The 144179-nt window shown below is 38.0% G+C and overlaps 2 protein-coding genes across 3 annotated transcripts; both read right to left on the bottom strand.

Moving 5' to 3' along the window:
* Positions 1-52490: 52490 nt before the first annotated feature.
* Positions 52491-133434, bottom strand: LOC131038083 (potassium transporter 10). Its single transcript, XM_057970388.2, has 6 exons — positions 133276-133434; positions 54779-55039; positions 54625-54677; positions 54364-54487; positions 53960-54214; positions 52491-53853 (listed from the first exon to the last, which is right to left on the bottom strand). The coding sequence occupies exons 1-6, from the start codon at positions 133409-133411 to the stop codon at positions 52832-52834; spliced, it is 1851 nt and encodes a 616-aa protein (XP_057826371.2). The 5' UTR covers positions 133412-133434; the 3' UTR covers positions 52491-52831.
* On the bottom strand, positions 60205-63815 carry LOC131032503 (uncharacterized). 2 transcript variants are annotated; one of them, XM_059216720.1, is made up of 7 exons: positions 63508-63815; positions 62581-63229; positions 62253-62485; positions 62006-62158; positions 61505-61905; positions 60946-61351; positions 60205-60822 (listed from the first exon to the last, which is right to left on the bottom strand). In XM_059216720.1, the coding sequence occupies exons 2-7, from the start codon at positions 63192-63194 to the stop codon at positions 60335-60337; spliced, it is 2295 nt and encodes a 764-aa protein (XP_059072703.1). In that variant the 5' UTR covers positions 63195-63229; positions 63508-63815; the 3' UTR covers positions 60205-60334. The 2 variants fall into 2 exon arrangements, with proteins under 2 accessions (XP_059072703.1, XP_059072704.1); XM_059216721.1 differs by having other exon boundaries at positions 62581-63226.
* Positions 133435-144179: the final 10745 nt, after the last annotated feature.

The raw sequence follows: 144179 nt of genomic DNA, 5'->3' as shown, positions 1-144179 counted from the left end.
ACACCAATGAGTATGGTGTATCTCCTATAGGTGTGCAAATACTCGTTCTGTAGGCCCAAAGTGTAGGATTAAGCTGGACATGCCAATCTTTACCAGCATCATTCACTATCTTTTTGAGGATTTTCAAGATTGTCTTGTTTGAGGCCTCTGCTTGGCCATTCCCTTGTGGATAATAAGGTGTTGAAAAGTGATTCTGGATATGGAGTCTCTGACAAATCTCTTGTACATCTTGATTTTTGAAAGATCTTCCATTATCTGTGATAATGGTACTAGGGCTGCCATACTGAAAGATGAGGTAATTTAGAATGAAGGAAGCTATTTGTTTCCTAGTCACTGTAGTCAATGGAATTGCCTCAATCCACTTGGTGAATCACTCTGTGGTCATGATGATGAACTTGTGTCCATTTGATGAGGAAGGATGAATCTTTCCCACTAGGTCAAGTCCTCATTGGCAAAAAGGCCAAGATGTAGTGAATGGTTGCAACTCTTGTGCTGGTGCATGTATGAGGTTACCATGAATTTGACACTTAGGGCATTTCCTAGAAAACTGATAGGACTCTTTTTCCATTGTCGACCAATAATATCCCATCCTTAGTAGTTTATTGGCAAGAGTAGGACAACTTGAATGTGTACCAAAAATGCCTTCATGAAGCTCATGTTAGGCGGAGTTAGATTCATTACGATCGAGGCATTGAAGAAGAGTACCATCAAGACCTCAGCGATAAAGTGTATCAACAGTTACGATATAGCAGGCTGCTTGTCAAATAAAGCTTCATTTTTTGCTACGAGGCAGTTCTGGTGGGAGGGTATTATCTTTGAGGTAGGCATAGATCTTCTCGTATAAGGGGGAATCAAAACTGTTTAAGATAGAGATGACTTGGATTTTGAATTGTCATAGGGCAGGGAAAACAATTGCTCCACCAAGAATTCATAACGATTCTGTGTATCTGGAATTTGTAGAAGTGAGGCGATAGTAGCCATTGCGTCAGCAACTCTATTGTTTAATCTTGGAATTTTCTCAAATATGATGTGTACAAAGTATTTCTTAAAATCATCCACCATGTGTTTGTATGGATCAGCTTATCATCTTTCATCTAATAGTCAACATTGATCTGATTGACAACTAATTAAGAGTCCCCATAGACTTTCAATTCTGTGATTTTCCATTCCATGACTATTTTGATACCTGTCACTAGAGCTTCATACTCGATGATATTATTGGTGCATGGGAACATCAATCTATAGGATCTCATAATTGTGTGTCCTTTTGGAGTGACGAACAAGATTCCAGCACCTGACCAATGTTGTGTATATGATCCATAAAAGTATAGGGTCCATTGCTTTGGCACAATAGTGAGCATATCTGTATCTGGAAATTCCACCTATAGTGGGTGTTTGTCTGGTAGAGGTGCTTCTGCCAGTTGATCTGGTATTGTTTTTCCTTTGATAGGCCTTCATTCTGTGTATTGAATGTCGAACTTGCTTAGGATCATGACCCATTTTTCTAACCTCCCTGTGAGAGTGGCTTTGTTGAGTAGATATTTTAGAGTGTCGATATTTGCCACAAGCTTGATAGTATGAGCTAACATATAGTGTCACAACTTTTTGGGAAGTGAACACTACAGCTAAGAAATCTTTTTCGATGAAAGTGTAATTGAGTTCATAGCCATTCAATGTCCTGCTAATGTAATAGATGGCTCTTTCCTTTCCTGTTGAGTCCTCTTATGCTAGTAATTCCCCTAGTGACACTTCTATTGTTGATATGTACAGGATGAGTAGCTTTCCCACTATTGGTGGTACTAAAATAGGTGGATTCATAAGATATTGCTTCAGCTAATGGAATGATTCTACACACTTGTCCTCCCATCTGAAAGGTACATTTTTATGAAGTACATGGTTGAATGGGAGACATTTGTCCACCAATTGAGCAATGAACCTTCTAATAGATTGTAGCCTACCTTGAAGAGATCATAGCTAACTAATGTTCCTTGGAGGTGGCATTTCCATGATAGCCTGAACCTTTGTTGGATCCACCTTGATGCCTTTTTTTGATACAATGTAGCCCAAGATTTTTCTGGATGTGACCCCAAAAATACACTTTTTAGGGTTCAATCTGACATTGAACTTCTCTAGTCCTTGAAATATTTTATCAAGAATGTCCAAGTGTTCTTCTCTTGTGAATGATTTGGCTAGCAAGTCATCCACATAATCCTCCATAAAAGTATGCATCATGTCATGGAAGATAGTTGTCATTTCTCTCTGATAGGTTGCACCAGCATTTTTCAAGCCAAAAGGCATGACGTTCCAGCAGTACGTACCCCATGAACATGTGAATGCAGTTTTATCCTGATCCTCTGGAGCTATCTTGATTTGGTTGTATCCAAAAAAACCATCCATGAGGGATAACATAGCATGTCCTGTTGTTAGATCAACAACGGTGTTAATTCTTGGTAAAGGAAATTCATCCTTCGGACAAGCCTTGTTGAGATCCTTGAAGTCTATACAAATCCTAATGCTTTTATCTCATTTAGAGACTGGCACAATGTTAGAAATCCATTTCGCATAATCAATGGGTCAGATGAATCCTACATCAAGTAACTTCTTCAGCTCTACTTTGACCAATACGGCGACATGTAGGTTCATCTTCCTTAATTTATGTTTGAAAGTTTTAGCTCCACGAGTGATGGATAAGTGATGCATGATGAGATTTGGATCTACCCCTGGCATGTCTGCATAAGACCAAGAAAAGTTGATTTGCTTCTCCTTGAAGAATTTGACAAAGTCAGGTTTTTCCTTTTCCGTTAGTGATTCCACCAGATGTATGGTTCTTGTTGCTACTTTAGTGCCGATATTTATTGATTGAGTTGGCTCAATCAAGATGGGTGATCTCTCCTGGTAATGTTCAGGAAGAGTGTCAAGTCTCTCATCTTTAGGCACCTCGAAGAGGTTTTTACCATCAGATACGTCCTTTGTTTTTACCTTTTTGTGATCAAATACTGTCATTAGATGGTTTTCACCATTAGATCAATTTTTTGTTTTGTTCATTTTGCGACTGAGAGACTTGGCAGTCCCCTGATTGCAGATATCGTTATGTGGTTCACTGGTGGAGCATGTTTCCGGGTTGATGAAGCAGAGGTATTGAACAATGGCCTCATCGCTTTGGAATATTGGTATATCATTGTGCTTAGGTTCTTCCTAGTCTATAACGTCAAGATATATGAGAGGTAGGGAGTCATTTGGTGGGTCAAGATTTGCCGCTATAAGAGTCATGATAGAGATATTGTCATAGTTGTCAGTAGCATGGGTGAGGTCTATAAAAGTCTCAAGGTTTTTGATGGTACTCTCGTTGATATTGCCTCTTTTGTATTGAAGTTGCTCATTCTTGCTAGCCTCATAGATATCTTGTGGTTTGAATTCAAATGATCTAGATCTTGAACCTTGTCCCTCATAAGGAATGGGTGTATAGGTGTGGATTGTATCCACCTCAATATCCTTAGTGATATCAGATCAAGTGTCCCATCCATACTCATTGGAATCTATTTTAGAATCGCTATCCAAGGTTACCCCACTAAGTTGGATAGGAATGTTGTATGGCGAAAAGAGCTCAATGATAATTGATACAAGCTGGGTGGCTTGTCATGATTCAGGATCTGTGCTTGTTTGTACTCTTTGGATTTTCTCATATACAGTCTCCCTTCTTTGAGTAGCAATCTCCTCATGTTGTGGCTCGAATTTAGTTTGTTTAGGTGATTGTACATGATGTACTTTTTAATAAGAAGCCTCCTCTCTTTGGATAGCAAGTTCTTCTTGTCACTTCTCATTTTCTTCATGCTCTTCTTCTTTTCTTGTCTTTTCAGCTGCTTGGTGTAGCACCTCTTGCCAGGATTCTTCATTTGGTGTTACCCTTTCTCTCCATCGGGGTTTCTGATGGTGATCTCTCTTTCGCACAAGTTGAACATGATAGCCATACCCAAGTCCTAATTTGTCTTTCACAAGTTGTGAATGAGGTTGTATGGGTTCTATGATGCCCTCTTGATGCTTACCAATAGGTCCTTTTCCTTTGTATCCCATCCTTTTCATGATTCTGAACTCATTTCCATACTGATATGTGGGAACGACCACTTCTAGGGCAACAACTCTTATTTCTTCCTCATCCTTGTATAGCCAACTAAGGATGTCCTTGTCTTCTGATTCTTTAGCCAATGTGCCAATTTGGATAAATTTACCATCAAAATTCTTGATGGGTTATGTTGCTTGATGTTTTGATGTGGAAGGTTGTCCATGAGACCTTGGAAAAGTTGGCAATTTTGATAGATATAGGGGTTCAAAAGAGTACTCCCCCATACCTTGGTCCTTTATCTTCATCTTCTTCTCAAAGTTTATGGACAATGACTTGATGTTTTCTTTATTGTCCGATCATGAGGAAGATGGGGCCTCCCTGTTGTGTGGAACCAAAACATTTTGAGTTGCCCACATAGTGTTGCAGTACTTAAAGGGGTTAGTGTCTGCTAATATTGAAATCTCTTGTTCGTTGTAGGGGAATTTGAGACATTGATGGTATGTGGAAGCTACCGCTTGCATTTCATGGATCCAAGGACGACACAAGAGTATGTTGTTTATCAAGTCTATGTCTAAGACTTGGCACATTGTGTCTCTTTGCAAAGGTCCTACCTAAATGGATAGTACCATTGTTCCTTTGGATGACCTTTCTTCATCATCATAGGCTTTGATAGTGATCTTCTTTTTAGGGTCCATAGCTTGCTCAGAGAAGCCCAATGCATAGATAAGCTTCAAGGTAAATATATTGGGACCAACTCCTCCATCTATTAGCACTCTTTTCACCTAGTGTTTGTAGACTAGGACTTCGATATGGAGCAAGGTGTTGTACAGATGACTCAAGGAGACGTCATCATGTTCTAAAAAAGATATGTTATGGAGAACTGCCATATGTGCCACCATGGCTTGGAACCAATTGATATCCAGATTGTTTGGAACTTTTATTTCTACAAGAGATTGCTCCAAGATATCCTTATGCTTTGGTGAAAGTTTGAGCAATTCTAGTATGGATATCTGAGCGGGTGTCCTTTGTAGTTGGTCGACCAAGTTATATTGAGTCTTGGGGATAGTTGTTGCTTTAGATGTGCTCCCCTTCAAGACATATTTATGAGCCCTCATCGTCACATTTATCGGTGCATGTTCTTGTGCATCCTTGATCTTTATGACATTTACTTGATTGTCGCATGTCGATATGTGATTTATGAGGTTTTTGTATATGTGATTGATGTGAGATCCTTTGTTGTTGTTTGACATTGATGCTCCTCCCTTGTCATAATTAGGAAGAGGATTTTTGAAAGTGTCATCATCGCCATTGGTTTTATGACCATTGACTATTATGTCTCCCTTGTCTGTCATATCTTGAACTAGGTTTTTCAACCTCGTGCAATCATTTTTTCTATGCCCCTTGTTTTGATGATAATCACAATAATGTGAGTCATTCCACCATGGTGGTTTGACTTGGGGTTCAAAGTTTCTTATAACTGGCAATGTGATAATCTTGTTTGCCAATAGTTCTCGAAATAAAGATTCCAGGGTTTGTCCCAATGGTGTATATGTTCTTCTATGTGGGGGAGGTGGAGTGTTAGCGTTACCTCCTTGGTTATTGTTGGTCCCCTAATTGTTGTTTTTATTCCCTCGTTAGTTATTTTTTCCTTGGTTGGTAGTGTTTTGATAATTGTTGGTTCCTTGATTGGCACTTCTTTGATCATTGTGGGGTGGTGTGTTACCTGATAAATTTGGCACTGGTTGCTTATACTTTACATTGTTGGCATCGACTACACCATCATTAACAACATTTTTGTTTCTAGTCCATAATTTGGACTTGTCTAAGTTTTTGCTATTATATTGATTGCTATAGGTGTTATTGCTTGATGAAATAACACCTTCCTTAAATAATTTTAAGGTCTACTTGGATACCATTCTCTATCAATTTTGTAAAAGTAGGTAGACATTGTAGTTTGAGTTGATAGCCCATTTCGTTGTTTAAATTGTCTATGAATAATTTCATCTTTTCCTTTTTAGGTACATCTCATGGGTACCTTGAGACCATACGTCTGCATCGTTGTAACAACACCATGAATGTTTCATTGCTCTTTTTCTTTGTATTGTATATGTCAAGCATGGAAACCTCATGTTGGATATTGTAGGAGTATTGTGTGATGAATTTATTCACCAAATCATCAAATGATCTAATGGGAGGTGTGAGTTTTGACAACCACTCCATTGTTTGCCCTCCTAAACTTCTTTGAAATAGCCTCATCATATATGTATTGTTATGAGAAAACTCCAAGCTCATAGTACATAATTCCCTGATGTGATCACGAGGATCACTCTTAGCATTGTATTTATCATACTTTGGTATATCCAAATTTGGTGGGAAAGGTATCATGTTTAGCCTCCTATCAAAAGGGTAAGGAAAAATGTCCTCCAAAGAATAACTCGTTGTAGACCCTTGTTGCATATCTTGAATTTTTCATTGGAGTGCTTGAAGTTGCTGCGTAATGTTAGCTAAGGGAACATTTTCTTCATTGGACCTTCGATGACGAGCATCTTCTTGTTCACTAACATTGTCATAATTACGAGTATCATCTCGATTGCAGGTGTTGTCTTGATCATGTGCATCCTCTCTTCTCAAATGCTCTTGATTCTGAGTATTATATGTGTAGGTCCTTGACCTTGTTCTTGGGATTCTTTCATTCCTTGAATTTTCTATGTCAAAATCCTCAGACATCCTGAATCCTTTGCTATTTAACATGAGGAGGTACTTTTGTTTGTCTGCTTCTATAAGCCTTTCCACGAGCTTTTGGAATGCAGTGCTTTGTTGGCATTGTTGGATGAGTTCCTTGGTGATCTCCTCTTCTTCCATATTTGTGTATTCATCAAAAGGGTTAGATTCCCTATGACTCATGCTAGATTCTGGTTGTGGATGCAATTCTTTGCCTTTTCGAGATCGAGTGCCAACGAACATCAATATATTTCTATAGTAGTGAATTCCTCCTCTTCTAATGAGGTTCTTGGTGGAGTTGGTGGCTCAAGCCGAGCCTCATTGTAAGTAATGAAAATTCTTGGAAATAAGGAGGGATTGATCTTTCCCCCGCTACTAAGGCATTGATTGAATGTTGCTTTTTGAATGTAAGCCCTACTTCTCAAAGGTTCTTTGTCAAACTTGTTGGTTTTTCCTTGTAGATACAATCGCATATGACACAAGAAAATGAGATATGATGCAAAGAGATGGTTGATGTAGAGAAACTTTCTCCTCTTGATAAGTTCCCTAGGACTAGGTTGTCTCTTCTTCAACTTAGTCTTTTGACGAAGACTTCTTTTCAAAATATGGAGAGTTGTCATACAAATGATCAAAGAGTTTTGATTTTGATGGTTGATATGGATACTTCGTTTCAAATACTCAAGCTTACTAAGTCAAATAGAGGATTTGTTTGATAGGCCCCTATGACAAAGTACATCAAATGATATTGATAAAGTCTCTCGATATGGAAACTTGATTTGACTAACTTGAATACCTAGCTAGGTATTGTTGTTGAGATAGTTGGATGATGAACTCTTGATCACTTGGTTTTGATACTCCTCTAAATTGGTTGGATGAAAATATTGCCTAAAGATAGTTGAAATGTTGATAACCACATCCAAAGGTGCTTGGTTGGATTTGAAATTTTGTTTCACTTATGATCTCTCTTTGTTTTGAACTGATTTTTGAGCTTGATTGTTGGATATTTTTGCAATATATTTTATCATTTATGACAAGAATACATAGCACACATGAAGACAATGGTCATCCTAATGCTAAACATTGAGTGTACGGTCTTTTGAGGATGTGTTCAAATCCTGGATATGTTTCACTGGTTTGGATACAAATAAGACACACCAAGTAGACTCTTTATTCAAAGGCCATTGACAATATCATAGCCCACTAGTCTCGATACTCCATCAGCTCAAACAACCTTGTCACCCCCTAGAGGGAACCCATTTTTTTGCCTTTTTTTCCAAAAATTAACCCAAAGTGAATTTATTTACAATTGGGTAGTTATCTTGGGAGATATATGGTGAGTAATCTAGGGGGCAGATTCTTCCCCTTCCTTGCACTATGATATTGCCAATGTATGGCAACTGACTCGGCTCAAAGCTTCTACTTCTATGGTTCGTAATAAGGATTTTGTTCGGCGCAAAAAATGATAAACTCAATTAAGAGGCTTCCCAACCTTTAGAACAAAGTCTTTTCGCATCACAAGGATACTAGGGGAAGGCTATCAAATACACACTTCCATTGGAGGATATTTTCATCAACCTCCACCTTTGATTATAGTGGGTTGGTAAACTTGGCAATAAAGTCATTGCCCACTTGGGTTGTTCTCTTCTCACTAGCCCCCTCAAGGCTTCGGGAAGACATGCCCTCTATAGGATTTAATCTGCTTGAAAGTAAACAAAGCATGAAAAAGAGTGGGTTTAGCTTTTTAGTCACCCAATTAAGGGGAGAGCATATACCTACCACTTTCAATACATGAAATACAAGTGTTCTTTTTACCCTTTCATAGCAATGTGATCTATCCTCTATTTGGAGATGTTGCTCCAACAAGCATGATTTTTTTTTTAGTCCCACATGGCAATTGGTTTTCTAACTATGAAATGGAAATCCTGGTCAATGAAATGAAAGCAGGTTGCTTGAAAATAAATTGCTTTGCAAGAATGGACAAGTTGATTGTTCTTTTCAACTTGCAAAAATAAGATCGATTGTGCTTTTTATCCTCTTTGCAAGAAATTGAATTTTTTTATTTTTATAAGAGAACCAAATTTGAAGTGGTTTTCCCTAATCTTGCAAAAAAACAAAGTGTTTGATTTGTGGTTCCTTTGAACCTTGCAAGTGAAGTTCTTTTTAAAGCCCAAATGAACATAAGGTTGATTTTAAGCCCAAAATGAAACATGAGATTCTTTTTACCAAAAAAACAAAGTGTGTTCTTTTTAAGCCAACCTTGAAAGAAAGCCAGAAAGGAAAACAAATTCTATTCTAACTCCAAATCTGCAAGAAATTGTTAGGAAAACCTGCAAAAACAAGAGTTAGTGAAAAATAAAATCTTTTGGTGGGCTTAGACAAGCCTAATTTCAAACTCGGGTTACAAAATTTTGGCTTTGTCTCATATGCGCCAAAACAGAGATCATATGCGCTATTTCATATGCACGAAAAGAAATGTCAAATGCGCGAAAAGAACTATTTTATGCATGAAAAGAAATGTCAAATGCACGAAAAGCAATGCCAAATGTGCAGGAAGAAATGATGAATGCGCGAAAAGAAATGTCAAATGTGTTGTAGAAATGTGCGCCAGAAGAACTGTCAGATGCGCTACAAGAAGGAACGTATGCGCCAAAACAGAGGGTATATGCACTAAATTGCGGTTGAAATTTCTGGGCGTGAATCCTGCGGAAAAATATTAATTTTTTTAAAATTTCAGGGATCTAGCCCCACAGTGGGTACCAAAGATGTATGCCAGAAATGTGGGATCATCCTGCAATGAGAGAAAACACCTCAAACACACACATGCAACATTGCATTAGAGTTAGTAATCACAAAAACATGTTAGTGAGCCAAAAAATCTCAAAATCGTTCCATGCTCCTCTATCCCTAAAGATCCTTAAGATTCAAGGTGGCCCTCACTTGGAAGAGCACTTGATCTCTTGGATGTCAACCTAGAGAATGAAATTTAAATGATGATTCTAGGATCAAAATGAATGCAACTAAGATCCTAGTGAATTGCTAAGATGATGATATGAATAAAAGCTAACGATGCAAGATGAAAAGCTAGTGATGATCAAGATGGTGGAAATGATATCAGGCTAAGTTAATTCCAAATTGAAGATTATGATGAGATAATTAAGATAGATGAATATGAAAAAGCATGTAATTGATATGATCTAAAACATAATGCAATTAAGCTAAATGCTATGATGCTAATGATAGAAGGCTTGGATGCTTGAAGGTGACCAATGAGCTCCTTTGATAACCTACAAAAGACTATAATTTTGATGCACAAGATTGGGATCCTTGAGTTGAAGAAATGTGTTCTATTTATAGGCAAAATAGAGAAATGGATGGTTGAGATTGAATAATCTCAACAAGGGATAGGATTGAAAGTTATCAATCGATGGCAGAGATACAATCCAATCCCAAGTTGACAAATGTCACCTTGAGAGGGCTTGAGAGGATGCTAAACAAGCATTAGATGCTAAGCAAGAAATTAGGGATTACCTTAAGGAAAGACATCATTGGATAATGTCATTAACTAGGGAGGCATGCTATTACCCAAGAGGTAAACTCTTGTGCAACATGGGAAAATGGTTAAAGAAACAACCATCATGGCTAAGGGGTGTGGGCTTGTAAAAGGCAATAAATGTCTTTTGAAGAATTTGGAGACTAACTTGCCCAGAGAGGAAAACCACTAGTGGTTTATGTAAGAGCCTTACATGTTTGGAAGACTCAACAAGTTAACTTGTTGAAATAGATAAAGTCTTAAATGCATTTTTAAGACTTTCTTCCAAATTTGGAGAAGTGACTCCCCCAAATTTAGGGAAAGGACATGATTAGGAGATTAGACATGATTAAAATGAAATTAGGAGGTTTCTAGAAGGATGATTATGGAGGCAAGTGGGAGATGTAGGAGAATGCAAGTGGGTGAGGAAAATAGGTATTTTAGCAAATTAAAATGATTTAATTTAGCCAAAAGGGATGCAACTTGCATTTGTATGATTTTGCAAGTGGGGGGACTATTCACAAATAAACAATGATTTATTTATTTTCAAAGGGGATTTGCAATTAAATGTGAATTTAATCAAAAGGGGAAAAAGAGATTTTAATAAAATAAATAAGATTTATTCAATCAAATGGCTAAGGGTACTTAATCAAACCTTAGTTTAATTAATAGGTTAGGCTAGAAGAAAGAGATTTAATCAAATCTTTATTTTGATTAAAAGGTCAATTAGAAGAATGAGAATATTAATTAAATATTAAGTTAATTAATTGGAAGAATTAGGGATAATCAAATGAATAAAATTCACTTAATTCATTGTGCAACTTTTAGGTGTCTACACCTAACATGACATTTGTTTGCCTATAAATTTCTCTCAAAACCCTAGCACATGTTTTAAACTTCCTCCTACCTATTTATATGATAAACCAACAACATTCTCAAGCATTGTGAAGAATTGCTTATCCTTTCTTCTAATCCTATTTATTTTTTTAGGAAGGCAAATAAATAAAATATCCCTTAAAGTTAAAAGATATTAGCTTTTTGTTAGCTTGACCAAAACTATAAGTGGTCCCCTCCAATATATTATTAGATTATGTGAGAAGTGAGAATCGAGACAAGATCTGATGTTGGTCATAGGTCACATACAACTCCAAGCAATAGATGATCGAAGATCAAAATAGTTGAACAAAGAGAACTCTGAAATGAGAGAAAACAGATACAAAGAAGAGATTTTTTGAGAAGACTCTCACTGAGCTATCACTGAACTAGTGAAGGTGAGAGTATAATGCTTATTACATAGAAAAAATACATCCAAGAGGTGCATTAAATCCCACTCCCCATAAAAAGTGGGAACTTTTACCTACTTGGTAAATGTCAAAACATGTGGCATAACCTCCTTACAAGAAAACAAAAAAATGAGTTATAAAGGTGGCACATAAAGCTAAAAGAGGGTGGGAAATACAACTACCCCATAACCCATTTAGGAAATGAAAAAAATAGTGGTTATGTGAGGTGGTACAACAAGACAAAAGAGGGTGTGTAACTCAACTACCCATGTGAGGTGGGAGTTATACATGTAGCTGAAGTATTTTGTCACATGTTCTCATATTTACCACTCCTAATAACATAAGCAAGATTAAATAAAATGTGTAGGAAAATAAATATCCCCTAACATAAGAAAAAAGTTAAAAACCTACACTAACACCCCCCCCCCCCCTTAAGTGTAGCTGAGGTGCGTGAAAAAATGGGTCTCAACAAATGAGGCCATATTAGGTACCCATGTACATAGAAATTTCCCCCAAGAGAAGGAGCCTCCCCATAAGAGAGAAAGTGCCTCCTCCCAAAGTAGAGAGAGAGGATGAAGGACTAAGAAGCCCTTCCTAAAATAGACATCTGTCACATCCCAAGCAAAGGTCACTAATGAAGGAACTTGCTTTCGGTGAATGATTTGGTGAAGATGTCCACAGTTTGCTCTGATGTAGAACAATACTTAAGATCAATGATGCCTTCCTGAATCAACTCTTGAATGTAGTGCATATGTATCTCAATGTGTTTCATCATTTTGCGATGAATTGGATTTCTTAAGATCTGTATAGCATTTTGATTATCAAAAAAGATGACTATAGGATTTTTGACTGGAATACCAAACTCGGTGAGAATATTCTAAAGCCAAATAGCCTCAGTGGTAGTATTAACTTCCCCTTAAAACTCAACCTTTGTTGATGAAAGATAAATTACAAATTGTTTCTTGCATGACCAATAAACAAGACCAAAACAAAGTGAGAAGCAATATCCTAAAGTAGAATTGTGATCCTGGTAATCACTTGCCTAATCTAAATCTATATATCCCAGCAAGTCAATATTTATACTTGTTTCATATTGAATTCCATAATTATGAGTACCCTGAATGTAGTGGAGGATCCACTTAACTGCTTTCCAATTCAACTCATGTGGCTTCTGCATGATTCGAGAGACCATGCCCACAATATATGAAATGTTGGGTCTTGTATGAGTAAAATAGATAAGACTCCCAACAAGTTGACAATATAAAGTCCCATCAACCAAGGGTGAAGAGAACTTAGCCTCAAGTTTGACTCTTGACAAAAATGGAGCTGGTGTCGGCTTATAGTTAGCCATGCAAAATATGGAGAGCATATCAAGTGCATACTTGGGTTGTCCAAGGAAGATACTTGAAGATGACTGAATGATATCAATCTCCAAGAAGTAATGCAAAAGACCCAAGTCTAACATTAAAAATCTATCATGTAGAGAATTTTTCACTGCCTTGATGGTGAATGAGTGACTCACTACGATCAACAAGTCATAAACATGGAAAACTAGAAATGTGAGAGTTTTGTCTGGTTCTAGAGTGTATACATTCAAATGTCATCAAGTGAAACCAATTGTTAGAAGGAATGAGTCCATCTTGGCACACCAAACTTGAGGAGCTTGTTTGAGGCCATAGAGAGACTTTTGAAGTCGACACACAAGTGAGGGATCTTGAACAAACTCCTGTGGCTAGTCCATATACATTTCCTCTTGAAGGTCACCATAAAGAAAGGCACTCTTCACATCCATTTGATGAACTTCCCAACAATCGGTTGTAGATATATCAAGGACAAGTCCAATGGAATTCATCTTAGAAACTAGCACAAAAGTCTCAGATTAATCAATCTTGAGATTTTGGAAGAATCCTTTTTCAACCAAGTGAGCCTTATACTTATCAACTGACCGTCTACTGCATATTTTATTCGATAGATCCACTTGCATTGAAAAAAAATTCTTCCCCTAGGAAGAGGGAATAAATCCCATGTGTGATTCATTTCTAAGGAATTGAACTCTTCCTTCATTGAAACATCCCACTCAATAATACCTGAAGCTTCTTGAAAATACTGTGGATCCAAAGATAAAGAAATCAAGAGATGTGGAGCATGTTGAAATTGTGACCTTGTTCTTCTTGTATTTGATGGATCACCCAGCCAATCACCTAGTAACTCAAATTTTGTTGATCCCAAAGAGGCACTAAGGCTAGAGAGTCTAGGGGAGAATCATCAATCTTTGAATGATGACTGTGAGAGGAATGCGAATCCTCATTATCACCGTCACCATCTAAAGTGGAGGAAGAAGACTCCTCATCAAGATTAGGAGAATTAAGATCCTTTAAAGAACTATCATCATTATGCAATGTCTCCAATGCAATGGTGGATGGAGAAGTGGTATGAGAAGAACTAGAAGAACTCTCTTCAAAATGAACACTCCTCTCAATGAACAACTCATGAGTCGGGGGATGAAGAAGTCTATACCCTTTGACATCATCTGGATACCCAAAAAAAATGCAAGGTTTTCTCTATGGATCCATAGCCTTACATTTCTTTACTAGAATGTGGGCTTGTGCAAGAGCATAAAACACTTTGAAGTTCTTAATTGTGGGTTTTTTACCAATCCAATCTTGAAAAGGAGTTAACCCCTTCATAGCTTTGTGAGGAAGTCGGTTCTAGATGTAACACACATAGTTGGCAACCTCTACCCAATACTGAGGTGCCAAAGACTTGGAATGAATCATATAATTGGCCATCTCCTTCAAAGATTTGTTCTTATGTTCTATGACACCATTATGTTGAGAATTATATGGTGTTGTGTGTTGCATGTTGATACCTTTTGAAGCATAAAATTGTTCAAACTGATTATTAACATAGTCACCCCCATTATCTATACATAAAACCTTCATGAACTTACTAGATTGTTTCTCTACAAATGCTTTGAAACCTATAAAATTCTTAAAGACTATTAGAATATTTAATCTTTACTTGGCTTAGGTTTATTTTTATTTAGTTTAGGATATTCCTTTGGAATCCCTACATGTAATTTGTCCTCTAGCACATGGATGAGGACAAGTCATTTCTTTTATTTTTCTTTATTAAGGAATTTTAGATTTCCTCCTTAAGAGGATGTGGACACATGGCACACACATTTTATGAACGGTAGCATTCATAGATTTGGGAGTTACTTTGTAACTCCTCTCCTCATCTATATTTAAGAGATGTCTCCTCTCTCATTTCTTCTTAATGACATTATTGTAAAGAGCTCTCTCTCTCTCTCATAATAACACAATGGGTTTTTCTTTGCTTTTCCCCTTTCAAAAGTTATTGTGCCTCCTTCTTCACATTTGGGTGATTGCTCCAAAGTTTCTGCATTTCTCTTGGCAACATTTACTTCATATATAAACTTACTTGGATTTTGTTTTTCTTTCATTGCTCTTGTATTTCCTTTCATGGTATCAAAGAAGGTTCTAATCCTTGTTTCAAGTTGAGATTGATGAAGGTTACCATTTTGTGGAGTTCACCTTCTTTCTTGAGAGGAGAAGAAGTTCTTTCTCTAATATTTTCTATTGTGCAAGTTTTGGTTTCAGTTTTAAAAAAAAAATTTGGTTTAAAGTTGTGGCTTTGGAAGGCTTTCTGCCAAAGTTTCTTCTATATAGTTTAAACTTGTGGTTTTGGAAGGCTTGCCACCAAAACTCCATTTCTAACCTCTTTTCCTGCATTCTATAATTTATATTTATCAGTTTTGGAAGGCTTGCCGCCAAAACATTTTACATTATTCAGTTGCTTATCTGATTTGCTTGCAGGTTTTAACATTTCAATTGCAGTTTTTTTGGATAAATAGAAATTTCATTTTGTTACTCCATTTATTTTTTGTATTATTGATTTATTTTTCTAACTATTTTTGTTTGCAAATTAAAAAAAAAGACTATTTTTAGTGTCTCTCTGCTTTAATCCTTTTGTTTTTCAATATTGTTTCAATCTTTTATTAAATCTTGAATCTTATTGTTTAAATCTATTTAAAATATTTATGTCTAACTCTAAATGAAACTTATTACAGTTTACATCTGAAATTGTCTATTTTAACTTCTGGTCAAGAAGAAATCGGTTTGAAGATTAAGCTCTTCCATTCACATTTTTTTCTACGAATTATGTGCTTTTCTTTGCTTTCACCTTTTCCAGAATCTTTGTTTCCTTGCTTTGAATCAGATCCTTCCAACTCTTCTTTGTGTATTTGGTGAGTTCGATTTGATTAAATAAAATATTCTTTTATCACCAATCGTCCCCTGTGCATTTTGCATGTAACAGTTATGCTCTAGCTATCTCTTCTCTACACCCTTGGTAATGCATTGGTCCCGTTTTTTTAAAACGCCTCTTTGAAAACTCATAATCGTATTCTCTTTTTTTCTAATCACATATTAAGTAGGGCCATTAAGCCTACTTTATTTAAAAATAAGAGTATGGTTACATTATTTTAAAGTTTAAAATTTAAAAGTAATTTCGTTTCTCATATTTTAAAACAAAAACTAAAGTTCTAAGTTTATTTAAAAGTTTTTTAAAAGGTTTATAAAGTTTTATATGTATTTATAAAGTTTAAAAAGTTTATGAAATTCTTTTAACAGTGTTCATTATATAAAGTTTTTTATAATTTTTTTTTAATATAAATAGTTATAATTTATTATTATTAAAGATTTTAAAAATTTTAATATAAATTTATTATTAAAGATTCTAAAAAAAAAATTAATTTAAAAAAATGTTATTTTTTATAAATTATTATTGACATTTTAAATCAAGGAGGTTAATTTTTGTTTATTAATTAAAGGTTTTTTTAAGATTTAACTATTATTTGTCCAAGTTTATTTTGCAAATATGTCTACTTTAATTCCCAAAATTAAATTAAATAGTTCAAATTATCATTCATGGAAAACACATATTTCTTTCATTTTTCGTTTTAAGCACATTTTGGGTGTTGCTATTGATAAAAGTTTCGAGCCCGCTACAACTGCCCCTCAAGCCAACCAAGACAAGTGGAAGGCTCAAAATGAGGAAGCACTTGGTTTAATTGGTATTTCAATGATTCTCGATTTGTATGTTCTAATTGGAAATTGTACAAAAGCGTATGACGCTTGGGAAATTTTTAAAACAACTTATGATAGCTCAAATGAATCTCGAAAAATTCAGCTTCAAGATCAACTCGAAGATCTCAGGCATACGGATTTTAAAACCATGGATGAATTTTTATTAAAGTTTGATTGTATTCATAGTCAATTAACTGATTTAGGAGTTACACTAGTTGATTTACGTTTAATTCATCTTATTCTTAAAAAATGTCTTCCTCGTCAATTTTAACAATTTATTACGAATATTCATGCTCAACTTGCTATTCTTAGTTTAGCTACTCAATTAACATGATATTTTTCGTAATTTATTACGTCAAGAGGAAGCTAAATTAATTCAATTTGGTACTCTTAAAAGTAGTGAACATGCTTTTATGTCTAAAAATCAAAATCATAATAATAATTTTAGATCCAATAATAATAATAATCACAAATCTTCTAATTATCAATCTCATTCTAAATCCTATCATAACAATTCTCATAATAATAATGATACTAATATGTACAATAATCAAAGGAATAACTCTCATACAAGAACCCATTGCACATATTGTGGGAAAGATGGACATATTACTAATAATTGCTTTAAGAAGTAAAATGGTAAAAGGCCCATAAACCTCATTATAAGAAAGGTAATAATAATGGTAATTCATCTCGGCATGCATTTACATGTACTTATAATGTTTCTCAACCACTTGAGTGGATTATTGATTCTGGTGCATCTCAACATGTTATTTCTCGTAAAGAATGTTTTGAATCTTTGCATCTTGATACTTCCAATATTCCTACTCAATTAGCTAATAATCATAGTTGCAAATTTGAAGCTATTGGTGATGTGAATGTCCCTAATGGGAAATTACATGATGTTCTTTATGTTCTTGAATTGAAATCAAATTTGCTTTCAGTTCCTAACCTTTGTCAAGATTATAAGATTCTTTTATAGGGGCATGTGTTATATCATTGATCCAAAAACTAATCATGTTATTGATATTGCTAAAATGGATACGGATAACTTATTCAAGTTCTATGAATTTTCTCCTACAAAGTATTCCTTGCTTACTACTGTAGATTTTACTATATGGCGTGAAAGACTTGGCCATCTCAATTCTGATTCTATTTCATTGATGCAAAAATAAAATATGCTTGATGGATTGCCTACTATTGTTCCTTCTCAAATTGTTTGCAATGGTTGTATGAGTGGTAAGATGCATAGGGAACCCTTTCCTCATGGTCAATATTGGAGGGCATATACTAAATTGCATCTAGTTCATAGTGATCTCTTGGGTCCCATGGAGAATCCCTCCATCCAAGGTTCAAGGTATGCTCTTACCTTTGTTGATGATTTTTCAAGGAGAACATGGATATATTTCCTTCATAGTAAGGATCAAGTGCTTGATGTTTTCATATGTTTGTAGAAAGACAATCTGGTTCTAAAATTAAGATTCTTCGTACTGACAATGGAAGAGAATATGTCAATAATGCATTTAATGCTTATTTAAAATCTTTTGGAATTAAACATGAGCTTACCATTCCTTATACACCACGATACAATTTTGTGGCAGAATGGAAGTATATGACCATTGTGGAAATGGCAAGATGTTTATTGCATGCAAAAATTATGGATTACAAGTTTTGGGTTGAAGCTATGGCTTGTGCAGCTTATTTAATTAGTAGAACACCTACCAAATCCTTGAAGGATAAAACTCCTGAAGAAGCTTGGTCTAGTAGACAGCCCAATTTGTAGAATTTAAGAATTTTTGGTTCCACGACTTATGTTCACAAACCTAAGGAGAAAAGACAAAAATTAGATGCTAAATCTTCTCCTTTTATTTTTGTTGGTTATGATGAAAATACTAAAGGTTATAGAGTTTACAATCCTATTACTAACAAGATAAAAGTTGCAAGAGATGTTTGTATTGCAGAAAAAGGAATTCATGATTGTTCTAAAGTGGAGGATGATAAACTTGCTCAAAGAAAAGTTGTGCTTGTGGAGGACCAACCTCCTTCTCTTAATCCTACTCCTAATGGACCTCTTTCTATTCCTTCTAGTGATAGTGATGATGATAATAATAACTCTACTCCTCATGACTCTTCTTCTAGTGATGAATCCATTACATCTAAAAAAGACCTAAATGGTTTAAATCTTTAATTCAAGATAGTGATGAATACTTAGCTAGAATGGATAGACTTCAACCTAGAAGAGTTAATTATTGTAATTATGCTTTAATGTCTACTATCATGAATCCTAATGATCCTAAAATATTTGATCAAGCTAAAAATCAACCACGTTGGCAAAAAGCAATGAAGGAAGAATATGATACTTTAATTTCTAACCAAACTTGGGATTTAGTTCCCTTGCTTCATGGTAAAAATCTTGTTTCTTGCAAGTGGCTTTATAAAACTAAATTGAATGCTAATAATCAAGTTAGTAAATTTAAAGCTAGATTAGAAGCTAGAGGTTTTTCTCAAATTGAAGGCTTAGATTATACTGAAACTTTTGCTTATGTTGCTAAAATGCTTACAATTAAACTTGTGCTTGCTTTAGCTTCTAGAATGAATTGGCCTATTCACCAAATAGATGTTAAAAGTGCTTTTCTTAATGGTGATTTACATGAGGAAATTTATATGTCTCAACCTCCTAGTTTTGTTAAGAAAGGTAATGAAAATTTAGTTTGCAAGTTAAAGTAATCAATTTATGGTCTAAATCAATCTCCTAGGGAATGGTATTCTAAGATTAATACATTCTTCTTTTTCAAGGTTTCATTAGAAGTATCAATGATCCAAATTTGTATATTAAACATAGTGAAGATGACATTGTGATTATTATTTTATATGTAGATGATTTAATTCTAACTTCAAGTTCCAATACTTTGATTTCTGAAATTAAGTTTCAACTCAATCAAAAATTTCAAATGATTGATTTAGGACTTTTACATAATTTTTTGGGAATGCAAATTTGGCAAACAAGTAATGGTATTTTTCTATCTCAAAGTAAATATGCTCAAGATCTTTTAGACAAGTTTAAAATGAATGATGTCAACCATGATTTAATTCCTATTGAATTAGGCACTAAGTTAATGCTTGATATGCAAACTCCACTTGTTGATGCTACTTTGTATAGACAATTAGTTGGAAGTTTGAATTATTTAACTCTTACTAGGCCAGATATTGCTTATAGTGTTGGTTTGGTTTCAAGATTCATGTCTAAACCTCAACAAAGACACTTTAAAGCTACTAAAAGAATTTTAAGATATATTAAAGGAACTATTAATGTAGGTTTGTTTTATGATGCAAACTATGATTTTACTTTAAAAGGTTTTACTAATTCCGATCTAGATGGAGATCCCAATGATGGGAAATCTACTTGTGATTTTTTTTTGTTGGTTCAGGAGAAATTTCTTGGAATAGTAAAAAGCAATGATCTACCTCTCTTGGATTCATTGAAGTTGAGTACAAAGGATGCACTAATGCTTCCAAAGAAGCCTTGTGTCTTAGAAGACTACTTTAAGATTTGGGTCTACCTCAACACGAACCAAATCCATTGTATTGTGACAACCAAAATGCCATTGCCTTGGCTAAAAATTCAGTTTTCCATGCAAGGACAAAACACATTTCTCTCCAACACCACTTTATTAAAGAACAAATTGAAGACAAGCAAGTTTCACTCCTTTATTGCAAGGGGGAAGACCAAGTTGCCGATATTTTGACCAAGCCACTTTGTAAAGAGAAGTTCCAATTTCATTGTAAAAATCTTGGTTTGCAACCCATTGAAGAGTTCCATGTAAACTCCTCAAGTAAAGCTTAAGGGGGGTGTTAGAATATTTAATCTTTACTTGGCTTAGGTTTATTTGTATTTAGTTTAGGATATTCCTTTGGAATCCCTACATGTAATTTATCCTCTAGTACATGTGTGAGGATAAGTCATTTCTTTTATTTTTCTTTATTAAGGAATTTTAGATTTCCTCCTTAAGAGGATGTGGACACATGGCACAAACATTTTATGGTTGGCGACATTCATAGATTTGGGAGTTACTTTCTAACTCCTCTCCTCATCTCTATTTAAGAGATGTCTCCTCTCTCATTTCTTCTTAATAACATTATTGTAAAGAACTTTTTGCTCTCTCTCTCTCTCTCTCTCTCTCTCTCTCTCTCTCTCTCTCACACACACACACACACACACACACACACACATTTTAGGCATTGCCTCATTCATAATAACACAAGAGGTTTTTCTTTCCTTTTCCCCTTTCAAAATTTCTTGTGCCTCCTTCTTCATATTTGGGTGATTGCTCCAAAGTTTCTACATTTCTCTTGGTAACATTTACTTCATCAATAAACACTTGGATTTATTTTTTCCTTCCTTGCTCTTGTATTTCCTTTCACCTCAAACTTTTGTTTGAGATAGTAAACCCATTTATATCTAGAAAAGTCATCAATAAATGTCAAGACATATCTTGCCCTGTAGAATGATTGTTGTGGAAATGGTCTTGCCAAGTCATTGTGTACCAATTCCAATTGTTGTGTAGCTCTCCATGCTTTTCCTTAATCATACTTCTCCTTGGGATGCTTACCAAGAATGCAGTCTTGGAAAACTCCATCAAAAAATTGAATAGAAGGCAAACTTAAAACCATGTCCTATTGATTGAGCTATTGCAAGTAATGGTAGTTCAAGTGGCCAAATCATCGATGCCACAAACAACTCACCTCATTTGCATGAGTGAGTATTACTTTAAAAGGAGAGATAGGAACAAAATGAGAAAATCAATATAATCTGGAATGATGATATGCTTTTCCCACAACAACATTAGACCCATTATGCATTTCATTGATTACCATTGTATCTGGTGTGAATTAAACTCACTTGGCATAACCAGTGTGAGTGATCTAATAAATAGATAGGAGATTAGTTGATAAATATCAATGGAACACAAAGGACATCCTCATATGATCCTTTTCCCACATCAACAAACCCTCTCCTATGGACTTCAATAGGAGTGTCATAACCCATTTGTATGTTATGCATAGAACATGGCTCTAAAGAGGTGAAATCGTCTTCTGAAAAGCCCATGTGGTGTGAAGCACCTGATTCAATGACCCAAGAATTTGGTTGAGAAGCAACAACAACTAGGACCTTACCCTTTCCTTTCCCCTTACTCTTATCTGTGCCCTTAGAAGATCCTTCTGATGAACTTTGTTTAACTGAATCAAGCACCTTGATATTATTCTTTTCTAGAAGATATGAAAGGTGATCAATTTGTTTCTTTAAACGCTTATGTTTATTATGGCCAGGCCTCTTACAATAAGAACACTTAACCTTATCCTTCCTAGGTTGTTCACCTTTTGATGAAGAGGTCTGACTATCTACTTTTTATTGGCCTATTGTCATTGTTGTCATTGATGTCATGGATATATTTTTGGTCCGACATGTATGCATGTGATTCAATTTGGAAGCTTGCTTCTTAATGTGATGTTTCTTTTTCATGCTATACATGTATGAACTCACTTCATGCGGCTTTGGGTCTGGTGTTTATTCTTACCAGAAGTTGCTTTGGGTCCGGTTCCATCTGGACGTGTTGAGATCAGATTATTCATGGTGTTCTTTGGTTTGGTCATATCTAGATTTGTTGGAAGCACGTCCTACAAGGTATTCTATGATTTAAATTTGAAGTCAACATCGCATGGAGATATTCTTGTTAATGTAGCATGTGGATAGTCTGGTCTCATCCCTTTTGACTGAGCCGACTCATCATAATATTTGATGCAACTATTGCCATCAGTGTTGCATGCCACAAGTATGTTGTTGAAAAGCAACCATTTTGTGTACTATATATATATATATATATATATATATATGTGTGAAAGGTTTGTGGATGTAAACATTGTTATATGAATTAAGTACAGTGAATGTATGAGATAGTTTTGTGCACTTCAAAAGAATTGTAACCAAGCATATGTCAAATGATATTCTAATAGTTCAAATTTTGCATACTCCATTATCCGAAAATAAGCCTTTTTGTAATCAAGCAGTGAGCCCAAACCAACAATGAGCCAACATATTGTACCATGTAACCGGTTACATATTGCATCATTCCTGAGAGAACACTCTCTTTGTGGTTTTCCCCATATTGGGTTTTTCACGTATAAATCCAATGTTATGTGTTAATTTTCTTTATTTCTTTCAAACTATGTTATGTGATTGGTTAGTTAGAAGTTTTAATAACTTCAAGGGAATAATGATTCACCCCTCCCCTCTTACTATTCCGGATATTCAACAATTGTTATTAGAGCCAAGTCCTTTAGAAGAGTTTAACCACTCAAAGGAGATCCGGAAAAGTGAACTTATGGATTTAAGTGAAGATCTTAGAAATGCTCTTGAGGATCTTGAGGAAATATAAATTGAAAACAAAGATCTGAAAGAAAATGTCCAACAGGCTAATAAATGCATTAAGAAGCTAAGAGAGAAAATCCGGAAGTTTAAAATAAGGCATAAAGAAGTCGGTGAGGAGCGCAAACAAGCAAATTGCACTATTGCAGATCTAAAAGCCAAAAGTGAAGATAATGAGAAAAGAAAGGAGTATTTGAACAAAATGATGAAATGCAAATCAGAAGAGTGCGAGAAGCTAAAGCAAGAAATAACAATTCTAAAGATAGATCTAGAGAAAGAAAAGAAACAAGAGAGTAAAACTAAATCAGGCAAGTTTGACAAAGTAACAGATACAAAGAAAGTTTTGGAAACTAAGGAGGAAGCAAAGAATGAATTAAGTGAATGTTCTCAATCTCAAGAAAATTACAAACAAGATTTAACTCTAGTAAAAGTAGTAGCTACCAAGGAAGAAAAAGGCAAGTTTTGGTCGAGCAGCAGGTAAGTAAGAAAAATACCTCCTTTAATGGTTCTTGTTATAAATGCAATAGAATAGGACATAGGATAGTAGAATGTAGAAGTATCATGAAGCAAAACCCATTCTCTGGTAGATGTTATACATGCAATAAATATGGTCACAAAGCTAATCAATGTAGAAATCCGATTATAAATCAAAGTAGGTATAATCATTTTAAAGGTAGATGTTATGCATGTAATGTTTTTGGACACAAAGCTAGCCAGTGTAGGTCAAGACAAAATATGGTGAACATAAGATGCTACAAGTACAACAAATCCAGACATATAGCAAGAGAATGTAGAAAAAATGAGATACAAAATGCAATCAAACTGTCAAAGAAGATCAATGTGGAGGATGTGAAAGAAGAGATGAAGAAAATATACAGGAAGAAAGAGACTATAGACACATCCACATCCAAACCTGGTACAGGTACTTCATCCAGAAACTAAAGAAATTGTGGCTTTGGCCTAGGGGGAGCAATCAAAAAGATAGATCCTTATCCCATGCCAAAGAGTGTGAGGCCATATTACCGGTTGAGTAGAATTTGAAGAAGTCTGACTGTTGTAGTCATAACTCATCACAAGATTCGGTATGATGTTGCAAAACCTAAGAAAGTGGAAGACAGCTCACACGCATTTAAGGTGAAACATTACATGAAGGAATATAAGTACAACCCTTTGATAAAATTCATTTCACTGCAAATTGCAAGAGTGTTAAGAGTATTGAAGGTGATTAGAGTACCTAGGGTTTCTCCAACGAGTTTGTTCAGGGTTGTCAATTAGTAGAATCAATGATCATGGCTACCCCAACTGTAGTTGATGTTGTATCTGAACCTCACCCTATATTTGTGAAGACTCCATTTAAGGAAATGAAAACTCACCTAGATGGCGCTTTCTCAAATATTCCCATTGGTGTTGTTCTGGCTGAGGACATCCTATCCTTCATCCACGTGAAGCTAGAAGAATTCAATCATCATGGCAAAATGTTGGAATTATGGACTAAGAAGATGATCAATGAGGATGGTCAGGTAAGACCAAAATTTGCTAACTTAGTTGAGAAGAAGCTTGACACATGGAATGAATTTCCAGATTTATGTTATGATGTAAAATGGATTAGGATAGAAATGAGCAGGTTTCATGATGAATTTCTTTGGTTAGAACAAACTCACCTTATTATGAAAGATGTAATGAAAGTCAAAAATGGTTTGAGTTGTTTTGGGGGCATCTTTACTCTGAAATCCACCAAGAATAAAGACGTCATGGAGCTAACTAGTGTGACATTCGAGAAACGATCTCTGGAAATTGATTCCATCTGGGATTTGATGGTCATCTATCAATGATGATCAGAAACAAGGTTTATTTCACTAATAGGGAAAATTCTATTTTGGCCACAGTGGTCAATATGGCATATGAAATGGCAGAATTGAACAAAGATTTCAATCCTTGTGAGATCTTGCAGCAACAATTCCTTAAGAATCTTTCACAATGCAAGAAGAAGAAGCATAGCTTTAAGTTTGGAACCCTAGTGTTGTGCATTCTGTTTTATTTTCTACAAGAGTTACCTAGATGAGGTAGGGTTTTCTAGTCTCTAGATACCCTGATGGCTCATCAAATTGCGGATAAGTTAAAAGGGTTCATTAATGATAGTGAAAGAGAGGAAGTGTTTGCATCCTTCTTCACCATTCTTCAGATGAAAATGTAGAGAAGGGATGAGATCTCGAAGCAAGTAATTGGAGCATACAAAAATAACATTACATTTGTACTCACAATTGATAAATGCTTCATGGAGACTGTTGTGCCAAGAAAGGTTTAGATCCCTTCATTCGGATGTGAGGCCACTGAGGAGATGCTTGAAGGTGCAACACAATTCCTATTGCAAAGTCCATTTGATGAGTCTCAAGAATGCTTTGGGACAATAGATGAAAAGTCCTTGCAGGTGCACATGGAACATACCAAGAAGGATCGTGAAAAGGCTATGAAGAAATTTATTCTGAAGTCCCTAGATAAGGCTGGATTGACTGAGGAGGATATTACTAAAATCAAGCATTCTAGAAGGTTGTTGGCACATCCAAAGTAGCTAAGGTCACTTAGAAGGAGCTCCCCTCTTCCAATTCCCCAAAGAAACCAATTGAAACCAAAAGAAAGACAATTATTCTTGAATTTGAAGAAGAAGATGGTACTAAGCAATGCTGGATACATGTACGAAAGTCTAAAGGAAAGAAAGTCAAGATGCCACTTGATGTAAAGAGCTTGTGTGAAGCTATGGCTCAGGGTAAAAGTCCAAATGAGGTAGGTCATCTTTATTCTAAAGAAAATGTTGAAGATCAAAACAGTATCATTAAAGCATTTATGTTATATTGTGTGAAATTTGAAGAAGCAACTAATCAGTTTAGAAATGATATTCCAAAAGAAATTTATGATGAATTAATTAGGATCAAACAAATTGCTAGGGAAGAGGAACAATCCATTAAGAATCATGTCTTTGAATTAGTTGGTTCTGCTCTATCCCATGATAAAAAACCTACTCTTGTTGAAGCATGCAAAACTGAATTGAGAACCAATAAGAGTCTAGGTAGTCTCATGTTAGGTGAGGCTAATGCCAAAGAAAAACTTAAAGGTGAAATCATGGAGACTGTAATGACAATTGCTAAGAACCTTGGTTTGTTTCCTCTTGCTAAATTTGGTACTTCTACCGGTGTGCCAGGAGATGTGACAATTAATCTTGTTATCACCCATGTTGAAGATCCTAATGATAATCCATTTGATGATACTTCTACTATGGATACCACTATGGACAATGTCATGGACATTCTCGGAACCTTTGAGGTTCCTTCGGTTAATGCTGACTCTGTTAAAGGCAAAGAAATTGAAGGTTGTGTTAATAATGGACAAGATGAGTGAGAGTCTGTCGAGCCCAAAAAGAATGAATCTGAAACCAAGACTTCATCAGTTGATAAGGCAGATAATCCGACTAAAGGGTCTAGTGAGTGTGTACCTAGATCAGTGATTGTAGTTGGTACCATTTCTATTGAAGACACTTGGAAGAAATTATTTTCTACACCCCTAATTATTAAACCTCTCACTTCATCTATGCAATCTATTTATTCTTCTAATGTTTATCTGGTTCAAAATCTTGAAATTGGAGAGTCATTTCTCTCATCTGCAAAAAAAGATTTTAAGAAAAAGGATAAGATTGTTGAAGATCTATTGGCAACACTCCATGCTGCAATGCAAGAATGTCAGCTAGATCAAGACACTCTCAATGCAGTTAAATGCAAAATTCTCATTGATTCTTTGAGAAATCACACTGAGAAGCCGAAAGAAAAATATGAGAAAGATAGAGAAAATGACTGAGAAAAATTGTTGCAAGAACTCAAGGCTAAATGTGAGTCAACTCATCATCATCACTCACAACTTATTTCTCAAGGCTAGTAACATTTTGAAAATAGTTACATACTCTTCTCTTATAGCCTTTAGTGGTTAGATGTTACAAAAAGCATCAAAGATGAAATGAATATTATTGAAGACAATAGTTGGCAAGCTCATGCTAGCTTCAAGTTATCTAAAAACTTATCCTATTCCGATAAAGCCAAGATTGAAGAGATTCATGAAAAATACTTTGGATTACAGTAGCAAAGGGATGATATAATTCTTCCCTTCACTAAGTTGAGAGATATGAGCAATGAAAGTATTTCCATCATCAATAGAGCACTCTCCCAAGCCACTCAATTCCAATATGCTGAACCTAGCTCCATTCCTGAGGTAGAGAAGTTGCACAGAACCATGTAGGTTCATATTGCATTTCTGTCAAAATCCATTACTCACTGGGATAAGAACAAGGACGACTGGACCACGCATGTCCATAATCTCAAACAATTTTTTCGTTGACCACAGGTGTCTCCCTAAGGGAGAGTCTTGGTTTTTTTCTCGTTGGTGCACTATTTCTAACTCTTTTTTATCCTTTGTCATTGTTGTCAAAGGGGGAGAAAAGTTATGTGTGTTAGCTGTATTTTGTTTTGTACAAACCTTTCAGATAGTTGTTAGTTTAGTACTTCAACATTTATTTCAGCAAACTTACAATGTATAACTTTAGATTGCCATCAATGTCAAAGGGGGAGATTGTTGGCCTATTATCATTGTTGTCATTGATGTCGCAAATCTATTTTTGGTCCGCATGTATGTGTGTGATTTAGTTTGAAATTTTGCTTCTTTATGCGATGTTTCTTTTTCATGCTTTACATCTAAGAACTCACTTCATGCAACTTTGGGTCCAGCGTTTACTCTTACTAGAAGTTGCTTTGGGTTTGGTTCCATCAAGACGTGTTGAGAGCATATTATTCACGGTGTTCTTTGGTCTGGTCCTATCCAGATGTGTTGGAAGCACATCCTACAAGGTATTCTATGATTTGAATTCGAAGCCGACATCACATGGAGATGTTTTGGTTAATGTAGTGTGTGGATAGTCCGGTCTCATCCTTTCTGGCTGAGCTGACTCACTAGAATATTTGATGCAGATATATTGCCATCGACATTGCATGTCAAAAGAATGTTGTTGAAAAATAACTATTTTTTGTACTATATGTATATGTGAAAGGTATGTGGATGTAAATATGTTAGACACAATGCACCACTGAGAGGGGGGTGAATCAATGGTTCTCAAACTTTTCCCTTTAACTATCCTACGTGAGTATACCAGTTATCAGATCTAACTAAATGTAGACTTACCGGTTAGTGGGGAGAATAATCACAAATGCATTCACATATAAAAGGGACATCACATAACACCAGCATATATGAGGAAAACCCAAGATGGGAAAAACCTCGGTGCAAAATGTTGCTGGAGTCTACTGCTCCAATCCAACCTCAAAATAAATCTTTGATTATAATATTTAGGGCACAAACCCTTGATTTAGGGCACCAATACCTAATTTAGGGCACCAACCCAAGGAGCTACAACCCCTGCATCGAGCTCCAACTCAGTGAGTACAAAAACATATTTTGACCAAATTTATCTTCTTGTTACAAATGGATTTTGTTACTCTTCTTCAAATCTCTTTGTTGGATCTTCTATCCAGTTCATTATCAGTTCTCTGTTAACCCTCACACTAGTGCAACCTTCCTCTATGTTGCATTCTTGTCGGGTCACCCTCTTCTCCTTTGTCGGTTCTACTCTTTGTCGGTTCTAGTCTCTGCTAGTTCTGTACTTTACCAGTTATCTCTTCTCCATACTACATCGTTGCTCTCCACTAGTACTACACTTTGTCGGTTCTATGCCTACCTTCTTTGTAATCTCCTTCACTTCTTATTTGTTGGTATGGTCATTGACAGTTTTGCACTTCTCTGTCAAACTCAGTGGATGATTGCCAGTTGCTTCACTGATGTCAGTTGAACACTTCAACCTTGTTCTTCCTCACACTTAGTGTCTTCTTCTTCTTCTTGGTGAGAACTTGACTGATTTCTCATTCAGCAAAAATACTCTCTCATTCAGCAACAACCCACTATGATTTTGGCTTGCATATTTATAGATTGGTTTTCCCGCCAAAAACCAATTCAAACTTCAAGCAGTTAGGGTTTCCTCATCGACCTTGAGGCAAACCAAATCCAATCAGATCTCATCAGATCTAATCGCCTAGATTGATGAATTGTAACTCATCAATCAATCCCACCATTTTCGTGCCAACCTGATCACGCCTTCTATTTTTATCAATCTGCTTTTAACCTGTCGACGGATATCTTGGTCAATCACCAAGAATGGCTTTGCAGTTCCCTACACTTGCCTCGATCTTCTCAAATAGTCAATGTTGGATCTTTGTTGTCTGTTTGATCTCGAGCCGCAAACCTCTGTTGTGCATCCCATAAATATCGCAGTCAACATAAATGTCGACCTGTCACCAACTACCTCACCGCCTCAAACTTCACTGACTTAACATGCCAACCTATGCATGCATGCCATTTCACCTCCACATGGCCCCTGTGTCGGCATGCACCTTTGCTGGATCATTTGTGTCAGTATGGATAGGATCACCGACCAAATCCATTACCAAGTTCATCTACCGGCATACTAACCCTGCCAGTTACACCTTGAACTGGTTTGTCATCAACCTCACACTCTGCTTCTCTTTCGGTGAAACACTCAACCGTTCAACACTCTTGCTAACCTTCCCTATACACATCTTCATCTAATAAGAGTCTTCTGCATCTGCACTTTGTTGCATTACTGGTGGACTCACATACCGGTAAACCCCTTTGATGACACCATGTCATCAACCTTCAACTGTTTCCATCTGAGGCATTTGCATGTTGATTGCACTCTCTTATTTGCAACTGCTCAACCTTGCCTTCTTCATCATCAGACCAAACATCATCTCAACTGGTTTGTCAAAGTGACAAACCCATCACTCTTCATCTATCCTGGCAACTCATCATGCCTTCTTTGTCGGTCCAGTGCCTATCCCTTATTTCATGCACTTGAGACATATTTGTAATTAACTAGTAGATCCAATGTGATGCTTCAAACACCTGCCTTTAACTCTTCTTCCTTATCTCACAAAACTATGATGCACACTTTGCATAATAGGAGATAAGTTCCACTTACCGGTGGTATGGATCTTTGTCATCTGCATCCTGTAATGTACTCATGTGGCTTCCCTGTTTGTGCAGCATATCTTCAAACAGGCACATGTGATCTAGCGTGGGTACATTCATTGTCAGTCATCTCTTCACATGGTGACTGCATCTTTATCTAGTGAGAGTCTTGTTGTTCTACATCCACACAACATACCAGTGACCTACACATCCTTCTCCTCCTGTGTTGATGTGCTTTAGGTAGAATTCTACCTCTTCATCACAAACAATAACTCAAGCACCTTGCTCATCCTGTTTGTACACTGGTCATAAGCTTGCCAGTTAGCAACTACTCAATGTCAACACAACTCTTACCAGTTGACATCCTTTCCTTACCAGTGATAGACTGTACTGGTAACTTGTCCATTTCATACACACAAGTCAAACACTGAGTTGTTTACCGGTGACTCCATTGGTCATTCATTTGAATGACATTCTTTTCCTTACCAGTGACCTGCAACACAAGTTGACATCAATGATTGCACATCAACGGTATTCCCATATCGGTTGTCCTTTTATATCTGTTGCCATCAATGACAACACAATACCCACAAAATATTGTTATGTGAATTAAGTACAATGAATGTATGAGACAATTTTGTGCACTTCAAAGGAACTGTAACCAAGCATATGTCAGATGCTATTCTAACAATTCAAATTTTGTATACTCCATAATCCGACATTGAGCCTTTTTGTATTCGAGCAGTGAGCCCAAACCGATAGTGAGCCACCCTCTTGTACTGTGTAATCGATTACCTATTGCATCATTCCTAAGGGAACACTCTCTCTGTTGTTTTTCCCATATTGGGTTTTCCTCATATAAATTTGGCATTATGTGTTAATTTTCTTTATTGATTTTAAACTATGTTATGTGATTGGTTAGTTAGAAGTTTTAATAAGTTCAAGGGAATATTGATTCACCCCTCCCCTCTTAGTGTTCTAGATATTCAACACTTTTAAAGTAGCAAACTTTTGATCCCTTTTCTTCTCTCCTTGGTTATTTTGTTTCTTATCTTGCTTACTAAACCCTCTCTATTCTTTTGTGCCTTGATTTACAGCTAAGACATTTGACTTTGAGGGTCTGATTGTACCCATTCGAACCCATTTGTCTCTCTCCCTAGTGAGCTCTACAACAAAATCATCTAGAGAAGGCATTTTGAATGTGGTACCTAGGGCACATTTTGTAGCATAGAATGTAGAAACAAACACTGAGTAGTTAGGACCATGCTTAGAAAGAAATATCAATTTCTTATCATCCTTCTTGACTCCACATTGCTCCACCTATAATCTTACGGATTTGAGTTTTGTGAAGAAGTCTTATATAGTGTTACAATTGGTTGGACTCAACCCTATGAGTTCATTCTCCAATTGATGACTTCTTAACTCAGCCTGCTTACTAAAGAGGTTTTCCAAAGTGGTCCACACTCCATTTGGTGTAGTGGCAGATTCAATGTGAAAAATAAGGTCAACAAAGACTAATATACATAGAGTACCGAAGGCTTCATCACATTTGTTAAACCATTTTATCTTTTCTGCAACATCCCAAGGTTCAATTTCAAGTCCCATAGTAACAAAATGATATCCATGTCTTTTTAGATATATTATCATTTTAGATTTTTATTAAAAATAATTATATGGTGTTAAAAAAGGAACTGTAGATGCATCCATGATAGAAGGAAAGAAGATTTACAAGAATCAGGAAAAAGTGCAAGAAGACACACAAGATACCCCCCCACTTTCCACTAGTCTCAAAAATCATCCCCCCTCCGATTTACAAGGTCAAAACTTTATAATTAGTGCATTAACAATGCCTTTTATCAAATTACAACGCTTTCTAGGGCTCAAATGACCAAAAATAGAAAGTTTTGATATAAATAACTTGTTAGAATCTCTGATACCGGAGGAAAACTGAGAGGGGGGGAATCAATTTTCCACAAATTAAACAATTAATGCAAATTATAAACCATTTATCAGAGCACAATATAAAACAACACAGTGAAAGATAAAGCATGAAAGCACAATACACACAACGCCAATATTTTGATGTGGAAAACCCGGTAAAGGGAAAAACCACGATGGGAAACCCTACCCACAGTCAGATAATACTTTTGCAGTAGTATGTGAAATAATTACAATGGGGATTGTACTTGCAATCAGGCCAACCGCCTAGAGCTCACTGCTAATCACAAAAGGAAAGTCCCACTGACTTACATAAACATCGGACTACAATCCAGAGAAAATAAACTGTAAAAATAGCATCTCCTAATGCTTGATACAGTTTCCGTTAAGCACAAATGTCTGCCCTGCAATACCAAAACCTTTGCAACCCTTCACTGAATGATATAACCTTGTTTGCACAATTACCTCTCTCTGATAATGCAGACATAACCATATCGATATCATCCTCTACGAATTATATGAATAAGTCGCCTATAAATAAAGATCATCAACCTTGGTAACAAGGTCGGCTAAACCTTAAACCCATAAACCATAATTACAAAAATTTCATCACAAGATACCACCGGACCAATATTATGATTTACATTACATAGCATGAACCTAATTGAAATTCCCAAACAATTATATCTGCCAAAAATTCCACTAAGACCTATATCAACACGTTTCACCAACCGATAGAAACCCTCAGTGCAAATAACACAAAATAACCAACCAGATCCAAATAGGACCACCAAATCATCACGCCAGCCAATGCGAAGCGACCAAAAAATTAGGACACGATCAAGAATTCCTTCAACATGTTAGGAACCATTTCTATAAGTCAAACCAAAATCACTTAACCAAATCAACGAATATCACCAACCGGTACCAAGAAATATCAACAGGTAATCGAGAACATAAGCGATAGCTTCTGGAGCACCAAATCATGAACCAATTGAATGTGACAAGCATATAACCATCCTAAATAACCATCCAAAACTGAAATAACGAATCTGATCATACCAGATCAGAATCACTGATAACCAAGTCCAACCAGTACAGGTCCAACCGGGATAGCAGCAGCCAATCGGGACAAAACCATATCCAACTGAAGCACAATGTTGACATCAATGACAACACATAAACAATTTCAGCATATTGCCAACAATATCCCCCTTTGGCATTGATGGCAACACTGAATGTGAAAAACATCCAAGTGCCAAGGAATGCCAACAATCTCCCCAAACAATCAAGAACCAACAAAATATATCTCCCCCTAAGATTTTATGTTTTTCACATGAACACTATCTCCCCCTTTAATATCAATGACAAAGGGTTGATGCCCAACCAAACAACTGACTACTCCCCCTGAGCAATAGTAACATCCCATCAACCCGGATCAAAAAATATTTCTGATAAGCTCACCAGATTGATGCATCCCTGCATCTCTAAGTCTCTGTCGGAGGGGTGGTGACCCCCAACTGATCTCTTAGATATTCGAAAGTATCTTTAGGCAATGGTTTTGTTAGAATATCTACAATTTGTTCCTTAGTAGGCACATAAACCAATCTGAATTCCTTTACTTCAACCTTTTCCTTCAAGAAACTATACCTTATAGAAATGTGTTTTGATTTGGAGTGAAATACCGGATTCTTTAACATATCATTAACAACAGTATTATCACAGTGAATAACAACAGGCTCATCATAACTTACCCTTATATCCTTCAACATTTTCTTCATCCATAAGATTTGAGAGCAGTTAGTTGTAGCAGCTACATATTCAGCTTCAACAATAGATAATGAAGTGCATGATTGTATCCTACTAAGCCATGAAACCAACTTCTTCCCAAGAAAGAATGCACCACTTGTAGTGCTCTTTCGGTCATCAACATCTCTTGCCCAATCTGAGTCTACATAGGCACATAATCTGAAATCGTCATCTTTTGGATACCATAACCCATAATCTGTTGTTCCTGCCAAATATCTGAATATTCTTTTAACAACAATATCATGAATTCCTCTCGGATTTGACTGAAATCTAGAAGCAATGTAGACAACATTCATTATATCCGGTCTGGTCTGAGTTAAGTACAACAATCCACCAATCATTGATTTGTGTTGGCATTTCAATTAGGATATTGAGAAAGTTGTTGATGATTATGGATATAACTGATTAAGGATGTTTACTGTCTTAGTATTATTATTTTGTCATTGATGTCAAGAAATTGATTTTCTAATTCAGTATGTTGTTGCCATATCTTAAGAAGTATGATTTGGTGAGTATAAAGATGTTGGTAAAAGACACAGAAAGAATGTGATGGATAAGGGGAGAAATAAGTTATTCAATGGGTAACTATTACCGAGTTAGACAATGATGAGATCATGATGTTTAGATTGTTTTGATATCCTACATATGTTGTTGATTGTAAGGTTAATACTATACTATGTTACCAAGCAAAGAACCTAGTCGATAAACCCTAAGGAACCTAGTCGGTAAACCCTAAGGTTATCACTATCAGTTAATGAAGGCAAAATGCCTACCAAGTGAAGTTTAGTATTTACTGAGTTGCAACTAAGTAATAACAAAATGCATTGAATGAATAAAAAACATTATTTAATGAAGAAAGCTGATGAGCTGGTTATGATTAAATGATTAGTATGTCATGCATGAAGTTTGTTAAAGAATCTATGGCAAAGGAAAATTGGCAAGAAGATCTACAGCTCAGATTGAACCGCAATACCCTAGCACAAGTTCCAAGAAATGTATGCAAGTTCCAATGCGGGGTAAAATGTTTTTAGATCGAAGGATACATTGAACCTAGTCAAGTTTGAAGATCTAGTGGCTATGATTGATCATGGGATATATGATCAAGGAGATTAAGCAGTTGGAAAATTGTTTATAAATAAGGAACTATTATTAAACAATGTATGTGGGCAAGTGTAAGCACAGGGATGCTACATAGTGATTACCGAGCACAGAAGCTTGAAGACTTGTTTGAATAATAGAATATAGAGCCCAACAGATGGACAAGATAAGTCCTATGACTAAATTGTATTGAGCAAATAAGAATCCGCTTTAGTATTTTTAGATGTGAAGTTGCAGATAGATTTTTATTATTGTTATTTTGTAAAGTGATAAAAAATCTCTTAACCGAGTGGACTTAACAGTCTTATTTGTAAAACCCTCTAGCAAGGTGACATTCTGATTGAGTGTTTGAAATCCTTTAACAAGGTCACTTCTAACAAGGTGAAGATCCTAACAGATCTGAGGTAAATCCCTTGACCGGGTCACATCTAGCAATGTGTTTATAATCTTTAACAGGATTTTCTTTTAACCGAGCATACTCTAGAAGAGTATATTTCTTAGTGGGTCCAAAATCCCACAATGGTTTTTCCCTATTTGGGTTTCCATGTTAAATCTAGTGTTATGAGTGTTATGATGTTTATATGCTTATGAGTTTGCATGTTTAGCAGTTTTGGTTATATTGCTGAAGTATATGTTACCGAGGTTGAATCTGTTGTTTTTATGGAAGATTAAGTTTTTATGATTCACCCCCCCCCCCCCCCTCTCATCTTATTAGCTTGGCATATGTACTAAACATTTAGTAGCAGAACTATCAATTGGTATCAGAGATTTGGACTCTGGAAGAAAATTTTAAAGGTACTTGAGGCAAAGATCCAAAGATGTACAAGAGAAATGCACCAAAGCTGAACAAGTCAAGTTTCTCTACATGGCAGAAAAGGATGAAGTTGCACCTTCAGGAGTTGGAGAATATACTGTATATTATCTGGAGAATGATTTCATTACACCTAGCACCTGTCCATTGACAATGGAAGAGATAAAGGCAAAGCAAGAACATATTCAAGCAATGATTGAAATAACATCTGCATTGACCGACTCAGAGTTTAATGATCTAGAAGGATGCAATGATGCAAAGGCAATGTGAGACAAGCTCAAATCTGTGTATGGCAGTGATGAACATGTTCAAAGAGCAAAAGTGGACAGTCTAAGAGGACAACTTGAATCTATGAGGATGAATGAAGGTGAGAACATAACCCAGTACAGTACAAGACTAAAGGAGATTGTCAATCAAATCAAAGGAGTGGGTGGAACTATTGAAGAAAAGGATATAACATATAAGTTGTTAAGAACCCTTCTACCACCTTATGCAATCCGAGTCTCTGCAATCAATGAATTGAGGTATGTACCCAATATGCCAGTTTCTTTAGATGCTACTATTGGTAAGTTACATGCATTTGAGTTAAGTAATTTTGATACCAGTGGGTCTTCGGTAAATAAAGTTGAATCTGCATTCAGTTCTTTTCATCTTGATGAATCTGATGATTACAATGATAGAAAGTATAAGTACTCTGAAGGGAATCACAGTGGTGCAAGTGAAAGATTTCACAAAAACATGGAGGAAGTACACAAACTGTATGAGGAAATCAGAAAGCAAGAAGAGTTTGAAGCACTATTAGCCAGAAGGTTACCGAGAGGCAAAGGTAAGTATAAAGGAAAGCTACCTTTGAAATGTTTCAATTGTGATAAGATAGGACATATGGCTTCTAACTGTCCTGACAAAGATTCTACTGAAAAGAGAGATTACCGAGATGACAAACAGAAAAATAATCATTATAGAGGACACCGAGACTTTAGAAGAAGAGATAGAAAGTCATTCTTAATAGCCGATGAGGAATCCAATGATGATAAATCAGATGAAACTGATATAGAGGAAGTAGTTTATGTGGCTATCAAAGATGGATCAGATGAAGAAAGGTATGAAGAAAAAGCCCTAATATCTCACATAAATACTAATGATTCTTGGATCATAGATAGTGGATGCTCACATCACATGACAGGTGATAAACACAAGTTTGTTATATTAGAAGATTATGATGGAGGTTATGTAAGATTTGGTAATGATGCACCATGTCTGGTAAAAGGTAAAGGATCTATAACACTTCTTGACAATGCAAAATGCAATGATGTTTATTGGGTTGAAGGATTAAAATGCAATTTGTTGAGTGTAGCACAGCTAAACAATACAGGTTATTGAATAGAATTTCAGAAAGGAATTGTCAAAGTTCATGACAAGCATGGAAAGTTAGCTGCTACCATGACATAAACAAAAGGTAACACATTTCACCTTGACTCAACTCGGAACAAGTGTCTGTATGCAAAGATAGATGATACCTAGTTATGGTATAAAATGTTTTGTCATGTAAATTTTGATAATCTGATCAAAATAAGCAAGAAGCACCGAGTAAGAGGTCTACTGAGTCTTGAAAAACCTGAGAATGCTATGTGTCGAGGATGCTAGATGGGTAAAATGACAAAATCAAGCTTTACAAGTAAGTCCTACACTTCTAAAGGAATTTTAAATCTTGTGCACACTGATCTTTGTGGTCCTATGAAAGTTCAAAGTTATTATGGTGATAAATATTTCATATTATTTGTGGATGATTACTCAAGGATGATGTCAATTATGTTTTTAAAAGAAAAATCAGAAGCTTTTCAAATGTTTAAATGGTACAAGGCAAGAGTTGAAAATGAAACAGGAAGACAACTGAAATGTCTTAGATTAGACAGAGGAGGAGAGTTTACCTCTGATGAGTTTAACTTATACTACAATGATCATGGTATAAAAAGACGAGTCTCTGCACCGAGAACTCCACAACAAAATGGGATAGTTGAGAGAAGAAACAGATCTATTGTGGATTGTGCCAGAACCCTGATGATTGAAAATAAAGTGCCACAAACATTTTGGAGAGAAGCAATAAGCACAACAGTTTACACCTTGAACCGATTACAACTGAAGAAAGGAACTTTGAAGACACCATATGAGATCTGGTATGACAAGAAACCTAATGTAAGTTATTTTAAAATCTTTGGAAGTAGATGCTATGTTCACAAAGATGATAGAAATGGCAAGTTTGATCAGAAAAGTGAAGAAGGAACATTTCTTGGTTATTCTTCTAGAAGTAAAGCATTTAAATGTCTGATCAAATCATCTAACAAAATAGTAGAAAGTGCAAATGTGAAAATTGATGAATTTGCAAAAAGAAATGATGAAGGAAACTCCAAGGAACCAGAAGATTATGATGAATTTGTCTATGTTCAACCGACAAGTCTTACCGAGAGAACTATTGAAGAAAATGAAGAGAATATCCAATTACTGAGTGATGAAGAAGATCATACAGAGCCTATCGAGCTTGTATTAGCCAAGTATGTCAGAAGACATCATGCATCCAGTTAGATTATAGGAGATAAGGATGATCTAGTGATGACAAGGAACAAGCTGAGACAGGACACATGTCTGATATCTGAATTTGAACCAAGAATAGTGAAAGAGGCATTTAATAGTGAAGATTGGATAAATGCTATGACAGAAGAGATTGATCAAATCAAGAAGAATGACACATGGACACTGGTCCCAAGACCAAAGGACAAAAATGTAATCGATACAAAGTGGGTTTTCAGAAATAAGCTAAATGAAAAAGGTGAGGTCATTTGAAATAAAGAAAGATTAGTTTGCAAAGGTTATGCCCAAGAAGAAGGAATTGATTATGGTGAGACTTTTGCACCTGTGGCAAGACTTGAAGGAGTAAGAACATTGTTGGCATATGCTGCTTACAAGAATTTCAAGGTATATCAAATGGATGTCAAATCTGCATTTCTGAATGGTATATTAGAAGAAGAAGTTTTTATTGAACAACCTGAAGGATTTGTTGAAGACAAGAATAAAGATCAGGTATGTAAATTGAACAAAGCTTTATATGGTCTGAAACAAGCACCTAGAGCATGGTATGAGAGGTTACACTCTTATTTAATAAATATTGGTTTTATAAGGACAAATGAAAACAGTAACATGTACATGAAGAATGATGAAAATGGAATACTGATCTCAGCCATATTTGTTGATGATATTATCTCTTGTGGAAATGACTCTCTATGCAAGAACTTTGGAAATGAAATGAGCAAAGAATTTGAGATGTCATTAATCGGTGAGATAAAGTATTTTATAGGTTTACAAATACTGCAAATGAAAGATGAGATTTTCATTACTCAATCCAAGTACATAAAGGAAATCTTGAAGAAATTTGGAATGGAGGATTCAAAACCAGTAAGTACTCCTATGACTACCAACTGTAAACTATCAAAGAATGATGAATCTGCATCTGTTGATGAGACACTTTACCGATCCATGATTGGAAAGCTACAATATGTTATTCACAACAAGCCAGATATAGCACATGCAGTAGGTATAGTTGCAAGATTCTCTGCAGATCCCAAGGAAGCACACATGACAGCAATCAAGAGAATTTTCAGATACTTGAAAGGCACTAAGGATTATGGCTTAGTATATCAAAAAGGAAATGACTTTGATTTAAAAGTTTATACTAATGTTGATTGGGCAGGCAACATTGATGACAGGAAAAGCACAAGTGGAGGAGCTTTCTTTTTAGGAGAAAGACTAGTGAGTTGACTTAGCAAGAAACAAGGATGTGTTTCACAGTCAACAACAGAAGTTGAATATGTTGCTGCAGTATTGAATTGTACCAACATAGCATGGATCAAACAACTGTTGGAAGGTATAAATGAGAAAGCTACCAAGCCAGTAACTATATTCTGTGACAATACTAGTGCCATAAACATTTTAAAGAATATTGTTATGCACTCTAAGACAAAGCACATCTCTATCAAATATCATTATCTTAGAGAAGAAGTTCAAGAGAAGAAAGTGGTGTTGGAATATGTTAGCACAAAGGAACAAATAACAGATATCTTTATCAAGCCACTGCCAAGGGACATTTTTGAGTATCTCAGAAGTAAGTTAGGGGTCCTACCCCTATCTTCCATTCACTGACCAAGTTCAGTGAAAGCATCAATTCAACGACTCTACAAAATATCTTTTAGGAGTTGATGTTGATTTACACACTTTAGGATGTTTTCTAAAGGTGTGGAGGAAACAATAACAGGGAACAGGAATTGAATACAAAATGCTCTGGCCGAGACTAAGTTGACACATAACAGTAGGAAATCACTTCATACAGGAAGAAGCTATGTTTTAGTTCTTTACTTTTTGGCATTGTTGTTAAAGGGGGAGAAGACCGAAGAAAATGGGAGAAGACTATTGTATGGGGGAGAAGTCTGATGACAGGGGGAGAGCATTTCAGCAACCTGAATCCGAATCAATTAGGTCAAATCAATTGGTTTTGCCATCAATGCCAAAGGGGGAGATTGTTGGCATTTCAATTAGGATATTGAGAAGGTTGTTGATGATTATGGATATAACTGATTAAGGATGTTTACTATCTTAATATTATCATTTTGTCATTGATGTTAAGAAATTGATTTTCTAATTTAGTATGATGTTGCCATATCTTAAGAAGTATGAATTGGTGAGTATAAAGATGTTGGTAAAAGACACAGAAAGAATGTGATGAATAAGGGGAGAAATAAGTTATTCAATGGGCAACTATTACCAAGTTAGACAATGATGAGATCATGATGTTTAGATTGTTTTGATATCCTATATATGTTGTTGATTGTAAGGTTAATACTATACTATGTTACCGAGCAAAGAACCTAGTCAGTAAACCCTAAGGTTATCGCTATCAGTTAATGAAGGCAGAATGTCTACCGAGTGAAGTTTAGTATTTACCAAGTTGCAACTTAGTAATAACAGAATGCATTGAATGAATAAAAGCATTATTTAATGAAGGAAGCTGATGAGTTGGTTATGATTAAATGATTGGTATGTTGTGCATGAAGTTTGTTAAAGAATCTATGGCAAAGGAAAATCGGCAGGAAGATCTACAACTCATATTGAACCGCAATACCCTAACAAAAGTTCCAAGAAATGTATGCAAGTTCCAAGGTAGGGTAAAACGTTTTCAGATCGAAGGATACATTGAACCTGGTCAAGTTTGAAGGTCTGATGGCTATGATTGATCATGGGATATGTGATCAAGGAGATTAAGTGGTTGGCAAATTGTTTATAAATAAGGAACTATTAATAAACAATGTATGCAGGCAAGTGTAAGCACAGGGATGCTACATAGTGATTACCGAGCACAGAAGCTTGAAGACCTATTTGAATAACAGAGTATAGAGCCCAATAGATGGACAAGATAATTCCTATGACTAAATATTATTGAGCAAATAAGAATCTACTTTAGCATTTTTAGATGTGAAGTTGCAGACAAATTTTTATTACTATTATTTTGTAAAGTAACAGAAAATCTCTTACCCAAGTGGACTTAACAGTCTTGTTTGTAAAACCCTCTAGCAAGGTGACATTCTGATTGAGTGTTTGAAATCCTTTAACAAGGTCACTTCTAACAAGGTGAAGATCCTAATAGATCTGAGGTAAATCCTTTAACCGGGTCACATCTAGCAATGTGTTTGTAATCTTTAACAAGATTTGCTTTTAACCGAGCATACTCTAGAAGAGTATATTTCTTAGTGGGTCTAAAATCCCACAGTGGTTTTTCCCTATTTGGGTTTCCATGTTAAATCTGATGTTATGAGTGTTACGATGTTTATATGCTTATGAGTTTGCATGTTGACAATTTTGGTTATATTGTTGAAGTATATGTTACCGAGGTTGAATCTGTTGTTTTATGGAAGATTAAGTTTGTATGATTCACCCCCCCCCCCTCTCATCTTATTAGCTTGGCATTTGTACTAAACATTTAGTAGCAGAACTATCAATTTTAATCTAGATGGGTTCACTCTAGGAGATTCATCTTCCTTAGATAATTTGCAATTGGTAATCATAGGGGTACCAACAGGTTTTGAATTTTCAAGACCAAAATTCTTAAGCAATTCCTTCACATACTTAGTTTGACAAATGAAAATACCATTATCAGTCTGAGTAATCTGCGAACCTAAGAAAAATTTCGTCTCTCCAATCATAGACATTTCAAATTCATTCTTCATGTCATCAGTAAATTTCATGCATAAACTTTCTTCTCCTCCAAAAATGATATCATCAACAAAGACTTCAATGATCAGTATGTCATCATGCTCAATCTTATAATATAAGTTACTATCAACATTACCTTTTCTAAAACCGAGCTTTGAAAGATATTTATCTAATCTAGCATACCATGCTTTAGGGGCTTGTTTCAATCCATATAAAGCTTTCTTCAATCTGCAAATCATGTCCTTGTCCTCTGATAATGAAAATCCATTAGGTTGCTCAATGTAGACTTCCTCTTCAAGATCTCCATTCATAAATGCACATTTAACATCCATCTGATATACCTTGTAGTTCTTGTGTGCAACATAGGCAAGAAATAATCTTACCACTTCAATCCTAGCAACCGGAGCATAAGTTTCATCATAATCAACTCCTTTTTCCTGTGAATATCCTTTGAAAACCAATCTAGCCTTGTTTCTTACAACCTGACCTTCTTCATTTAATTTATTCCTAAAATCCCATTTAGTTCCAATAACATTTTTATCTTTAGGCCTAGGAACCAATTCCCATGTTTTATGCTTTTCTATCTAATTCAATTCTTCTTACATAGCTCTCATCCAATTCTCATCTTTACTTGCTTTAATAAAAGATTTCGGTTCAATTTGAGAAATTAAACATACCTCTTCAGCAGCTAACCTTCTTCTTGTCATCACACCTTTCCTTTTATCTCCAATTATCTGATCTTCAGAATGATTCAGCTTCACATACCTAGGAGTCTTTGAATTATCTTGACTTTCTGACTCTTTCTTCTGATCAATAGTCACTATGGAATTTTCTGATGTTACCAGAGCAACTGGATCAATGCTCTGAACCGATTCTTGCACAACTGGTTCTGATCTAACATTCTCATCTTCAGTTCCATAGTCATATGATCTAATCTGATTATTACCTTGCTCATCCACTTTGACATTTGTGCTTTCCATTATCCTATTCAATCTTTTGTTATAACATTTATATGATTTGCTCTTAGTAGAATAACTCAAAAATATTCCTTCATCACATCTAGGATGAAATTTCTCTAATGCATCATCTCTTCTAATATAACATTTACTTCCAAAAATTTTGAAATATCTGACAGTAGGAGTATGACCAAACCATAATTCATAAGGAGTTTTATCAGTATCACCTTTTATGTGTACTGTGTTGAAAGTGTATACCGCAGTATTGATAGCTTCTCTCCAATAGATATCAGACAATTTGGCTTCCATCATCATTGACCTTGCAACATCTAAGATAGTTTTGTTCTTCCTTTCCACTATTCCATTATGTTGTGGAGTTCTAGGTGCAGAAAATTGTCTTCTGACTCCATGCTTCTCAAAAAATTTGTTGAACTCACCGGATGTAAATTCACCACCTTGAACTGATCTTAAAAATTTTATCTTCAATCATGTTTCTGTCTCAACCGTAGCTTTGAAAATTTTGAATTTCTCAAGAGCTTCTGATTTTTCTTTAAAAAATGCAACCCGCATCATTCATTAATAAGCAACATAAAGTATTTATCACCTTGAAAACTTTTAGTCCTTGCCGGTCCACATAGATCAGTATGAATAAGATCAAGAATTTTATTAGATTTATCATGTATTCTTCTGAAGGAAGTTCTAAATTTCTTACCCATTTGACATTCTCTACATACCGAATTATGAGGCTTGATAATCTTGGGCAAACCTCTAACAGCTTGTGTTGAACTGATCTTCACTATGCAGTCAAAATTCACGTGACACATTCTCTTATGCCATAGCCAACTTTCATCAATCTGAGCAATCAAGCAAGTCTTCTCACCAGAGTTCAAATGAAATATATATCCTTTGGTTTGAGTTTTAGATGCAATTTCCAAACCAGAACTATTGATAATCTTGCGCTTTCCATCTTTGAATTGCAAATGAAATCCTCTATCCACCATCTGACCTACACTCAAAATATTATACTTCAAAACTTCAACATAATAAACATTGTCAGTATTAGTCTTACCATCCAAAGATATTGTTCCTTTGCCTTTGATCTTGCATGCCTTGTTGTCTCCAAATCTGACTAGTCCACCATCAAATTCTTGCAGAGTTAGGAATTTCCTCTTGTTGCCAGCCATATGATGTGAGCAACCACTGTCTATAACCCCATTCATCCTTCTCTTTAATTTTAGCAGCTAGAGCTTTCTCCTGAGTATGATTTGTATCAATGACAGGTTATGGAGAATCGTCCTTGATAGCAATAAAGATCCAATATTTGTCAGAGCTTCCATTACTAGATCCACTCACAGGTTCATTAGTAATACCAAAATCATCATCACCAGCATAGTAACATGATTTATCATTATTCCTTCTAAATCTAGGTCTGCTCTGATATTCGGGATTAGGTTTATAATTCCTCATAAATCTTTCATGATTACTACCAGCTTTTTCAGGACATCTAGAAGCAAAATGACCAATCTTATTGCATGAAAAACATTTAAAAGTAACCTTTCCTTCATACTTACTTCCAACCGGTCCTTTAGGGATTCTTCTGGCAATTAGGGCTTCCAACTCTTCAAGTTCTTTGTCTTCTCTCTCAATGTATTCCAATACTTTAGCATATAACTCCTTCCAGTTTGTCTTCTGCTTACCGGGGGCAAATGCTCTAAATACAGTCTCAATTTTAGTAGCATTATGATCTCCAAGTTCTTCAAGCTCAAAAGTAGTCAACTTCCCAAGTAATGTATCTCCGGTAATATGGGTATTTGACATTGTCTAGAGTTCATTTATTGCAGTAGCCTTCATTTTGTAAGTCGGAGGTACAACTCTCAAAATCTTTGAAACAACCTCATCCTCATTAACATTTCCACCACAACATTTGATTCCCATGACAATCTCATTCACTCTATCCATGAAAGAACTTATCTTCTCATCTTCTTCCATCTTCAAAGTTTCATATCTCACCCGATAACCTTCAAGTTTTGCAATCTTTACTACTTGGTCACCTTCATAAAGAGTTTCAAGCTTCAACCAAATCTGCTTTGCATTTTCCAGTTCCATGACATTCAACAACTTCTCATCTAATAGGGCACTTAACAATGCTTCTTTTGTTGTGGCACCATTATCAGCATTCTTCTGTTCATCAACAAGTTCTGGAGTTCCAGAATTAGGATCATGAGGTGTATACCCTTTCTCTGTTATCTCCCAAACTTCAGCTCCAAGACATCTCAAATGAATCTTCATTCGCTCCTTCCATATTTTGTAATTTGTACCATTAAATCAAGGACTCTCCTTCTGGTAGGGATTAAATATAGAAGTTGATGCCATCGGATCTCCTCAAGCGGTTAAGCTTTTGCAGAGAGGACCTCGCTCTAATACCAATTGTTAGAATCTCTGATACCGAAGGAAAACAGAGAGGGGGGGAATCAATTTTCCACAAATTAAACAATTAATGTAGATTATAAACCATTTACCAGAGCACAATATAAACAACAGAGTGAAAGATAAAGCATGAAAGCACAGAACACACAATGCCAATATTTTGATGTTGAAAACTCAGTAAAGGGAAAAACCACGGTGGGAAACCCTACCCACAGTCAGATAATACTTCTGCAACAGTATGTGAAATAATTGCAATGGGGATTGCACTTGCAATCAGGCCAACCGCCTAGAGCTCACTACTCATCACAAAAGGGAAGTCTCATTGACTTACATAAACATCAGACTACAATCCGAAGAAAATGAACTATGAAAATAGCATCTCCTAATGCTTGATATAGTTTTGGTTAAGCACAGATGTCTACCCTGCAATACCAAAACCTTCTCAACCCTTTGCTGATTGATATAACCTTATTCGCACAATTACTCTCTGATAATGGAGACATAACCATACCGACACCATCCTCTACAAATTACATGAATAAGTCACCTATAAATATAGATCATCAACCTTGATAACAAGGTCGGCTAAACTCTAAACCCATAAAACATAATTACAAAAATTTCATCACACGATACCACTGAACCAATATTATGATTTACATTACATAGCATGGACCTAATTGAAATTTCCATACAATTATATCTGCTAGAAATTCTGCTAAGACCTATATCAACACGTTTCACCAACTGGTAGAAACCCTCAGTGTAAATAACATGGAATAACCAACCGGATCCAAATAGGACCACCAAATCATCACGCCAGCCAATGCAAAGCCACCAAACAATTAGGACATGATCAAGAACGCCTTCAGCACATTAGGAACCATTTCTATAAGCCTGACCAAAATAACTTAACCAAATCATCGAATATCACCAACCAGTAAAGCCAACCAGTACCAAGAAATATCAATCAGTAATCCAGAATATAAGCGATAGCTTTCGGAGCACCAAATCATGAACCAACTAAATTTGACAAGCATATAACCATCCTAAATTACAATCCAAAACCGAAACAACCAATCTGATCATATCGGATCAGAATCATTGATAACCAAGTCCAACAAGTACAGGTCCAACCGGGATAACAACAGCCAACCGGGAAAGAACGATATCCAACTGGAGCACAGTGTTGACATCAATGACAACACATAAACAATTTCAGCATATTGCCAACATAACTATGATGCAAAATCTGAAAGAATAGCCTTAAAGTTGTGTAATACTCTTCAATACCTTTCCAACGTCTATTTATTTTTCAAAAATAAAGTTCTAAGGTGAAAAATATGGCTTGTTGAAGAAAAAAAGATGCAACTCATTTAACTTGCAATAAATGATGGAAAATGATAAAAAAAATTTAATGAAAACCATGTGTATGGAAAGTGCTCATTTCCAACTTTCCATTAAGTACTTGTTTGCGAAAATTTGACACTTGAGAAAAAAGTTAATACAATTTTTTTTAGAAGTTAATACAATTTTTTTTTTAAGTTACTGAATTTGCTGACCAAAACGGCTCATGCCTTATTCAAATTCAATTTTTGAAAAAATATTAACTTTACACAAAAAATTAGAGATATCTGGATGGGTTTTCGAAGCTGGATAGCAAAACCAGAAATCAATTTTCTTGCAAAGGAGTAGAAGCTAAATTTTTGAAGCCAAAATGAAAATAGCTCCAGTGAAATTTTGAAATTTTCACTTTGATTTTTACTATCCTCCAAACTCTGATTTTGGTGGAATAAAAATCACTTTGACTTTCTCAATCATTCTAAACACTTTGGAAATGTTGACGAAGCCTCAAATATTACCAAAAAGCTACAATCACCCAGATATCACAAGAACAATGTATGTGTATATAGACCAGATTAACTAGAAGCTTATTTTCCTTTAAACTGTTTTGATTTTCTAGGTCACACGAGAATGCAAGAGAAGAGAATAATCGGTTTTTAAGAAAAATATTAGCTATCTATTAGTCTCAAATCTCTTTAAAAATTTTAAAAAAACAATGAACTATACCAGACGATATGACTCTGATACTATTTTAGATTTTGTGAGAAGTGAGAATCGAGCTAGGACCTTATGTCGGTCATAGATCACATGCAACTCCAAGCAACAAATGATCAAAGATCAAAATAGTTGAATGAAGAGAAAACTAAAATGAAGATCAAAATAGTTGAATAAAAAATCTACACTAACATATATATCCACAAAACCTACAATTCTCTATGTTTCTTCACACTTATATCTCCTTTGAGACATTTATTTATTTTATGTGCATTATAATGGTTAAGGCCATGTCAAATAGTCAACATGTAGACGAGGATGTCGGTTGGAAGCCTTACGACCCTCAACACTTTTTATAAGTAGCTAGTTATTCCTCAAATTGGAAAATGCATCCTAAGCATTTCTACCCTAATATTAGGATCTTGGATGAGTACCCAACTTGACTAGAAAGCTTCAATAGTTGTTGGTGATCTTTGAAGAATGGCATCCACCCTTTAGGAATCCATTGGGATTCATCTCATTGGCAATAAGCTCAATACCCTTGAACCCATCAAGAGCTTTTTACCCAAGGGAAATCACTTTTCCTATATGAGGTGTGGTTTGTTGCCTATTTAGTTTTACTTCCATGGACATTTTCCTTATATTTTTCCTTTCCCCCTTTCTATTGTGTTGCTTCCTTTAAGTCAAAAAATTGTTGACAACTTGGAAGATTTAGCTCGTGCAACCCATGTAATCTTTATAAACACAACTTTGGACTTACTAGAGATTGCTCCTCACTAGAGCAAAGGACAAAAGTGGTAAATACAACTTGAACAAATTGTCCACTCAAGTAGAAAAAGAGGCTTCTCTTAGAGAAGCAATAGCTATATGATATTGTCTTGAAGGTGTAACTTTGAGCCTAGTGGATAAAGTCATGGGATCTCCATATTTCAAGCAAGATTCCCTTATAGTCACCACAAATATAGTATGTTCTATACACACTTGCTTTGAATAATCTAGGTTACCATAGATGGATTCCTCATGTTCTCTTTTCATTTATTTTCTCTAGACCCCTAGGTCCCATAGATGCATCCTCTTCAAGTTTTGGATCACCTTCCATGGTCTACCCAATGGAAATCATAATCCATGGATGTCATGGTGCCTGTGTGGGCCTCTCTTGGTTCTTGGCATCCTAGTGGTATTTATGGCCACTCATCCTACAAATAAACCAATTACTTTCCTCTTCAAAAGAAGGTTTTAATTTTATATTCATCAACTTCAAATATCTATCACCCATGAAATTCTTATTGGTGCTAGCCCTTCCTCTTTTTTGTGATTGACTTCACACTATTTCTCTCCCCAAAAACACTCAACAAGACAAAAACTCTCGTAGTTTGTTCATCATCCATCCAAAAGTATAAGAGGATTCTTTCTTGTAGAAATTACATCACAATATGCCCCATGTCTTTGCTCATACCCTTCCATTTTTGGAGCTTTTTTTGGCATTTCCACACCCCTCTAGGTTGCATCAGTCATTGATCATCCATAAGATGCTAGATCTCCCTCTCAATGGATGGTGTATGTGTGTTTTGTTTTGTATTTCTTATCTATAAGACACTAGATCTTCTTAATGGATTCCTTTTCAAACATGTTTTGAACAATTGGTTCAAATTAGCATCTAACAATTTGAAGCTTCTTAGCCTTCTTTTTATCAATCAACATTGAGCCCTCTCTAACAATCTTCATGTAAGATCCATCACTTCATTACTCTACTCAAATATATTTAACTATTTGGTCAAATTGATGTTGATTTGACAAGGCCATCTCTATCCACTATCCAACATGTGCCCCACTTGCTTAAACAATCATTGATTGTGAGCTACCTCTCATAATTCATGTAGCTCAATTAGGACAATTTATTTGTCTAATCACATGAGCTCTCCATTTTTAGAAGTAACATACGACATCTACATATGTGAAGGAAGCCACCATGGTTCCATTTTCCTACAACCAAGATTCCTATCTACTTACACATGCCATCTTTCATTCTTTGATCTGATATCAATTGAAGATCATCTTGTAGATGTTGGAACCCTTCTAACATTTGCCCCATCTCTTCTTTCCCCCACTCATTATTATTTTGAAAGTTCCCAAACTCTTATGTTGTAATTGCATGAAGACTCTTATGGTTGTATAAATAGGGGCTCAGTAAATATCTTTTGGTTTGTTAATAAAGAATTGACTTTTGGCTCTACATACTAAAAGGTTGATTGGTTATGATTTTTTAATCTATGATAAATGTGAATGTTCTTTAGCATTGCATTTGTGTGCTACTTATCTCAAATAGTACCCCCTAGTTCAATATCATGAGCAAGTGTGCATGTGTCTACTTATGTCCCTAAGACTGAAGTGGATTACTTTTGAGCATTGAATATCCACTTGCCATAGATGCTAGTTAATGCTATTCTATAATAGATGAAACTACAAAGAGTAATTTGAGACAAACCTACTATAAACGTTTGCTTGTTCATGGAGGATTGGTTGCATGTCATAGAGATGGTTAACGAGTTGCTTATCTTTGGTGATCCTTCAGCCATCCATTTTCATTTATTTTTCTCAATTCACATCCTTCTATCCATTTTCCTTGAACTAGTTATTTTAGGGTAGGTAAGACATCAAATTAGTTTTTTTTCTACCTCACCTTAGTGGTAGCAATAGTATATATTTAGTTTCTTTCAATTCTAGGTGTAGACTAAAAATGGAAGCCAAACCTTCTCCAAAGGTGCTCACATGGTTACTCAAATGCAAACTATTGATTTGTGAGATCCTAACTGTTGGAGCTTCTAATTTGCCAACAATTCATATTTTCATTACATCTAGTAGATGATGGTCACGATTGTAAAGGCTCAAATGTTAGGAAGACATGGTGCCCCTCTCACTTCTCTATGAGCACAAGGAACACTTCTTGTATGTGCCCTATCCCTCCCCCCTTATGAGAGCCTTGTCCCTTAATGGTTGCAAGTGAAAATCCATTGTTAACAAGGCAAGGCTTGAAGGCTTCTACAACCCTTAAATATATTCCTAGCCAACAATGAGAGAATGTCTCTATGGAATTTATCATTAGGCTATCAATATCTTAAGCAAAAGAACATTATGGTCATGGTGGATACACTCACAAAATATGCTCATTTTGGTGTTTTGTTCCATCGTTTTATACCAAACAAAGTGATAGTAATGTTCATGGAGATTATTCAAAAGCTACATGGTAATCATAGAATAATTGTTATTACCTTCATCCCATATTTACTAGTAGTTTCTAGATCAGCTTGCTCTCTTGTTTGGGAACTTAATTATTCTCATAAATCCTCTTATCAACCCCAATTCAATAAGCAACCTAAGATTGTTGGCAAATACTTTAAGGTTTATCCTCATTGCTTACAACAACTAAACAATCCCAATAGATTAAATAGTTGCAAATGACAAGATGGTGGAACAAAACTTCATTTCACACTTATCCAAAATGTCCTAATTTATATCATTGTATGGGCATCATCCACCATCCCCCACATCATCCTTCAAAGTGCAACCAAAATTTTTGTGATTGAATAACCTACAAGAAGCATTTTATAATATTAAGGGAACCTAGACACAACACAAAACATAATGAAACAACAATTTCATAAACATCATAGTGAAACACACTTTTGAAGTAGAAGATTGGATATTTTTTAAGTTATAGCTATAGAAGCATATGTCTCTAAAGCAACAAAATAAAGACAAACAAATCAACATCCAATTATTATGGCTCCCGTAAAGTTTTGCAAATGTAAGCAATGTGGCATATGAATTAGAATTACCTAATTTGTTAAACTACATTCAATATTTCATGTATTGTATATTCAATATTTCATGTACTGTATATAAATAAAGTTATTGACAAGAAGATTTGATTCTATATGGTTACCAAAACTAAATGAAGGAGGACCATATTGAAACCCCATTCTATTAACAAGGATTACAATGTAGAGGGCTTGGGTGACCATGAAAAACCTCATCAAGTGGAAGAAATCGTTGAAGGTGACACCCCATTGGAAGATGAAAACTTCATGTAGAAGCATCCAAAGTTGGTTAGCATTAAGGATAATGCTAGTTGGAAGGGGGGCATGTTACACTCTTAGTTTATTAGGTGTATAATGTTCTCCAATGATCAACTCGAGATGTACATAAGCTTTGAATTTGTGATTCGATAATTTTTAAATTTAATAATTATAGCAGTAGTCAACTTCAATGGTATTAATCATGCTGTAAATAGTAAGTGATGGTTTACTCTCGGGTAATCCTATCTTAAAGTTCTGTTTTCATTGTAAGGTTGTGGAAGTTGCCACATCAAATTGACTCAATTTGATATTCAACATACAATCATTCATTCACTTATATCAAGTATATCTGTTTTAATTATGCTCACTTGCTATCTCTTATTATTTTGTTCATGCATTGTATTATTTGTAAACCCTTCTATTGATTTGTTCATGCGATAAGTAATTTCGTTAATTTTTTAAGTTATTGCCCCAATTACATGTTATTTTCCTAAGCCACCCAAAACTTATATGGGAGAGGAGCTGATAGTTGAGCGGCCTCCATCAGTTGTTATGGCAGTTGGAAACTAGAGGATCATTTCATATTTGATTAGAAGTTATTCGATAAAAAAAATTAATATATAAATTTGGCACAACTCACAAGAACTCACAGTCGACAAGAAATTGCATATCATTGGATGACAATAGAAAAGTCGTATGACTTAATGCCAATGGACTAACCTTTATTTGTATTCAAAATATTCTCCTATGGATGCCTTTAAAAAATGGACTGGTGAAAATTTTAGCTTCGGTATATACAATCAATCCTATGATAAAGATTGCTTGATTGAGGTGACTCCAAATGAAGAAAACAAAAATAAAGATAATCTTAGTCCTCAGAATATTTGAAGTAATTTATTTGTGAGACAAAAGACAATAACTATTATCTTCACATCATCTTTGTTCACCATGTAACTATCACACTCTTCACATCATTTTTGTTTACCATATCACAATCACATATAATTTTTAGTGTTAAGTTGACTGCACAAGCTCTTTGCACATCTAGAAATTAGATAACACATTATTTTTATAGATAGAAGCAGAGGACTCCTCGTTGTTCTAGTGCTTACCAACTGCCCCTTCGTTTCAGAGCAAACTTGTTATGTCTACTTAGACAATGGCATGTGCAAGTGCACCTATATGAAAAGCATCCAGCTCAAACAGAATAAACCATGCCAACATCCAAAAGAGTAGCATGGGGAACATTCGATGCCATTGATGGCCCTCTGAAATTTGATTTAAGAAAGTTATATACCACATTAATAGAAAATCGCTTGAGTAAACTTGAACCACTTTGTGCCTGCACACGAGAGTGACCCAGTATGGAGACAGTCCCAGATTCACTGGCCTCCAAAAGTTCTTGTAGCTCCTCTGTTACAGCAGGATCCATGTCAGGGCTGCTAGGCACCATAAAGGTTACTTTTCTTCTTTTTACTACATGATGAGGTCCACTTATTTCTGTTTCATCACTGTTAGAGACAGCAAAGACAATCCCTGACAAGTTTGAAGTTCCAATAATACTCATATTTCCTTCTGGTGAAGAAAACTTGCTGGAACATGAGTCTGATGCTTCTGAAGTAATGAATTCTTTGATGTTATAAATAAGTTGATCCTCAAGGATATCATGATCATTGTGGTTATCACAATATCCATATCGAACGATACATCTGTATATTCTGTGTTCTTTTGGCCCACAGCGGCCAACAAGATATCTTTCCTCCGGAGGGACATGGGGTACTGAGAGTGCCTTGATGGAGACAAAGACAAGCACCTGATGGAATGAGGGCATATTTGTCACTAAGTGTAGAAATATTGCAGGTATTCCAGTGGCAAGTTCCGAGTATATGAGTCCAATGCCAGGAACTCGAACCATTCCTAGACTTGAAGCAAGCTTTAGAAACCAATCTAGAGAAAGTTTGTTTTTCAATTCAAACTCATACTTTTTGACCTTCACATAGTGCCACACACACATAATTGTCATGAAGATGATGGAGAAAACAACAGGTACCCAGGCACCTTCATCGATTTTAAAAATTGAAGCTGAAAAGTAAAGGATTTCAACAGATCCAAAAAGGATAAGAAAAACTAGAGCAGCAATGACACTCTTGCGCCAACATATAATTATTACTAATGACATAAGGAAGGTAGTGACTAGCATGACACTGATGACAGCCAAACCTGCAAAGAAATGTTTCGATATATGAGATCCTTTAATAATTCTTCATGCTAACAAACATGTTCATTCACAAAGCAAATACAAAAGGGCGAACATGGAGGCACCTACCAGATGCATTTCCAATGTATCTAATGTTTCTGAGACCAATGGTGACAACAAGAGTCAGGATCATCAAAATCCAGTTTATTTCAGGAATATAAATCTGCCCATGTACTGTGTTGGACGTGTGGACAACTTTTACTCTAGGAAAGCAGCCTATTGCCAAAGCTTGATGGATGATTGAAAATGTCCCTGTGATGATTGCTTGACTGCCAACTACTGAGGCAAGTATCGCAATTACTATTACATATTTTCTTACACCATCTGTCATACAAGAAAGAATAGAAAATGGAATTCACAACAATATTTAGAAATAGCTTCACTTTATAGTTTATACATAATCTCACTGCAACAAGATTAGAAATGGCAGGAAATCTATGGTTTTAATAAAATGAATCTTGAAAAGACTTTACCAGGCACACATTCGTAAAAATGAAATGTAGAATAACCACCGTTAACATGATTGTCCAAATGGTAAGCTGCTTGACCCATATAAGCCAATATCAAGGCAGGGTAAACCATAAAAGTGAAAGCAATCTGCAGTCAAATGAAAAATCAAATATTGGCATAGCAATTATCCACGATTGTGTTGCATGAGGCACCATTCCTGTCTTAAGTCTAGTTAAATCCCTAAAATACTTTTATAAGCAACATGGTCTTTGTTTCCACCAGACCTTAATTGATGACTGTGAAAAATGCCCCAGGTCTGCAAACATTGCCTCTGAGCCTGCAAGCAGAAAGAAAACAAATCAAGTTCATTCTTTAAGAGCCCACACACTTGCAAACTGAAGTAATTTCCATATTTCTGCCACATTTACAAAAGCACACCTGTCATACAAAGTAGAATGCTGCCCAAGGATCTCCAATCCCTTCTCGTACAGTGGCTTATAAACTTGTAAACATAATATGGAGAAAGGGCACGATAAACTTCAAATCTGTGAGTGAAAATATTATACAGGCCAAGTATGGTAATGCATACAAGCCACATTATAACTATTGGTGCAAAAATGAAGCCTAGCCGGTGTGTACCAAAATGTTGCAGTGCGAACAGACATATCAGTATAAAACATGCAATAACAACCACCCAATCTGCAAAAGGAACCATTGTTAATAAATCTTTTGTTAATATTTTACTGAATTTTCGAAAGACATCAGTGCCACACTAGATCATTTAAGCTCCTTAGATTTCAAATTTGTTTTCTCTGTACTTGGCCTGATATCGAACTCGAATTTACATAGCACTTGCAGTGTTGCATGGCTACCCAGAAGAACATCTATGATCTAGCCAACCTGTGCAAAGCCAATGCAAGAAAACAAGGATGTGTGAATAAAAAAGGTAAGGGAAAGAGAGGAGGGCATGCTTGGCAGATATGGAATTGGGGCCAAAAAAAATCTTAACCATGGTTGCATGAGCATGGATGTTGATATACTCGTTTCAAAATCTGGGTACACTGGAGAATTAAGGGTGTACATGGACAAAAACTTACCAAATAATATATTTGCAACTACAATTTCTATTGCAATAATTTTATTGAAATCCCTACCAAATATATTATGTATACAGTTTTCCATATTTGTGGTAAACTCTAGGATATTAATCCAAAATTGGATCAGTTAAGTCGGTCAAGTTGGTTAACTTGGTCGCTTAATGTTCTCTTTGAAGAATCCTTTGTGCAATACCAACTTGAAGACTCACTCTTAAGAAATAACACATAAACTGAGGTGCAGAAGCTGACTGTGGAAGAAACCAGGCGAATATGAACTTAAGACCCCAATAGCCCAAAGTTACAGGACCTAACAAAGAAAAGAGGCACAAGTGACAAAGTTCGAGTACAGTAAAAAATGTCTCACTAGTTCAACTACATCGAATCTGTCCCTATCAAAACTTGATGTGCAGAGCATGCTCAACCACAATCAAACATGTTGTAGAAGAGAAAAAAGTGTGACACCGTTGATATGTTATGCCCAACAACTAGTGAGCATAAAGTTTGCATAAATTTTGTTCTATTGAGAAGACATGAATAATTAATGATGTAAATTACTAGAACATGGTAAATTTGAGAGCTATGTTTTTTTATTTATTTAATAGATGTTATATGGTGATAGATTTTTCAGAGATTATTTAATATTGAATTAAATATTTTAGATTAATTTTATTTAAAATGCATGGTGCTGATTATTGATTTTAATCTCATGATTATTTAATGCGTGCATGATGTTGGAAAGTGAGAATTTTGTGTGCAATTATTGAAAGAACGAAGAAAGGATCTCATCATACTATTAATTGTTTGATGACATTAATTTTATTATATTGAAAAGACATGAATAATTAATGATGTTAATTATTAGTACATGCTGGTGAATTTGAGAGCCATGTTTTTAATTATTTAATGAATGTTATATAGTGATAGATTTCTCAAAGATTATTTAATTCTGAATTAAATGATCTAGAATAATTTTATTTAAAATACATGTTGTTGATAATTGATTTAATGTTGTAATTATCTAATGTGTGCATGAAGTTGGAAAATGAGAATTTTGTGTGCAGATATCAAAAGAATGAAGAGAGGGTCTCATCTTAGTAAGATGTAACAAGAAAATGGTGGCTTCTAATATGTTGATAATCTTTCACACAACACATATTTAAATTTTATTAACATGTCTAAATGTAAGGAGGAAAATTTAAAATTGTTATTTAATTACGTGTGTATGTTTATTCAATAGATTATTTTAATTAAATAATCTTGCAATGGATAATGTGAATAATATAAAAGTTTTAGATAATATATTGATCATAAATCTTCTAATATCCTCTCCTTATATAATTTTGTTTTAGAAACAGAAAAATTTAATTAACTAAAAAATGAAAAAAGAAATCGATAGAAAGGAAGAAAAAGAGAGTATAAGATAGAAGAAAATAAATATTTTTGGCAAAGGATTACTTTCAGGCCAGTTGAAGGAAGATTTCAATTTCTACAGAACTCTTCAAGTCTAACTAAGTTTTGTCCACAATCAACTGATTGGGTCGTCAAGGTATTTATATATTTCCATCTAAAATATTCGATTATCTTGGGCTGTTAACAAGTCTTTAAAAAAATTTGTCATTTCCTGATTTTATAAAAAATGTTGAGGATATTTTCATTGTGGTTATAGTAATTAGCACTATCACCAGAATTCATTATCAAATGATACAGTACACATATAACGCCTGGGTGAATATGGTGATAGAATCTAAACATTACAGGGAAAAAATAAAATTCATCACATTTTTTTCATTTCTTATAGTGGCTGTGCTTTTATTTAAATCTAAGAAATTAAGATCAGTATAACTGTATAAGGTCTAAAACAATACATTTTCTGAGAAAGCATTTCCTCACAGTAATTCTCAAAATTAAAATTATGACAAATGGTGATAACAAGCTAACTAAACTACTCACAAATTTGAGAATAAAATGAAAAAAAAAAAAGATGACACATTATTATAGCGTGGCAATATGAATTTGTTTTTTTATTTTATGAACATTTTTCCCGTATGGTATTTAGAGTTGACATTTTAATTTGCTACATAGTAAAAATCAAAATATATTATTTCTAACAATTCTGCTGAAATTTACCATATAAGAGTGAACCCATGCTTGATTCAATGGAAAGAATACACAATAGTAAAACAGCAATAACGTTCTCCTTATCAATGTAAATTAAAACTTACATGTGTTCTAGAAAGCTTAGAAGCTCGAGGATAAAAACCAAAAAGGATTTAATTAAATTCTCTAAAACATGAGAGCAGTTTTTACTATAAATCAAATTATTTTGTTTCAATGAGAACTTCTAAATTAAGTTATTCTTTTTCCAAGGTGATAATGTAGAGCAGCAATAAGATCATGATCCCATGCTTGATTCAATAGAAAGACTAGACAGTAGTAAAATGGCTATAACTTTTTTGTTGTCCAGCAAAATTACAACTTAAATATGTTCTAGAAAGCTAAGAATATTGAGGATAAAAACCAAAAAGGGATTAATTAAATTCTCTAAAACATGAGAACAATTTTTACTATTATGAGCTTAACAGTCAAGTAAGAGTTAAAAACAAACAAAATATATTTTCTCTCATTTTTCTATTAAAAAGGAAATTTAGTTCAAAAATTTTTAGAGAAAAAATAAACATATTTCCTGCGTGGTTAAAAAATTTTAGGTATGATTTCATTGATCATTATTTTAGAAGTTTACATGGTGAAATTCTGTATTTAAAATGCAAACAGTATTGAAAGTATTTACTGTAATTATAGGAGATGTATTTATTTGTGAGCATTAAATTGTAGCAAATAATTGTAATTATCATTTGATTGCATTACAATTAGTGAAAATAATTTAAAATTTTATTTACAGACAAAGATTAGGGTTGCTAGATTATTGAATAGGTACTATAAACCTTAGTTGCACTACTTGCCGAAAACTCGGCAAGTTTTGAGAAACTTGCGAGTTTTTCTGGGTGGAGACTAAACTTCCCATATACTCGCTAGAAAACTCATTGAGTTTTTAGCATGTTTATGCAAAAAACTCAAGGAGTCCAAGTTAAAAACTTGCCCACACTAATAAAAAAGGCCCGAGACAACAAAAAGGGCATTTCATTTTCATTTGGCTTGCTCTCTTTGCTGCTCAAGAGAAAAAACAGCCTCCCAAGCTTCTCCAAGGTCATTTGCAGCAATTTTAATTGATTTGAAGCAGATTTGGGAGCAAAATCGGATTCCCAAGTAGGTTTTCTGATTTTTTTTTCTTTGTTATTTTAAAACATTTTATTTCTTTTTTGTTGCATCTAAGTTTATAGAAAATCAACAATGGCCTTTCCTAAGTACTCTAAATTGCTTTAGAATCCAATGAACAAGATTTAACACCATTTTTTGACAATTTTTATTGATTTTTTCATTGTTTTCTAAAGTATCTCAACTTTTGAAAAAAAAATCAAACCCTAACACTTTTTTTTTCAAGTTTTAATTATATCTAAAATTATTTAAACTAATTTAGTTTGTGTGCTAAATTTCTTTATTAAAATATTAACTTGTGTTTTCACTTTGTATGTGTAGGTTAATTTATAATGGCAAATGTTGGAGTACTTTTAGGACAATTATCTAATTATTTATTAATTAGGTCCTCTAATTGGTTTTTCACGTAAGCTAAACTTAGGTGCTTTGATTATCTAGAGTTTTTTTTTCTAGTTTTAGTTCTAGATGCAATTGAGCTTAATTTAGCTCCTACTTTGCATTGCTTTAGTTATCCTAATTTTAGCATTAGGGTTTGTACCTAGGGTTTCATTCATTCATTGTAATTGTACCTCCAATATTGTATCTCCAATCATCATTTGTGCAATAATACAAAATTCTCTGGTTGTTATAGAGCATATTATCTTTGCTTGATCTCTTTTGTGTGACAAGTGTTTTTGTTGAAGATGATTCTTGGGTCCTGTGGTTGATCATCAACTTCTACATGGTATTGGAGTTTTTTTGTCAAGTTCCTACCTGCATGCTTAAGGGATCCAACCTGGAGTAATTTTTTTGTGCACATTGGGCTCAAATGGAGATTGCCATCGCATCCGCAGTGTCCAAAAACTCTTAAGATTGTTCGTTGTTTCATCAAAATTGGAGCAATTGAAAAATCTAGTCAAATTGGTTGAGGACACAAAAAACAAGGTGACATCACGGGGTAGCTGAAAAATTTGGGCACTTTGGAGCGACGCAGAAGTCACCATCCCGCTAAGGAGGCCCAAGAACCCTAAAATCGCCTATCAATTTGTCAAAATCAAATATTGGGGAATTCTTTGCAAAAAAATTTAGAAAGTTTCCATTTTTGGAAAGTTTGTATTTCTGGAAACTTACTATTTTCAAAAACTTCCTATTTTTCGAAGAGTTGCTATTTTAAAAAATTTCCATTTTTGAGAACCCTTCAAGCCTTCCAAACCATAAAAAGCAGTAGTTGGTTTTTTGGCCATAATATAATGCAAAGTTCCCAGACTCGGACTCGGCTCGGACTCGGCAAGGCCGACTCGACTCGTGACTCGGCTATGACTCGGCGACGACTCGGCTATGACTCGGCAAAATAAAAAACCCTTGAAATTTAGAGATTTTTAACGATTTAAAACTTGTTTCATGCACCCATTATTGAATAAAGCTTAAAGACACTATAACATCATCAAATAGAAGCTGATTTGATCACATACATAAACATACATCCATCACATGCGTAGAAATGTAAATTGTAGCTGAAGGAAATAGAAAACATAGATATATAGAGTTATAAATGTTGTCAAATGTATATAAAATCCATGACATCAAATGTTCCCAAACATATATATAACTGTAAACAAAAACAAGTCTATGGCTCAGGCTCTAGCTAATCCTGAGCCTCAGAGTAGTCTGTCTGCCTCCTACAAATGCGTCTAAGGTAGGTCCTGGATGACTGAGAAGCCATAGTCTCCGCCTGTGAGGTGCCTATGCCGGATCGTGCTCTATCCTCCTCCTCTGCCATAGCCACAGCCTCAGCCTCTCTGTCTGCCTGGTCAACCCACTCATGGTCCTCCTCAGTGAAGACGGGATCGGTAGACTCAGTGATCCACTCAGACTCTGGATCGATCTCCGCTAAAGTGATCGGAGAGGAGTCAGTGTCCAAAATCTGTCTGGTCCTAAGACGGAGGTTGTAATGAACAAAAACAAGATCATTCAACCTCTCCACAGACAATCTATTACGCCTCTTCGAATGGATGTGCTCGAACATTGACCAATTGCGCTCACATCCAGAAGCACTGCATGGCTGGCTCAAAATACGGATGGCAATTTTTTGAAGGTTTGGGGTTGAGGGCCCAAACATTTGCCACCATCTATCTGAAATAACGAAAAAGAAAAAAAAATCAAACTCATTTCCAACTTTAAGGCTAGATTATAAAATAAAAAATTAAAATGCATAAGCCATAAACTTAAGAATCTTAAGTTTACATATATTTCTACCTGGCTGCAATTGTGTTCGAGCCTCTATGCACATGCTGCTTGAGAAGATTGCCCCTTCTCGATTATTATATTTATCCAGCTGGAGCGTTGTTCTTGAGGCTGTGCCATCAGTACACAACTTTTGAACCACTGTATACAGGCCACTAAGAACCTCCTCATCTGCCTTGAAGTCATCACGGAATCGAAATGCCGGATTGAGGTAATAGGCTGCTGCATGGATGGGCCTGTGAAGCTGGTTCTGCCATCTCCTATCAATAATCTCCCAAATGGGGCCATACTTATCCTCATCTCCTGCATATATGGACCTAATGGCCTCCTTGGCCCTATCCATACCCTCATATATATAGCCCATAGAGGGCTTCTCCCCATCAACAACTCGTAGGAGAACTACAAGGGGCTCAGTGACCTACACATAATGTTAAACAAAAACAATTAAGTCACAAATTAAATTAAAAAAAAAGAAAAATTGCAAAGTTAAATTGTTAATAAATTAAAATTAAATTACTAAATAGTAGATACTAGATAGTAGATACTAAATGTTAAATTGTAATAAATTTACCTGCACGGTTTCTCCACAGGGGGTCCAAAAACCTGACTCATCAAAAATGCAATTTACCACATCTATCCCTGCAGTGGTTGTAGCATAGGATGAGGAAGTCCACTCCTCACCAACAAACATACGCCTCAAAGCCGCCTTTGATTTTATCAAGGATTTCAGTGTGAGGAAGTTTGAGGCAAACCTCGTGATGCCTGGACGAGCCAACTCCTTTTGCCCCGTGTATTGCCTCATAATGCTAAGGACCAATGCATGATTGTAGATAAACTTGCTGATATATTTGGCCCTTTCAACTATTGATTTCACCCATTCAAGCTTACCAATATCCTCCAACATGAGGTCAAGGCAATGGGCCGCACAAGGAGACCAAAAAATTTTCGGGTGCCTCTCCATCAAAAGTTTACCTGCAGCAATTTTAAGTTAATTAGAAATTTTGATGTGTTAAGAAAATTTTAAATAATCATAGATGCCTCTCCATCAAGACTTGAAAAGTTCAAAATTTACCTGCAGCAACATAACTTGCTGCATTATCTGTCACCACCTGCACCACATTTTCTTCCCCCACCTCTTGTATGACTTCCTCAATAGCCTCACATAAGTATGTGGCATTTTTCACATGTGAGGAAGCATCAATAGATTTCAAGAACATGGTAGATCCTGAAAATAGAGTTTCAAACTTTCAACAAATCAAAATTTAATTTATTCAATGCATTTAGGGAAGTACAAATTAGAATGAATCATAATCAATCACCTCCGCAGGAAACAAGAAAATTTAGGAGTGTTCTATTCCTCCTATCCGTCCAACCATCTGTCATGATGGTGCAACCCTTTTCTCTCCAAGACTGTCGGTGGTCCTCTAGCTCAACTTTCATATCCTCAACCATTTGTAACAAGAGGGGGCCACTTAACTCAGCATCGGTAGGGGCTTTAAACCCCGCACCACAAATGGTTATGGAATCTACCATGCCTTGCCAATAAGGAGACCTGTCACAAATAGATTATGATTAGACAAAGTAAAATTCAACTTCAAACTATAAATTTACTTTTAAACTTAAAGCAATCAAATCAAAAAGAATTACCTGGCTGCAATAAATGGAATGTTGCAAAAGTACCAAAACTTGCAAATTTGTTTTCTTGCAGCATCATGAACCTCCTTGTTCCAACCCATACCCTCAAGCGAGGGTTGTGCCCCAGGAGTACTACGCGGCACAAAATAACTATCCAACCTGGATTTCCGAACTCTAGGGCCAAAGGTAATAGTGCCACCAGGAGGAGTAGAAGTAGAAGCACTAGCACTAGCAGAAGCACTAGCACTAGCAAAAGCACTAGGGTGAAAGGGAGGCATGGAAGAACCCTCTCCAACACAGCCTACGGATGTGGATGCGGATGCGGATGCGGATGCAGATGCGGATGTGGGTGCATGGGAGCCAATAGCACTTAACTCTTCCAATTGCCTCTTCTTGGTTAACTTTTCTTGTTCATGTGTTTCTAATTGGACATAACAGAAACGTTTTGCCTCAGGAGTTTGTAATTTGCATACCTCAATATCATGGCCAGGTATGCCGGCAATATGGTATTTAAATCTATTGATGCCACCAAAATTAATTTCTTTACAAAAAAAACATTTTGTTTGATTTTTTTGTCTGCCAATAAAGTCTTCAGTATATTTCCAAGCCTCATCCTTTTTAGGCATTGTGAAAAATGAATGTTTTTTAAACGTGAAAGCTGCTGCAATAAGAAAATTTAATAAAGTTATAAACTAATAGAAAAAATCAAGAAACCCTACTTTAAAAAAAAATAAAATTGTAAATACATGTTTACAATTTTTTTCTAAAAAAATGTAGGGTTTGCACTTTGCCATTATTCTACTTCTCTCATTGTAATTAAGCTAAAAAAATAAAAACATTCAAGATTTGGAAAGTTAACTGTTAAACTAAAAAAAAATTAACAAACAAATGAAAAAAATCCATTAACATACTTAAAAAAACAAGCAAAATCTACCTTACCTCTTTCAAATGAGTTGAGAAGTCTTGCTTTGGACTCCTTGATGCTCTCAATGCAAGCCTATGGCCTCCCCAATGTGATTTGTGGTCTCCTTGATGCTCTTCTTCCTTGCTGATTGCAAACCTATGGCCTCTTGTTTTCCTTCCTCTCTCTCACTTTTCCTCTCTTCTTCTCACAAATAACAATTAAAAGACCTTTTAGGGTTATACCAAAGAGAATGGAAAAAAAAAACAAATGAAAAAGCTCTTTTTTTTTTTGTTTTTTTAAGTTCGAATTATGCCTATCGCGCGGCCGAGTCCTGGACCTCGGACTCGGCGAGTTTTGGCAAAACTCGCCTGACTCGCGAGTCAGGCGAGTTTTGCCCAAAACTCGCCGAGTCCGAGCGGCGAGTCGGCAAAACTCGCCGAGGTTGGCTCGACTCGCCAACTCGGCGAACTCGCCTGACTCGCGGCGAGTTTGGGGACTCTGATATAATGTCCCTTTTTGTAATTGCCCTAGTTCTTGCCCTAAAATCACAAATCCAGAATGAAACAAGGGCAAACATAGTTAGGTGTATAATTTTCATTTAAGAATAAGATGAGATAAGCCTATTTTCGAAACCCGCAATGAGATTAGGCAACAATGTAGATATACCTAATGTAATTCATCCCATTCTAGGGTTAGGATATGCATAAATCCATATCAATAATTACATGGAAACTCAACCATAATGAGGGTTGAGTTGGAAGACATGATGAGGTGCCCCAAGTATCCTCTATCCTTGGCCCAACAACAAAGACCTTATCCTCTATGGCCATGTGGTCCTTAACTGATGGTCCTTAACTGATATCATGAGGTGGCATACCTAGTGAGGGCTTTACACCGTTCCCCTCCATCATATCTACCTCACCTCTTATGATTGATTCACTTCAACAATAAGGTGCCTTTGACCCTCATCTAGTCATCATCCTAATACCTTAACGATTTTACTTCTTGTATTTGTGAGCTATGGTGGAGGGGAAAGATTGCAAAGAGTGCCCTAGAAACCATCTCTTCCTAGACCCAAAGACCGTACCTGGTGCAGGGCACCTATCACTCCATGCAAATTTTGGTTTGTTCTTAAAAGTTAATTCTTTCATGTTGTAATAAGTGGACAAACCATTTGGGACTTAATGAAGTCATGGTTGAGTTGTCCAAGCTTTTGTTGTGTTCAGGATGTTGGTATCCTAGAAAGATGTAATGTTGATGTTGTTCATAGGTGCACTACTCTAAAAGCAGAGTCCTCATGTAATAAGGGTGTAATGCATTGTTTTAGGTCTCCTAGAATGCATAGAGGGCCTTTGGAGCCTTGGAGTACACTTGAGTGCAAGGTTGCATCCTAAGAATCAAAAAGATGTAAAATGCTAAGCAACATTTGCAACATTGCAAAAGTTGCACTTTATGTTGTTGGCGATGAAGAAGTTGGTTCTAACCAACTGAATCATGATGTTAAAAGCCAAAGACAATCATTGTACAGGTTGGAAGAGTTTGGAATGCAGAGCAAGTTTTGTTTTTAAGGAAAACCTTGTTTTTACACCGCTTTCACTATTTTTCCTTGTTTTTGTTGTGTTGTACGGTCCAATACGGACTTTTCAGGGGAACCTACCTGCAAGGCATGAAGGACTGGTGAATCTACTTTCCATCAAGGTAGATTTCAAGGTTTGATTGTGTCTGGTTGCAGAGATTCAAACCATTCTCTGTGAACTAGGTACAAAAGCCTTGTAGGCTATGGTTTAAGCAATAAATGGCTCTAACCTGAGCACCCACTGATGCCACCAGTTGAAATCCAATGGAATGCTAGGTTAGGGTCTGTAAATATGTTTAGTGTAGGTTTTTTGGCTTTGCAGACCTTTTTGATGATTTTACAATGATACCCTAAGCTCACAGCTAGGAGTTGGTGAGACTAGGACAGCAGAAGATGTGCGTTTTCAGAGCATACATGGATTGGTAGACCAAAAGTTGATACATGTTTGGAGACCCCATTGAATGCCCTTTAAGAATCCCTGATTATTTTGTGCAGAGGTTTTGACTGGTGAAGCTTTCTAAGGCCAAGTTTGCAAGTCACCCGAGTAGCCCTAAAACCCTTAAAAATAGGACAGTCCTAGAAACCCCATGTGTACGGAGAACCCAGATTGCATTTTGCAATATTATATGTAACTAGGAAAAGGTTACTCTGTAAAATTCCCTCTTATTTTTTTTTTAATTTTTTCACAATTACATTCAACACAACACTTGTTATGGTTAGGAAATGAAAACCAAATGCTGCTGAAAGGTAACCCTTCCACTTTCTGATCACCAAGAGCCCAATGTGGGAAGGTGAGAGCATACGGTGACAAGGGGTTCGTTAGCTTTCTAATCCGCTGGAAATTACAATTCAATTACAAAACTAGGCGGCAAGCCAGCCCCTTCCACTTTTCAGCGGGATGAAGAACACAAACTTGGCAGTAAACCAGCCAAGGCAACAAAGCATAATAGAACCAAATCACACTACCGCTTATGCAGCGGGAGGACTTTTAAATGAAACTATCACTCAACCGCATATCTCAGCGGGAGGACAATATCACTCAACCACTTGCTCAGTGGGAGGACAAAACTGAATTACAAACATACAGGCGGCTAAGCCATCCTACAACATAGAATGAATTAGTCAGTACTACTGAAGCAATTCTTACAATGATAGAAATGTGAAAGGAGATAGAGTGAAGTACATATCTTATGAATTCACTAACACATTCTAACCAATAATACTACTTGCTGTTTTGAAATCAAATACAAGGAAAACACAGAACCAGCCATCCCGAAACCCACTAAATTGCTTGTAACTCACTCAAAACCGCATAGAATCATGCCAAATCAGAAGCAACTGAAGCATATGACATAAGCAAACAAAACAATACCTCGAAACTGCAAATGAAGAGCACCAACAGCAAGGCACTCATCCCAATGCAATTCTGGAAATGGCGTTTTTGCTGAAAAGTTCGATGTGCAACTAAAAATTGGAGAGTTCTCCAAATGCCATGCCAATATAGAAGACTTATCGTTTCTCCGGTATGCTTCCAACGAGCCCTCACCCAGAATGATGCATTCAACACACAAGCAGCTATGAGCCAAATACACTTTCAGCCCGCACACACCAGCAATACCAAAAAACCAGCAGCACACACAAATCTTCACCAACACACCCAAAAAATCACCAAGAAGCTCACAACTACGAACCACAGCTAGGAGTGATGTCTTACACTTGAAACCGGAAGGAAGGATCTAGGAGGTATTCACCCTCGAAGAATGTCTGGAGTCATTCCGATAGCATAACGATATATTTTCTCTGGATGCCCAAATGGGGAGCCCAACCTCTGTTTATATAGCTTTTCCAATCTGAAATTCAAATGAAACTGCCTCCCAATTTCGCCTCATTCCAATTGCATTTCATTTCATGGTGGACCCAAAGTGGCGCCCACTTTCCTAAGTCAAAATCATGCCAAGAAGAGGGGCCACGGTTTTTGACATTATAAACTCTTTAAAATATAAAGAATGAAGTCTCCTTTTAATCTCCAAATAAATCGCCCAAACATGACTTAGGAAAAGTATTATATTTTGCACAATTTTCCATAACATCAATAAGTGATAAAATAATTAAATAATAACCTTAGGATAAGGAATAATATTTAATTAAATTGCTTATAGTTCCAATACTGATTATTAATGGAATCCAGATGAGGCTAAACAATGAGGATCACTGAATTGTGCTGGGACAAGATCAAATTCAGGACTGCCAAAAATAGAATACCCCAAACTGCTACTTACTAAAAATAGTAAGTTATGAAATAATGCTCCAAAAACCATTATCTTTGCAACCAGAGAAAAAGCTTGGCGAGCTTAGCTACTTTGTACCATCCTAACAGCCAAACCCTAACTTACTAAAAATAGTAAATTCACATTCCACCCTTGACAAGTCTGGTCAGAACTCCAAGGAACATGGGAACCCTTAATTCATCTTTCCACATAGCCTGCGGGTCTCTGGAATAGGCCAATGGACCACTGAATGCAACATCACAAGGAAGCGGACATTACAACATAAATGTAATTTATTTGGGGTCTTGTGTGGGTAGATGTGAACTTAAGCCCTGAAAACAGTAAAAGGAGGCCTAATTGAATTAGGTCTGTTTGGACATTGTTGAGTATCAAGAGATATTGCTCGAGATGAAAGGACTTCTTTGTGATGATCTACAAGATAAGCATGATGAGGTGGTGCCTAATCACATTCAACCAATCAAATAATTCAAAGTCAAGATGTCCAAGTTCCATGAACCTGACTCATCTTACGAGGAGGATAACTACCCATTTGGAAGGCACTAAGTTCAATGTACTTGACTTCATTTTTCATTGGTCCACATTCAAAGGACATGTGTCTAAAGCAATGCAATTTTCTCATTGGTCAAAGAGGAGTTAGTTGTAACAAATATAATTAGGGTTTCATCATGTAATCTCAGCCATGGATCTTAAATCAATTTGGGCCTTTCATTTGTAGTTGAGACCTCTATATAAGGCTCAATCTTCTCATTTGTAAAAGGTTAATAGTTAATAGTTGATAACTCTTTAGCAAGTAGAGTAGAGTAAAAGAAGAAATTGTTACCAAGACTATGGTGAAATAAATACTTGATTTAATTGAAGATATGGTGGATCGTTGTATGAATTTCAACTTGTTGCATGGTTTCTACTTCTCAGATTAGATTTATTTATATGGAGTTGATTAGATGAATGAAAGAACTTATTGTTGATTAACGGTGAAGCCTATATGTTCATACCATTTGTGATTTGTTGATTGCAAGTTGCAGTGTATGGTTAGACTAAACTCAATTCAAAGCTTGACTTCAATTGCTTTATGCTCATTGTTCATGGTGTTGATGTGCATAATTGATGAAAATTATTCGCTTATCCTTAGGAGATTGCATCATCTTTGTGTAGTTGTTTTCCTCATGGCAAAGCAAAGCTTGGTTTGGTTTCATTGAGCCAGCAATCATTTCTTACATCAATAGGTGTTAGCTTAGATTTCTTTAACCTTATCTCCCTTTTGTCTTTATTTTCCAAGTCAGTTAGTATTCCATGTTCTAGTTGTTTTGCAAAGCATGAGTCCCTTTGTGTTTACTAGCATTATCACATCATATATACTGAGTCTATCCAACATCATAAAGTCGATTGTTGAATTGTAAACCTTAGAGTTGCCTTATTTGATCATATTATTTAGCATATGAGGTTTCTTTGTTCAAGAGAGGATAGAATACATGGGTATTTTATTATGTGTTTGAGGTGTCCTAAAAACACATCAACCAGTTGCATCAGAGTGGAGCAGCAGTATAATGTAGTTTTTTACATACGGTTGGTTTGGGATCCTGGAGGTGCAGCTACAAATTGCTTTAGGGCAAGCAATGCTTGGGCAAGGAGAACTGTAATGTGCCCAAACTTTTTATAAAGTGACTTAATTAAATTAGTTGATAGGTTGTCCAAAAAATTAACTTTATTTCTAAAGGATGACTTTAATTAATTAATTTAATTAAAATAAATTAGAAATAATAAATTAAGTCACTTTATTAAATAAATTTCTCCAGTTATGACAAATATTAAGTTGTCCTAATCTTTATAAGGAGGTTCCTGGTGTTTAGTAGGGATGCTTTTGGATTTGATGTGATGGTTTATGAGAAGCTGAAGATGGAAACCTTCAGTTGATTAGAAGGGTTGGATGAAAATCTGACTCTTCTTGGGAGTGGATTCACGACGAAGTTCACAGCTAGGCCAAATTTGTGAAGTCTTCCTACGAAGATAAATTTGCAGAAAAAAAGGTATTTGCTGAATAAGGTATTTTATATCTAATTTGCAGAAATAAGGATTATTTTAGTCTGAGTATTATATTGGTGTAATATTCGTGTGTTTGTAAGTATTTGTAAGTATTGGCATGAGAAGTATTAAGGCTGAGGATTAATATTTTGTGTGGGAATCCAATGAGCTCTCATTTTGATCACTTTTTTAGTATTAGTGATTAATATTGTAGATCTGTGAGTTGCGTTGGAATAAATTAAATCATCCTATATGGTTTGGCATAATACTCTTTGTGGGTCCCAATTCTTATTTGATATCGGCATGAGAAATTAGTGATTCTTTCTAATGTTTGGCAATTGAAGGTCTTCTATCAAAGGATATAATCCTAGTTGCTGGACAAGTATAATGTTGGTGAGAAATATTACATTGGCATAGAGTTTATTATGTTAAGCTGCTCCTTCAGTATTTTATTGTCGAAGCATTATGCAGAGCTTGAATTTTGGGGTGAACCATGAGTATTGGAGGACTGTTGAATAATATTGTTGTTTGTTGCAAAACCATTGGAGATTGAATGGTTGAGAAGGGCATGGGAGCTGTTCAATGCTAGCCGCTGATTCCTTGTCATTACCTTGGCGCTAAATATTGGAACTTAAGCCATCATCATTACTGCATGTTGAGGTAGTATCATCTGAGCGCAATTTCTTCTATAGCGGCTCACAGTTGTGGCTTCCATGAATAGAGGAGTGTGTTATTGACGGGATGTTTCTCAACACAGGTTCCTATATGGAGCATTTCACTTCTAAATCTGGTGCAGTGATAGTTTTTGTTGCATAAAGCGTGTCATAGTTCGTGGAAAATCAATATCATTGGCTCTACTATTATCATGAAGTTTCTCAAAGGCATATCATGGGTTTATTCTGTTCAGAAAAGGTTTGGAAAATTTTGTATCAAAGAATTGAAAGTAAATTAAAGTCTAACGCCTCCAAATGTAGACATTAATTTTGTATCAGTTTCATCTTTCACCTAGACGGCTGCAAGAAAAGGTCCAAACTGTTCTATTTCTGCAAATCTTGTTGTGTTTTATGTGTACTCCTGAACGGTAATAATAACAGAGAGATTAAAGTTTGTATTCAAGCTAAGTTTTCACTGTTCTCTTATGTTAGTTCTATGTTCTTGAAACTCTGAGCTTTGAAACTTTAAGCATATCTAGTTTGCAAGCACCATTGATATTGTTATTTGAGGAAGATATTGTTATTTTCCTATTGTCTCTACTTGGGGATATCACATAAAAAAGAAGTTTATAGTTGAAGTTTGGTACGAAGGAGTTGGAAACATTAAATTTCTTTATTAGATTTTTAGCCTATAAATATAGGCTTCTCTTATGTATATAAGCATTCATAAATAGAAGTCATATAAGTGTGACCCTCTTTATCATGAACCCATAGGTCTTCTATCCCCATCCAAGTCCATTTCATGACTATGAAGTGTGATCTAGTCAAATTCTTGCACACCCTCATTAGATGATAAATCTCCCATCTGATTGACTTCTCTATACTATGGCATAAATAAGAAGGACTCGAAGCATTGAATAGGATTGTAAGCTTTGCACAAGATTCACATTCAACTTCGAACTTGGGTCATGTCTTATGTCATGCCCTTAATAAGGACCATTGAGTTTCCTTCTACTATCAACTTTCAACATATGTAGTTTAAGTCTAACAAAATGTAATGTCCCCTTCTCAGCAATAATCAACTCAGTCGACCGTTAGCCTATCCCGGAGACCCGTAGGCTAGTCAAAAGCAAAAATTAGGGTTTCCTACCTCTGGGAGGATGTTTCATCATTTTCGAAGGCTTGCAAGTTGGAGTTTGTCAATTTGGGTTCTTGATTCCTTCAGGGTTTTTCAGAAAGCTTCGCAATGAGGGTACATGCAAAGCAAGAAATGGAGTTTGGAAGACTTACTATATTTAGTAAGTGGAGGCGAAGGCAGCTAATTTCTCTAGGTTTTTCTGGGTTTTTTGAGAGCAACACGATGGAATAACATGCAAATCAATCTAAAGACCTTTTCTAGACTTACTATTTTTGGTAAGTATGACAGCTGCTCAAATTAGGGTTAAAATCACTTTGGAAACACTTACTATTTTTAGTAGTATTCTATTTATAGTATGTAATGTCCCCTTCTCAGCAAGGTGGAGTTCAATGGGCCATTAGCCTATTCCGGAGACCCATAGGCTAACTGGAAGCAGAAATTAGGGTTTCCAATTTTTGAGGAGGTTGTGTGAGTTGTTTGATGCTTGACTAGTTGGAATTCTATGATTCTGATTGTGGATTCCTTCTAGGTTTTCCGAAAGCTTCGCAGAGGTGTAACATGCATTCAGTTTCGAGAAGAATTATGAACTTACTATTTTTAGTAAGTTGGTGGTAGTTGTCAAGATTTCTAAGTCTTTCGGGGTTTTCTGAACTCATCTTCAAGGTTCGAAGAGCAATCTTTTTGGAGTTGTTTTCAAGACTTACTATTTTTAGTAAGTACCATTTCTGCTATTTTTCGCAATTCAGTGCAGAGCTCCAACCCAGTCAATTTTGTTGGTTTTCAGCACTTCAATTTCTGGTTCAATTTGGCATTGATCAATCTTGATTTGAAAGTGATTTATTAAATATTAATACTTTATCCTAAGTTCAATATTTAATTATTATGTTGGACGACTTAGGAAAGGGAGAGTACATTTTATTCAAAAAATTTATTAATTCTCCTAAGTCTGGCGCCAAGGATGAAAAAGTGCTCAAGAATAATGTTTTTTTTATGTTGCAAATATGGACCAAGGGAAAAGTTCGAACTTTTGAGCCTAGAGGTGGGGACGCCATGTTTGGTAAATGCAATGTAATGAAACTCAACTGAAATTAAGGAATTCTGGCGCCATGTGAATTTCAATTTGGGCTCCTTAAATCTATAAGTATGAGTGTTGGGCTTCTCATTTGGGATCCATGAAGAAAATATAACAAAGTACTGCCAAAATTTGGAGTGAAACTTCAGGAAATGCATACCTCCTAGCTACTGCTTGATTTCTTGCTTGCAATATAGCAACTAATTGAGCTTGTGACTGCTCTTCATTCAAAGGAGCAGATTTGAGGAACAATGTTACAGATTTGTGTATCAGTTTCAAATGTTTGGAGTGTTTTCTAGAGTGTTCATGTTGCTAGTTGGTGTGTGTGCTGAAGTAGAAATCTGTTCATGGGTCCCCATGTATTCGCCAAGTCATTCTGGGTATTGGATCTAATTAATTCTTTCCCCTAGGCAATGGAGTCTACCAATTTGTAGATCCTCATTTGCTGATTTGAATTTTATATTGCAAATCGTACTTCCCAGCTGGGCCGTACCATTCCTTGGCATCCTCGGGTTGCGTATTGTTTGGTTTTGGAGCCTATGATGCAGGTTTGAGGTTCTAGTTATATTGTCTTTGTCATATCTCTCATTTGCTTCGGTTTTCAAGTCATTAGGAGTTGTTTTGGGCAAGTGTGAGCATTTTAGTGTGTTTGTAGCTTGTTGGTCTATGTTTTCCAGTGTGTTATTGGTATTTTCAGAATTCGAAGTTGGTAGTGTGAAGAGCTTTCTTGGTGTGATTAGCTTATGTTGGTTTGGGAGTGAATATCTATTGTTAGTTGCAGCTATTGGTTTGGTTGTTAGAATTTGAATAACTATGATGAATCATTTTGTAATGTTCGTTAGTAGTACTAACAACACTTCTATTGATTTCTCTAGTCCCACTGCATAAGTGGAAGAGGTTGGCTTTGCCACCTAGCTTTGGACAGTTATTTCTAGTAATTTTGATAATCCAAGTTTGCATTGTAAAGCTAATTAGTAGTACTAACATCTATCTTTTGGATTGTTGCTCTTAGTCCCACTGCATAAGTGGAAGAGGTTGGCTTTGTCGCCTACTTGATTATTGTAATACTGTCCTCTCACTGAATAAGCGGTAGAGTTGATTTGTAATTTCATTTCTAGTCCTCCCACTGGATAAGCGGTTGAGTGATTGCAATTTCAGTTTTGGATTGTCCTTGGCTGGTTTACCGCCAAATGAAATTAGTGTTTACAGCATCCCGTTGTACAAGCAGAAGAGACTAGCTCCCAAGCAATGTAATCATTTTTAGTTATTTGCATCTAATGATCCCCTCAACACTGTATGCTAACTCACCAGGTTCGAATTCGAATTCAAATTCGAAGTTCGACAACTTTGAAATTCGAATGAAGTTCGATGAGGGAAAAATTCGAAATGTATAAAATTCGAATTAAGTTCGTCATATGTATAAATATGTCAGATATATTCTATAAAACAACCAATCTTTCATATGGGGGATGGTTCCATATGAATTGCTAATAAGGTTTATTGTAAGTAACATCTTTATCTCATCTTATGAGAATAACAAAATCACCAAATACTAGAATACCTCACTGATTGGGTAATCAATTATCATCTTCAGCATTTTTTTCTCATCCTAATTGAGGGTTCTAACAGACATAAATATCCTGAAGAAAGAACGAGTTAATGGGTTTTAATCAAAGAAAAAAAGATGCGTTTAAAAAATATTAACAGAAGAAGGCCAAAAAAAAAAATTTTTTAAAAAAAATTTTTTTTTTTTTTTTTTGAATTTCGACGAATTTCGAACTTCAAGGATGAAATTCAGCCGAACTTGGTGACTTAGACTGTATGCTCTCACCTTCCCAGATTGGGCTCTCGGTGATCAGAAAGTGGAAGGGTTACCTTTAGCAGTATTTGGTTTTCATTTCCTAACCGTAACGAGTATTGTGTTGATTGTAATTTGGGAAAATCTGAAAAAAAAATTAAAGGGTTTATTACAGTGGTATTAGAGCCACTTATCCTGCCAGCCTGTGTGATAAGGATTCTCCATGAGTGACAGAGACATCAAATATTACAACAAAGAACAGAGAAGGCAGCAGTATCAGATTCCTTCAGTCTCAGTGGAAGAGACTTTTTCTGAGGTATTGAGAAACACGGATATAGTAGTTGATTCAATTGATTCAGTTGATACTATAGCAGAGAGAACATCATATTCAAATGGGGCTGCAGAGAGAGATGAAAAGAAGTTTGATATTATGATGGATATGATGTCCCAATTGTTGGCTACATTAACTCAGAACGCCGGTGGGGTCCAAAATCAAAACGCCAATGGAAACAATGCCGGCACCTCTAACAACTCTGGAGAAAATGGGAATGGAAGCAACCAGAGAAGCAACAATGGTGGAACACCTATTGGGTGTGTTTCAAGACCTTTGCAACCTGTATTCCTTCCGAGGGAAGCACCTCCACCTGAAGTAGAAGTACCCATGGCTGATGAGATAAGAGCAAGCTACATGGAGTATGCCTCTCTTCCAACGGAGATTCGGAACATCCTAACTCTTGACCAATTCATGAATCAAAAGAAGAGAAGGGAAGGGAGATCTGATAACCGTTATTCCGCTCTGAGAGACTATCAGCAAGCTCTTGGAAAGGTGACTCTAGCTCATTTTGATGGGAGCAATAAGTGTACGGCTAGAGCTTGGGTTCAAAAGTTGGACAACTATTTGTCCTTGAGGCTGATGCCTGAAGAAGATGCCATCAAGTTGGCTACTTTGCACTTGGATGGGGCTGCTCACGAGTGGTGGTACCATGGGTTGATCACCCTTGGCCATAGCTCGATCAATACCTATGCAAAATTCACCAATAAGTTGATTGAAATATTTGATACCAAGGACCCGAAGGTGAAATTTAGAGAGCTTGCACAACTCAGACAGCAAGGCTCTTTGGATACTTACATAACTGAGTTTCAAAACCTTTCAGTTATGGTTAGCAGTATTTCTGAGAAGAGGTTAGTGGTCCTATTCACCGAAGGGTTTCAAGAACCATTGAAAGGTTGGGTTAAAGCCTTTGATCTGCCCACCTTGGCTGAAGCAATCAAGAAAGCTAGGAGCATGGAGTTGGCTACCCCTAAGTCCAAATTTCAGTCAAAGCCTTTCTCATATCGAAAGGACAAGAAGAAGTTCTCCAATCAGTCCAAAAAATTCCCTCGTAGGATGGATGATGAGCTCCGCCAAGAGCTCCAAAGGAAGAACTTATGTTACTCATGCAGAGAACCTTGGGCCCGGGTCATAGATATCATGGGAAGGGCAATGTACATCAAATGGAGGCATATTCTACTAATGGATCAGATTCTGAAAATTCAGAACAGTAGACTGACTTGGAGGAAAGTGAGTATGAAGAGGTTCCAAAAGGACCTGAAAGTGATCAAGAAGATAGGGGTGTAGTTGCTCAACTCTCTAGCATTCACAAAAATGAGTCATTCAAAGTTTGAGGAGTGCTTGGAGAGCATTGAGTTATTGCCCTCATTGACACTAGAGCAACTCACAATTTCATTGATGAAAGGATTGTGGCAAAGAGAGGCTTGATAACTGAGGAGGTTGAGGGATTCAAAGTTATGGTAGCTGATGGTTCAACAATCTCTTGCAATTGAATGATTTCCAACATGTCCTTGAAGTTGGGAAATTATGAAGTCAAGGATGACCTCTTTGTGGTGAGCATTGGAGGAACTGATGATGCAGTTCTTGGCATTCAGTGGTTGCGATCTCTTGGTGAGATCACTTTAAATCTGCAAACGATGGAGCTGAAGTTTATGTCTGAAGGGAAGAGAGTGGTGCTAAGAGGGATGTCTAATGGAGGCCCTCGGATTGTATCATTGAAGAGGATGGAGCGGCTGATCCGTCATCACCAAGTGGAGTGGGCAGCTGTATGCATGATCATGCCATCCAGTCCACTCGAAGAAAAAAAAAATTATCCTTCTGACATTCAAGCATTGATCACCACAAGGAGTAAGGTCTTTGAAAATCCACCTCCTCGGAGACAACCTGAGAGAGGGACCGAGCATATCATTGAGTTAGAGGAAATAGCTAAGCCGGTCATCACTACTCCATACCGGTATCCAAAGAAGCACAAGGATGAGATAGAGAGAGCAATAAAAAAGCTTTTGGATATGGGATACATTAGGCCGAGTAAGAGCTCCTTTGCTTTAGCAGTAGTGTTAGTAAAGAAGAAGGATGGGACCATGCGCATGTGCATGGATTACCGGACTCTCAATCAGAAGGCCATCAAGAATCGGTATCCTATTCCTAAGATTGATGAGCTACATGGTGCTATTTTCTTTTCAAAGATTGATCTCAAGTCCGACTATCATCAGATTAGAATGAGGGCATTTGATATTGAGAAGACAACCTTTAGATGCCACTTTGGACATTTTGAGTTTTTAGTCATGCCCTTTGACTTGACTAATTCACTTGCTACCTTCCGATCTTGCATGAACAAGATTATAATGTCCCCTTCTCAGGCGTAATGTTTTAGTTGACCAATGGCCTATTTCGGAGACTCGTAAGCTACTCAATGGGTGAAATTAGGGTTTCCAATTTTGGAGTTTGTTGTTGCTCGTGAATTAGAGTTTGGATCGCGGATTCTTTATGGGTTTTCAAAGGGCTTCGCAGTGGTATGTCCAGCTTTGCGTTCCGAGCACTTTTTGGAGTTTACTATTTTTAGTAAATTCTATTTCTGGCAGTGGCCCTGATTATTTTGACACAGTTGGTTCTCTTCTTCAGTTGGTTCAGTTGGCTTCGTCACTTTTGGCCTTGGGATGTTTTTGGAGAGATAAGTTCATTTCATTTAAATAATGTTATGTTTTAATGTTATATTTTAAAGTTGACCCCTTGGCCTAGCTTCATCACTTCAAGTTGTTTTAAAAGGTGGTCTTCAAGGGTGGACACATCATGGAAGGGATTTAATATTTCCTAAGGTCTAAAATCTTGCTTATCAAAAGGGGTGCCAACTTTATGAAGAGAAGTGAATTAAAATAAAGGTTAATTAAGCTTTTAAAAGTGGCGCCATCTCTTGGAGGATGATTCAAATGTGAAATTAGGGCGCACTTTCTAGAAGCCTCTAGAGACCCCTTGTTAAGCTTATAAATGGAGGCCTCTTCCCTTCATTTGGCATCTTATGTCTATTGTAATATTACTCTGCCGGAATGGTATTGAGGTTGCTTCGAGGAATGAATGCCTCCTAGCCTTGGCATTGCTTCTTGCTTGAAAGATAGCAGCTAGTGGTGATTTAGTGTAGTTGTGAGAGTTTGTAGTGGGGATTGCATTGTAGCTTGAGTTGTGTTTGAAGTTCAATTATTTGCATTTCATTTCATTTTCGGGAGTTGCGGTTATCAGGGCAGATTTGTAGTTTCACTCATATATTTCAAAATAAAAGCATATTCATTCTGGGTATTGCATATTTCCTCTTGTTTTGGCTGGGCGCTCCTTTGTGCAAATTTGCAGATTCTAATATGAAGTGTTTTATTTTATAGAGAAGAATCGTCATTCTTGCCTGGCGTCACTGCTAGGAAATGTCTTGGGGGTCGTGATAAATAATCTGTTGGGTTAATGTCTAATTTCTTGGTATTGGTTGGATCACCTCCTTCATAGGAAGCCATTGCCTTTGGTTTTGGGTCATTCAGACTAGTATTGAGAGAGTAATGAGCATTTTAGTGATTCCATGTGTTGTTGATTAAGCATTTCACGTGGAGGTCTATCATAAATCAGAATATTAAGATTGATCCTTGAGTAGAATTTCTTGGACTTATCATTTTTGTTAAGCCCAGAAGAGCCTTCTATATTGTTACAGCATTGTATAGTCTTAATCCTATGATCTTGGCAAGCATTTACTATCATATTGTAAGCTGAACAGTAGTACTGGCAGCATTTCTTCTCATTTTCATTTCACGCTTGTTATTTACATTTAATTCCATTTCTAAGTTCTTAGCATCTCCGCCATATGGTAGCTCCATTCCCACCCTGGGTTTGAAAGCACATGCTTGGTGTCGAGTTTTCCTTTCAGCAGTTGTAATTGTAAAGATCCTCTGACCATATGTTAGTCCATCTTGGGCACATTCTTGGTTAGAGTTGCTTTCAGCATGCACCAAGATCCTCTAACCATATGTTAGTCCATCGGCACATTCTTGGTTAGAGTTACTTTCAAAATGCTTTAAGACCCTCTGACCATATGCTCACGCCTTGCCCAACTCGGGATCCTGGTGTACATTCTTAGTTAGAGTTGTTTTCCGCATCGTTTTGGTTTAAGTGCTAACCCTAACGGATGTGTGTTGCATTACTCTTTGTAATTGAAAAACTGAAAAAATTTGGTCTGGGATATTTCAGTGGTATCAGAGCCTCACATCCTGCCATCCTGTGAAACAAACCTTCTATGAGTGACAGAGAAAGAAGATACTTAGCAAGGGAAGATAAGAAGGCTGCAAGTCAATTTCAGTTTCAGTGGTATCAGGTTCCTGAAGGTCAGACAGCATCAAAGGTTTTGAGGGCTCATTGGGAGTCTTCTCCGGAAACAGAAATGGGGGACAATGAAAGGCCAGTGGGTGGTAATGAGAGGTTTACAAGTAGTCGGGATGAAAGTGGAAAAGGAAGGGAAAGAACACCAAGTCCGGTAAGGAGGTTCGAGAGGAAGATGGATGCCTTATTGGATATGGTATCTCTCATGATGGGGAAAATGGGTCAGAGTTCTAATTCACAGAACAATCAAGGGCACACCGGAGAACACAGCGGCTCCAACCAGCATAGTGAACATGCTGCTCCGCATACCTCAAATAGAACAAACATTTCTTCCAGGCCTTTTAAACCCACCTTCTTGGCACCAGTAAACCCTCAACCCGATCCGAGAGAGAATGCATCATTTGTGGAACAGTTGAGACTTGATCATGCTGAGTATGAGTCTCTTCCTGATGAAATCAAGTTAGACATGTCTTACAATGATTTCGTGGACCATAAAAGGAAGAATAAAGGACATGGGAGACATCGTGAACATAGGGATTTGCATCAAGCAATCAACAAGGTCATGCTTCCACATTTTGACGGGAGTGACAGTAGTTCAGCTAGAGCTTGGATACAGAAGTTAGACAACTATCTAGCTCTTAGACCCATGACAGAAGAGGAGGCAATCAAGTTTGCTACGCTTCGTTTAGATGGGATAGCACACGAATGGTGGTACCATGGTCTAGTCACCTTGGGGCATCGATCAATCACTACCTATGATGAGTTCACCAATAGGCTCATAGAGAGATTCAAGAAAAAGGATCCAGAAGTGCATTTCAAAGAATTGGCACAACTTAGACAACATGGCACAGTCGATGCTTACATAGCTGAATTTCAAAGGCTTTAAGTAATGGTCACGGGAATCACCGAGAGGCGATTGGTGATCCTATTCAGTGAAGGGCTTATGGAACCACTCAAGGGTTGGATTAAAGCTTTCGATTCACCCTCCTTACAAGAGGCAATGAAAAAAGCAAGAAATATGGAGTGGGCTGCTCCTAAGGCAAAAATTCAATCCAAGCCATTATTTCACAAAAAGGATAAAGGAAAGGGACCTCACCATAAGGAGTTCAAACATCATAACACTCATGTCACAAGGCTGGATCCAGAGACAATGAACTCTGAAGAAAGGGGTTATGTTTCCGGTCTAGAGAAAAATGGTCCCAAGATCATATTTGCCCAAAGGGAGTCAAAATTCATCAAATTGAATACTATTCAGCTGGAGAAAGCGATTCTGATTCTTCAGACCAGCAATCAGATTGTGATGACATCGAAGTGGAAAGAGTTCCCGAAGAATCTGAAGGTGAAAAAGGAAGTGGGGGTACCTTGGCTCAACTTTCGAGCTTTCAAAAAAATGAATCCTTCAAGGTTCGAGGGATGATTAAGGGGCAACGAATAGTTGCTTTGATTGATACTGGAGCAACGCATAACTTCATTGATGAAGTGGTGGTGGCAAAGAAAGAGCTGCAAACAGAAGATTTTGAAGGCTTCAAGGTTATGGTTGCTGATGGGTTTCACATTTCTTGCACCAAGAAGATCCCAAATATGTCTATGCAATTGGGCAACTACGAAGTCAAGGATGACTTCTATGTAGTCAACATTGGAAATACGGATGTCGTCCTAGGCATTCAATGGCTATGTTCACTTGGAGAGATCTCCCTAAATCTACAAACCATGGAGCTCAAGTTTCAATCCGATGGGAAGAAGGTGGTGTTAAGAGGAATGTCTAACGGTGGACCTCGGATCGTATCATTCAAGCGAATGGCAAAGTTGATTCGGCATGATCAAGTTGAGTGGGCTGCGGAATGTATGATTCTCCCAGCTAGTCCGGTTGAAACAAAGAGGGACTACCCTCCTGATATCCAGTCCTTACTCACCAGGAAGAGTAAAGTGTTTGCTGATTTACCTCCTGGGCCACCTCCCAAACGAGGCTCAGAGCATGTCATAGAGCTCAAGTAAGGGGCTAAACCAGTTATCACAACTCCATATCAGTACCCTAAGAAGCAAAAGGATGAGATTGAAAAAAACATTAAGGAACTCTTGGAGATGGGCTTCATTCGTCCAAGTAAGAGTCCTTTCGCTTCAGCAGTTGTTCTTGTGAAGAAGGATGGTACCATTCGCATGTGTGTGGATTATCGTGCTTTAAATCAAAGCACCATCAAAAATCGATACCCCATTCCAAGGATAGATGAGCTACATGGAGCCAAGTTCTTCTCAAAGATTGATCTGAGGTCGGGCTACTACCAAATTCGGATGAGAGGGTTTGATGTTGAGAAGACAGCATTTAGATGTCACTATGGTCACTTTGAGTTTTTAGTCATGCCATTTGGGTTGACTAATGCTCCTGCTACCTTCCAGTCTTGTATGAACAGAGTCTTTCAGAAGCAGTTGAGGAACTTCGTGTTAATCTTTTTTTATGACATTCTGATCTATGGCAGGACATGGGAAGAACACCTCAAGCACATAGAGGAAGTGTTTAGCATCCTTGAATCAGAAAGTCTGTTTGCCAAAGAATCCAAATGTGAATTTGGAATGAAGGAGCTACTTTACCTTGGTCACATAATCAGTGCTGATGGAGTGAAGGTTGATCCCGAAAAGATCAAGGCAATAGTTGATTGGCCACCCCCAGAGAACTTGACTCATTTGAAAGGGTTCTTGAGTCTTTGTGGTTTTTACAGAAGATTTGTGAAGGGCTATTCACAAAACGCTGCTCCTCTTACTGACCTCACGAAAAAGGGAGCTTTTTGTTGGACAGAAAAGGCTCAAACTACTTTTGATAAGTTTAAGAAGATCATGAGCTCTTGTCCGGTTTTGGCAATTCTAGATTTCTCCAAGCCCTTCGAGCTACAGTGTGATGCATCTGGAGAAGGTGTTGGGGCTGTTTTGATGCAAGACAAGCATCCTACTGTGTTTGAGAGCAGAAAATTAAGAGGTGTTGAAAGGACCTACTCCATCTATGACAAGGAAATGCTTGCAATCATGCATGCATTAGCTAAGTTCAGACAGTATTTGGTGGGGAGAAAATTTGTGGTCAAGACTGATCACAATAGTCTCAAGCACTTCATGCATCAGAAGGATTTGAACGAGAGACAACAAAAGTGGGTGAGTAAGCTTCAAGCTTACGATTTTGACATTGAGTATGTCAAAGGGAAAAACAATATTGTGGTTGATGCTCTATCTAGGAGACCTCATCTGAGTTCATTGTGTGAGCTCACTGCTGATTGGAAGGACATGTTGCTCGCTGATTATGCCAAAAATCAGTTGGGAATCAGCATCATTGAAGGTACTTTTCATGATGAAAGGTACAAAGTGGTTGACGGGCTGATACACTACAAGGGTAGAATCTTTGTGGTGGCTGATTCTAAGCTCAAAAAGAAGATTTTGATGACATTCCATGACATTCCACTTGCTGGTCATCAGGGTTTCTTCAAGACATATAGGCACATTCAGGAAAGATTTGCTTGGAAAGGGCTGAAAAGAGAAGTTCAACGCTACATCTAGGAATGTCCTACTTGTCAAATGAACAAGAATGAGCACACTCTACCTGCTGGTCTACTGCAACCTCTTCCCATTCCCAACCAAAAATGGGAAAGCATATCAATGGACTTCATCACTGGGTTGCTAAAGGCCCAAGGCAAAGATTGTATCTATGTTGTAGTGGACAGATTGACAAAGTTTGCTCACTTCTTTGCCATCACGAGCTCTTTTTCAGCAGCTCAAGTTGCAGATTTGTTTTTTCATGAGGTGTTTAGATTGCATGGGTTGCCGAAAAACATTGTGAGTGATAGGGACAGCAAGTTCCTAAGCACCTTTTGGCAAGAAGTCTTCAGGATGAGTGGTACGGTGCTTACTACAAGCACTAGTTATCACCACCAAACCGATGGACAAACAGAGATAGTGAACAAGTGGTTGGAAGGCTATCTGAGAAACTATGTTTCGGAGCAGCAAAGAGCATGGGTGAAATGGCTCCACATAGGCGAGTATTGTTACAATTCTTTCTTTCACAAGTCAATAAGGATGTCTCCCTTCATGGCTCTCTATGGTTATGAGGCTCCTAGCTTTGTTGATTTGGTGTTTGGTGATAGCAAAGCCCCTCAAGCCAAGGATTTGTTGCAGCAAAGTCAAGACATCTTGAAATCTTTGAAGAACAACTTGCAGATTGCTCAGAATCAGCAGAAGCGCTCTTTTGAGGTTGGAGATATGGTTTATCTTCGACTACAACCATACAGACAGTCTACTCTCAAGAAGAGTGGAGCTGAAAAGCTCAAGCCTCGTTTCTATGGGCCATTCCAAGTCATCAGAAAGGTTGGAGCAGTAGCTTATGAGTTGGAGCTACCTTCGAGTAGTAAAGTGCACAATGTCTTCCACGTGTCTCGCCTCAAGAAGGCACTTGGACATAATGTTATTGCTTCTTCACAATTACCACCTTTGGACGAAGAAGGGCAATTGATTTTGATTCCGGAGGAGATTATTGATTCCAGAGAGCGTTCTTTGAGAAGAAGGACAATCAAGGAATACTTGGTGAGGTGGAAGAATTTACCCTTGGAGGATGCAACTTGGGAGAATGAGGAGATTTTGCAGCATCCAAACTTGCAATTGCTTGAGGACAAGCAATCTTGGGGAGGGCGGACTGTAATGTCCCCTTCTCAGGCGTAATGTTTCAGTTGACCGATGGCCTATTTCAGAGACCCATAGGCTCCTCAATGGGTGAAATTAGGGTTTCCAATTTTGGAGTTTGTTGTTGCTCATGAATTAGAGTTTGGATCGCAGATTCTTTCTGGGTTTTCAAAGGGCTTTGTAGTGGTATGTCCGGCTTTGCATTCCGAGCACTTTTTGGAATTTACTATTTTTAGTAAATTCTATTTCTGGCAGTGGTCCTGATTATTTCGACACAATTGGTTCTCTTCTTCAGTTGGTTTAGTTGGCTTCATCACTTTTGGCCTTGGGATGTTTTTGGAGAGATAAGTTCATTTCATTTAAATAATGTTATGTTTTAATGTTATATTTTAAAGTTGACCCCTTGGCCTAGCTTCATCACTTCAAGTTGTTTTAAAAGGTGGTCTTCAAGGGTGGACGCATCATGGAAGGGATTTAATATTTCCTAAGGTCTAAAATCTTGCTTATGAAAAGGGGTGCCAACTTTATGAAGAGAAGTGAATTAAAATAAAGGTTAATTAAGCTTTTAAAAGTGGCGCCATCTCTTGGAGGAAAATTCAAATGTGAAATTAGGGCGCACTTTCTAGAAGCCTCTAGAGACCCCTTGTTAAGCTTATAAATGGAGGCCTCTTCCCTTCATTTGGCATCTTATGTCTATTGTAATGTTACTCTGTCGGAATGGTATAGGGGTTGCTTCGAGGAATGAATGCCTCCTAGCCTTGGCATTGCTTCTTGCTTGAAAGATAGCAACTAGTGGTGATTTAGTGTAGATGTGAGAGTTTGTAGTGGGGATTGCATTGTAGCTTGAGTTGTGCTTGAAATTCAGTTATTTGCATTTCATTTAATTTTTGGGAGTCGCGGTTAGTAGGGCAGATTTGTAGTTTCACTCATATATTTCAAAATAAAAGCATATTCATTCTAGGTATTGCATATTTTCTCTTGTTTTGGCTGGGCGCTCCTTTGTGCAAATTTGCAAATACTAATATGAAGTGTTTTATTTTATAGAGAAGAATCCCCATTCTTGCCTGGCGTCACTGCTGGGAATTGCCTTGGGGTTCGTGATAAATAATCTGTTGGGTTAATGTCTGATTTCTTGGTATGGGTTGGATTGCCTCCTTCATAGGAAGCCATTGCTTTTGGTTTGGGGTCATTTGGACTAGTATTGAGAGAGTAATGAGCATTTTAGTGATTCCATGTGTTGCTGATTAAGCATTTCACGTGCAGGTCTGTTATAAATCAGAATATTAAGATTGATCTTTGAGTAGAATTTCTTGGACTTATCATTTTTGTTAAGCCCGAGAGAGTCTTCTATATTGTTACAGCATTGTATAGTCGTAATCCTATGATCTTGGCAAGCATTTACTATCATATTGTAAGCTGAACAGTAGTACTGGCAGCATTTCTTCTCATTTTCATTTCACGCTTGTTATTTACATTTAATTCCATTTCTAAGTTCTTAGCATCTCCGCCATATGGTAGCTCCATTCCCACCCTAGGTTTGAAAGCATATGCTTGGTGTCGAGTTTTCCTTTCAGTAGTTGTAATTGTAAAGATCCTCTGACCATATGTTAGTCCATCTTGGGCACATTCTTGGTTAGAGTTGCTTTCAGCATGCACCAAGATCCTCTGACCATATGCTCACGCCTTGCCCAACCCGGGATCATGGTGTACATTCTTGGTTAGAGTTGTTTTCCGCATCTTTTTGGTTTAAGTGCTAACCCTAACAGATGTGTGTTGCATTACTCTTTGTAATTGAAAAATTGAAAAAAATTGGTCTGGGATATTTCAAAGATCTTTCAGAAGCAGTTGAGAAAGTCTGTGCTTATCTTCTTTGATGACATCCTCATTTTCAGTAAGTCGTGGAAGGAGCATTTGCAGCACTTGGATGAAGTACTCAGTATTCTGGAGTCTGAGTCATTGTTTGCGAAGGAATCTAAGTGTGATTTTGGGATGAAGGAGTTGCTTTACCTCGGCCATATCATCAGTGCAGAGGGAGTTAAGGTTGATTCAAAGAAGATCAATGCAATAATTGATTGGCTTCCACCTGAGGACTTGACACATTTGAAGGGGTTCTTGGGTTTATGTGGCTTTCTATAGGAGGTTTGTGAAGGGTTACTCTCAGATGGCTGCCCCCCTCACAGATATCACTAAGAAGGGAGCTTTTGTGTGGATAGAAAAGGCACAAGGAGTTTTTGACAAGTTTAAAGAACTTATGAGCACATGCCCTGTTTTGGTCCTACCTAATTTCTCCAAGCCTTTTGAGCTTCAACATGATGCATCTAGAGGTGTTGGTGTTGTATTGATGCAAGACAAGCATCCGATTGCGTTTGAAAGCAGAAAATTAAGAGGAGTTGAGAGGTCATGCTCCATCTATCATAAGGAGATGCTTGCAATTATGCACGCATTGGCCAAGTTTAGGTAATACTTAGTGGCGAACCAATTTGTAGTCAAGACAGATCATAATAGCCTCAAACACTTTATGCATTAAAAGGATCTAAATGAAAGGCAGCAGAAGTGGGTAAGTAAGCTACAAGCTTACGATTTTGACATTGAGTATGTCAAAGGCAAGAACAACATTGTGGCAGATGCACTTTCAAGAAGACCCCATTTGAGCTCATTGTGCGAGCTTATTGCTGATTGGAGGAACTTGTTGCTTGCTGATTATGCTAAAAATCAGTTTGCAACCAGCATTATTGAGGGTTCTTTTCATGATAAAAAGTACAAATTGGTGGATGGACTGATTATGTGTAAGGGAAGAATCCTTCTTTTGCCCGAATCTAAGTTGAAGGGGAAGATTTAGCAAACTTTTCATGACATCCCTTTTGCTGGCCATCAAGGTTTTTCCAAGACATACAAGCAGATCCGAGAAAGATTTTCTTGGAAAGGGTTCAAGAATGATGTCTTGAGGTACATCAAGGAGTGCCACACCTATCAGATGAACAAGGATGAGCATACTGCACCTATTGGTTTGTTGCAACCATTACCTATTCCCAATCAGAAATGGAAAAGTATCTCGATGGACTTCATCACCGAGTTGCCTAGAGCTAATGGCAAGGATTGTATCTATGTGGTGGTGGACAAATTAACTAAATTTGCTCATTTCTTTGCCATTACCAACTCATTCACAGCAGCTCAGGTTGCTGATGTGTTCTTTTATGAGGTGTTAAGGTTGCATGGGCTGCCTAAAAAACATTGTGACAGGGACAGCAAGTTCCTATTGACGTGTCTAAAGTCGCATCGCTGCAAACTCCATCCGGCCAACGCAGAATAGAATAAGGAGGTAAAGTGCGTTTGATTAAAGGGGACGACCTCGAGGTTTTGATTGTCAGGTCTTGACTACGGGATTTCTTAGTGGTTTGATGTGTTTTGCTGGAAACACAAAGGGGACTTACGATGAGATGGACAATTGCTGGATGAGTTCCCTAAAATTCTAACAGTCTCGTTATCGGTTGATTTCAGTTAGATGATACTATTTCAGCTGGACTGCGGATTCTTCTTGGTAAAAAGGGGGAAAAGAGGGATAGGGAAAAGAGATACAGAAAATCTAACTAACTAACCAAGATAGCATATTCAAGAAAAGCAGACAGACACCTCCAAATAACCAAACTAAACACTATCAGCTATTTAAGCACAATATTTGTATGAATCTAATGCGATCTTCGAGGAAAATAGAGTTTTCATGCTATTAAACACAATTTCAGAACTTTAACATTCATTCACTAAGTGTTCAATAACCGAACTAAGCATATGAGAAGGTTCAGATTAACCATGCAAAAGGAACGACAATCAGTCAGTCCCTAATGGTATGAACAGCGAGGATTCTATCAGATGTTTATCTAGAAAATGCTACAGAGAAATGAAAGAAACATAACAGAATAATTCAAATGGTGAAGAAGGAGACCATGCACTCACAATGAAATTGAAACAGTCTTAACTTTGCATTAAATCCTGTGTAAATTTCGCCAGAGCTTCAACAACAATCCATTAACTTCTTACAAAATGAGGGAAAACCAGTCCCCTTTCAATAGGTTTCCAAAAACAGATGAATGGCCAAGATCTAAACTAAACAAGTGGCCCAGATTCATCTTTACAAAAGGTACCCATACCCATAAATGGAGGGTAAATATCAGCAACCACCCAAAAGGGAGCAATAACTACCTAAAAAGGTAATTAAAATTATTCATAACAATTCAAAAAGTGCACATTCACAAAAGTTTAAAAGTTTACAGTTGATTTGGCAGTCAAATATGAACTTTGGCCAATAAGTGACCTTTTCAAATTTGAAAGAAAAAAGCACTTTAGGAAAGCACTTTTTCTTTTCCAGCTGTAGATTCTCTTTCTAAAAATTCATCTTCGCCATGCAAATACTCTTTCCAAAGGTCTCGACCTACTGCACGTTCTTCGCGAACATACTCCTGGAACCTAATGACAATTGGAACAACAAACTGAACGGAGGCATGGGGGGATGACGAATTTTATACTGCATGCCCTCCAGATAACAGTCTACGTGCTTCAAACCATCTTGCCAGCTGGACCGATTACGCCCAAAACACATGTCTGAATGTAGCTAACCGGCAAAACCAAGGTCCTCTGCCGAGTAGACGATCTTGTCTGTTCTCAATCCTTTCTCCCAGTCTGGTTGCATTACGTCATCAGATAGATCATTTTTCCACCCCAAAACCATTAATCGGAGGATTGTCTTGCCAAGTTCTTGCATGTTCTTCAGAATTCCATCGCATGCATCTTGCTCTTTGTCAATGATCCCCTTTGTCTCATTCTTCATAGTGATAACCCAGTACCATTCTTTAAAAACGCTGATATCACGAAGGTCCAGGATGGCAGAGAGTGTAGGGATCTGTGCCTGGGTCCAGAAAAGAGCTCTAATAAGAGGAAGAGTTGTAGCAGCTACCTCATGGATTTTGAAGCATTCTTGTTTTACCTCAAGCAGCTTGACCAAAATGGTCTCTCGATGGTGGGCCATTTCTTTTACCTCTTCAATGATTTGCTCTCCTCTTTCTTTAAGGCCTTGCATCCATTCCTTGACTGCCTTTGCAGTATCTCGTACTCCCTCAAATTTTGTTGTGGTCCTCTGTGCCAATGTTGTGGGGGGAATATGGGACTTGGGGGCATTATGCAACGGTCTCAGGAGTTGGTCAATATATCCCTGGGCTTGCTCAGCACGAACTCGATACATGTCCTTTTCAGCTGTTATCTCTTCGAGTTGTCTGAGCACGTTTTGCACAGAGTCTTTGAATTCCTCCCTTTCCTGCTCCTTAGTGGCTCGTCCGATGGGGACAGTTGTGATGCTATAATCAGCCAGTGTAACTTGATCTGCTGGCTTATCGACAGGCGGGGTGGTGATATGAAGGGTACGGTTCCTTTGCTCATCATGGATTATCCGAGAATATGCCTTAGGCTTTTTCTTCCCCTTGGCCTTGGCTTGGTCTATGCGTGAGAAGATGTCTTCCAAGTCGATGGGTGGCTTGGTGGCTGCCTTGCGCTGAGCTCGAGCAACTAACTAGTCTTGAGGTATGGTCTGGGTTGATGCTATAGTTAAAATTAGACTCTGTTCTTTAATGTTTTCAGTCGGCTCATTGCATATTTGTGTTGTGCGTTGCACACGCTCCCTATCGCCGACAGGGTCCCCTTTCCTGTTTTGAGCTTTCGATCATTGTCCTGAGGTTCCAAGCAGAGTTTCTCGTGTCTCTTCGAGCGAGTTCGTGACCAATCCGTAAACTGATTGACGTTGAAGTAATGAGCCGATGAGTCCTCCTAACTAGTCTAGCTCTCGGGCATGAGCGCCAAGAGCTTTGTTCCAAAATTTTGAAAATCGCCTTGGATAGGCGTAAGATGGTAGGAATTGACGGATCCCGCCAAGCCAGAGCTATGAGGCCGATTGCATGAAGTTTGTCGGCCGACCTTTGCAAGGTTTGGGCGAGAGATGATTTTCGCCTACTGATGAAAGATCGAATTGCCCGACCGAGTGCCTTAGTATTCTGGATGCCTCCCAAATCCAGATTTGTGGAACCTAGCAAAGCTAGTGGGAGGTTCGACGTTCCGTGCAAGTTTCCAAAATTGTCTAAGGGGCGGATTTCGGGCCCTGGAGCGAAAATTTCAAAGCAGATGCTCCCTGCTCGGTTCGAAAGCAATACAAAGTTCTTTTAAAATGTTGCGAAGATAGCGCTTCAAACCCAGAAAATCACTCAAAAGTGTTATTTTTGGACCCCTGTTCCGAAATTTGGAAGTGCCTCGATTTCGCTAAAACGTCCAAATGGTCTGAGGTCTTCTTAATATGGCAAAAGTGTTATTTTTGGACCCCTGGGGTAAGAGACGTCAAAAGGAAAACACAGAAGAGAAGAAAAGCATAAAGTTTAAAACAGATGCATGAGGTCCGAAAGTCCGAAAATCACTTAAGTGCGATTTTCGGACCCCAGGTCTGAAGTTTAAATCGTGAAATCTTTTAAAAACGCGCCTGAGGTCCGAAGTTTAAAATGCAAAAAAAGAAACGATTTTCGGACCCCCGAAGAAAAGCTTAAATAAAAGGCGAAAAGCTTAAAACGGACGCACTAGGTCCGAAAGTCCGAAAAGGCACTTAGGTCCCGATTTTCGGACCCCTGGGAAAAGTGAAACGCGAAGTTAAAAAAGAAAGCTCTCCTTGGTTCGAAAGCGCCTCCAACCCCCGAAATCACTTAAATCCTTCTTTTCGGACCCCTGAGGATAAAACGAAGCAAAGTGTTATTTTCGGACCCCAGGTCCGAGGTTTTGAAAAAGTGTGAAATCTTTTAAAAACGCATTGCGGTCCGAAAGCCCGATAACACTTAAGTCCGAATTTCGGACCCTTGAGAAGAAGAAAAGTAAAACGCAAAGCTTATTTTTGGACCTCAGGTCCAAAGTTTAAATCGCGAAATGCTATTTTCGGACCCTAGGTCCGAAATCGCGAAATTGAAGTGCGAGATGTTTTAAAAACTCTCCGAGGTTTCGAAAGCACCCAACGTAGGCGGCGAGTACTCCGAATTTTTTCCCAGATCGCCGAAGTTTGAACGAGCGTCGTGACTCCAGGGTTTGCCGAAGTTTGTAATCCGCCTCCAGCTCCGAAGTTCCAAAGTTGCGGGAGCATGCGAAAAGGGCGCTCAGGTCCGAGTTTTTTGAAGAGCTTCGAAAACGTCTCCAGCTCGCCTAAAACCCCAGGGACTTCCGAAATTCGCCAACGGGTTGAGAATCTCCAAGTTTGCAAATAACGTTCAAGCTCCGAATTTCGTGCAGGCTGGGTGAAGCCAAGTTTAAATTCCGAAACCTCCAAATTCGTCAAAAATCCAAAGTTGGAGAGAAAATGCAATTCAAAATTTGAAAGAACTCTCCAAGGTCCGAAAATAGGAAGGTAAGACGCTGCATCAACCCCCCTCGACCATTTAAATTCAGATTGCCAAGGGTAAAACCATTTAAAATTGATAAATTCTCTTTCATCCACCAAACCGTGAAAATTTAAATCAAAGGGATAACCGTTGGGATTCAAACTTTGCAGGATCGTCCGTTCACTTCACGCGACAAGGTCGGGTAATCTCTCGCCATCCGCTCCCATCAGGTAAGTACGCTTTATCGTGTATGATCATTTGAAAATGCTTAAATCAAGTAGACAAATGCGTGAAATTTGATCACAATGCTTGAATTCTTGAAGTCTGCATCTCTTTTTCATAAAGTGTTGTTCAATGCATTCGAAATTTAGAATTCACTCCCAAGGTTTAGCCAGAAATTGCATCTCTTTTCAAACTCAAGAAAATTTCCATGTTTTGCCTCTGTTAAAAATTAATCCAAAATCCGAAAGTGATAAGTATAGATGCGTAGTCACAAATCTTCAAGAATATGCTGCGGTTAAAGATAATCAAGTTGTTAGTTAAAATGATATTGCTCCATGCCCGGACTAAACTCTAAATTAATCCCGGCCTGCTAGAGCACTTCTTTTGTTATCTAACCCACATTACCGTTCTTGTATCACCTTGTAATCCGCATCCGACTGTGCAAGATAGATGCCTAAATCGGCGGTGGAATCATCAAAAACACCCGCTGCAGCCGAAACCTCACAAGCATCCAAATCAGACATCCCGCGTAAGGTTGAAAGGATGAAGTATCAATATCAAAGGGGAGGATTAAGGGAGTCGAAGGTTCAGAGCGTCTGGGACAACATTGGTGACACCGACCTTGGCCATATTGATATTCAGGACTTCAGGAATTGGGTCTTCTCACCCAACGCATATGGCAGGCCTAGGCAGATGGTGGAAAGTGGCATCGCCCAAGCAGCAGGTTTTCCTCCAGCAATCCAAAACTATGAATTAGTAGTAGAGGCTGCTCGACATTACGAACCAAAGTCTAGATTAGTTCTTCTGGAAAATATGACTATCGTCGACTTCTCCCCTGAGGCTATCGGTGATGCATTTGATATCCCCTTTCCAAATAATCCCAAAGCTACAACCATAGACGAAGCACAAGGGGCATATGATATGAATCCGGCCCGATGCAGGGCACTGATTAACGAAGAATGGTTCAAGGAGAAAAGGCCTCCGAACACCAGAATTGTGAAAAAGACCCCCAGAAGTGATTTTCATAATGAACATGGGGATATGGTCACCTTACTCAGCCGAGTCATGGGACTTCCTAAGTCCAACTACTTTGAAGAGTGGATGTTCTATTTTACAGAGCAGGTCTTCGCCGGAAAGTCTAAGTTTGACTGGGCCCAGATCATAAGCGATAACATCCACGCTCAGCTGATTGAGCTCGAAACAAAGAAGTACTTCACCATGACCTCCTATTTGGTCTATATATTCGCAAAGAACCAGCCACTGCCAGGATTGATAATGAAAGGTGAGATCGGGAATGGGCCCGGTCAGGTGAAAGTCTACGATTGCTACCCGCAGCAGCACTACCAAGATATAGCTCAAAGGGAAAAGAACAGCCCGGCTTACGCGGTTGGTCAGTATGAACGCGTCAATGACGCCTTCACAATGCGCCTGGTCAGGCTAATGCAGGGAGGGTTACACATAAGGCTCTCGGAGCAAGCTACCACTTTAGTGCAGAGGTATGGAGCCTGGTTCATTCAGTTCCCAAGGTTTTCCTACATCCGAATAGCTGGCTTCGATGGTGCCCCCCTTCGACTTCCACGGTACCCAACCGATAAAGTAATCCTTATGGAGGTGGCAAGACAATCACGCCCCGCCGGCATCTTACTTCGAGAGAGCAAGCAGGCTGGATTCACATTTCCTATGATCATAGGCAACCATGATGTCCAATTGAGAACCCCCACCCTAGCAGAGGAGTCCCTTGCAGAGCTGGCCTCTTATGGCCTCCAAGACCATTTCCCAAGAAAATACTTCGATCATGATAATTTGGCAAAAAGGGCCTATGGTCGAAGATACAGAGCAAAGGAGTCAGTTGAAGACTATTGGAAAAATTGCTCCGATGACTACGAAGTCAGGCGACGGGAATATTCTAGGTTGAGTGTGCAGCAGATGCGACTCTTTGAATACCGTCAGGTCCTAGATCAGCTCACGGACTCAGGAAATTGCCTCCAAGTCCGAGAATTCGAAGCAGTAAGACACCTCTTGCCAGGCATTGATTGGTCTCAGGACCCAATCACGGATTTAGAAGCAGTTATGGTAGCCCCAGCAAGATACACAGATCAGTGGTTACATCATCAGATCGAGAGGCTAGTCCATGAAGGGGTCCAGTTCACTTACCATTTGATGGGCAGTCTTGACTCTCAGTCTTCCGAAGACGAAGGGACATCAACTGAGAAACCAGAGAAAAGAAAGAAAGCTAAGGCTTGCAGAGGAACTCGGACGTCCAAAAGAACAAGAAGGGAGAAGATTCCCATAAAGAGGCCAGAGGCCACTTCATCTTCAAAAGACCCCAGTTCGTCCGACGATGCCATAGAGTTGGATTGCATACCTGCTCCGCCTTCCCAGAGCGACATCGATGCATTCGAGGCCAATGATCCTCCTGCACCTGATGTACTAGACACCGAGCCAAAAGGCCCTGAGTTGACCAAACTGGGTGACCAAATAAAAGGAGAAATCCCATCCACCCAGGGGGTCGAAGTGCATGAACCTACCCAGCAGAGCCGTCACGAATTGCTACTCCTTAATACAGCCAAGGACGACTCGACCGTTGAAGGAGAGCAAAGGATAGACGAAATTCATGAGCTCGAGAGAACCGAGGAGCAACCTTCACAGGAGGATGTCAGACAATTGTTCAGCGAAATAGGGGAGAACTTAGCTACAAGCAGGGAGCTTCCTCCCTCTTTCACTCCTCCGATGGCTAGGCAGCCGGGAATTTGTGGTCAGCCGGTTGAGAGCATAGGAGAACAGGGTGCTAACTTGACCCTATCATCGACCCAGACAGTGCCTCAAGAGTGGCTGATCGCCAGAGCTCAGCGTAGGGCCGCCACCAAAGCACCCATCGATCTAGAGGATATCTTCTCACGAATGGATCAAGCAAAAGCTAAAGGGAAGAAGAAACCAAGGGCATATTCTAAAGTAACCAGGGACGAACAAAGGAACCGCACTCTTCATATTGCCACCCCGCCCGTAGACAAGCCAACAGATCAGATAACACTGGCAGATTATAGCATTACGACTGTCCCCATCGGACGAGTTACAAAAGAGCAGGAAAAGGAAGAATTTAAAGATTCAGTGCAGAACATACTCATACAGCTCGAGGAGATCACAGCGGAAAAGGATATGTATCGGGCCCGTGCTGAACAGGCCGAGGGATACATCGATAAGCTCCTACGGCCATTGCACAACCCCTCCGAATCCCACATTCCCCCAATGGCATTGGCACAAAGGACCACGACTAAATTTGAAGGAATTCGGGATACCGCAAAGGCCGTCAAGGAATGGATACAGGGCATCAAGAAAAAGGGAGAATAGATCCTTAGGGAGGTGAAAGAAATGGCTCTCCATCGAGAGCTCACTCTAGTCAGGCTGTTGGAGGTAAAGAGGGAATCCCTTCACATGCACGAAGTGGCGGCCTCTACCCTTCCCCTCATGCCTCTACCCTTCCCCTCATGAGAGCTCTTTTCTGGACACATGCGCAAATTCCCACACTGTCTGACATCCTAGATCCCCATGGCATTAGTGTTCTCAAGGAATGGTACTGGACCATCACCATGAAGAACGACGCCCAGGAAACTATTGACAAAGAAAACGACGCATGTGAGGTAATTCTCGGGAACATGCAAGAACTAGGTAAGACCATCCTCCGATCAATGGTTTCAGGATGGATAAATGACCTATCCGACAGTGTAATCCGGCCAGACTGGGAAGAAAGGTTGGGAGCAGATAAGGTTTCTTATTCCGTTGGAGACTTGAGTTTTGCTGGTCAATTCCATTCAGACATATTGTGCTTCGAGCGTAATCGCTCCAGCTGGAAGGACAGTTTAAAGCACGTAGACCAGTATCTCGAGGGCATGCAGTACAAAATTCGCCACCCTCCCATGCCACCTTTCAGTCTCCTCTTCCAGTTATGTTTCAAATTTCAGGAATACGTTCGCAAGGAACGAGCAGCAGGTCGTGATTTATGGCGGGAATACCTGCATGGCGAGGACCAGTTTCTAAAGAGAGTGTGAAACCGAAATAGAGAAAGTAGTTTCTCAAAAGTGTTTTTTTCCTTCCAAATATTAAAGTGCACTTTTGTCCCAAAAGGGTGACAGTTGACTTTTGGTCAACAAATTGTAACACTTTTTTATACACCTTTTTGGATTATTCCAAATTGTTGTAATTATCCCTTTTTGGGTAGTTATTACCCATTTTGGAGTAGTTGTTGATATTTGCCTCCCATTTATGGGTATGGGCAGCACTGCTTTATGGATGAATCTGGGCCACTTATTTAGATTTAATCTAGGCCATTCATCTTTTTTGAGGCCTATTTAAGGGACTGGTTTTCCCTCATTTTGTAAGAAGTTCTTGGATTGTTGCGAAAGCTCTGAAGGAATTTGCAGGAATTAATACAATGGATTAAGACTATTTTCAAGTTTCCTTGTGAGTGCATGGTCTCCTTCTACACTTAATTTTGAAAGCTTTTAATTATGTCTATTCATTTTACATAGCAGTTTTTAATCAAGCATCTGATAGAGTCTTCATAGTCCATACCATTAGAGAATAGCTGATTGCTTTTCTTTCCGCATGGTTAATCTGGACCATTTCATGCTCAGTTCGATTATCAAATATATATCATGAATGTAGAAATTCTAATATTGTATTTGGTAATATGAAAATCTGGTTTCTCCTTTGAAGATTGCACTAAGTTTAAGCAAGCATTGTGTCTAAATGGCTGATGATGCCTAATCTAGTTTCCTGGAGGTGTCTGTCTGCTTGATTGAATCTGCTGTCTTAGTTAGAATTTACAGTTCATGTCTCTCTCTCTCCCTATCCTTCCTTTCTTTTCTCCCCTTTTTATCTATTCGGAAAATCTGCAGTCCTGCTAAAACAGCTTCAAATTAACCAATATCATCTGATGGAGAGATCGTAAAAGGTACCAGGGAACTTATCCATGGAATCGCCAGTCAATCGTAAGTCCCCTTGTGTTTCCAGCAAAAACACATCAAGCCACTGAGAGATCCCGCAGTCAAGACCTGACAAAAGAAACCTTGAGGTTGTCTCCTTTGATCAAACTTAGAAAACAGCATTAGAGACTTCCTTATCTCAAGAGAGAGTAGGATAATCAGTCGGCTATTCTATTATGCGTTGGCCGTATGGAGTTTGCAGCAATGCGATTTCAGACACGTCAACAATTTGCAGCTGCTCCGTGACAGGAGGAGTGGAGGAAGTGTCAAGTTCTTTGCTCGCAACTGAATTCTCTCCCACTTCACTAAACAACTTCCTAGTATCCTCATGTGATGGTTGCTCTTCAGTCTTTTCAGGCTTGCGAGTCTCATTTGTCCTTTGCTCTCCTTCAACGGTGGAGTCATCCTTGGCAGTACTATGCAGCTGCAGTTCATGGCGGCTCTGCTGGGTGGGTTCATGCAATTCAAGCCATTGAGTAGACGAAATTTCTCCTTCCTCTACTTGATTCTCAGGTTCGGTAGATTCAATAGCTCTTAGCTCAGTATCTAACCTATCGGGTGCAGGAGGATCGTCAGCTCCGAATGCCTCGATATCGCTCTGGGAAGGCGGAGCAGGTATATAATCTAGCTCAACTACATCATCAGATGAAATCGGGTCTTCTGATGATGAAGTGACTTCCAATCTTCTAATAGGGATCTTCTCCCTTCTTGTTCTCTTTGATGTCCGAGTTCCTCTGCTGGCTTTAGCCTTCTTCCTTTTCTCGGGCTTTTCCACCTCTTCCTTAGGTGCACTAGAGGTTCCTTCATCATCAGAGGACTGAGAATCAAGGCTACACATCATGTGGTAGGTGAACTGGACTCCCTCATGAATCAGTCGCTCAATCTGCTGGTGCAACCACTGGTCAGTGTATCTTCCTGGGGCTGGCATAACCGCCTCAAAATCAATGATTGGATCTTGCAACCAATCGATGCCTGGCAAAAGATGTCTTACCGCCTCGAATTCCCGAACCTGTAGGCAATTTCCTGAATCTGTTAACTGATCTGGGACCCGACGGTACTCATAGAGTCGCATTTGCTGCACACTCAGCCTTGAATATTCACGCCTTCAAACTTCATAGTCATCAGAGCAGTTCTTCCAATAATCTTCAACTAACTCCTTCGCTCTGTATCGCCTGCCATAGGCTCTCTTCGCCAGATTGTCGTGATCAAAGCATTTCCTTGGGAAATGCTCTTGTAGGTCGTAGGAGGCTACTTCTGCAAGGGATTCCTCTGCATGGGCTGGGCTCTTGAGATGGACATTGAGGTTACCCATGATCATGGGGAAGGCGAATCCGGATTGCTTCTTGTCTTTGAGTAAATTGTTCGCCGGACGCAACTGCCTTGCAACTTCTAGAAGAACTATTTTGTCGGTTAGGTATTGTGGAAGTCGAAAAGGAGCACCGTCAAAACCAACTATTCGGATGTAGGAGAACCTTGGGAACTGGATGAACCAAGCGCCATACCTCTGTACCAAAATGGTAGCTTTCTCTAAGAGCCTTATGTGTAGTCCACCTTGCATCAGCCTAACCAGGCGCATTGTGAAGGCGTCATTGACGCGCTCTTACTGATCAACTGCATAGGCAAGGCTATTCTTTTCCCTTTGAGCTATGTCCTGATAGTGTAGCTATGGATAACAGTCATATACCTTCACCTGATTGGGCCCATTCCCAATTTCACCCTTCATGATTAAACCTGGCAGTGGCTGGTTCCTAGCGAACATGTAGACTAGATAGGATGTCATAGTGAAGTACTTTTTCGCCTCAAGTTCGATCAATTGGGTATGAATGTTGTCACTTATGATCTGGGCCCAATCGAACTTGGATTTCCCAACGAAGACCTGTTCTGTGAAGCAGAACATCCACTCTTCAAAGTAGTTGGATTGGGGGAGTCCCCTAATCCTGCTGAGCAATGTGACCATGTCCCCATGCTCGTTGTGAAAGTCACTCCTGGGGGTCTTTTTCCCAATCTTGATGCTTGGAGGTCTTCTCTCCTTGTACCACTCCTCATTTATCAATGTTCTGCATTTGGCAGGGTTCATATCATACGCCACCTACGTTTCATCTATAGTTGTTGCTATGGGGTTGTTTGGGAGGGGAATATTAAATGCGTCGCCAATGGCCTCGGGAGTGAAGTCAGCGAGGACCATATTCTCGAGGAGCACCAATCTGGAGTTTGGTTGGTAATGTCGGGCAGCCTCTACTACTAACTCATAGTTTTGCACTGACGGGAGAAATCCTGCTGCTTGGGCGATGCCACTTTCCATCATCCGCCTAGGCCTGCCATAGGCATTAGGGGAGAAAACTCGGTCTCTAAAATCTTGAATATCAATGTGCCCCAGGTCAATATCACCTACATTTTCCCATACACTCTGAACTTTTGATTCCCTCAGTCCTCCTCTCTGATATTGATACTTCATCTTTTCGACTCTGCGAGGGATGTTTGACTTGGATGCTCGTGATGTCTCGGCTGCAGCAGGTGTCTTTGATGATTCTATCGTCGATTTAGGCATTTATCCTGCACAGTCGGAAGCGGATTACGAGACGATATAAAGGAAACGAAGCAGGTTAGATAAAGGGATACGCCAGCATACAAAGATTAATTTGAAAACCGAATTTTAAAAAATAGCATGATACTTAAGCTAAAAAGCTTGATTGATTTAGACATGAATATTTATGAAGCTTTTCGAATACGAATTTTATTTATTTGGCTGCGGCTCAAGGATTTAGATGATTTCGACTACTAAATTTAGACTTAGGCATTCTAGGATCGAATTTCAAAATGGATGAAGTTAAGATTTTCCCTAAGTCTGAAAATGCATTTCCTGGTTAACTCATGAGAACAGACTTGGATTTTAATTGCTTTGCCTAACGCCTTATAAATGGGAAAAGATGCAGTTTTAAGACTTAATCAATTTAATTCATTTCATACAAACACATCCATCCGATTTTGCATATATTTCAAACGATTTCAAGAGGGACAAAGCGAACTTACCTGGCTAAATGGATGGCATGAATCCGCACAACCTGGCCTGCACAAATGATTTCCCTTGGATTTGAAAAATGATGCCTCTTATGCCCTATGCTTTGAAAAGATAAATTCACAACCTACAAATTTGGAATGGGAGAGTTCTGCAATTTCGAACTTCAATGGTTAACTCCCTATTCCCAATTTCGCACCTAAGATTGGAGAAGAAATGCAGTTTTAACACTTAGAGTTCGCAATTTATTACCTAGGTTGGAATGGCGATTTTACTTCTTGCGTGCTTTTCTTCAAGGTTAAAAGCGATTTTATCTTGGGTGACTTTCGGAGAAAGGGGGGTTTATGGCATTGCAAGGATTGAAAACTCGCGGCGCAACTTTACCTTATACTGCAATTTTCGAACCTTATGCGAATTTCGGCAGATCCATGTCTTTTGCAAACCATGGAAAACTCATGACTTTGCCCAGCTTCGTGAACTTCGGCAATTCCACGCCTTTTGCGAACTAAGAAAGACAACTTTGCCCTAGTTGCCGAACTTAGGCATTTCTAGAGGTTTTGGAAATTTTAAAACTTCTAATATTTGGCGACATTCGCGATCTTCGGCGATAGGAAGGGTTTTTCAAGCTTGCAAATCTTCGCACTTTACCCTAACTTCGGCACTTCGACACGATTTGAAAACTTTAACGTTATCTCTTGCAATTACCCTTCGGAATGCAATTTTCGGGGAATGGGAGGAGATTTCAAACTTTTAACTTTTTCCTATCTCTCAAATCGCGATTTTCGGCATTGGGGCCGCTTTTGCAAGTTTATACTTTTCGCACTTTACCTTCATATGCGAATTTCGGCGATTGGATTGCTTTTGCCAACTTCAGAGATTTAGTGGCGTTTGCAAACTTTCAACGTTTCGCACTATTCCCCCCTTATGCGATTTTCGGGGTTTTCGAGGGTTTTGTCAAGTTCGGCACTTTGGTGCACTTTTCAAACTTCGCACTTTTACCTTATAATGCTATTTTCGGGGTTTTGACCCATTTTGCCAATTTTTCACTTTCATGCACTTTACCTCCTTATGCGATTTTCGGGCTTTTGAAGGAGTTTGCAAACTTAAAAAAACTTTCAACTTACCCCAATAATGCGAATTTTGGGGTTTTCATGGAGTTTGCAAACTTTATAAACTTTTTGCATTATTCCCCTATCGTGCAAATTTCGAGGTTTTGGGGTCATTTGCAAACTTCAGCACTTGGAGAGCTTTTTGCAAGTTTTACTTCTTGTATATTGCCCAATACTGGCGAATTTCGGGATTTTCACCCATTTTGCAAACTTTTCAAAAACTCATGCAATTTCCTCCTTAGTGCGAATTTCAGGATTTGGAGGAGTTTTTTGGAACTTTAAACCTTTTGCATCCTTTTATCTCTCCTATATCCTTGACGAAAATTGACACTTTGGGTCCTCATGCAACCTTTAGACATTTTATCTTTTCTTGGGGGATTCTGCCAGTTTATATCATCCTACGCCTATCTCAAGCAATTTTACAAGTCTGAATGATCTCTTGGAATTTCAATGCTCGAAGGCTCAACTCACCTTTTGAATTCACAGGCTTCCGCTCATGACACCATCATCTCATGGACTGATTACGGGCACGCTCAAAAGGACGCGAGACACCCTGCGCAGAACTCAACAGGGCGAAGGCGAAAAGACCAAAAAAGGAAAGGGGACCCTATTGGCAACAGGGAGCGTGTGCAACGCACAACAGTTCCTAAGCACTTTTTGGCAGGAAGTCTTTAAATTGTGTGGTACAGTACTTACTCCAAGCACGAGTTACCACCCACAGACTGATGGGCAAACGGAAATTGTCAACAAATGGTTGGAAGGCTATCTCAGAAACTATGTCTCGAAGCAGCAGAAAGCAAGGGTGAGATGGTTACATTTGGGAGAATATTGTTAAAACTCCTCACATCACATGTCCATCAGGATGTCTCCTTTCATGGCACTGTATGGTTACGAGGTTCCAACTTTGCTGATTTGATGTTTGGCGATAATAAAGCCCCTCAAGCTAAGGATATGATGCAAAAGTGTCAAGATATTCTGAAAGCCTTGAAGAACAACCTTCAGATTGCACAGAACCAGCAAAAGTTGTATGCTAATCAGCAGCATGTAGAGCGTTCATTTGAGGTTGGAGACATGGTCTATCTTAGACTTCAGCCTTTCAAACAATCTACTCTCAAAAAGAGTGGAGCAGAGAAACTCAAGCCACGTTTCTATGGGCCATTCAGAGTCATCAAGAGAGTTCGTGCAAGTGCTTCTGAGTTGGAGCTACCAGTGAGTAGCAAGGTGCACAATGTCTTCCACGTGTCACGCCTCAAGAACGCGCTTGGACAAAATGTTGTAGTCTCTTCAGATTTGCCTCCTTTGGATGAGGAAGGGCAGTTGGTGCTGATTTGAGAAGAGGTTATTGATTTCAGAGAGCGCTCCTTGAGAAGGACAATCAAGGAGTATTTGGTGAAATGGAAGAACTTACCTGCAGAGGATGCCACTTGGGAGAGTGAAGAGATTCTACAGCATCCGAGCTTGCGATTGCTTGTGGACAAACAATCTTGGGGAGGGCGGACTATAATGTCCCCTTCTCAATAAGGTGGAGTTCAGTGGGCCATTAGCCTATTCCAGATACATGTAAGCTAACTGGAAGCAGAAATTAGGGTTTCCAATTTTTGAGGAGGTTGTGTAAACTATTTGATGCTTGACTAGTTGGAATTCTATGATTCTAATTGTGGATTCCTTCTAGGTTTTCCGAAAGCTTCGTAGAGGTGTAACATGCATTTAGTTTCGAGAAGAATTCTGAACTTACTATTTTTAGTAAATTCATGCCAGTTGTCAGGATTTCTAAGCCTTTCTAGGTTTTTTGAGCTCATCTTCAAGGTTCAAAGAGCAATATTTTTGGAGTTGTTTTCAAGACTTATTATTTTTAGTAAGTGCCATTTCTGCTATTTTTAGCAGTTCAGTGCAGAGCTCCAACCCAGTCAGTTTTGTTGGTTTTCAATAGTTCAATTTCCAGTTCAATTTGGCATTGATAAGTCTTGATTTGAAAGTGATTTATTAAATATAAATACTTTATCCTAGGTTTAATAATTAATTATTATGTTGGACGACTTAGAAAGGGAAAGTACATTTTATTAAAAAAATTTATTAATTCTCCTAAGTCTAGCACCAAGGATGGAAAAGTCCTCAAGAATAATGTTTTTTTTTTGTTGCAAATATGGACCCAGGGAAAAGTTTGAACTTTTGAGCCTAGAGATGGGGACGCCATGTTTGGTAAATGCCATGTAATGAAAAATGAAATTAAGGAATTTTGGCGCCATGTGAATTTGAATTTGGGCTCCTTGAATCTATAAGTATGAGTGTTGGGCTTCTCATTTGGGATCCATGAAGAAAATATAACGAAGTGCTACCAAAACTTGGAGTGAAGCTTCAGGGAATGCATACCTCCTAGCTACCGCTTGTTTTCTTGCTTGCAATATAGCAACTAATTGAGCTTGTGACCGCTCTTCATTCAGAGGAGTAGATTTGAGGAACAATGTTACAGATTTGTGTATCAGTTTCAGATGTTTGGAGTGTTTTCTGAGTGTTCATGTTGCTGGTTGGTGTGTGTGCTGAAGTAGAAATCTGTTCGTGGGTTCTTGTGTGTTCGCCAAGTCATTCTGGGTATTGGTTCTAATTAATTCTTTCCCCTAGGCAATGGAGTCTATCAATTTGCAGATCCGCATTTGCTAATTTGAATTTTATATTGCAAATTGTACTTCCCAGCTGGGTTGTACCATTACTTGGCTGCCTCGAGTTGCGTGATGTTTGGTTTTGGCACCTATGATGCAGGTTTGAGGCTCTAGTTATATCGTCTCTATCATATCTCTCAAAAGCTTTTGTTTTCAAGTCATTAGGAGTGGTTTTGGGCGAGTTGTGAGACTTTTAGTCTGTCTGTAGCTTGCTGGTCTATGTTTTCCAGTGTGTTATTGGTATTTTCAGAATTCAAAGTTGGTAGTGGGAAGAGCTTTCTTGGTGTGTTTAGCTTATGTTTGTTTGGGAGTGAATATCTATTGTTAGTTGCAACTGTTGGTTTGGTTGTTAGCATTTGAATAACTATGATGAATCATTTTGTAATGCTAGTTAGTAGTACAAATAGCACTTCTATTGATTTCTCTAGTCCCACTGCATAAGTGGAAGAGGATGCCTTCGCCGCCTAGCTTTGGACAGTGATTTCTAGTAATTTTGATAATCCATGTTTGCATTGTAAAGTTGATTAGTAGTACTAACAACTATCTTTTGGATTGTTGCTCTTAGTCCCACTGCATAAGTGGAAGAGGCTGGCTTTGCGGCCTACTTGATTATTGTAATACTGTCCATAAGCGGTAGAGTTGATTTGTAATTTCATTTCTAGTCCTCCTACTGGATAAGCGGTTGAGTAATTGCAATTTCAGTTTTGGATTGTCCTTAGCCGGTTTACCGCCAAGTGATCTTAGTGTTTACAGCATCCCGCTATACAAGCGGAAGGGGCTAGCTTGCCACCCAAGCATTGTAGTCATTTTCAGTTATTTGCATCTAACGATCCCCTCAACACTGTATCCTCTCACCTTCCCAGATTGGGCTCTCGGTGATTAGAAAGTGGAAGGGTTACCTTCAACAGTATTTGGTTTTCATTTCCTAACCCTAACGAGTGTTGTGTTGATTGTAATTTGGGAAAATCTGAAGAAAAAAAATTAAGGGGGTTATTACAAAGTACTATTTTTAGCAGTGCTATTTTTGGCAGGGGTTCTGCAGCTCAACTCAAATGACTATTTTTTGTAGTACAGTTCAATTCCTTAGCCCTAGCTCTTTTTGGCAGTATTCAGTATATGGAAAGTATTCTTTAATACTTTAATTATTCCCATGGCCTAGGCGTCATTTGTCTTATGACTTAAAGGGGTCGACATGGTGTTTTAATCAAATTATAACTTAAGGCAAGTTGGACAATTTTCTAAGCTGGATTGCATAAGTTATATCATTATTTATAAGTCATTGTTGAGCGCCCACTTTATACATTATTGGCATTTTTTTAATAAAGTGACTCCGCTATGCATTTGGGCGATTTGGGAAGGAGATGAAATGAAATGTAATGCCAATGCCAATTTAAGATGAATTGAATTTGCATTTGATTTGGGCACCATCTGGAGTGAATTTGAATTTGAATTTGGCGTGGTGAGAGGTTATAAATAAAGGGTCTCGGGCTCTCATTTTGGTATCCAAGAATTTTATAAGGAAGTGTAGTCGAAATGCTATTGGAATGCTTCAAGGAATGCTTACCTCCTACAATATTTGCTTAGCTTCTCGCTTGAAAGATAGCGACTAGTTGAATTTGGGGACTGTTCTTCACTCAGAAGAATGGATGGATTCATTGCTAGTGTGTTCGAGTTTTCTGATTCTGGAGTGTTGTGTGTGGATTTTCAAGTTGCTGGTTTTGGTGTGGCTATAGCATGTTTTCGTTCATAACTATTTGTTCAAGTGTCAGATCATTCTGGGTAGTGGCTCATTCTCTTCCTATGTCGCAGGCGATCATTCTTGTAAGTTGGTAGAGCTTAATTTGGTGTATTCATTTTTTAAATGCAAGTCGTACTTCTGCCCTAGTTGTAACATGTTGGGCTGCCTGGGAATGCGTGCAAGAATTCATTTGGGGGTATTTGATGCAGTTTGTTGGGTCTAGCTTAATCACCTGTCTCATATCTTTCATTTGCAACTGTTTTGGGGTCATTTCGTTGAGTGTCGGCAAAGTTATGAGCTTTTTGGTGAGTTTTTAGGTTGCTGGTCTGCGTTTTTCCAGCATGTGGTTTGCATTTTCAGAGTGTGAAGTTGTTAGTGTGGAGTGCATTCTTGGTGTGGTTGGTCTATGTTGGTTTTGGGAGTGAATATCTTATTATTTGCAGTTGTTGGACTTGTTATCAACACTTGATTTACCATTCTTATTCATTTTATAATGTTGGTTAGTAGTACTAACAGCAAGTTTCTTGATTACTCGTAGTCCCACTGCATAAGTGGAAGAGGTTGGCTTTGCCGCCTATCTTTGGACAGCGATATCTCATAATCAGAAAATCCATATTATGCATTAAGTTGATTAGTAGTACTAACAACTATCTATATCTGGATTGTTTCTCAAGACCCACTGAATAAGTGGAAGAGGCTGGCTTGCCGCCTTTCTTTATTATTTTAACACTATCCTCCCGCTGAATAAGCAGTTGAGTAGATTGCAATTCCATTTTCAGTTCTCCCATTGGATAAGTGGTCTAGTGATTGTTGCTATTTTCAGTTCCTTGTAATCTTGTAATTGGCTGGTTGCACCGCCAAACTACTGTGGAAATTTCTCTCACCCGCTGGATAAGCAGGAGGGGCTGGCTTGCTGCCCAGTATTGTAATTTGAATTGTAATTTTTAGTTGATCATTGAGCTAACGATCCCCTTAGCACTGTATGCTCTCACCTTCCCACATTGGGCTCTTGGTGATCAGAAAGTGGAAGGGTTACTTTCAGCAGTGTTTCATTTTCATTTTCCAATCCTAACGAGTGCTTGTGGTGCTTGTGATTGAAAATAATTGAAAAAAAATCAAGGGGGTTATTACAGTGGTATCAAAGCTGGTTTTCTTGCCATCCTGTGTGTTCAAAGTGATGACAGTTCTCCATGAGTGACAGAGACATCCGATACTACAACAGAAGGCAAAGAAGACAACAGTGTCAGATTCTGTTTGTCCCAGTTGAAGAGACTTTTTCAGAGGTTTTGAAAAACAGAGAGATAGCAGTTGATTCAATGGCAGAAATAACATCATATCAGAATGATGCCACAGAGAGAGCTGAGAAGAAATTTGATACTGTGATGGACATGATGTCCCAATTGTTGGCAAAACTAAATCAGAACTCTAGTGGGATTCCTAATCAAACCACTAATGGACATGATGATAGCACCTCTAATAACCCTGGAGGAAATGGAAATGGAAGCAACCAAGGGAGTAACAATGGAGGTGCACCTGTCGGGTCTGTTAATAGACCTTTGCAACCTATCTTCCTTCCAAGAGAAGCACCGCCACCTGAAGTGGAGGTCCCAATGGCCGAGAAGATAAGAGCTAGTTACATTGAGTATGCTTCTCTTTCAACGGAGATCCGGAACATTCTCACCCTAGACCAATTGATGAACCAGAAAAAGAAGAGAGGTGGGAGATATGACAACCATTCTTCCACTCCAAGAGACTATCAACAGGCTCTTGGGAAGGTCACTCTAGCTCATTTTGATGAGAGTGATAAGTGTTCCGCTAGAGCTTGGGTGCAGAAGTTGGACAACTATTTGTCTTTGAGACCAATGCCAGAGGAAGATGCCATCAAGTTCGCTACCTTGCACTTGGATGGAGCTGCTCACGAGTGGTGGTGTCATGGGTTGGTCAACCTTGGCCATAGCTTGATCGTCACCTACAATGAGTTCACCAACAAGCTCATTGAAAGGTTCGACACTAAGGACCCCCAGGTAAAGTTTTGTGAGCTTGCACAACTGAAACAACAAGGATCATTAGACACCTACATTACTGATTTCCAAAGATTGGCTGTGATGGTGCCAAACATCACGGAGAAGAGGCTAGTAGTCCATTTTACTGAAGGATTGGGTGAAAGCGTTTGATCCTCCAATGCTGAATGAAGTTCTCAAAAAGTCAAGGAGTATGGAGTTGGCTGCCACTAAGTCTAAATTTCAGTCCAAGCCTTTCCCCTATCGAAAAGATAAAAAGAAAATTTCAAATCAGACCAAGAAGTTCCCTTCTCGAATGGATGAAGAGCTCCAACAAGAGCTCCGGACGAAAAAATTTGTGTTACTCTTGTAAGTAACCTTGGGCCCTGGGTCATAGGTGTCATGGAAAGGGCAATTCACTTGTAATATCCCTTGCTTACATTGGACTAAAAATGCAAGGAATATCGTCAAACAATTAGCTGGCAACCTGTTGTTCTAAATCTCAGTCTGTATAACCTGCATGTTATGCAGTTTACTAGTCTGTTGAATAACTTGCGTGTTATGCTGTTTTGACTGTTATAAAGTTCAGATTGCTTTCTCTATGGTTGTTTGAATGCTGATGAAGTGTGTATTTGCTTGTTTATTCATATACGTGTAATGCAGTGAGTAGAAAGACAGATTGACTAATGAAGACAAATAAGAAACCTTACAATTTAACATCCACAACTAATTGTCATTTCATCAAACATATGGCAGGCATCTTCAGATTTAAGACAAGACTTATTATGGCAAATATAAAGCTCATAAACTGATCTTTTTATTTGAATGCACCCCCATTTACAATTATCAAGCTCTATGCTTGCAAAAATTCATGTATAGTCATCTCTATAGTCACCCCCATTTACAATTATCAAGCTCTATGCCACACCAACAGAAACAATCTATACTAGAAATATAAATAGTCATCTATGGCAGCCACACCAACAGACTTTATAGGCAATGTAATTATAACAAAAACAAGGTATGAACCTAGTAAAGTAAATCGCCTATTGTTGTAGATGAGGAATCAAGTCATAACTAAGGTAATATGCCCTTCCAAAGGCCAAATCGAGCTCCTTCCTTAACCACCCATGTTTCTGATTACTTCAGTCCATAGAAAATAATATGGTGTTGTTGCATCCTCTTTCAATCAACAAAAAGCATCAACACCCCCTTAGGGAATAGGTGCTTAGGTATGGGATTGAAGAAGCAACAAAATTACTCCACAATGTGCATCTTTCCTTGCCAAAACAAGCCTTCCTTCAAATCGCCCCTATTAAAAAGTAGAAGTCTGATAATAAATCAGCATATAACTCTCCTTTCAAGCACCAAACATGATAATATACCTTCCCCAACAATAGCGTTGTCCTCAAATGAAGGTTTTGATGTTCAAACGAGGTGATAATAGCAAAATCATGGGTAAGGCTCACTGATCGAGCTAGCTTCAGACCTGATCCTTTTTATGATAACTGCTCCAAATCTCATCCAAACTGCCCCTAGGAAAATCGCTTGCCTTCCCTAATCATAGCGCTGCAACTACATTTATTCACCATCAACGCTACTAGGATGAATTGCCTTATGTCTGCAATAAAAGTCGATGCAAGTGAGGGCCAATAGAGCCAAATCTTGACTTCCCCAAAACTGATATAAATCTGAATAATTACTGAGATAAGAACTCAGTGAGTGTAGTGCAATCAGCTCCAAAATGCCAACCTTGTTGAAGACATTTGATGCCAAACAATATCTCCAAAATGAATCCAAGTAAAATTGTCCCTTGGCCACCAATGTAGCACAAATGAGATGACCGAAATATCACCTCCTCAATGCAACCCCTTGAGAGATCTTTCACTCCCTCAGTTATGCTATCAATGAGAGTTTCCATTACCAAAGACAATATAAAACCCTAGTCTCCACAAACTCCACAAAGCAAATATCAATTCCTGGCTGCTTAGAAGCTGAGCTAAACCTCCTTTTATACTTTTTTAATCCATTCATCTAGAAGCTTCTAGAAATAATATTAATTTAATATCATTTCACTTAAGTGACTTTATGATATATTATTAAATTAAGTCACTTTATTAAATTAATTAAATATAAAGTCATCTTCTAATTTTTAATGTATTTGATAACTTTATAAATAATTAACTTAATACTATTAATTAAAATAATTAATTAAGCTATCCACAAAAAATAACAATAATTTGGACAACTTAACTAATTAAATTAATTAATTATTCTTACACCAAAAATGGGGACATTATAGAACGTCAAATGGAAACCTATTTTGCTGATGGATAAGATTCCGAAAATTCAAAACAATAGACTCAAACTGAGAAAAGTGAGTATGAGGAGGTTCTAGAACAAATTGATGATGACCACGAGGATAGGGGTGTAGTTGCACAATTGTCTAGCCCTCACAAAAATGGGTCATTCAAAATTCGCGGAGTGCTTGGAGAGCACCGAGTCATTGCTCTTATTGATACTAGAGCAACTCACAATTTCATTGATGAAAAAATTGTTGCAAAGAGTGAAATATCCCCTGCTGTTGAAGACTAAAAGTGCAAGGAATATTGTCAAACAATTGGCTGTCAACCTGCTGTTCTAACTCTCAGTCTGTATAACCTGTGTGTTATGTTGTTTTGACTGTATCAAAGTTTCAGACTTGTTTTGGAAGCATTAACCACAAAGTTTAGTCAAAGGTTGACTTGCAAACAACTTCTAGGCAACAATATAAACCTCTAGGATGATTGTGCAACTTGTTTTGTGTTTTTTCAATGCAATTACATGAATTAGAATGCCAAATCACACACCTACAGCTGACTGGAATTTTATCAAACAGTTGGCATGAAACCATAAGACAATGAGAAAATGATATGCAACCTTATTACTCCTTTATTTATGAGACAATTGGTTCATTACAATGACCAACAAATGCCAAACACTTAGCAACTTAGCAAATTTATTTTCAGAATATCTGAAGACACATGGCAGCCATTGAGGTAACCATACAACTGAAAATTACAAGGAATAATGATGCCAAGAGAACCTAATAAAAATCGCCTAAGCTTGTGATTGAAGAAGCAAGCAATACCGTGTTGATTGGAGCCTCCACTATGCCAAAACAATTGGATCTGCAAATAGCCCCTGCTGCAAGTGTAAGGGTTTGATAATAATTAAATTCCAGCTCTAAAGTCTCCTCTTAAACCCTGAATATGATCGTTGTCCCTCTCCAATCAAGGCGCTATCACCAAATGATGGATTTGATACTTGGGTAAGGTGATATCAGCAAAATCGTGGGAATGGGAGAGGAAGTTCGAATTACTTCAGAACTAATTATACACCTGCAATCTTCCAATTTCTCCTTCAATTGGTCTTCTAGGAAAATCGCCTATCCTTCGCAATAGAAATCAATGCACATATATGACAAATATGGATGAACTGAAAACACCACAAATCGTCTACCATGAAGATGCAATCAAAACTCAATAAGCACAATGTGAAGGACTGAATTTATCCTCCACTCTCAGTTGCAACCCCTCGGAAGATCTCTCACCTCCTCAATTACGCAAATCATAGGGAGGTATCGTTCCCAATTTTAAGTCCGCAGAAACCCTTGGCTCCACAAGTCTACACAAGAGAAGTTGTCAAATAACCGATGATCAACAATGCACAAATCCTCTCTATTTATTCTTTTCCTCCAATCAATTTGTCTCCTTTTAGAATATTCTCCTCTCATAATATTTAATTACACTTTATTATTATTATTACTCATTATTAATTTAATTGCACTTTTAAGTATTATTACATTATAATTAAAGTGCACACGTGACATCATACGTGTAATCTCCTTATCTCACCATAGACTCATGTAGACATAAATGCAAAGCCATAAGCTGCTGCCAAAACAACCCCCTTATCAATTTCCTTGGCCTGCGACAGTCAAATGATAGGCCAACCTCGTGAATGTCTACGAACAAAGGAGAAGGGAATATTACAGTCCGCCCTCCTTGAAATTGCTTGTCCTCAAGCAATCTCAATGCTGGATGCTGCAGAATATCATTTATTTCCCATGTAGCATCCTCAACTGGTAAATCTCTCCACTTAACCAAATATTCCCTGATGACTCTGTTTCTCAATCAATGCTCCCTGGAATCAATGATGGCCTCAAGAGCGAATATCAATTTCCCCTCCTCCTCAACTGGAGGTAGCACTATGGAAGGAGTAACATGGTGTCCTATAGCCTTTTTAAGGCGTGACACATGGAACACATTGTGCACCTTTGCATCTACCGGCAATTCTAGCTCATAGGCCATCTCTCCAACCCGCTTGACAATCCTGAATGGCCCATAATAACACAGCTTGAGCTTTTCTGCACCACTCTTCTTAAGGGTGGATTGCCTATATGGCTTCAGCATCAAGTACACCATATCACCTACATCGAATGATCCCTCAACTCTCTTTTGGTCTGCATATTGTTTTTGCTGGTTCTATGCCTTCTATATGTTCTCCTTCAGTGATCTCTTAATGTCCTGACTCTCCTGAAGGTCCTTGGCACTCGACACTCTACTGTCACTCAACAATAAGACCAGAAAGTTGGGTGCATCATACCCATACAAAGCCATGAATGGTTTCATCTTGATGGACATGTGATAAGTAGTATTATAACAATACTCGCATAGATACAACCACTTCACCCATGCCCGCTATTGTCCGGCTATATAATTCCTAAGGTAACCTTCCACCCACTTGTTTACATTCTTCGTCTGACCATCAGTCTGTGGGTGGTAGCTCGTACTAGGGGTGAGCTCGGTACCACTAAGTTTGAACAGCTCCTACCAAAAATTACTCATGAATCTGTTGTTCTTGTCGCTGACTATAGTCCGAGGTAACCCATGAAGTCTGAAAAACCTCTCGGAAGAAAAGATTTGCAACCTGAACTACTGAATAAGTAGCCGAGATCGGAAAGAAATGGGCAAACTTCGTAAGTCGATTACCAACCACATAAATACAATCTCTGTTGTGCACTCTAGGCAATCCAGTAATGAAGTCCATCGATAAACATTCCCACTTCCTGTTAGGAATGGGAGGTGGCTGGAGAAGTCTGCTGGATAAGTATGTTCCTGCTTGTTTTGCTGACAAACAGGACACTCCTTGACATACTGAAGAACATCGGATTTGAGCCCCTTCCAGGTGAACCGTTCCCTGACCTGCCTATATGTCTTATAATAACCAGGGTGTCCTGCCATGGGTGAATCATGTAAGGCTCTCAAAATCCTATTCTTCATCTCTGATCCTGGTACAAGAAATACCCTCCCTTTGTAAATGATGAGATCATTTACAATGGAGTACATGTTGTCCTGCACTATACCATCCATGATGCTAGAGGCCCACGAATCCTTAGCATATTCTACTGAAATCAAATGCCTCCAATCCTTCGTAATCTCAACCATGGCACTCAAATGTGGCCTACGAGACAATGCATCGGCAACAATATTATTCTTTCCTTTAACATAGGTGATGTCAAAGTCATACCTCTGCAGCTTACTAACCCACTTCTACTAGCGATCATTCAAATCACACTGCCCAAGGAAATGTTTCAAGCTATTGTGGTCTATTTTGATGCTGAGCTTGAGCTTGGCCGATGCGTGCATTATGGCCCACATCTCCTTATCGTATATACTGTAGGTCCACTCAAGCCCCCTCAACTTCTTGCTCTCATAGGCAATGGGGTGCTTATCCTGCATGAGGACTGCGCCAATTCCCTCACCAGATGCATCACACTGAAGCTCAAATGGCCTAGTGAAGTCTAATACAACCAATATTGGACATGTGGTCTTCAATTGTTTGAACTTCTCAAAACATTGTTGTGCCTGGTTGGTCCAAACAAAAGCCCCTTTCTTCATCAAATCTGTCAAAGGTGTTGCCTACTGAGAAAAACCCTTGACGAAGCGCCTATAAAAACCACATAAACCCATGAAACCTCTGAGCTACGTAAGATTCTCTGGAGTAGGCCAATCTATAATGGCCTAGACTTTATCCGAATCCATCCACACCCCCTTAGCACTGATAATGTGCCCAAGATATAAAATCTCTATCAAACCCAATGCACACTTGGACTCCTTGGCATACAAGGACTTCCTCTCTCAAATACCCAACACTACATCCAAATGTGCTAGGTGTTCCTACCATGTCCTACTATATACCAAAATATCATCGAAAAATACAAGGACATATCTCCACAACTGATGCTGGAATAATCGATTCATAGTGGACTGAAAGGTAGCTGGCGCATTGGTTAAGCCGAAGGGCATAACCAAGAATTCAAAATGTCCACAGTGGCACCGAAAAGCTATCTCTTCTATATCCTGCTCCCTCACCCGAATCTCATGATATCCTGACCTTAAATCAATCTTTGAGAAGAAGCAAGCACCATGTAGCTCATCGATGAGTGGAATGGGGTATCGCTTCTTGATGGTCCTTGTTGTCCTCATTTTTGTTTTCAAAAATGAAGGACCATTACATGAAATTTTTGTGAAAAAATGAAAAAATTTACTCTATGGCACGCTTCCCGAGGCAAAATTTCGACTAATCCTTGGACTGGCTTAATCCTCAGTCCATCCTCGAACTACGTTTCGAATTTCGTCAAATTCTAGGTTCGTTTGCTATGTCTTTCCTTCAATTTCGGGTTTTAAAATCCCGACTGCAGGTGGAGAATTTTCTTCAAACTGCAAGTTTTAATGATATTCATTGTTATGGTCTTTGTAGGAGAATTTTTGACTTATTACATGTGCACTTTTATTTAAAAGATGTTACTTGTAATTTGTTTTAAATTTCCCCTTTGTTGTTTTTATCTTTTTATTGTTTTTTGGTCATTTTTAGTTAAAATAGGGATTTTTTTGGCTCAACTGCAAGTAAACTTGCAGTTTGGTCAAAAAACCCCTACTTTAATGGTTTTCACATGTAATAGGGATTTTAAATCCCCATTACATATGTTCAAGTAAACTTGCAGTTTGGTGAAAAAACCCCTACTTCAATGGTTTTCACATGTAATAGGGATTTTAAATCCCCATTACATATGTGCAAGTAAACTTGCAGTTTGGTGAAAAAACCCCTACTTTAATGGTTTTTGCATGTAATAGGGATTTTAAATCCCCATTACATATGTGCAAGCAAGTATAACTTGTTGTAGGGATTTTATTTCCCATTTACAAGTATTTAAAACTTGCAGTTTGCTCCAAAAAACCCGATTTTGCCTTGTAAGTGAAAAAGTGACAATTTAAAACTTGCACTTTGGTCCAAAAAACCCGATTTTGCTCATAAAGTGCATTTTTTACATTTTAAACTTTGCTATTTGGCCAAAAAATCCCGATTTTGCCTAACATGTTGAAAAAGTGAAATTTTAAACTTGTCATATCCTCCAAAAAACCCGATTTTCATTGTTTCATACATTTTAAACTTGCTATTTGTTCCAAAAAACCCGAATTGCAAGGAAAAACATGTTTTTTGAAGATTTTTAGCAAATTTTTGTGGAGATTTTTTGGGAGATAGAAGGTGTTTTGGATTCCTTCCTATTTCCATGCATTTTTAGACACCTTTCACGCCACATGGAGGTTAAGTTTGCTGGTTTTTAGGTTTATAACAGCAAACACGTTTTTGCTAAAAAACCACGGTTTTCTTCATTAAAAATGCCACGAATCAGCAATGTTATGAATCGTTTTGGCTTGGTATGCTAAGGTATTGAGGTTAGAAAGAGTCTTGGCCATTTTCCATGCCATTTCTCATGCATTTGCTACCACGTTTTTCAGTTTTTGCCATTTTTTCAAAAACATGGCTAGGGTTTTGGAATACGGTTAATTTCTTTTTAAGAGATATTCTTCTTTATTTCAAAGATTGATTATCTTTTGGAGAGGCATTTTCACATTGGAGCAAGGTAAGATTTATTTTCTTCTTGTTTCTTTTTTCTTGTTTTCTTGTCTTTTTCTTTCTAGTTGTAAATTTGTAAATGGTTGGTTCTTTCCCAAAAATCAGATTTTGTGAGAGAGATTTTCCCTTTTGTAAAGCAATTTTAGAATTGCATTGTTCTTCCCCATTTTCCCTCTTTACTTGTATTCGGGATTTTAAATTCCGATTACAAGTTGGATGAAAATCATTGTTCTTCCCTTACGGATAAAAGATTTAACCATCTTTTTTTTGAAATCCGGGTTGCAAGTTGAAAGTTCTTCCCATTTTTGCATTGGCAAAGTTCCAAGTGATCTTCTTGAAATTCATTTTTACCTATCCGCTTCCAATTCCCTCATCCGTACATACCAATTCATCCACTCATTTCACACCTTCATTCATTTTCCCCATTTAAAGTCTACTTGCAGTCAGCCATCCAGAACCCGAAATTGGTCCAAAATGCACTCAAAAAACACTTGAAAATGAGTTTTAAAGGACCAATTACAAGTGCAAACTTGTAGTTACCCATTACACATATGAAGTTGCATGTTTGTTCCCACATTTGCAAGTTAATGCTCTTGTTTTCCCCACACATGTAATGCAACTTCCAAAACCCGAAATTCACTGGTGAGCCCGTTTTTGCATCAATTTCTCTCTTCCCTTGTCAATCCGGTTTGCACACACGATCTACCAAATCAATGGATTAAGGCATGGGCCTTATTTTGCAAGCAAATTTCAAGAATGAAGGATGATACAAAGAAGAAATACAACAACAATTCATGGTTGAGAGCATAAAATGCTTTCAAGACAAAGATGGTCATGACATGAAAAGAGGAAGGCAGCCCGTTCCCTCTTGAAAAGCTAGTATTACCCCAAGCAAGAAGACAAGGATGCAAGTTCCCGTTCCGGTTCAAGATGTCTTTACCAATCTAGAATACTTCAAGTTCTAGCATCCTGAAGCGACATGAAGATCATCACAGACAAAGGATGATGCAGTTAGAGTCGTGTCTTTAGACACATGGAATAGTTTTAGTTATGCATTTGCAATTTTGTTTTGACAAGTTACATGTAAAAATATTTTTTGTAAAATGCAAGTTACACATTACTTGCACTTTTGTAATTACATGTAAGACAACTACAAGTTGTGTCCGATTAGGACTGTAGTTGGAATAAATCTTAGTTAGTTGGAGTAACTCTTAGTTAGTTAATGAAGTCTCAGTTAGTTATTGAATGAGTCTTGGTGGTTGAGAGAATCTCTTAAGTTAGTTAGGATCCTCCTACCTTTTTCTCAAGGCTCCTCTTCTATAAATACTGGAGGAGTCTATTGTAATATTTATCTTTTTGAAAGCAAACAAAAACTCTGCCAAATTTACAGCAAGAAGTCTTTGAGCTTATGTATGTGAATTGAAGGTTTTGAAGAATAAGAAAGAAGGATTACTCAAGTTTTGAGTCTTTGAACTACATGTTTGAGTTTGAATCTTTTTATTTCTTCTATGCAAAGTGTTTCTAAAGGAGCTTAGTCCAATCTGATTTGAAGTCTTTGAGCTGCAAGTAGAGAAGATTAATTAAAATAGGAAACCCTCTTGAAGGAGCAGCAAGTCTTTGAGCTTGCCTCTATTCTTGAGGGAAAATTACTGTTTGACAAGAAATAGCAGCAAGTCTTTGAGCTTGCATTAGTTCTTGTCTTTGTGTTGAAAGAATAGATTATTTCAGTCTTTGAGCTGTTATCTTTTATTCGTTGTAAAATTTAGTATAGCAAAGGGTAGATAGGACTTTCAATAGTCAAGTCTTTGAACTTGATATTGCTGTCCCGTCCCGAAGGAAGTGACGGAAGTCTTTGCGCTTTCAGGAAACTTCATTTCCTTTCTCTCATTTCACTTGAAAGTAGTTACTGCTGTTCATTTTCAATCGCTATCCTTTTCTGTGAAGAGAAAAAGATATTGTCTTTCTTGAAGAAAGAAGGAAGACTGTTGTCCCATCCTGTTTTTATTTCAGTTTTAGTTAGATAGGAGGAGCCTTCCCTTAATTAGGAGAGTTTTTACTCGTGTGCTGTGGTTGAAACCACAATTTTGTATATTTCCCCCAAGTGTACAAAATTTTCAACCAACAGTCCTCTTACTCAAAGCCCGGTAATCTATGCACATTCGAAGAGTACCATCTTTGTTTTTTACCAATACCACTGATGAAGCAAAAGGAGACTTACTTGGACGAATGTGGCCCATGTCCAACAACTCCTTAATTGTTTTCTCAATTTCATCCTTCATTTTCTTTGGATGCCTGTAAGGTGTAATCATGATGGGTTTGGCACCCTCCTCAAGCTCAATAATATGCTCAATACCCTTGTAGGGAGGTCTACCTGGTGGAATAGCACTAAACACCTTGGGGTGTTTAGTCAACAAGTGTTATATATTGGGTGGATAATCATCCTTCTGCTGCTCCAACTGTGTAGGCATTATTCTACATTATATTGCCCACTCTAGCTGATCATGGCGAATTAATCTATCCATCCTCCTGAAGGAAATCATCCGCAAGATTGTGTCTGTTATTGCTTTGAGCACATGTTTCTTCCCATTTGCTTCAAATCGTAACTCCATATGTTTCACATTAAGTGTAAGCTCCTCAATAGCATGAATCCATGTCATGCCAAGCACTACATCCATGTCACCCATATTGAATACAGAAAAATCAGCCTTAAATTCATAGTCTCTCAAGTGCATAGGGAAATCGGTGATCATCCTATTACAGGTGAGTGCATAGCCATCAGCTACTCTAACACGCACTCCCTCAAACTCTCGTGTGTAAACCCCATACCTTGCTACCAACTTCTCATCAATGAAATTGTGCATGGCACCTATATCAAAAAGGGTGATGACCTGCTGCCCTGCTATAACTCCCCTCATCCTGAAAGTGCCCTCACGATGTAAGGAAGTAATGCACATGGTAGTCCTCTTGCCTTTTGATTCATTTTTTGACACTTTTGAAGCCTTCTTTGATTTTGTGTCCTCATGGTCAGTCTACTGATCTGAAAAATCAGAATTATCATCATGCTCATAAATCCATTTCATTTGCTTGGCCTTGGCCTTGGCCTTAGGCCTCAAGGGACACTCATGCTCAGGTGTGTAGGGTGCCTTACACCAAAAACATAACGTTTTTCTCCTCAAAACATTCACTCTCTCTTGAATCTTGCCCATAGGAAATTTATTCTTGAAATCTGATTTTTTTGGTTTCTTATGAGAAAATTTGTTATCTTTGTTGGAAGAAGAGAACTTAGATGGGAAGTGTAGCAAGCTCTATGTTGCGTGTCTTTGTCATGGCCTCCAACAAAGTGGGTGGGTCAAATGTCTTAACCCAACCTCTCAAGGGCTCCAATAATCCCTCCATAAATAATATGACCAGCCTCCTCTCTGAAATGCTAGGCACCATCTCTGCAAGTCTCTGGAATCCACCGATATAAGTTTTCAAATTACCTACCTGTTTCAACTGCGCCAACTCTCTGAAATACATCTCAGGATCTTTGCGATCAAATCGCTCTATCAGCCTATCAGTGAATTCCGCATAAGTGGTAATGTGTTTATGACCAAGAGAATTCAAACCGTGGTACCACCATCATGAGCAGCACCCTCCAAATGTAGTGTAGTAAATCTGATGGCATCCTCTTCAAGCATCAGTCTCAATGACAGATAGTTATCTAGCTTATGTACGCATGCTCTAGTTGTACACTTGTCACTCCCATCAAAATATGGCATTATAATCTTACCAAGAGTATGCTAAGAATAGGTTCGTGGTGGAGCATGATATTCATTTCTCTCGCCATTTCTCCTACTTTGATTCATGAACTGATCAAAGGTCCACCAGTCTCTCAAATCAGGAGGTAAGGTGGTATATTCTAAATATGCCTATTGAGCTTCATTTACATAAGGTACAAGGGCAGCGACATGTGGTTGTTCTTGTCATGGAGTGAAGGTGGGAAAAAGGGATCTAGAGGTTGATCCTCTAGTGAAGGCATCACGCTGATTGACTGTTTTATCCCTTCCAATACCCTCCACATCATTGTTGCTACTACTCCCACGAGCACCATTGTTTTATCCTAAATTGTTCTAATGATTTTGATTCTGATCAGGTTGCTGATTATTGTTTATTTGTTGTTCCATTCTCCCTAGTAAGCGTGACATCATATCAATCATGGTGTCAAACTTCCTTTCAATTCTTGCATCCTTGTCATCTTCTGCCATGTTTGGGACTGCCTTATCATTGTCTCTTTCTCTCAAAGCCTCTAAAAATGTCTCAACTTCAGGTACCTGTGGGTTTTGATATTGTTGTCTTCTTTGTTCCCTGTTATAATATCTGATATCTCTTTCACTCATCTGACAACTTCATCAAAGCTAATCACAAGATGGCAGGATTAACGCTCTGATACCACTGAAATATCCCCTACCGTTGTAGGACTAAAAATACAATGAATATTGTCAAACAATTGGCTGTCAACCTGTTGTTCTAACTCTCAGTCTGTCAAACAATTGGCTGTCAATCTCCTTATCTCACCATAGAATCATGTAGACATAAATGTGAAGCCATAAAATGCTACCAAAATGACCCCCTTATCAATTTCCTTGGCCTACGACGGTCAAATGATAGGCCAAACTCGTGAATGTCTGCTAACTAAGGAGAAGGGAACATTACAAAAAGAGGTTTGATAACTAATGAGGTTGAAGGATTCAAAGTCATGGTAGCTGATGGTTCAACTATCTCTTGCAACCGAATGGTCTCCAATATGTCTTTGAAGTTGCGAAATTATGAAGTCAAGGATGACTTCTTTGTGGTGAGCATTGGAGTTTTCATGATGCAATACTTGGCATTCAGTGGCTGTGATCTATTGGTGAGATTGCTCTCAATCTGCAAACAATGGAGTTGAAGTTTATGTCCGAAGGGAAGAGAGTGGTGTTGAGAGGGATGTCTAATGGAGGCCCAGGAATTGTGTCATTGAAGAGGATGGAGCGGCTGATCCGTCATGACCAAGTGGAGTGGGCAGCAAAATGCATGATCATGCCATCCCATCCACTCGAAGAAAAGAGAAACTATCCTTCTGACATTCAAGCATTGATCACCAAAAGGAGTAAGGTCTTTGAAAATCCACCCCCTGGGAGACCTCCTGAGAGAGGGACTGAGCATATCATTGAGCTAGAAGAAGGAGCCAAACCAGTCATCACTACCCCCTATCAGTATCCAAAGAAGCAAAAGGATGAGATAGAGAAAGCAATAAAAAAACTTTTGGATATGGGATACATTAGACTGAGTAAGAGCCCTTTTGCTTCAGCAGTGGTGCTAGTAAAGAAGAAGGATGGGACCATGCGCATGTGCATGGATTATCGGGCTCTCAATCAGAAGACCATCAAGAATTGGTACCCTATTCCTAGAATTGATGAGCTCATTGATGAGCTACATGGTGTTGTTTTCTTTTAAAAGATTGATCTCAAATTCGGCTATCATCAGATTAGAATGAAGGAATCTGATATTGAGAAGACAGCCTTCACATGCCACTTTGGGCATTTTGAGTTTTTAGTCATGCCCTTTGGCTTGACTAATGCACCTACTTCCTTCCAATACTGCATGAACAGGATCTTTCAAAAGCAATTGAGGAAGTTTGTGCTTATCTTCTTTGATGACATCCTCATTTTTTGTAAGTCATGGAAGGAGCATTTGTAGCACTTGGATGAAGTACTCAGTATTCTAGAGTTTGAGTCATTGTTTGCTAAGGTATTCTAGAGTCTGAGTCATTGTTTGCTAGGGAGTCTAAGTGTGATTTTGGGATGAAAGAGTTTCTTTACCCTGGCCATATCATCAGTGTAGAAGGAGTTAAGGTTGATCCTGAGAAGATCAAGGCAATAGTTGATTGGCCTCCACTTAAGAACTTGACACATCTGAAGGGGTTCTTGGGTCTATGTGGCTTCTACAAGAGGTTTGTGAAGGGCTACTATCAGATGATTGCCCCCCTCACGGATCTCACTAAGAAAGGAGCTTTTGTATGGTCAGAAAAGGCACAAGCGATGTTTGACAAGTTCCAGGATATTATGAGCTCGTGCCCTGTTTTGGCTTTACCTAATTTCTCCAAGCCCTTCGAGCTACAATGTGGTGCATCAAGAGAAGGTGTTGGTGCTGTTTTCATGCAAGAGAAACATCCAATTGTGTTTGAGAGCAGAAAATTAAGAGGAGCTGAAAGAACTTATTCCATCTATGACAAAGAGATGCTTGCGATCATGCATGCATTAGCCAAGTTTAGGCAATACTTGGTGGGGAGCAAATTTGTTGTCAAGACAGATCATAACAACCTCAAACACTTTATGCATCAGAAGGATTTAAATGAAAGACAATAGAAGTGGGTAAGTAAGCTACAGGCTTATGATTTTGACATTGACTATGTCAAAGGTAAGAACAATATTGTAACTGATGCACTATCAAGAAGACCCTATTTGAGCTCACTATGCAAGCTTACTACTGATTGGAGGGACTTGTTGCTTGTTGATTATACCAAAAATCAGTTTGCAACCAGCACTATTGAGGGTACTTTTCATGATGAAAGGTACAAGGTGGTTGATGGATTGATACTTTACAAGGGTAGAATCTTTCTGTTACCTCAATCCCAGCTCAAAAAGAAGATTCTATAGACTTTCCATGACATTCCTCTTGCTGGTCATCAAGGATATTTCAAGACCTATAAGCAGATTCGTGAGAGGTTCACCTGGAAGGGCTTGAAACATGAAGTATTGAGCTACATCAAGAAGTGTCACACTTGCCAGATGAACAAAAATGAGCACACTCACCCAGTTGGTTTGTTGCAACCTCTACCTATTTCCAATCAGAAATGGGAAAGTATCTCGATGGATTTCATCACCGAGTTGTCTAGAGCTAATGGCAAGGATTGTATCTATGTGGTGGTGGACAAATTGACTAAGTTTGCTCATTTTTTTGCCATTACCAGCTCATTTACAGCAGCTCGGGTTGCTGATGTGTTCTTTCATGACGTGTTTAGATTGCATGGGCTGCCCAAGAACATTGTAAGTGATAGGGACAGCAAGTTCCTAAGCACTTTTTGGCAAGAGGTTTCCAGATTATGTGGCACAGTGCTTACTCCAAACATGAGTTATCACCCACAGACTGATGAGCAAACAGAAATTGTGAACAAATGGTTGGAAGGCTATCTCAGAAACTATGTCTCGGAGCAGCAAAAAGCATGGGTGAGATGGCTACATTTGGGGGAATATTTCTACAACTCCTCATATCACATGTCCATCAGGATGTCTCCTTTCATGGCACTGTATGGTTACGAGCCTCCCAGCTTTGCTAATTTGATACTTGATGATAGCAAAGCCCCTCAAGCTAGGGACATGGTGCAGCAGTGTCAAGATATTTTAAAGGCTTTGAAGAACAACCTCCAGATTGTGCAGAATCAGCAGAAGTTGTACGCTGATCAACAGCATGTAGAGCGTTCATTTGAAGTTCGAGACATTGTCTATCTTAGACTTCATCCTTTCAAACAGTCTACTCTCAAGAAAAATGGAGCAGAGAAACTCAAGCCATGTTTCTATGGGTCATTCAGAGTCATCAGGAGAGTTGGTGTAGTGGCTTACGAGTTGGAGCTACCAGCGACTAGCAAGGTGCACAATGTCTTCCACGTGTCACGCCTCAAGAAGGCACTTGGACACAATGTTGTGGTCTCTTCAGATTTATCTCCATGGCATGAGAAAGGATAGTTGGTGTTGATTCCAGAGGAGATCATTGATTCACGAGAACACTCTTTGAGGAGGACAATCAAAGAGTATTTGGTGAAGTGGAAGAATTTGCCTGTGGAGGATGCCACTTGGGAGAATCAGAAGATTCTGCAGCATCCTGACTTGCAGTTGTTTAAGGACAAGCAATCTTGGGGAGGGCGGACTGTAATGTCCCCTTCTGAGCAGTAATTAGCTCAACTGACCATTAGCCTATTCCAGAGACCCGTAGGCTAGTCGGAAGCAGAAATTAGAGTTTCCTACCTCTGGGAGGATGTTTCAATATTTTCGAAGGCTTGCATGTTCGAGTTTGTCAAATTGGGTTTTGGATTCCTTCTGGATTTTCAGAAAGCTTCGCAATGAGGGTACGTGCATAGCAAGCAATGAAGTTTGGCAGACAATATTTTTAGTAATTGGAGGCGAAGGCAATTGATTTCTCAGGGTTTTTCTGGGTTTTTTGAGAGCTCTACGATGGCATAACATGCAAATCAATCTGAAGACCTTTTCTGGACTTACTATTTTCAGTAAGTACGACAGTTGCTCACATTAGGGTTAAAATCACTTTGGAAACACTTCTATTTTTAGCAGTATGCTATTGATAGTAAGTACTATTTTTAGCAGTGCTATTTTTGGTAGGGGTTTTGCAGCTCAACTCAGATGACTATTTTCTGCAATGCAGTTCAGTTCCTTGGCCCCAGCTCTTTCTGGCAGTATTCAGTATTTGGAAAGTATTTTTTAATACTTTAATTATTCGCATTGCCTAGGCATCATTTGTGTTATGACTTAAAGGGGTCGACATGGTATTTTTAATCAAATTATAACTTAAGGCAAGTTGGACGATTTTCTAAGCTGGATTGCCTAAGTTATATTATTATTTAAAAGTCATTGTTGAGCACTCACTTTAGACATTATTGGCATTTTTTAATAAAGTGACTCCGATATGCATTCGGGTGATTTGGGAAGGAGATGAAATGAAATGTAATGCCAATGCCAAATTGTAATATCCCCAACAATTATTTTTTTGTTTTTTAACAAGATTACACACACAACCACACCCATCAGGGTTAAAATGACAAATCCAAAACTAGCAAGAAGGAAACACACCAAACTCAGAAAACTAAAAATCCACACACCAAACTCAGAAAACTAAAAATCCACACACCAAAATTCACTCGCAGACACACTGATCAGCTATGCAATTGTGCAAGCTAGGAAGCCTCAACTCCGAAGCTCAAATTCGCTCACCATTTCAGCAGCATAACAATGTAATTTCTTCAGATCCCAAAAATGAGAGCCCAAGGCTCTTATTTATAACATTTGCTCCACCAAATTCAAATTCAACTGCTCCCAAATTTGCCCAAAGAAAATTACATTTCATTTTATTTCAAAATGGCGTTGCATTTCCATTTCATTTCACCACATGGGCGCCCAAGGAGAAATTTGCACCATCTAGACAAGTTCGCCCATTTGCAAGGTCCACAATTGACGACTTACAACATTATTTCATCAAGGCACCCAACTTAGGAGAGCAATAAAATCATTTAAATAAAACATGCTTTATATCTCCAAAGTCGTCCAAATAACAATTAAATATTAACTTTCCAAAGTCATCCAAATAATAATTAAATATTAACTTTAGAATGTAGTGTTAATATTTAATAAATCATTCTGCAAGCCAAATACTAATCAATACCAACTGGATTGAGGATTTTAGTGTTGAACCAACAGTTGGACTAAATTGGAGTTCTGAACTACCCTGCTAAAAATAGAACTGCCTGAAGTGGCACTTACTAAAATTAGTAAGTACCGAAAACAACTCCAAACAGCCTATTTTTCGAATCGTGAGAAGAAGCTCAAAGAACTCAGAATAATCTCAAAACCCTAACAGATGCCACCAACGTACTAAAAATAGTAAGTTCTGCAAACTCCCCTGAATTGATTGGATGTCATACCACTACGAAGCTTACAGAAAACCCAGAAGGAAACTTTGATTCATTCTATCTAACTCCAACTACTTCCCACCCAAAATCCTCTCGGAAGATGGAAACCCTAATTTTGCCAAAAATAGCCTGTGGGCCTCCTAAATAGGCTATTCTTCACCAAGAGTGATGACTGGCTGGAAGGGGGCATTACAGTCCACCCTCCCCGAGATTGCTTGCCCTCAAGCAATCGCAAGCCTAGATGCTGCAGGATCTCCTCATTCTCCCAAGTGGCATTCTCAATTGGTAAGTTCTTCCATTTGATCAAGTACTCCTTGATCACCCTGTTTCTCAAAGAACGCTCCCTGAAGTCAATGATAGCTTCGGGAATCAAAACCAACTCTCCCTCCTCATCAAGTGGAGGCAACTCAGTTGAAGCTACAAAATTATGTCCAAGAGCCCTGTTAAGGTGAAACACAAGAAATACATTGTGAATCGTGTTGCTCGCTGGAAGTTCCAACTCGTACGCCACTTCCCCAATCCTTCTACTGACTTTGAAAGGCCCGTAGAAACATGGCTTCAATTTTTCAACTCCACTCTTCTTGAGAGTAGATTGTCTATAAGGTTGGAGCCTCAAGTAAACCATGTCACCGACCTCAAAGATGTGCTCAATCCGATGTTGATCAACATACAACTTCTGCTCATTTTGTGCATGCTGAAGATTATCCCTCAAAGACCTCAAAATGTTCCGACTCTGCTGCATCATATCTTCGCCTGAGGGGTTCTGCTGTCACCGAATATCAAATCAGCGAAGCTAGGAGCTTCATAACCATATAGTGCCATGAATGGTGACATCTTGATGGACATGTGGTAGGAGTTATAACAATACTCTCCTAGGTGAAGCCATCTCACCCATGTGTTCTGCTACTCCGAGACATAGTTTCTGAGATATCCTTCTAACCACTTATTCACTATCTCGGTCTATCCATCAATCTAAGGGTGATAACTTGTGCTTGGAGTGAGCACGGTTCCACATAGTCTGAAGATCTCTTGCCAAAAAGTACTTAGGAACTTGATGTCCCTATCACTTATAATGTTCTTCGGCAATCCATGTAACCTGAACACCTCCCGAAAGAACACATCAACAACTTGTGTTGTTGTAAATGAGTTGGTGATGGCGAAGAAATGAGCAAACTTAGTCAATCTATCCACCACAAAATATATACAATCCTTCTCTTGAGCTCGTGGCAACCCAGTGACGAAGTCCATGAATATACTTTCCCATTTCTGACTGGGAATGGGCAAAAGTTGTAGAAAACTAGCTGGTAGAGTGTTCTCATTTGTGTTCTTTTGACATGTGTGACACTCCTTACTGTATCTCAAGACATCACTTTCAACCCTTTCCAAGAAAATCTTTCTCGGATCTGCCTGTAGGTTTTGAAATAACCCTGGTGACCAGCAAAGGGAATGTCATGGAAGGTCTACAAAATCTTCTCCTTAAGCTTAGATTCAGCCACAATGAAGAACCTTCCCTTGTATAAGATCAACCCCTCAACCAATATGTACCTTTCATCATGAAAAGTACCCTCAACAATGCTGGTTGCAAATTGATTTTTGGCATAATCAGCAAGCAACAACTCTCTCCAATCTGCAATAAGCTCACACAAAGAGCTCAAGTGGGGTCTTCTAGATAGAGCATCAGCCACAATATTATTGCTCCCTTTGACATACTCAATGTCAAAGTCGTAAATCTGTAGCTTACTAACCCATTTTTGTTGTCTCTCATTCAAGTCCCTTTTATGCATGAAGTGCTTAAGACTGTTGTGATCAGTCTTAACAACAAACTTACTCCCCACAAGGTACTGCCTAAACTTCGCAAGAACATGCATTATGGCAAGCATCTCTTTATCATATATGGAATATAATATTTTAGCTCCTCTCGACTTTCTACTTTCAAAAGCAATAGGATGGTTGTCTTGCATTAGGACCGTACCAACACCTTCTCTTGATGCATCACACTACAGCTCGAAAGGCTTGGTGAAATCTGATAAGGCCAAAACAGGGCACGAGCTCATAATCTCCTTGAACCGATCAAACATTGTTTGTGCCTTTTCTGACCACCCAAAAGCTCCTTTCCTAGTGAGATTTGTGAGGGGGGCAGCCAACTGAGAATATCCCTTCACAAACCTTCTGTAAAAACCACATAGACCTAAGAATCCCTTTAAGTGTGTTATGTTCTCAGGTGGTGGCCAATCAATGATAGCTCTAATCTTTTCAAGATCCACCTTCATGCCTTCTGCACTAATGATGTGGACAAGATAGAGCAGCTCTCTCATTCAAAATTCACATTTGGACTCCTTAGCAAATAGGGATTCGGACTCCAGTATACTGAGCACTTCGTCCAAGTGTTGCAAGTGCTCCTTCCAAGACTTGTTCAAAATGAGGATGTCATCAAAAAATATGAGCACAAACTTCCTCAACCGCTTCTGGAAGATCTTATTCATTCAAGACTGGAATGTGGTAGGAGCATAAGTCAAACCAAAAGGCATGACTAAAAATATGAAATGCCCAAAGTGGCATCTGAAAGCAGTCTTCTCAATATCAGATGCTCTCATTCTGATTTAATGGTAGCCTGATCTGAGATCTATCTTTGAGAAGAACACTGCACCATGTAGCTCGTCAATGAGCTCATCAATCCTCGAAATAGGGTACCGATTCTTGATGGTTTTCTGATTTAGTGCTCGGTAATCCACACACATACGCATGGTCCCATCCTTCTTTTTCACCAATACAACAACCAAAGCAAAAGGGCTCTTGCTTGGCCTAATATAACCCATCTCTAGCAACTCTTTAATGGCTTTCTCAATCTCGTCCTTCTGCTTCTTTGGGTATCGATAAGGAGTAGTCATAATAGGCTTAGTGCCTTCTTCCAACTCAATGATGTGTTCAGTACCACGCTCAGGTGGTCTACCAAGAGGTGGATTCTCAAACACCTTACTCCTTTTTGTAAGCAAAGCTTGAATGTCATCGGGATAACTTCTCTTCTCCTCAAGTGGATTAGATGGCATGATCATACACTCAGGAGATCTACCAAGAGGTGGTTTCCCAAAGACCTTACTCTTATCTGCGATTAATTCTTGAATGTCTGCAGAGTAGCTGCCCTTGTCTTCTAGTGGATTTGACAACATCATCAAACACTCTGCTACCCACTCCACTTGGTTATGGTGGATCAGCCTCTCCATCCTCTTCAATGAAACAACTCCAAGACCTGTTGGTTGAAAATTTTGTACACTTGGGGAAATATACAAAATTATGGTTTCAACCACAGCTTGTGAGTAAAACTCTCCTAATTAAGGGAAGGCTCCCCCTATCTAACTACAACTTTAAAAATAAAATAGGATGGGACAACAATCTTTCTTCTTCTTTCAAGAAAGACAATATCATTTTCTCTTCACAGAAAAGTGATAGCGATTTGATATAAAATAGCAGTAACAACTTTCGAAATGAAATAAGAGAAAGGAAATGAAGTTTCCTAAAAGCTCAAAGACTTATGTCACTTCCTTCGGGACGGGACAGCAATATCAAGCTCAAAGATTTGATTATGTGAAGTCCTATCAACCCTTTTCTATACTAACGCTATCAAGAACAAATTATAACAGCTCAAAGACTGCAATATCTTATTCTTTTCTACATAAAACAATGGGAAGTAGTATAAGCTCAAAGATTTACAGCTATTTCTCACAAAATCTGCTCCTAAATTCTCTTAAGAACAAGTGAAAGCACAAAGACTTACATCTTTTCTCAACAGAATACTTATTTTAATCTATATTAACCTCAAATACTTGCAGCACAAAGACTGCAAATCAAATTCGATTAAGCTCTTTAAGAAACACTTGCAAGAAAGATAATATAAAACACTAACTCAAGAATGTAGCACAAAGACCCAAAGCTTGAGCAATTTTCTTCTATTCCTTTCAATTCTTCAATTTACACATAAAAGCTCAAAGACTTCTTTGTTGCATATTTGGTAGAGTTTTTGCTTGCTTTCCAAAAGATAAAAATTACAATAGACCCCCTCAAGTATTTATAGGAGAGGAATCATGAGAAAAAGGTGGGAAGATCCCAACTAACTTGAGAAATTCTTTCAACCACCAAGACTTATTCAATAACTAACTATGACTTATTCCAACTACAATCCTAATTGAACACAACTTGTAGTTGCTATACATGTAATTACAAAAGTGTAAGTAATGAGTTAACTTGCAATTACAAAGTTATTTTTTACATGTAATTTGTCAAAACAAAATTACAAATGCATAACTAAAACTATTCCATGTGTCCAAAGATGCGACTCTAACTGCATCATCCTTTGTCTGTGATGATCTTCATGTTGCTTCAAGATGCTAGAACTTGAAGTATTCTGGATTGGTAAAGACATCTTGAACCGGAACGAGAACTTGCATCCTTGCCTTCTTGCTTGGGGTAGTACTATCTTTCCAGGAGGGAAAGGGTTGCCTTCCTCTTTTCATGTCATGACCATCTTTGTCTTGAAAGCATTCTATGCTCTCAACCATGAATTGTTGTTGTATCTCTTCTTTGTATCATCCTCCATTCTTGAAATCTGCTTGCAAAATAAGGCACATGCTTTAATCCATTCATTTGGTAGATCGTGTGTGCAAACCAGACTAACAAGGGAAGAGATAAATTGACGCAAAAATGGGCTCACAAGTGAATTTCAGGTTCTGGAAGCTGCATTACATGTGTGGGGAAAACAAGAGCATTAACTTGCAATTGTGGAGAACAAACATGCAACTTCATATGTGTAATGGGTAACTACAAGTTTGCACTTGTAATTGGACATTTAAAACTCATTTTCAAATGTTTTTGAGTGCATTTTGGACCAATTTCGAGTTCTGGATGGCTGGCTGCAGGTAGACTTTAAATGGGGAAAATTGAATGAAGGTGTGAAATGAGTGGATGAAATGGTATGTACGGATGATGGAAATGAATATGAGTGAAAATGAAAAGATTTTGGGAAGATTGTCTTCAAGAAAATGAGAAGAACTTTCAAATGTAATCCGGTTCTAAGAACCCGATTTTGAAAGAATGGGTATTTTTCATCTTTGCAACTTGGAATTTCAACCAAAGATGGTTAAATTTTTTTAACCGTAAGGGAAAAACAATTATTTTCATCCAACTTGCAATCGGGATTTAAATCCCGAATACAAGTAAAGAGGGAAAATGGGGAAGAACAATGCAATTCACAAATTGCCTTGCAAGGGGAAAATCAATCTCACAAAACCGATTTTTGGGGCAAAATAATCATATACAAATTGTAAAGCGGAAAAATCGAACCCTAGTTGTTCTCCCCTCCACAACTCCAAGGAGAGAGAAGGGAGAGTCACTAGGGTTGATGGTTTTCACTTAGGAGGGACTTTACATTCAAAAGAGGGGTTGAAACCAACAAGATCCAATCCCATGCAATGCAAGATTGGATTCTAAATGAGTTTCAAGGGTTGTGATAGCAAGGATACCCTCTTTTGTAAAGAATGTAGATAGAAAGATTGAACTAGGAATGCATGTAGAAGCAAGAAATATTCACTTATAAACAGAGATAGGGATATGGGATGAAGCTGCGGACCTGGAATTAGCAGTAAAATGTCGAGACGGTGCTGTTCTGCAAATTTGAGCGAAAGTTGACGGGACGATGGCGCCCGGCGTGCACACGATCCTCCGAAAAATCCGCGAAACGAAGGGGGATCTATTCGTCTCTGCACAAGGATTCTAGATCTTCAATTACAGCCGCGTACCTGCAACCTACACACAGAAAAGAGAGGACGATTGGGGGGTTAGGGATGAGGGGTTTGCCTTTAGGTCAAACCCCGGTTTTGGAATTAACCAAGAAATGAGAATGTTGTAAATGTAAATGTTTGTAATGTAAACAAGTACTGATACCTTGTTGTAAGAATGTTTGTATTCTTACATGTGAAGGTGTAATGAATGTTGTATTTTGTATGTTGTAAGTGATCTCCTCTTCAATGGTTGAATCCTTGTCTTGAATGCAACACCTAGCCTTGAATGGAGACTTAGAATGCTCAATTGCTTGAAGGAATGCTTGAATGCTTGAATGTTTGAATGTTCGAATATCGCTTCCGCCTTTTGCACACATATGTCTTCCTCTCTTTTTTTTGGAAGAGGAAATGTAGTTTATATACTTGTCAATTAGAGTTGATAGGCTGATTTTCCCGACCTTAGGCCGACCAGGAAACATTATTTCCCGAATTGCAAACTTAAAGACCCGATACCCAAAAGAGACCGGGCCCAAAATAGGGCCAGGGACCAGGGCGCTGGGCGCCATGGTCCCACCTCCCGGGACAGCAGGGTGCAAGGAGGGATCAGGCCAAGGTGCAGAAAATGCAGTTTTTGGTGTCGTAAACAGGTTTTGGGGTCTCCATTCAGGTTCAACGTTGCGCCGCCATCGTCAAGACCCAAATGCAGTCGAAATTGCAAGTGTCGCAATTTTAGGACGCTACATTTAGCCCCCACTTTAACGGGAGTATAAGCGTACGCTCATACTTCCGGTAAAGTACAAGGAAACAACATTGAAAAACTTTCACCACGTCAAGGAGGCAAGATACACCAAGCCCCCAGTGGACTAAGGATCTTACGACTTCGATTGACAAAGTAAAAGGGAAGATCACGAGGGAGAACCATGACTGTCAGTAGTAAGGTTCCCTCACTATGAGTCATGCAAGAAAGATATCAAAAAATTTCAAGGCAAAGCTAAATTTGTCAAGAAATTTTCAAGTATCTTGAAAAGATATGAACGGGATGTATGCCCCCCTACATTAAAGCGATCGCACACGCCTCACCGGGGGTGATTGCTTTAAGGTAGTGATACATATAAGAAATGAGAAAGGAGCACGTTATAACAAGGATTTAACCCCCAAGTGTGAGATAAGCCCAAGGATAATAGACACAAAACACAAAGCACAAGGTGACTTCGCTTTCCTCGGGGTCAGTATGCTGTATGATAATTCATGTATATCATATGTATGTATGCATAATTGTTCTTCATTCCCCAATCAAGGAAGGTCACCTAGAAGAAGGGAACACGTGTCTTTTGAGTCAACATGAGAGAGACCAAAAGAGATCTCAATGTTTTGCATCGTCCTCAAGTAGACAACACTAAGGACAACAAATAGAAGAATGAGAATAACACATACAAGAAGTAACAAAAGAGATCAAGAGAGGAGGAGAGAGTCTGCTATGCTAATGAACTAGTCTAGCACGTCATCTACCCCCGATCTTGCTGATCAATATTTCGGGAAGGTAGGAAACACGCTAGAGGAGGAACATCCAACACAGCAGATGGAGCTATCACAAGATCCAAACAAGGGCTATGTTCATGTTCCGAGCCACGTTCTTCTTGTCTAGGAGCTAGGATAAGTGCTTTAGAAAATTCGTTAGATAAATGGTTATCAACATCAACATATTCATACTCACTATCAGAAATGAACAGGAGTAACATTTTCATCATGAATAATATTTTCATCATGACTAACATTTTCATCTATATCATCATCAAGATTTATAAAAATAGGATCTTTAACTCGCACAGGATCAAGACCATCATGCATCTTATGTTTAGGAGATTTCGGCTCAATCATCGACTGAGGAGAAAATGAAATAATACTAGCTGAAGGTGTTTTTGGGGATTGCAAAGTTTGAGAAGCAGTTGTCTGAGCTCTAAGACGACGCTTTCGTCGGCGTTCACGTGCAGAACGATTTCGTCTAGTCTTAGTAGGAAGTTGAGAAGATTGAGGAGGAGGAATGTTCTCATCCTTTTCACTTGGGTGTTTAGGTTGTGGTCTCTTAGGTCTCTTCTCTCCATAAGAGGAAGGAGGAGGAACTGCTCCATATAATGGAGGAATATTTGGTTTAGGAAGGAGACCAAGTCCATCATGACGAGGAGGTATAGGTCTACCTTTAGAAAGTTTATTAGACATAGACATAGTCACATCCACAAGGATGGGTTGGGAATCTTCTTGAGGAAAGACATTAGTTTTATCTTTCAAAGGAAGAACTTCAAGAACGATAGGAATGTCAAGTTTGGGTGTTCTAGGTTCACTTAGAGATAGGATCATATCTTTCTTCCACTTTTGATAAGATTTGAAAAGATAATCACTTCGCGGAGGAAAAGATTGGAATTGTTTAGGCCAAAAGTAATCAATAGGAATGCTAGAAGTTCTTTCAGCTGGTTTAAAGAGACTATGATTGACAGTAACAACTTCACCATTATGGGGAAATTTCAAACACTTGTGAATAGGAGAAGCAATAGCTTTCATGGAAGATAACCAAGGATAGCCTAGCTTCACACGAAATTGTTCGGACGATGGAATAATAGCAAAGTCCACATCAAAGGATTTGTTATGGACCTCAATAGGTAATGTAATAGAACCAATTGCAGGAGACGAAAATGCATCAAATAGTTTCACAACCACATTTGTTTCATCATAGATCACTTGATTCAATTGCAAAGTAAAAAGAAATTCTTCAGTAATGATATTAACCATACAAGAAGGATCAATAAGCACTCCACGGCAAGGTGTATTCTTGACTTTTGCAACTATATATAAAGGACCATCAGGTGCCCTGATAGTTTCACTGGAATCAAATGTGATGGAAGGTTCTTTAGAGATTTTCTGCTGCTCTACAAAGTTAATCACATTCGGAGTCATAGACACAAGACTATCAGGTGAAAAAGAAGAATCATTAGTCTCAATCACATTAGAGGTATGAGAAGGTAATGGATCAGTAAAAATCTTAAGATTTTGGTTAGGAGGAGCTACAGATGTGTTGCCTTTATCATTCACTCCAGAAACAGAAATAGTATTATTATCAATCAAATCTTGAATTTTACCCTTTAAAGCAAAACATTTTTCAGTATCATGCCCAGGTTGACGATGAAATTGACAAAAAGATTTGTTATCAAAATAGGGTGAATTAATCTTTGCAGGATCTATTTGCTTTATAGGAGGAAGAGTAAGCACATTCTGTTCCAATAACTTATTCATAATACTATGCAATGATTCATTCAAAGGAGTAAACTTTCTTTCTTTCTTGAAAAACTTAGAAATAGGAGGCACACCCGATGCCGCATTCACATTGTTGTTGATGATGTTTTCATTGAATTTAATGGACTCTCTGTTCGGTTTAAACTTCCCAAATGGTTGTTGACTACTATCACCCTTATCACTCGGAGCCATAGGATTTGCTTGTTCCATTTGACTCACAGTCAATTGATAATTGTGAAGAGTTACGCACAACTGTTGGAAAGAAGTAAACTCAGAAAACAGAAGTTTTTCTCTAATATCTTTTTGTAAATTAGAAATAAAGATTCTTTGAATATCATTGTCAGGTACTGGAAAAGAAATTTGAGCATACAAATGCTTATATCTACCAATGAAATCAGTCACTTTTTCTTTAACACCTTGTTTACAATGCATTAAATCAATCAAAGTAACTTTAGGACTTATATTGTTTTGAAATTGTTGAATAAAAGCATTTGCAAGTTGTTCGAAAGAAGTAATAGAATACGAAGGCAACGAGCAATACCATTGTAGGGCTTTATCTCTTAATGTTCTAGTAAACAGTTTTGCAAGCAACCTTTGGTCATAAGCAAAATCAGTACATATTGTTTGAATGGTCTTAACATGTGTTAGAGGATCACCCTTACCATTATAAAGCTCCAAATGCAGAATTTCAACATGTTTAGGGGGGATAGCTCGAACAATGTCAAGAGAAAGTGGGCTCGCAACATCAAATGTGGGCACACTAAACTTAGATTGATTCATAGAGGCAATTTGTTGCTGTAAAGAAGAGACAGTTTGTGCAAGATTGTTAATGGTCACTTCAGTCGAAGAGTTCATATTAGACGTGTTAGATTGTGATGGAGGTGTTATGTTATTGAAAGAAGGTAGAGAGTAAGGTGGTGGGACACTATGATAGTTAGTCGTAGGAGATGATTGGAAAGGAGGAACACTACAAGGAGGAATGGAAGGGCTAAATGAATTGCCCCCTTGCGTCATGTTCATTTGTGGAGATATAATAGGGACACTCATTGAAGGAATGAATGAAGAAGTCGGATTGAATGAAGGAAGAGGGTTGATTGAAGAAGAGGGATTGCCCCCATGACTGGTGATCATAGGCGGAATGTCTTGTATTGAAGTAGTCATTATGTTTGATGTAAAAGTAGGTATACTAGCAATAGAAGTTGTCAAAGGAATAGAATGATTAACTTGAGTAGGAGGTTGTGTATAACCTAAAGTTTCAGCAAAACTCTTCATAGGCATCACATTCGAATCCACAATATGTGCAATACCATGCAAAATATCAATTCCATTCTTATCACTTTGCACCATACGTTTTAGACCCTCAATTAATGAAAGAGCTTGACTATCAGGGTATTCTTGAGACATCCATTGTCGAAAATCATCAAATTGGTTATCCAATTTTGAAAGTTGTTCTACAGAAACCTCATAGAGAGCTTCTTCATCATTAAGAGGATTAGAGGAATTACCCATGTCCTCGTTAAAAAGGCCATTCAAATTAGATTCCATCTCCTCAGTAATTAAACCTTGGAAAGACTTAATTCTAAGGCTTCGTCTAACGGGAATAGTGTAAGTAGGGCTTATTGTTGTAAAACTCATGCACTAAAGAAAGAGAGAAGATTTTGAATTTTAGAGGTAGCAAATTTCAATAAAATCAGCCAATCTCCTAGATTTAAGCTGTTAAATGCAATCAGGACAATCTCCCGAAATTTCGGAAAAAATGTCCGGGACCATGGCGAACAGAGTGCACACGGTCCTCGCAACTTTTTTCGAAATTTTCAGGGATGAAAGTTATGATGATTTTAAAGCTAATCTGAAAAAATTGAGTGATTTTAAGATCTATAGATAGGCCAAATTAAAGTTGCAATCTCAAAATTGAACCCTACCAAGATTGTTGAAAAATGTAAAATTTGAATTTTGAAAAAGAGGGGGAAACTAAATTTTTTGAATTTTATGATTTTAGAAGGAATACTGAAAGCAATGCAGGCTTTGAAATTTAAAAGTTGACTCGATTTCATGCAAAATTCGAATTTGAAAGTGTAAATCAAAGTTGTTGCAATTAAACACTTAATTTCAAAAGTCACAAACTGCAAAAATTTGAATAAAACACTGAAATTTCGAATGAATGCCAACACACTTTTCAGATTTAGGACTGTAAGAAACACAATTTTGATATGAATTTTAATTTCAACAATTTTTGAATGATTAGAAGCCTCAATCCAAGCAATCGCTAGACCAACTTCGACTTTAATTTTGAAAGTGTTAAAATTGATAAAATCAGCCAAAATTCTGGATTTTAGCAGAAAAACACAGTAAGATCTAGCTCCTGAAATTTCGGAAAAAATTTCGAGGACGATGGCGCTCGGGGTGCACACGGTCCTCGCAACTTTTTTCCAAATTTTCAGGGATGAAAGATATTGTGATTTTATTGCGGAATCCAAAGTTACAGCCGATTTGGAAGTGTTTTGATTAGTGAAATTATCAGTCAAAGGTTGAATCAAGAAGGTCTTAAAAATTAGGGTTTTGACATTTAACCACTTAATTTTCAGAATTAAAGCACAAATATGAATTGACAATTTGCAATAGAAGGGTAGATCTGAAACAAGCATTAACAATTAAACATTTCACAAGTTTAATTACTTAAAAAGAAAATTTTAGGGTTTTTATGCAATTAGCTTCTAAAATTTGCAAAAGATCAAACATGGAAATGTAATTAGGGAAGCAAATTTTTCACATCTAACCATGAATAATCAGAATGAGGATGTTCACGTCAGGTTCACCAAAATGTAAAGCGGAAAAATCGAACCCTAGTTGTTCTCCCCTCCCCAACTCCAAGGAGAGAGAAGGGAGAGTCACTAGGGTTGATGGTTTTCACTTAGGAGGGACTTTACATTCAAAAGAGGGGTTGAAACCCACAAGGTCCAATCCCACACAATGCAAGATTGGATTCTAAATGAGTTTCAAGGGTTGTGATAGCAAGGATACCCTCTTTTGTAAAGAATGTAGATAGAAAGATTGAACTAGGAATGCATGTAGAAGCAAGAAAGATTCACTTATAAACAGAGATAGGGATATGGGATGAAGCTGCGGACCTGGAATTAGCAGTAAAATGTCGAGACGGTGTTGTTCTGCAAATTTCAGCGAAAGTTGACGGGACGATGGCGCCCGGCGTGCACACGGTCCTCCGAAAAATCCACAAAACGAAGGGGGATTTGTTCGTCTCTGCATAAGGATTCCAGATCTTCAATTACAGCCGCATACCTGCAACCTACACACAGAAAAGAGAGGACGATTGGGGGGTTAGAGATGAGGGGTTTGCCTTTAGGTCAAACCCCGGTTTTGGAATTAACCAAGAAATGAGAATGTTGTAAATGTAAATGTTTGTAATGTAAACAAGTACTGATACCTTGTTGTAAGAATGTTTGTATTCTTACATGCGAGGGTGTAATGAATGTTGTATTTTGTATGTTGTAAGTGTTCTCCCCTTCAATGGTTGAATCCTTGTCTTGAATGCAACACCTAGCCTTGAATGGAGACTTAGAATGCTCAATTGTTTGAAGGAATGCTTGAATGCTTGAATGTTTGAATGTTCGAATATCGCTTCTGCGTTTTGCACACATATGTCTTCCTCTCTTTTTTTTGGAAGAGGAAATGTAGTTTATATACTTGTCAATTAGGGTTGATAGGCTGATTTTCCTGACCTTAGGCCAACCAGGAAACATTATTTCCCGAATTGCAAACTTAAAGACCCGATGCCCAAAAGAGACCGGGCCCAAAATAGGGCCAGGGACCAGGGCACTGGGCGCCATGGTCCTGGGGGACCAGGGCGCTGGGCGCCATGGTCCTGAAGGACAGGCTGATTTTCCCGACCTTAGGCCGACCAGGAAACATTATTTCCCGAATTGCAAACTTAAAGATCCGATGCCCAAAAGAGACCGGGCCTAAAATAGGGCCAGGGACCAGGGCACTGGGCGCCATGGTCCTGGGGGACCAGGGCGCTGGGCACCATGGTCCCACCTCCCGAGACTGGGCACCATGGTCCCACCTCCCGGGACAGCAGGGTGCAAGGAGGGATCAGGCCAAGGTGCAGAAAATGCAGTTTTTGGTGTCGTAAACAGGTTTCGGGGTCTCCATTCAGGTTCAACGTTGCGCCGCCATCGTGAAGACCCAAATGCAGTCGAAATTGCAAGTGTCGCAATTTTAGGACGCTACACAAATTTACAACCAAAAAGGAAAAACAAGAAGACAAGAAAACAAGAAAATGAAGCAAAGAAAGAAAAGAAATCAAACCTTGCTTCAAACTGAAAATGCCTCTTCAAAAAGATGATCAATCTTTGAAAGAAGGAAGGAGAACTCTTAAAAAGAAGTTAACCGCATTCAAAAACCCTAGCCACGTTTTAACAAAATGCCTTGGGCAGCAAAACGTGGCACGAAATGCAAACTTAATGGCACGAGAAGTGATCAATCCTCCATCAAACCTAAACGCCTTAGCATAATAAGCAAAAACGCCTAAAGGAGAGATGAAAACATGGCAACTTGGGAAAGAAAATCGTGGTTTTGGCAAAAAACGTTTTTGCTGTTAAAACCCCATAAAACCAGCGATAATGTCTTCCAAATGGCATGAAGAGAGTTGGAAAATGCATGAATATAGCAAGGAATCCAAAACGCCTTCCTCCTTGAATTTCTCCATAAAAATCGTTGGAAATCTTCAACAAAATCCTTCAATATTGCTGGTCGGGTTTTTAGAAAAGAACAAGTAGTTTAAAATTTTTGAGAGCAAACAACAAGTTTAAAATGTTACTTTTCTCTCAACTCGGATTTTAAAATCCAATTGCATGTTTAAAATTTCACTTTTTTTCCATCAACAAGGCAAAATCGGGTTTTAAAAATGCAATTTACAAGTTTAAAATCCCTATTACAAGCAAAAGACATTAAAGTAGGGGTTTTAAAAAAGAATTACAAGTTTACTTGTAACTTATCCAAAAAATCCCTATTTTAACTTAAAAAGCCAAAAAGCATCAAGGGGGAAATAAAAAGCAAATTACAAGTTCTTATTTTTCAATAAAGTGCACTTGTAATTAGCAAAAATTTCCCTACAAAGACCAAAACAATGGAAATCATTAAAACTTGCAATTCAAGATAAATTTCCCACCTGCAGTTAGGGAGAAAAAACCCGAAATTGAAAGAAAGATATGGCAAACGAATCCAGAATGCAACGAAATTTGAAACGTGGTTCAAGGATGGACTGAGGATTAAGCCAGTCCAAGGATTAGTCGAAATTTTGCCTCAGGAGGCGTGCCATAGAGTAAAATTTTCATTTTTTCACAAAAATTTCATGTAATGGTCCTTCATTTTTTTAAACAAAAATGAGGACAACAAGACCACCATTTGACATTCCTCTCAATACAACCTTCCCATCAGACATGAATTTCAATTCCATGGTTTGCAAATTTAATGTGATCTCACCAAGAGATCTCAGCCACTGAATCCCGAGGACTGCATCATCAGTCCCTCCAATGCTAAACAAAAAGAAGTCATCTCTAATTTCATAATTTCCCAACTTTAGAAACATGTTGGAAATCATTTGGTTGCATGATGTAGTGAAGCCATCAGCTACTATGACTTTGAAGCCTTCTACTTCCTCAGCCACTAGCCCCCTCTTTGCAACAATTCTCTCATCAATGAAGTTGTGAGTTGCCCTGTGTCAATGAGAGCAATGACATGATGTTCTCCTTGTTAGTCCCAACCAGTGCTGAGAGGGGAGGGGTGAATCAGCACTATACCGGTTTGTTCCAGATTTAACCTTAATCAGAACTTTTATTCAAACTTAACACTTATCTGTATAAGCAGCATTAATAAGAAACATGCACAAATAAAATCAAACACACATGACTACCAAGATTTATCACGTTAAAACCCAAATGGGAGAAAACCACGGTGTGAGTAGAAACTCACAAAATCTACACTCTTCTAGAGTACGCTCGGTGAGGAGCCATTCCTGTTAGGAGATTACAAAGACACTGTTAGGTGCCACCCAGTTAAGAGATTTTCTTTAAGGCCTGTTAGAACCTTTACCCTGTTAAAGGTAACCTTGTTAAAGGACTTCGAATCATCATATAAGATGTCACTCAATTAAGGGATTTTACAAAGGGACCTGTTAAAGTCCACCCGGTTAAGGGATTTTACTGTTGTAGTTATTAGAAAACAACAAAGAGAATGATCTGCTGTAATAGCTACTCTTAGCTTAATCAGATCCGAATGAAGCTCTTTGGTTTGACCACCAGTTACACTTGCTCTGCACTCTACTAGTGCTCTGCATTACACTTGCTTTGCACTCTACTGGTGCTCTGCATTCTTTCTCTTCTCTTCACACTATCTGAGCTCTGCACACTCTCTTCACCACTCTGCTATTCACTTAGCAATTCTGCCCTCTTCTCACCTTGCTGGATCGCCTTTCTTCAAAATTGCACTTTGCAATTTTTACGATCAATCTTTTTGGTTTTTGCCAAAAGCCTTTATACCATATTTTGCCAACACATACCCGTTGATTCCTCAATGAGTTTACACCTAACACTCAGTAGATTTGAAATTCAAATCTTCCCGCACTCTCTCTGCACACTCTCCATCAATCTCGTCAGCAACTCATCCTTATCTGCCTCCGCAACTCATAATTTTACCAACCTCTGGGTCATGTTTTGTCTCTTTAATGTGAACCGTAAAATCCACATAAATCTCACCTTAACTGGTTAACTGTTGTAGACTTCACTAGCCGTTTGTTTGATGAAATCTTGCCATGACTGACTCGCCTTTGGTCATCGCATCCAGCTTACCAGTCACTGCTCCGAGATTCTCGATGGATAGCATTCTTCAACCTATATCATCGGTTCACCGGTGTAACTCTTCATCTTTTGCCACCGGTCACTGATCATCAATCAGACTGATCACCTATCTGTCCAAAGTGTTTCGGTCATGCATATGACTACTAAAATGCAATCTGAGTCACCTCTTGTGACCACATCATCATTTCATCTGCTTGTTTTAAGAAACTGATCTCAACACCTATCGGGTGCTTGACTGACCAGTCAGCTACTATGTTTATCCTTCAACCGATTAGTCTTCTACCAACATACTGCTTAAGTGTGTCAATAATGCATATTTGGGAAGCACTGAATCCTCCATACTGTTTGCAGCCATGAGTAAACGATTGGGGTTTACCACACCTCCTTGCCTATGAGCTTGGCCTTATTCACCGATAAGTGTTAGTCAGCAATGACAATACTAATTGATGAACCGGTCATGCCAACACCATTAGTTATGCCAACAATCTCCCCCTTTGGCATTGATGGCAACACATCAATCTACTATTTTAGCAACCAGTCACTTCTGCTTCTACTTTTTGTGACGTTTTCACACATCACCCCATTCCAAATGGGGACCCCCTACTTTTTAGGCCCTTCTGGTCTTTTGGCCTTGCGTTTTTGGGGTCTTTTCGCAGCAGTCTCGTCAATCTCTCTGCTTTGCAAGTGTTTGGGGGTCATATTGATTAAATCTGCTTTTCGTTTGAGGGAATTTGATGAAGTCTAGGGCCTATTTTGTCAATTTTAGGGTTTCTGCCTTTAGTTCTAGATTTTAGGGATTTTTGTTAGGGTTTTGGAAAAACTGAACATATAACTAGAATCAGGACTCTGCAAGGAACCTCCCAGTAAAATTTGAGCCAAAACAGAGCAACTTTCTATTTTTAGAAAGTCCCTAATTTTTTAGGGATTTTTTCGAGTCCCGGAATGTCGTCATTTTGCCAAAAATCAAACTTACTATTTTTAGTAAGTTTCTATTTTAAGTAAGTGCTTTTCTGACCTATTTTGCCCAAACCTTGACATTTTGAAACACTTACTATTTGGAAAAATCTATTTTTGGCAAGATCATCATAGGAAAACACTGAAAGCTAAATATCTTTGAAGACACTAAAGACTAAACGTTCCTAAAGGCCATTTCTAAATCCGGAAGAGTCAGAAGGCAGACAAGTTGGTTTGGAACTCCTATTCTAGAAGAGGAAAGCATGCAAAATCATCCAAGTCCAGAAATTCACATCAATCCACCAATGTCATCCTGATCCGAAAATGGCCTGAAATTTGACGAAGTCTGAAAACTTGAAAGATCTTCCAAAATCCAAAATTTGCATTATGATTCCTATGGACCTGAAACCACTCTCAAACATCCTGACAATACATATGAAATATAACAAAGTATAAGAAAGGCAAAAGACATATTGAAGATGCCACTTATACTTAAATGTTATATTTCATATATATATCCTGACGAAGAGCCTGTAACTTGTGAAAAGCATCAAAATCCTCCATGCATGAAGAATTCCGCCCAAGGAAATGATTGGGCGCTAGATGAGGCAGGTCAGGAAATGTTTAGAAATTCATGAATCCCTCCACAGTGATGAAATTCCACCCAACTGTGGACTTGGGCGCTAAAAAGGTCTCAAGGATTCACAAAAAAATTGTGAATTCCACCACTTAGTGAAATTTCTGCCCTACTCCAAGGGAGGACATCAAAGTGGAGTGCTCAAGGAGAATGGAGAAAGTTTAGAATTCCATGCCTAAAGGAGATTAGTGCCCAAGGCATGAATAAGGCGCTGAAATGAGGTCCTCAAGGAATTCATAAAAATGAAGAAATCCATTGCACAGTGATTATAGCAAAGGTATCCATGGAGAGCAGGAAAGAATAAATATCCTCCATCAAAGTCAAAATTCCGCCCAAGATGAAGGACAAGCGCCAAAACCAAGGAGGCATGGAGGATTCACAAAATTCACTGAATCCTCCACTAAGTCAAAATTCCGCCCAAGATGAAGGACAGACGCCAAAATGAAGGAGGCATGGAGGATTCACAACTTTCATTGAATTCTCCACCAAGTCAAAATTCCACCCAAGATGAAGGACAGGCGCCAAAACCAAGGAGGCATGGAGGATTCACAAAATTTACTGAATCCTCCACCAAGTCAAAATTCCTTCCTTCAGGACAGAATTCCTAGAAAGGTAAAAAATTGACTAAGTGTTTGAAATTTCTTCCTTCAGGACATAGTTATTGGAAATCATGAAAATTCCAAGAAAGGTGAAAATTTGCCAAAGTGTCGGAAATTCTTTCCTTCAGGATAGAATTCCAGGAAAGGTGAAAAATTGACTAAGTGTTTGAAATTTCTTCCTTCAAGACATAGTTCTTGGAAATCATGAAAATTGGCTAGGGCATGAAGAATTTCATTCCTCAGGATAAGGAACAAATTTCTTTCCAAAGGAGAATTTCCTTCACAAAATGAATTCCACGCCGAGATGAATTAAAGGTGGAAAAACAATTTCTAAGGCAAGGAAGAAATCAAGGATGATACTGAATAAGAAATTTCCCCTCAAGAAAAATTTGAAAAATCCATTCTCGGGCATCAAGAATCATCCGAATTTGAAAATGAAGGTAGATTTGGAGTCGTGAGGGAATTCTCTCTCTCCTGGACCCGAGTCCTAAATTTTAGGAAAGTTCCTAAAAAATAGGAGATGGTGAAAATTGATGGAAAATCTTCTTCAAGCAAGGAAAGTTGAGGAGACTTCAAGAAAAATTCTTCAAGGATCAAATTCTTCTCTCCAGAAGTTTTCTCTCTCCAAGGTTTTCTCGCTAAGTGGCAACCCGGTCATTGCATGTTGAATTTATGGCAGATTCCTTTTGCATGCAGCCTCCGCATGTGGAAATGATGGAGCATTTATGACATAATGGGGTGATTTTTGCATGGATGAATATTCAACACATGTTGGGCGAATTTGAAAGAGGTGGTGCATTTAATGCGCAATGGATGCTATTTTAGGTACTTTTGAATTAATTGTATATGGGCATGATGGGTTATTAATTGGAGATTCCCACCTTGTTGCATCATGTGTGGAGAATCTTTTGGGCAAACCCTAATTAGGGTTTTGCATGTAATTATGGCTTGAGGCCTATATAAAGGGGTGACCCCCCTCATTTGTAAAGAAGGGAGCTTTGTATGAAATTGTTGTGATAGGTTTTGAGATAATAACAGTGAAACATTGTTCTCTGATGGTGTCCACTTAAGTTATTTTTTCAAGACTTGCATGGTTTCACCTTCCTCACTTAGAGTAGAAGTAGTATAGTGCTTTGATTTCAATGGAGAATGTAATGGTGTTTGATGAATTTCCATGGTTCATACTTTTTGCATCTTGCTGATTGTAAGTTGCAGTGTAAAGTTAGCTTGAACCCCTTAAATTTGTGCTAAATTCGATTGTAGATGGTTGTTTGGATTGCGTCGTTTTGGGTATTCAGATGTACTTTCTCGATTTGAAAATCCTCTAGCATCCCCAGAAGATTGCACCGGTTCTTGCGGAGTTGTAGTTGATCTTGGCAAAGCAGAGCTTGGTTTATTTGGAATTTGTCCACCAAAGCACTATTCATTGTTATCACTGCCCTTAGGAGTATATTTAGATCCTTCTGAACCCTTTCCCCTTTACTTTCAGTTCATTTTAGTCCATTCGAAGCAGCAGCATCACAGAATTGCCATATCCGATGATGGAGTTCCAGCCACAGCAAAGAAGTGAAAGAACGATGCAAACATAAGGCCCCTTGGATTACCAGCAATCACATCAGCCAACTGAGTCACGTCTGTAGCATAAAGGAACCTTGGAGTCAATTGTCTGATCTTCCAGCAATCTTAGCAGACAATCGCACTTTGATCAAGAGAGAGTGAAGTGACCATTAGGCAACTATATTCTGTGTTCGACGTAATCATAAAAAACACGTCAACACTACTGTACCGATCAGATGCTCTGTTTGAATCTCCCCCTCACTGGCTTCCATTCATGTCACACCTAACTTCATCTCCCTTCATGTTCCATCTGACTTCATCCTATCACTCCCCGTACTCTAAAAGACTCATTTTTG

This window comes from Cryptomeria japonica, chromosome 2 (genome assembly GCF_030272615.1).
Source record: "Cryptomeria japonica chromosome 2, Sugi_1.0, whole genome shotgun sequence".
Classification (NCBI taxonomy): domain Eukaryota; kingdom Viridiplantae; phylum Streptophyta; class Pinopsida; order Cupressales; family Cupressaceae; genus Cryptomeria; species Cryptomeria japonica.
The sequence above is the reverse complement of the archived record's forward strand: the minus strand, read 5'-3'. Positions and strand labels throughout refer to the sequence as shown.

What these genes read in the sequence shown, in the direction of transcription:
- LOC131032503 (XM_059216720.1), bottom strand. Translation starts at nt 63,194, where the DNA reads ATGCCTAAAAAGGATGAGGCTTGGAAATATACTGAAGACTTTATTGGC. An exon ending in CCTGTGGAGAAACCGTGCAG is followed by an intron (nt 61,352 to 61,504) that starts GTAAATTTATTA and finishes CATTATGTGTAG; the next exon opens with GTCACTGAGCCCCTTGTAGT. An exon ending in TCGAACACAATTGCAGCCAG is followed by an intron (nt 60,823 to 60,945) that starts GTAGAAATATAT and finishes TCGTTATTTCAG; the next exon opens with ATAGATGGTGGCAAATGTTT.
- LOC131038083 (XM_057970388.2), bottom strand. Translation starts at nt 133,411, where the DNA reads ATGGAACAAGCAAATCCTATGGCTCCGAGTGATAAGGGTGATAGTAGT. An exon ending in CAATGTGAATGCGGCATCGG is followed by an intron (nt 55,040 to 133,275) that starts GTGTGCCTCCTA and finishes TTCCTTTTGCAG; the next exon opens with ATTGGGTGGTTGTTATTGCA. An exon ending in CATTCTACTTTGTATGACAG is followed by an intron (nt 54,678 to 54,778) that starts GTGTGCTTTTGT and finishes TTCTGCTTGCAG; the next exon opens with GCTCAGAGGCAATGTTTGCA.